Raw genomic sequence first — 121,160 nt, 5'->3', positions numbered from 1 at the left:
ACAAGTATAAAGGCCTTGAGACGGAAATAAGCAAGGTGGATGTGTGGACAGACACAGTTTTCTGTCTTCAGCTATTTCCTCCCAGTCTCTTTTGCTGGTTGTCTACATCTTCCCAAACTGTAAATGTTGGAGTGCCCCAGCGATCAGGCTTCAGATTTCTTCTCTACTTGCCCTCATGCCCTAGACAACCTTATCCAGCCAATGCTTTCAGTACCGACTCTTTGCTGGTGACTCCCAAATGCTTTAACTCTAACTCTGACTTCTCCCTGGACCTTCAGTTACACATAGCTGAAATTTCTACTTCAAAGATCTTGTAGGCAATTTACATTAGTTTATCAAAATAGAATTCACCTTAGTCTTCCCGTTAGCCCTTCGCTTTTTTTTTTTTTTTATATATATATATCTTTATTGATTTCAGAGAGAGGAAAGGAGAGGGAGAGAGAGAAGCATCAATGATGAGAGAGTCATTGATCTGCTGCAGCCCACAACCCGGGCATGTGCCCCGACCGGGAATCGAACCCTGATCGCCTGGATCCTAGGTCGATGCTCAACTGCTGAGCCACGCCCGGCCGGGCAGCCCTTCGCTTTTAATACATTAGTCATGGAGTCACTCTGAGTATCAATATTTGAAATATTAGCCTTGCTTATTTTCATTATTAGAATTTGCGTAGGGTTTACTACTGGACTGGATGAGCTCTCTCCTTATCTCTGGAAATTCCTGGATACTTGGCTTTGACTCTTGGCCAATATGAGGCCATTAGGATTCATGTGAGGTTTAAGTTCTGAACCTTTCATGGCAACCCCTGGGCCAGTTTGATCACTGATCTGAGATCCTGCTGGAAACTCCTGCCTTGAGCTCTTTTGGAGTTAACAGGTTTTGGTGATTCAGACTGAACACAAAATGTGTATGTGTCTGAATAATGACTGTGGGGAACTTGCAGCTTGTGTATGTCTTGGCCTCCCTATGCTTGCCTGTGCTCTCTCTCTCTGTACATGTTCTTGGCTTTTAAATAAAAGCCTTATGTAAGTATTCTCTGTGGAATCTTATCAGTCCTTTCAAATATCCAGACTTGTGAAATCTTTTTGAATTTAATATTTAAAAATGCAGCAATGGTGTGCTGAAGCTGGCTTGCACCACTGTATGAGCTGAATGTTAAAACTTCAGGGATTGTGTTAACCAGCTGTGAAACACACCATAATTGAAAATTAAGGATACTAAATACCCCAAACTCATCATATTTTAATTATTTTACTACATATTACTAGTATTTATTGTCTTGAGGTTATTTGCATCTATTGTATCCGTACAGTAAAGATAAATATAATAGAGTGTTACTGCTCACTTCTTCCAAAATCCATGCTTGGTAATATCATGTGCTTAGCTTGAAATTGGTTGTGTGTATTTACACCACCAAAGTTGGCCAATGCTACAAAGTACCTCCTACACCATGGCCCTGGGACCAAGTTGTTAAATACTTACAAGCACACCACTGAATGTAAGTATTCCTTATTTATGCTTTTAAAAGAAATCTTCACTAAATGATGCATTGGAACACAATTTTTATTCCATGATATTACAGACTAGCTTTTTGGTCATTGTGCTGGATATTTTTGCTAAATGCCTTAAGTATTGCCTGCTAGTGACTGAGGTCAAGAAGATTTGTTATTTGTTTTCATTTTTCATAATTTCAATGCAAGCAGAAGTTTCAGAAGAAGCTCTTTTTGAAACATTTTGCAGTGATATAAGGACATTTCTGATTTGCAGTTTACAGTAGTTAATTAAAGGATTCTAGAAAACACAATTACATGTTATTTTAATATGTTGGATTCTCTAATATGTTTAATTCTGAAAATAAAATAATTATATCATACTTTCTTCTGTTGTTTCTTAAAATATTATTTTCATCTAAAATTTGTCACAGTTCCAAGAGCCCTTCTTTTGCCTCTGTAACTTGTTTCCTGAGCCCATTTCTTCTACAGCTCACTTCTTTTACTTCTGTGACTTTCTAAAATAAGCTTTCTCTTATAAAAAAAATGAGTAAATGAATAAATAAAAATAAAACTTGTCACAGTTGACACTCATGGTTAAGTAAACAAAACTTTATTTTTACTAAATATAGGGGTACAAATTATACAAGAATTCCATTAAATAACTATCTCTGGTTTTATAAGCCTACATCAATGACTTTTAAGTCAGGTTTATCTCATTTACAAAAAATAATAAACAATGCAAAAATCACTAGCCAGGGTAATGAGAGATTGTCTCCACATTTTCCTTCCCAGTCATTTGATGAAAGATAAAGTATTAGAGGAATTTGTCCAAGCCATTATCAGAACAGGAACAAAGCTGTAGTAATCAGGGAGAATTAATAAAAGGGACCCTAGTGCACTGCTGGTGGGAATGCAGACTGGTTTAGCCACTATGGAAAACAGTATGGAGTTTCCTCAAAAAATTAAATGTGGAGCTGCTGCTTGACCCAGTGATCCAGTGATCTAGAAATATATCCTAAGAAATCCAAAACACCAATCAGAAAGAATATATGCATCCCTATGTTCATAGCAGCACAGTTTACAACAGCTAAGATCTGGAAACAGCCCAAGTGCCCATCAGTAGGTGAGTAGATAAAAAAGCTGTGGGACATTCACACCATGAAATACTACGCAGCTGTAAAAAAGAAGGATCTCTTGCCCTTTGGGACAGTATGGAGGGACCTGGAGAGCATTATGCTAAGTGAAATAAGCCAGGCAGAGAAAGACAAGTATCACATGATCTCACTCATATGTAGAAATCTGATGAACAAAATAGATCCAGAGACACAGAGCATGGAACAAACTAATTTCAGAGGGAAGGCGGGGGTGAGTGGGTGGGGAGAGATTAACCAAAGAACTTACATGCATATATGCACAACCCATGGGCACAGACAATAGTGGGGTGAAGGCCCGGGGCTGGAGGTGGGCACGGAGTAGAGGGGGTCAATGGGGAAAAACGGGACATCTGTATACTTTCAACAATAAATTTAACAACAAAAAAATCCTATTTCATCCCTGGCCTCAACATCCTTTAAGAATAAAACCAAAATTCTTTATTATGATTTGCTGGTGCTCCACATTTTCCCAGGCACACACCTGTCATTGCACATCGCACAAGATGTAAAAATTATCTGTTTATGCATCTGAATATGTTACTAGTCTTGAACTTCTCAAGAGCTCTTTTCCATCTATGTGTTCTTGGTCCTGTGGCTACTTCAGTGGAGGTTGTCATTGTGTTCAACTGAACAAAACTGAAATGCACTATCAGGATCTGGCTGCTACATACGTCTTTCTTTTATCTCCCAGCATGCCCTTGCATTTAACCTGTGATCCAATCACACTACTGAGGTTTCTGAAACATGCTATGATGGGCCTTTCCGAATAGTGTACTCCTTGTCTAGAATGTCCTTCAGTCACTTTTTTTTTTCTTTCTGCTACATTCTTACCATCTTTTAAAAATTATCTCAAACCTTTGTGAGACTTTATCCATTGTGTTCTCATGGATTTTATGCTTATTGTCTTTAAACCCTCATCTCATCCTGGAATGTTATATAAAGCCAATAAATACAATTAATTTTTAGTTAATATTAATTTGGCCCTGACTCCCTGAAAAACTATATTTTATTGCCAGTTCCAACTTATTTTTTATTCAGATCCATATCAAGGATAAGCTTATATTTCATACGTATATCTAAATTTTTAAAATTATGTAGCCAATGTATCAATATGTTATCTTTGTGAAAAAAAGAAACCGTTATAAATCAAGCTAAAGTTATTTTTAATCATCATTTTCCATTCTGGTCTCTTTCCTTCCCCTCAGGGATAATCATTGTTTTGTGAATCCTTCTATAGTTTTTCATATATTTATTTATCTTGTCATTTATAAATACATGAATTTAAGTATCTATATTAGCACCCATTAAAATGTAAAATATTATTTACTATTTAAGTAGGAATGGTATCTTATTGAATTACCATTTTGCATCTCATATTTTTACTGTTTTTCTTGAAGTCTTTCTATATACATCAACAACATATCAGCCAGGGTTTAGAGAAGTAAAGGCATTTTAAACAGAAAGCAAGTTGAAGCAGGATACCAGATACTTCAAAAACTGTTGGAAGGGCTGGAAGTGCAAGGCTCTAAGCTAAGCCTCAAGGATGACCGACAGAATACTAGAGAACTGATACCCATGGGAAGAGACTGCAACTGGCATTATCAAATTAAATACCTAAGATCTAGGGATCAGAAAGCCACCAGCACCAATGATATTACCTCTATAGCCTTCGTACACCTACAAGCTGCTCTGGTCTCTGTTTACTCGAAAATTGCTTCTTGGCCCCCAGGAAGCTGGACAATGGACAGTGGAATGTTGTGCAGGAAGCATCCTATATCTATGACCTTTTATTTATTTATTTTTAACTTTTTTTTTTAATCCTCACTGGAGGACATCTTTTCCATTGCTTTTCAGAGAGAGTGAGGGGAGAAGGAGAGAGAGGGAGAGAGAGAGAGAGGGAGAGAGAGAAACATCTGGGTGAGAGAGACACATTGACTGGCTGCCTCCTGCATGGGATCCCGGCCGGGGATCGAGCCTGCGGTGAAGGTGCGCACCCTTGGCCAGAATCGAACCTGGGACTCTTCAGTCCGTGAGCTGACACTCTAACCACTGAGCAAACCGGCTAGGGCTCTATGACCTTTTACTAACAGAAATCCAAATGTCTCATTTGAATTCTTGCTTCACCCTTCCAAGTTTCATGTGAGTGCATCTAGCTCGCAGAATCTAATTTGCATCCAGAATCCTAGCTTCAAGGAAGTCTGGGAAATGTAAATTTTAACTTTCTAATTTCTGGAGCATTGAAAGAAAACTTAAAATGGAGGATGAGTGAGTCAGCCCACCCTATTAATAACCTCGTTCCTTTTAACACCTAAATAACATTCCATAATATTGAAACACCATAGTTTATTTCACCATTCCTCTACCAATCAATAATCTGTTTTCATTTTCTTTGCTTTTGCAAACTTTGTAGCCAGGATAGATAGCTAGATAATACCTAGAAGTGAAACTGATTGATAATGAGAGATGTAGTTTTTAAATTAAATAGATGCTACCAAATTGCCCTCTAAAATTGTTACCTCAATTCTTACTCCTACCATCAACATATGAGAGCCTGTTTCTCCACATGCTTACCAAATATTGAAATAGTATTTTTAATTTGAGTGTGCTTTATTATTGTTTCAATGTGTATTTCTTTTTTTTTTTTTTTTAAATATGTCTTTATTGATTTCAGAGAGAGAAAGCAATAGGGGGAGAGAGAGAGATGGAAACATCAATGATGAGAGAGTCATTGATCGGCTGCCTCCTGCACGCCCCCTGACTAGGGATGGAGCCCGAAACCCAGGCATGTGCCCTGACTGGAAATCGAACCTCAATCTCCTGGATCCTAGGTTAATGCTCAATGTGTATTTCTATAATTACTAATGGATGATTGTAAGTATATTTTATATGTTAATTGCACATCTATTTCTTCTGTGAATATTGTTAAATCCTATCTACACTTAATATTATTAAATGTTTTATTAACTTTTAGAATGTCTACTTATATTTTGGATGCTAATCATTTATTTCAAACATATAATTTATTTATTGAACATCTACTGGATACTAAGAACTCTGATGATTATTATGGAAAACAGAAATATAAGATACAGTCCATGCCTTCAAAGTTCAAGCAGCTTGCACTTTCATTGGGGTGATAGGACCATCCCAAGGACAAATTTAAATAGGAATCAATTTAACGCAGCAGATGAGTAAATCCAAAATAAGTACTGATGGTGGTTTAGAGACCAGAAAAAGGAAGTGGCAATTCAGGTGGCCTGTGAAGCATGAACAAACATTGGGTAGGTAGAAATGGCAGTCCTGGGAACATTAAACAGCATGAATAAATGGATGGAGGCAGAAAGGCATTTCCCTTCAAGAAATGGAACTCTAAGAAATGGCTCAAGTAAAGTCAATCTTTAGGTAAAGTCAATGTTAAGATAATACAACGTCCTGGGCTTTGTGCCAAGCACTTGGTATATATGGTCTCAGTTGATACAACAACCTTACAGGTTCATTCTTGTTAGATCTCATTTTTACCTATGAGGAAGCTGAAGATCAGAGAGAGATATATCAAACAGCTAGTTACTAGTGGAACTGGCATTGGAATAGACGTCGCATCCTCTCTGTTACACCAAATTACTAAGGAACATCATGGATAAAAAAAGATGGCATTCTAAAGAGACCTGAATACTAACTGGAGAGGTTTATATTTTATCCTAAAAGCAATTTAGAGTTTTGAAGATAGAGATATGTCATGAAAATTAATATTATCGTTAAGGTCTCTGTTCAAAAGCTTCCTCCTCAGAGAGGCCTTTCTAGGCCAACCTAAAGACAGCTATTCCCTCCCTCTCCCACACACACATTACTTTTGACCCAATTATTCTGCTTTATTTACTTTATAGCATGTATAAATATATCACATTAAATTATATATTTGCTGTTTTCTTGAGTGTTTGTCTGTCTTACCCACTAGAGTATAAGCTCCATGAAGGCAGGAACTTTATTATATCCATTGTTGTATTTCCACTACTAGGAACAATGGGTAGCCTCAGGAAGTACATGAAAAATATTCATTAAATAAATGAATTGATTGAGTGAATGGTTAAAGATGTGAAAGATGGTGCTTAGAACCTAGATATTTGTATCCAAAATATCTAAATTATCTCCTGATCTTTTGTTTTATAAAAATTTTGTGTTAATCAAAAACTTATTCCATATTTCCTTAGTAACATAACCATTGACTAGATAAATTAGTTCCATTTCTTATAAAGAATTACCAAAAGAGAACTGATATTTCTTAAACCAAAACCTAACTCCATCTGTAAATCTATTCCTACATAGTTATGTACAGAGTGCCAGTGAGAATTTTTAGATTAAGCATGTTACAAATGAGTAATGCTGTAGCAGAATTATCGTTAAAAAAGCAACAACATATATTTAAGGCATTTGTCAAAGACTGCTCTGGTGAATAGAGTTGGTTTCACTGAGGAGGAGCTTTGTATCATAAAAGGAATGGATGGAATCTGAGTCAGAACACTGATTCACCAATATGTGGCGGTATTTCTTGGGCGGACCTCTTGGGCAACCAATCCAACTTCTGTCTACTGTCTTTTTCTAAAGTATCCGACTCAAAGAGCAATTTTCAGTTCTTCCTTTAAACCACAAGTGCACATCCGCTAACACCTGTTAAACAAGTTTCCTTTTAATTACCCTCTGCTCTTGCACCCAGCCCTTAAAATCCCAGGTATCATTGTGGTTAGTACATTTACTGAGAACCACTGATCAGGACAAAAGAAGTGCAGAAGTTCCCTTTATCTCTATTGACATCAACAGCCAATATAGCAGCACATTATGTATAGGTAAGTGGAGATTTGCTTGCCTAAAATTCTGACATAAATAAAACTATTTTCCCAGTATGACTCCCACCCAAGGGTTGTAATAAAATAATTGAGTTTAAGAGGAACTTGTAATTTTGCCACAGAATTTTTAATTTCCTGCATGGAGACAACCCTATCACATAGGCATATTTTTGGTTTAGAATTTGTAGTTTTGTACAGTGATTCGGGGAGTGCTTCAGAAAGGTGACGTGCTGCTTAACGAATGTATGACTGTTATAAAGTGGAAAGGAGGAAGCAAAGAGAAATTTTTTTTCTCTTATAAGTCAAATGTTAAATTGTTATTCGTGGTGATCATGATTATGAGTTCCTTGTATTTTTTAACATTTTGTGCTTTCTAAAGTGCTTTCATGAAAATTGTCTTGAATCTTACAGTAGTATTGCTTCATAGCTGTTTTTTGTATAACCATATATAAAACCATGCACTTTTGTCTGTAAAATGTTCATGAATTAGAATAGTATAATTATGTATAGACATGTGCTGTCTATTTTTACAGTATCTAACTAGATAATTATTATGTGAACAGTGATAATTAATGCCATTTTTAAAAATTACTTTTAGCTCACAAGGAATTTTCATCAAAATGTATACAAAATAGTAAAATTAAGTGAACCTAATTATAAAATATTTAATGTTTATATAACTGTTTTATATAAATGCATGCCTTATGCAAATATTTCTCTAAAAATGTTCACCTCGAGTCAACAGTTGAGCCCTTTAAGACACACACACACACACACACACACACATTTCACATGAGGATTCATGTAAAAATGTGATTAGAAAGAGTATACTCACTGGGATAGGAAAATAAGAAAACTTTTTTCTTGAATCAGAGTAAAAAATTTATTGTCACATATTTTTTATTAAAGATGTTATATTACTCCGACTATGATGTTTTCTTATTAGTCACACCTCTGATCTATCAGAAGAAAAGAATAAAAAATAAAAAGAGTGAACATAGACATTTAGAAGTGGAGAGGAAGTAGCATGACTGTTTTGTTTTGTTTTGTTTTGCCTGTAATATAGTCATCACCTTTATGCTGGGTGGACGATTTTCTTTTAATTTATAGGGCACCTCCTTGTTCTCTTTCAACATTTTGACACTTGTGTGAACTCCTAACCCAAAAGATTTCAAAAGCTTAAACGTTGTTTCTCAGCACTTCTAGTTGCCTAGGAGAGCTTCAGGCCCTAATTCAGTGATTAGCTCCTCTGAGTGAGGTGTTAATCTGATCGCCTGGAGGAGCTTGAGTGGATTTGGCAACATGGTTGACTCTGCAGGTGCATCTGAGGAGACCTTGGTCCATCCTGTGGCTGCACTTGGCTGCCTGAATGATGAACAGCCAAGAGGAAGGAAAGGAATACTGGGAGTGGAAGTCAAGATTTCAAAATCACATTTTATCAATTTCAATTTTTTTTTCTTACAGTTAGTCCTATAGGATAAAATGGGAAAAATCTCTAAAGAAAGCTGTGTTTTAGATTTTTGCCAAGGTAGCATTGAGAGTTCATGGTCAGGAGTTTTTATGGCAAGATATAATTAATATTCTGGATCATCTGTCAGCCATTTCTCTTATGTGATTTCCCAGAAGAATTTGTAGTATGAACTACCAGAAATATTGGCTAAATAGCAGAGAGATTTTTCTGCCTGGGGTCTGTCATTTTAAAGCAGCTATTTAATCTGTGTCATGGTTCGTAAAATCTTCAGGTTATGAGTTAAAGATTGGTACAACCCAGAGAAGTACCTGAGCTGGTAACAAGCAATATTCAAAATGGACAAAGAGGCTAGGAAAGGTAAATATAAAATTCTAGAGCGCTTACAGTCAAGGACAATTGAAAATGAGCAAGTTATTTTAGACTTCTTTCAAGGTATAGTGCCTGAGTGAATTCTCAGGCATCTTATTTGATCAGATTTTAATAGATTTACTTATGTTCTTACATGAATACAAGTTCTTAAACTGTAGAAATAAGAGAAAAAAAATTTCCAAATCTATACGAAGTCCTGTTACGAGGTAAGGTTTAAAAATAAAGCTAGTCAAAATAAGAAATGCACAAATATATTCCTAATTAAGATACCATTAATGAAAAAAATGAGTAAGAGTTCATGGCAGACAGAAAAGTAAAGAAAGGGTGTGGACTGAGGGTGTAGAAAACCGAGCAGAGAGAAAAGTAGTTTTGGTGGAGCTGAATGCTTATGAGATGAGGTAAGTGCTTACCCATCAGTGAAAGGTGAACAATATTTTAAATTTGACAGTTAAGAAACATGCTGACAATTTAAAGTATTTTGAGAGACATCAAACAATAAGACTATGAAATTCAGGAAATGTATAAAAAATTGAGATGAATTAGTTGTAGTTAGAATGGAAACAAATGTTTGTCTTAAAAAGAGAAATGTTAATGTTGCATAGTATTTTATACAATATGCACTATAATATACTAATCTAACTTCACACCTTTGTTTCTTCCCTGTTTTTGAATGACTCCTCAGTTGATATCCATGACTATGTTAACTACCAGTCTGATATCTCAGTTGTGCACTGGAAATTTAAATCTCTCTCAAACTCAACATATAAAATATTTACCATTTTTCTCCTCAAGTTACCTCTTCTAGGCTTCACTTACTCTCCTTTATTTCTTGAGGTAAAAACTTGTGCCATCTTTAACATATTCCCATCCTTTACCAATATAGCTAACTAAGTACCAAATTCTGACAAATATTATACTGTAAGCTTTCTCAAATTCATCACTTTCTTTTCCTGCTATCACCATCCAGGACCCCATCACTACATTCCCACAGATTACAGCAGTCTCTTAACTCTTTGGTCCTCTCCTTTCATTTTTATCCCCCCTTTAAATTACTATCATGCAGACTGCTCACAGATTCATCTTCTTGATAGATCACATCTTCATGATAGTCAGTCAAAACTCTTGATTAGCACTGAGGACTTTCCATAACCTGTATTCCTCTGATATATCTATCCTTCACGATCTAGTTGTCCTTAATATCCCTTGGCTTCATGCATTCACTCCTTCAACAAGTATTATCTATAATGTGCTAAACACCACCCTATTCCCTGGGTATAAAACAACAACAAATAATGGCATGGCCCCAGACACCAACATGGTCACAGCTAGAGGTAAAATGACTGCCATATAAAAATAAAAACTACTTTCAGAGTACATCCTTAATAGGCTGGGCCATGGAAGACTTCAGTGAAGAGGAGATGACAGAGTTGAGTGATAAAGTTTGAGTGGGAGGTCTCTGGGTAGACTCGAGATGGACATTTTAGATAGAAGACCAGAATGTGCAAGGACGTGGAGGTGTGAAAGTGTTGGGTTGTCCATGGAACTTGGAGTAGTTTGAAATGACTGGCACATAGGTTAGAAACAGGTAGAAACACAGGTTTAAAAGTGAAATGAGATGGTGGAGAGGTTGGCCTAAGACAGGGGTATAGTTTATTTATAGAAATATGAGAAAAAAGCAGAATGTGGGATACAGATAAAGAGAAGTTCAAATATATAATAATGGAGCTATAAGTATTTTCCTTTGATGCCTTCTGTTTTCTCAGTGGGCTAGGAAGCAAGGTTATCAGCTAAGACTGAGGATGGTGCAGATGGTACTTGAGGTTTGAGGCAAAAAAGTATGGAATAGTTTTCAAAGACAGTAAAAAAATTGATAGAGGTTTAAAAAAAGATTCTTCTCTTGAAATCATCCACCCAATTTATTTTTATCTGAAATCTAATGCATCATAAACACTGCCACTGATGTTACTTCTAATCTGAAAAACCTGACTATATGTCCTGGCTAGTTTTTCAATATTTCGCCGTGAGGAGAGCAAATTGTTACGTGAGAATCTGAAGCACCAGGAGAGTTAAAGTGCAAATTATCAGGCCCTTTTACGCATCTGAATTCATTAGATCTGAGGAAGGACATGCTAATCTGCATATTTAGTAAACACTCCCAGGTGTGTTCAGTTAATTTCACTCTCCAGTCACACTTGAAGGAGACCTGCTATGTAAGACAAAATCTCAACGCCTTTGTGTGACATCAAAGGTTGTTGTTGCCTCTCTGTTGATAAGTCAGGATTCTCTAGAGAAACAGAACTTATAGGATAACTCTTTCGATAGATGATAGATGATAGATAGATGATAGATAGATAGATAGATAGATAGATGATAGATGATAGATATAGATGATAGATAGATAGATAGATGATAGATAGATAGATGATAGATAGATAGATGATAGATAGATGATAGATAGACAGATATAGATGATAGATGATAGATAGATAGATAGATAGATGATAGATAGATAGATAGATAGATAGATAGATAGATAGATAGATAGATGATAGATAGATAGATGATAGATGATAGATAGATCCTATTGGATATAGTATATCATATATACCTATAGGGTGTCCCAAAAAATGTATACATAATTTTATAGCTGATGACTGTTAAATGAAAATGAAATGTATTTTAATAAACACTGCCTTTATAATTATTCAAAGTGTGTATATACATTTTGGGGGGATACCCTATATACGCTCATGAATTTGTATCTAATTACCTATCTATCATCTATCTAGATCTATCATCTATCTGTATGGAGACTGACAGAGAGAGAGATTTTATTTTAAGGAATTGCTTGACACAATTGTGAGGTTGTCAAGTCTGAAATTCATAGGACAAGCTGGCAGCCTGCAAACTCAAGCAGGATTTCCATGTTACAATACCACTGCAGAATTCCTCCTTCTCCCAGGAGCTTATTTTAGTTTGTAATGCTTCATCCAATCAGATGAGGCCCAAATATTCCCTTTATTATCAAGAGTAATCTCCTTTATTTAAAGTCAGCTGATTATAAATGTTTATCACAGAATACCTTTACAGCAAAATCTAGACTACTGATTGACCAGACAACTTGGCACCATATCCTAGCCAAAGCTGACACACCAAATTAACCCTCACACTGTCCAACATCACCTTTGGCCAACCCATGACTCATAGTTTGCTGTAAGAAAAATGAATTGCTGGTCATTTTTTGAGCATTGCATGTTGTTCCCTCTTCCTAGGCATGTTCCCATGCCTCTTTGTCTGGAAGGTTTCACACATCCTTATTTCAACTTAAGCAGGGGCTCTCAACACATATTTATTGTATAAATGAAACAGTGAAAACACCTAACTTATTTATTGTATGTTGATCATTCTTGTCTATAAAAGATCTTTTTGAATCATATCCATAAACAAACTAGTAAGAGAGATGAGCACTGCTCCGACCCGATACAGCACTTCATATTTGTGTGTTTTTGTATATAATGACATAATAAATAAAATAGAATTATGATCATGCTTTAAAAAATTATTATAGGCCTGGCTGGCGTGGCTCAGCGGTTGAGCATCGACCTATGATCCAGGAGATCACAATTCAATTCCCGATCAGAGCACATGCCCGGGTTGTGGGCTCCATCCTCAGTCAGGGGCGTGCAGGAGGCAGCCGATCAATGACTCTCATCATTGATGTTTCTCTTTCTCCCTTCCTCTCTCTGAAATCAGTAAAGATATATTTTTTAAAAAATTATGATAGGCTTAGGCCTAAAGAACTTCTACACATTTCCATTCCCTACCCTCAGTCCCCTGCAACGTGGCAAGTTCTTCACTTATTGATACTGTGACTATCCATTGATCATGGGAAGGAACTAGATGCTAAGTATAGATAACTTGGCACCAATCATCAGACTCCTGAGAAATAATTTCATAGCACAGATCCAGAGAGGTTCGATTATGAGCTTTAAGGTAAACTCATGGGCTTTCTTCCTTCCCTCCCTTCTATATTCCCCTTCCCTCCCTCCCTGTCTCCTTTCTCTGTTTTCCTCCCTCCCTCCCTCCTTCTCTCTCTCTCACTCTTAAAAGGTCTTTTGCTATTACTGTGCCTAAATTGTGGAGCTTCTAGACATGAGCAAAAGAAAAATAAATATTTGGACTGATTTTTTTTTTTGTATCCTTCATATTTATGTCTTTTACTTGCAGACCAGTCACAACTTCCCGTACATCTTTGCCTCTATGGATAATTGCCCTTATTGTGTTTGGAGTGTTGGCAATCCTGGGAATAACTATTGGTCTCCTGGTTCATTTTCTGGCAGTAGGTTGGTAAAGAATACATTTTTACTTATTACAGTTTTTTGTAAACTTTATTTCCATTTCTACAAGAGAAAACTGCAAGCAATGAATTATCTCTACTTAAAAGGTTTCTTTCTGGGATCATGGGTAAAAGAATGTATACCATAAAGAGATATGAATGCATAGATAGATATTTGATAGGCAAAAAAATTCTCTACCAAGATGGTATTATATATGTTATTTTATTACTACAGTATTACTTACTTTATGTGAAGAAGAGAAACCAAAGTATATTGCATTTTAACATTTTTATTCTTAACAAAATATTAATATAAAAATCCCTTTAACATAAATAAAAGACTTTGAGAACATAAGAATAGTTGGAGTTACTATTTAAAAACCATGTGTTTTAACTTCAAACAGTATTGTATTTATATCCTATAATGAAAGATAAAAAAAATCAGCACACTTCTCATTTTTTCCCCACACTTCCCTGCAGTTTATTACTAATATTATTACTTTCACATTGTCAATGTTTATAATCCTTCTTTCTGATCTGTAATCATAATGACTACAGTTTTTTTAGTTTTGAATATATATTTATATATATTTAAATAGAGTCTATGCTCACTATTAACTTTTTTCCTATGACTTTGCCATGATTGGATTTTCCCCCTACAAAGCTGTATATTCTCATAATTTAGTCAAATTGGTAGAGCTTTTTATAAAAAATGAAGGCCCTCCTGCCTTATTTCCCATTTCTCAGAGGCAACCACTTTCAGCTCTTTAAGTTGATTCATAATATTGTTGTACCCCAATTCTTCAGTTACTGAGTTTATCTATTCACTTTAAACTATGGAATAGGAGGATTCTGTACACACTCACACTGGCTACATAGCAGTTCATCTGGGATTTTCCCTCAGTAACACCTTGGGGGTTACTTTCAGTTGTCTGTTGGGCTTCAATTTCTAATGCCTGCATTTCATATTTCCTTTTTATTATTTTATTCACTCAGTTATGGTGGAGAATATACTCTAGGAGCTTTATGAAAAGTATACATTTTGGACAATTTGCATTTCTGAAAATGTCTTAATTCTACTCTTAAACTTAATTAATAGTATAGAATTCTAGGTTGGAAAAAATTTTCCCTCTGAAGATAAAGTTCTATTGTCCTTTTGCTTTCAAAGTTTCTGTCAAGAAGTCTGATGATATTTTTATTCCAGAAATTTTATATAAAACCTCTCCTTCTCTCTCAACTTCTGAAACCTTGTTGGATTTTTTTCTGTGTCCCCACTATGTTGAAATTTCATGGTAATATGACATCGTCTAGATCTTATTTTCATTCATTATGCTGTCAATCTAGAAACTCATATGCTTTAGTTCCTAAAAATTTTCTCATATTATTTCTTTGATAATTTCCTGTCCTATTTACTCTCTCTCTGGAAATCCTGTAATTTGGATATTATAATAGCCTCTAATTTTCTTATCTTTATATTTTTATTTTCTGGCCTTAGTGTTTGTTTTTTTAAAATCACTGTCTTATATGGAACTGCCATTTGACACAGTGATACCATTTCTAGGAATATATCCTAAGAATCCTGAAACACTAATAAGAAAGAACTTATGCACTCCCATGTTCATATCCCCACAATTTACAATAGCTAAGATCTGCAAACAGCCCAAACGCCCATCAATAGATGAGTGGATAAAAAGCTGTGGCACATTTACAGCATGGAATACTATGCAGCTGTAAAGAAGAAGCATCTTTTATCCTTTGAATAGTATGGAGGGACCTGGAGAGTATTATGCTAAGTGAAATAAGCCAGTCAGAAAAAGACAACTATCATATGATCTTACTCATATATGGAATCTAAAGAACAAAATAAACTGATGAACAAAACTGATCCAGAGACACAGAAGCATGGATCAGACTGATGAATCTCAGAGGGAAGGCAGGGGTGGGTGAGAAGAGATTAACCAAAGAACTTACATGAATATATGCATACAGTTGGCCCTCTGCAAACAGCACAGGTGTTTACAGAAAAAAAAATCCTGTGTATTTTATCTTAGATACTTTCAGAAATATATGTTCATCTTTTAGTGTCTGCTAATATTTAAGATTGGGGTTTAAAGAGCTGACTGGAAGGTCTCCATGAAATGAGTGTTTGCTGACAATGGCATTTCATATAGACTGTTCTCTCAACTGCTGTTTTGTTAAGAGGACCCAAATTACCAATATATTTAGGTCTTTCTTTTGGATTGGTCAGAATTCCAAGATGGGGGAAAAAGCGTCCCTTGTTTTGGGGGGACATATTCTGGATTGCTGCTAACTTTCTTTAGTCAAGTGGGGTACAATCCACCACACAACTTTGAGCGGGAGGCACCTGCCCTCACCTGCCTGCCAGCTTTCCCGATCTAAAAAGGGCGGTTCGGAAAGACGCTGGGCTCCAGCTGTTTCAACCAGTCTTCCTAGTTTTAATCACACTTTCACCTCTATTTCCAGAGCTGCCCGGGGCCAGTTAAGCTTCTTTGGTGTAAAATGGCACAAATCTTTACTTCCCCCTGCAGGATGTTTTCTCTTTCGGCCTCAGCACGCCCAGCTTGTCTTAGTGTTGCTTGCATCACGTATCAATTTTTCTTACAGCACAACGGGCCCTTTTAAGCTACCGATTCAAATTCATCTGTTCAGTTCTGCTTCAGGAATATCAATTATGCATTTGTCGGATGTCCTTTGTCTCCAAAGCTGTTCATTCTTCCAATAATAACTGTATATTGTTTTCCTTTTCCATTTCATCTTGTTTTGTTCAAGCTAGTTCTCCATGTCACGAGGTTTTTAATCTATATCAGTTGCTTCCAATGTAGCTTTTATCTACGATACTCTTTTTCCCCCTTCCATTTCATTTTTTAAAATCCTCACCCAAGGATATATTTATTGATTTTTAGAGAGAGAGGGAGAGAAAGATGGATGTGAGGGAAACATTGATTGATTGCTTCCTGTACACACCCTGCCCAGGGACTGAACCAAAACCGGGATACGTGCCCTCACTGAGAATCGAACCCGCAACTCTTTGGTGTAGGAGACGATGTTCCAACCAGCTGAGCCACCGGCCAGGGCCCCTCTTCCATTTCTTTATTGAATTTTCCAGACTTTCTTCTTCACTAAATTGTTGTATATTTTGAGCTCTTTATTCTACAATATCTTTAAGACAATGGGAAGTAGTAATTACAACTTTTCCTCTGTTCCAGTGATAATTATACAAGTTTTTTACTGGATCCTTTGTAATTATCATTTACTCTTGATTTGGGCAAGACTGTTTTCAAAGGATTACTGTGGGAAGTGAGTCTAGGGGTGGCTCCTAGGCTAAGGGAGTTGGCAGTTGTATTTTGGTTTGTCCCCTCAAACATTCTCTTATCCAGTCTGTTATTTTCTTTAACACTAGGCCACATTTACCTTCAGTTTTGAACACTTAAGAAGTCATTGTGGCCCTGAGGATAGCTCCTTAGTTTACACCCTCTAAATTACGGTAGAGTGATCCTGACTTCTTCCCTTCTCCACCCCAGAGTAGCTCTACGTAAGGGAGATTAGATCATACATAACAAAAATGGCACAGTTGTATGGTTTCACTTTGATTTCCACTGCTGTCATTCTGCAGTGTCAAAATATGTCTATAAAAATATTCCTTATCTTTTTATAGAACCTGAAGTCTTATTACTCGAATCCTAGAATCACTGAGAACTTTTAGAAAAACTTTTATTCATCTCAACTCGTGAGATGAAACTCTGCTCTATATCATTTCTCATCTTAGTGTATATTTCAGTTTTTGGCATGTTTGCTTCGTAGTTTTTGGTTCGGAGTCATGGTTATTTTCTTGTTTTTTCCCCCTTGGAATTGAGCCCTCCACCCTTGTCTTTTTTTTTCTTTCTTCTTTTTTCTGGAATTAAAAGCAGGAGGGAGTAGAAGTGCTTATACTCTGACAGCTTTAAATATACATGTTCTCATATTGATGCTTAAACTCTGCTGTTGACTAGAGAACTCTTAGTATAAACTAACCAAAAGAAAAAAAATGACAACATCATGCGTTTGTATAAGTTTTCTTTAAGAAATAAGTTATAAGTAAACGAGTCATGGAAAAGTTGTAAACAAGTTCCTTCTTTCTGCCCCTTACCCATCTTTCTCAATCCATATTGGTATTTGAACCACCTACAGAGATGGGAATGTTAACCATAAGGTGCAAGTTAGCCTTATGGATATCCCATCCCCAAGGGGTTATTTTAATCTCATCAGGTACCAACAGAGCACAACGGCTGTATGCACAGTCACCTCAGTATAGTGAGCAATCCCAGTGGCCCGTTAGGATTGCTGCATAGAGTTAAATAAAAATTATTATACTCAAGAGTTGATTTCCTTGTTCCAGAGCATGGTTTCTTAGTCCTAAACATCTTAGACATTGTATATTCAGTTCATCCACTGTACCTGGGGAAAAATGCTCCCTGCAGTTGAAATAAAAATTGCTCATATATTGCCAATTTATTTTTTTTACATTGAGAAATATTCATAGCTGCCTAATTGCTGTAATAGGTAGAAATACTTAAGAATCTAATTAAATAACTGAAGGACTCATTGTGAATAGTAAGTTATGAAAAATAAAGTTGAATGATTTCAAAGTCTACTTTTGCTACTTACAGTAAAACCCAATAAACTACTATTGCAAAGCTTGGTCTCTGTAGTAAAGGATCCATGACTTACAGACAAGTTAACTACAATTAATAATTTTCATTCACAAATTATATATAATCAACCCATTTTCAACATTTTATTTAGAACTTTCTGGCTTTTTTCCCCCATCACCTCTCTCATTGTAAAATATTTTCATCGCACTTATGACAACAAAAAAATTCATATTTTATTTTAAGTATGTTAACTCTCTTCTCTGAATTCACAGAACAATTAACTTTATCACTTAATTATCCTTATTAATACCTCATTAGTAATGAAATGATTTAATCCACATTGAGCCTGTCTCTTTCACAAGTTGGTTTTCAAAGGTAATGATTATACTGCAAAATAATATTAACATTTATTTAGTGCCTATGATATGCTACATACTGTCATATGGTATCTGGCATATCCCTAGATGTTTAATATCTATCACATATTAGAGGTACATCATATATAAAATAGCTTAGTATCTATGAAAATTTAGGAAGGAAATGTAATGGATTAGGTGTGGGCTTTGGACTTAGACAAATAAAGTTTTGATTTTTGGCTTTTCTTACTTGTTATATGATATTGGATAAGTTACTGCATATCTCTAAGACTACATTTTTCTAAAAATGGATATATTTCATATCGTTTTTATAAAGTATTTTCACATAGTAAATACTTCATAAATGGTAACTATTTTTATTAAGTCTGACAATTGATTATTCTAGAGAGAGATTTTATTTATATTATAAGGTCCTATCTGTCTCAATCAAGATGTGACAACTCTTTCTGACTTTTGTCTGATATATATATACTTCATTCTTGGTCTTATAAGCAATTTCCCCAATGCCCAGGTTATCCAACCAACCATGCTAGAAAGATTCATAGCATTTACCAATATCTAATATGAGCATAATACTTACTAGTTGGTATTACTATGTAATCTATATCTGAATTGGAAATCCATTACACTTAAATAATTATTGGATCATTTCTTTATCTCACAGAAAAGATGGTCTACTACTACCAAGGTAGCTTTAAGGTTCTGGATATCCCATATAATAGAAACTATGAAAGAGAGACATCACCAGAAAATAATTATGTTAGCAAAATTCTCGAGACTAAGGTAAATTAGTATTTTCCTATATTAACTTAATTGTTAATTCTCTGAAATATATTATTGGAATTTGATGTTTGACCCTATGTTCTCTTTAACAGATGGTTGATGCATTTCAGAGGTCTAGTATTTACAGACAATATATCAATTCTCAAGTCATCACACTGGTGTAAGTAATTATCAATAACGTAAAAGAGATCAACTATCATAGTATTATTATGCTTAAAATTCTCCTGTAAAAACAGTCTATAGATATGCTACAGTAATTAGCCAATGAGTTACTAATATTCAGCAGTATCCTAAGCTAAGTGTCAGATTAATTGTTCAGTATAAAACCAAAGCAAAGATCAGGAAATATAACTGAGTTCATTAGATCTATTGAGAATGTATCAATCCTTAAATTACAGAAAATGTATCCCTCTGGTTTACTAACTTTTTATGTTCAGAAAACATTAGATGGTCCCTTAGATCAATGTTTGATGCTCGGACATTTTTATTTAGCAGTAGAATAAATACAGGCCTGGTTTTCTCTCGTCTTTCTCCTTGCAAGTCAGCTAAACACCGTATAGAACTAGAGTTCTTATAGGGTAGAAGAGAGCATATCTATACTGTGCTTTGACACCAAGGCAACCCTTCTAGTCACAACAAGAAGTAAAATACCTGTGTTGTGTCCTCTGCATGTGGGTTTGGAATAACAGAGGGAATCCTAGAATAGGAATGAGACAACCTGAGCCCAGTCTTTGCCACTGAGTCGCCCTAGAGCCTTGGGAAAGTTACTATATCCCTTTGAGTCTGCTCCCCTAGCTGTAAAATATTGATAATAACACCTACACTGCTTCACTCATAAAACTGTACTCAGAATCAAAGAAGATGTTCATGGAACAAGTTGCAAATAAACACATTTCAAATGAAGGGAACTGTTGCTTTTGCCTTTGTCAATGCCACTAGTCTATACCTGCATTTTCCCTGCTCCTGCAACTCATGGGACTGCAGGGATTGCAGAATAAATCGGATCTCAACTAGCATTAGTGTTGGGGGTCAAGTTTAGAATTGGAAAGACGTAGGAGACTAAAATTAAAGGGCCCACATACCTCTCAGAAAAACTGCAACCACCAGAAGTCTTCCTTTTTTCGTTTTCTTAAGCATTAAGTTCAGCTATCTGCAGGAAGCGATGGAGAAGCAGATTCGAATTTGGACACACCCTGTTACAACAATCAAACTCGCTTGAGCTGAGTGCTTCCTGGGAATGATTATTGATTTACACACCAAAAGATTGGTAGCCCATTAGGGAGATCCAAAGCATCATAATGCCACTTCAGACACTAGCCTCAGGGCTGCTTGACAATCCCTACGTGTCCACTGGCTAGGCTCTTGGGTTGCCCCTCCTTCTCCCAGTTTCAAACAAATCTGCCCTGAGCACCCCAGTCAGATTCATCTTCCTCAAGCACAATTTCACTCAGCGTCTCTTTGCTGCCCTTCGGCTGGCGTTAAAGGCCCTCCTCCAGCTAAGCCCAGGCTCCTAGATGCCATTGCCCCGGCTGACTGGACGGAGGGAGCGTGCACATTAGAGCCAGGTGATGGAGTTCTGGACCCTCGATCGGCAGCTGTGTAACCTCGAGCACTTTAGGTAACCTCCAGGGCCTCAAGTTTTCCTTGTCTATAAAGTGAAGACAAGGACCCCTATGCTGCAGGGTTGCCGTGGAGACTAAGTGTGATAATGAATGTGATAACCAAGCATTGAGAACACAGCAGGTGACCAATAAATGCTAATTAATGTTACTGCTCTCTAGTTATTCTGGAGTTCTATTCTGCCTCTTCTCCACCTGATGGCATTTTCTGCTTGATGATGAAGCAGCAATAAAGAATACTTAAGGGCCAGTGTGCATGTCACCTCTTCCATGAAAATTTCTCTGATCCTTTAAGTTAAAAAATGACTTATCTTGTTTCTTATTCAGTAGATAAGATAAATATCTTACCACTTCTGTCTCATTTATTATAGTCATTTATATACATGTTTTATCTCTCTTAGAAATCTAGAAATTTCTTGAGGGTGGGATACATGTCTTAGTCCTACCCTCACATCACCCAATAGCACCTAGTCCAGTCGTTTGTCTATAGCAGTTGCTCAAAAAATGATTAATGAATGTTTGAATAAATGAGCCCAGTTCTTCTACCCTGTGCCTCAGGCCATTCCTACTTTTCAGATTTCTAGAACCACTTAACCTCTAAACTGAATAATATATCTGTATGCATACTGTCACCAAGAAAATGTAGGTAGAAGCATAATCCCTAGGAAGGTACTACACAAACCCATAAAAATCAGAAGAAACCAAGAAATCAAGATCAGGAAATAAGGAAGGAAATTTAATTTTTTAGCAACATATGACACCATTATGTTGTTTCCAGTCCTGAGAGCAACAGTATGACGGCACATATATGGCTGGTATTCAAGGCTTCCAGATCAATGAAGGAAAACACAAGAAGAAGAATTGAAAGCATCTTACGTGACATGCTGAGTGACCACTCGGGATCCTTGACGACGGAGCCTAATTCTCTTAAGCTTGTGGGTAAGCTTATATATTCAATAACAGCACTGTTACTTTCATCTTTTTATCCTGGACACATGTCACAAGCACCAGAAACAAAGCCGATCCTCAATATTTTTTAAAAAAATGAATGTCATTGTTTTACATCAGGGCAATTTGTATTCTTCATTATCAAAAACATTAAAATAATAATGTTACACCTTAAAAATGGGTTCTGGTGGGAAAAAGCTGCTTCTTATTTGAGAGTGGATAGTAAGGCTTTGAACAGTTCCTATAAGTAATAGTGTGTCTTGCTACTCTTTTCATGATTTCCTATAATTTTCAAAAACTGCCTAGGATCTGCTACGATGACAGGTCACTTTTTAAAAGTTATTTTTGTATACTAGCAGGAATCAGGTTCACTTGTGAAGACTTCCTGTTCTTTTAAGAGAAGATACTGGCAATTTTCCACTCCAGATGATGTAGAATACAATTTCAATTAAGTAAAAAGAAGTCTCTCATATGGAACTATGAAGATAGTATTTCCATATCACATTCACATACAGGAAAAGAACAATTCTAATAAACCAATGTTCTCTCATTCCTATTGACATTTTATCCTGCGAGTCTGAATCCTACTCTGCCGGACCTACCATCTCACTCCATTGGTCCCAGGGCCAGTGGGACTAATGCTAGGTATTAGATTTACTATGTGCTTTTTGTTCTATTTCAGAAATCAGTAAGGCCAATGCTGAAAAGATTATCAACAACCGTAAGTCCATATACTTTTTAATTAAATATATGAGATGATCTAAAACATAAGTCAAGATTCGTTACTCTTGGCTGGGCACTGTTCTAAGTGCTTTACATAAAACTTACTTAGCCCTCATAACCATTCTAGAAATAGGCATTTTTATCATCTCATTTTAGAGATGGGGAAACCGAAGCACAAAGAAGTGGCATAATTTGCTTAAATTCAACCGGCTTGTAAAGGGTGGGACCAGAATTCAAACCAGGGAGTATGGTTGCAGAAGCCATGGACTTAACCATGACTTTATATGCCTCCTACGGCTTTCACACTCTTCAAGCACTGAGACGTCTTGGAGGTGCTATGGTGGGTGTGGGGGTGATTCAGGGGTTGCTAGTGATTCCTATACAGACTGTTCTGTTCCTACCAGTGTGAGATATTGTCAGACAGAACCCTACAAGAATATCTCACTTCACTCTCAGCTTTGTCATCAAATCAACATTATCTTTCTATACTCAATGGAACAAAACTGACTCCCTCTGACAGGCTGTGGGAGACGAGCAAGGATGTCAGCTACGTATGATAGAGTCAAGGGAGGTTCCAGTGCTCGGGAAGGAGAATGGCCCTGGCAAGCAAGTCTCAAAATAAATGGCCAACACTACTGTGGGGCATCTTTGATCAGTGACAGATACCTGGTGACTGCAGCTCACTGCTTTCAAAAGTAAGTTCATCATGTTGCCCAAAGCCAGGGAGATCAAAAGCCCTGGAACATTTCCAGTTGATTCCTGTTATCCCAGTTTAATGATCAGTAGTACTCTCTTTCATTCTCAAAAGTGTCCTGCCAAGTTTGGAGGACAAATGATATGGTAAGCCAATCTAAAGCTTTCCTACTTTACCAGTAAGAATGGGAAGAGTCATTCATTCATAGGACATATTTATCTCACATGATTCTTGTCTCACATCGTTTTATACTCCAGACATCCCAAACTACTTGTAGTTGCTAAAACACATCATCCTGTTTCATACCTCCCTCCCTCTCTTCACAGGCCTGTCCCCCTCTTGTTTTGTAGGCAAATGTGACTCAATTCTATAGTTTCACCCAAAATGCTACCTTTCCTAAGAAATGTTCCATGCAGGTTTAAATCCTCCTGTTTGTGGTCCCACTGTTATATGCACAATCATTTTAGCTGTCATAACTGCCTGTGTTTATGCCATCTTTCATTAGACTTAAATGTTCTGAAGGCATGGGTCACTTATTTTTATTTCTATAGCTTCATTTCTATATATATAGTGTATTGTGTAGGGAGTCAAAGAAGGTTTTCAAAATTAATTTAAAAACCAGGTTGTATCACTGTTAATGGATTATCAAGCCAGGAAAAGATAATGTTATAAAAGGAGTATAATAGATGCAGGTTGTATTTCTATCATTTTGAAATAAATACAAAATACATGATTTTTGTTTCCTTAGGACACTAAATCCAAAAAACTATACTATCAGCTTTGGCACCAGAGTAACTCCCCCTTATATGCAACATTATGTTCAACGAATCACTATTCATGAAGACTACATCCCGGGGGAACATCATGACGATATTGCAGTTGTACTGCTCACTGAAAAAGTTTTATTTAGGAATGATGTACATCGAGTTTGCCTTCCTGAAGCCACCCAGGTTTTTCCACCAGGGGAAGGTGTTGTTGTTACAGGATGGGGAGCACTTTCGTACAATGGTAAGTCCAATGAAATCCTAACACAGTGTGTAAGGTACAAAAGCAACGAGAGAAATTAGTGATCGAGGTACAGAGTCACAGGTATTGTTTTCCTCCGATGCCCTGTATTCCCAGCAGTTTCTCAGGAAATGCTGCGTGTGGGGTTACGACTACAAATTGCCTTGCTTTAGAACATTCCAAGGAAACCAACTTGTGAAAACTCCCTAAATTGGAGAACCGAACTGAGAAAGTTCTGGCCCAAATATGTAAAAAGAGAGACCAGAGCATAGGAAGGCAGCACTAGGAAGATGTTTCGAATTATTCTCTGGACATTTCTTTTTCATTGGTTTTGCTGATGAAGCTAAGTGGGCTTTTTTACCCTAAGAATAGGCCAGAGTTAGATATAGATCTTACACACAGCGGACAAAACAAATTTTTCCATCCTGCTCTGTTTCAGAGCAGCTCTTTTGCTGAGAATGTTTGCTTCCTTTAGGTAAATACCCGGAGTTACTTCAGAAAGCACCTGTGAAGATTATTGATACAAACGCTTGTAATTCTTGGGAAGCATATAATGGTCTGATACAGGACACGATGCTATGTGCTGGGTACATGGAAGGAAATATTGATGCCTGCCAGGTAAGTCTGAACATTTTTCACACTGAAAACACAATATATAAGCAACTGCTGCTATTTTATGAAAATTATCAGCATGAAGAGAATTCTATACTTTAATTAATTTGTACTTTGACAATCCTGCCAAACTCCCTCAGCTGTGGCACTATAAAGTGATTCTTCCTTACATGCAACATGAGTTTATAAGCATTTACCCAACACTTACATTGGACTTACTCTGAGCTCAGCAGACTGAAGTTCCTTGCAAATGTTAGTCCATTTGATCCTCATAATTTTGTGATACAGCTATGGTATCGTTATCATTTTATAGATAATGAAACTGAGGCAAGAGAAGGTAATTTGCACAAGGTCACACAGCTATTAAGTGGGAAAGCTGGCATCCCAAACAAGGTAGTCTAGCATCACACTCCGTACTCTTGATCATATTTCAATAAAGAATCAGCCTCACAAAGTTTTCAATCATTTTCAGCTCATTTTTCTTACCTTTTTAGCTTCCTCAGGGTTTGGGGTCTGGCTACTTTTCTCAGAGATGAAGCCCTGTACTCCAAGTATATCAATAATATGTGCCTCCCAAAGCTTCCTCATGGAAGCCTCAAAGAGCCCCAGAGAATATATTCTGGCCGATCACAGTTACATTCTGGTCAACCACAGCTATGATTAAGGATGAAGCAGGGGTTACCCCATGTACCTTTGTATGGTCTCTATGAAGCATGAATCACAAATATCATGTGGGTTTTTCATTTAGGGTAAGTTAAGTATCTGGGAGTAAATTCTCACAATGATAAGTATTCTTTGTTTTATTTAGGGTGACTCTGGAGGACCACTGGTTTATCCCAATTCTCGAAATATTTGGTACCTTGTTGGAATAGTAAGCTGGGGAGTAGATTGTGGTAAAATCAACAAGCCAGGTGTCTATATGCGAGTGACTGCCTACCGCAACTGGATTGCCTCCAAGACTGGTATCTAAGAGAAAGCATCTTGTAGAAACTATCTTAGGTCATTTTTATCTATTACTCCTAAGCCTTATATAACCTGCATTTTCAATTAGTACATATAATGGTTGTTTAGAAAAAATTGTGGTCATGATGGAATATTTTTGAACTTTAATTTTAAGCAGACTCTACAAAAGAAGAAATCTCATGTTTAATCAAGAAAGGCCTCAGCAAAGAAAGTACTCCTATACAAAACTGATTTACTATTTGTTTCCTGTTTCATGCACCTACATCATGGTTACCTCATCACAGCATTCAGCTCTTGGTTGTAGCCATTCAGACTTTATAGAACCACAAAAGTATGTTCTTGTCTATTGCAAGTTACCAGGCAGCACTGTAAGAGACTGGAACCTACATCTTCTGAGTGTTGGGTTGGAACATGTTCTATCTGCCTCCATGTAGTTTTTGTGGAAGGGGTGTGGTTGTGAACTAAATCTCATCAGAGTTTAGGCATTGACTTAGAGTCTTTTCAATTTGGGGTGCTGATCAACTCCTTCAGTCAAAGAATTTCACCATCAGCAATACTGGGTGAAACAACACATTTCAGATTTACAGATACCAGGTGCACTAATTCTGCAATGTTGATAGAAGTTTCTGTAAGAAATTATTTGTAATGTATATAAAGAGTAGTTATGACCCATGAAAATGTGTAATGTATTTTAATTAAAACAAATTTAAAAGTACACTTTCTTTGTTCAATATGACAAATTTATTTTTGTTTGTTTTCTTATGAGTCTTTTGCAGGTGACTTTCCCTCTTTTCTTTTTCAATTATTGCTCCCACTTGGGAAAGGGCAACAGGGTAAAGAGCTACCTGGAGGCAGGAAGGAGAGGCTCGGCCAGGCCAGCGGGATGCAATGGGCAGCTCCCTCAAAGGCCACTGGGCACAGAAGGCTCCTCCTAGTCACATTTCAGGATGAAACTGGCCCTGCCAGGGTTGGGGCCCAGCAGCTTGTGGAGTTCAGTCAGATGGTCACCTATCCTCTCATGAGTGTCAGCTCTGGGTCTAGGGGTGTGTCTCCAGGAAGCAACAGAGATGGGGGTCCGTGCAGATAGAGCCCAGGACGTGCCTCATCTCCTGGGCCCAGGGGGTTTTCATGGCCTGCAGGCTGCCGCCCCACTCGTCTCAGGATGGCTTCTGAAGTTCCTGGAAAAGGGCTCGGTTGCTGCATTGGTTCTGCATCTTCAAGAAATGAAGGGTGCTCTGCTTCTTTTCATCTAACTCGCAGAAGAAGTGGCACAAGTGGTCCAGGGCCATGTGATCCTGTGGACATGGAGGCCCAGAGAGAGGCAGGTAAGGGAGGCCCACGGATGCAGGCTGACCAGGCTCCGACGGCGGCTTCCACCTTGGAGGAATCATTCTGGCCGATTTGAGGGTCGTGGTTCATTGGGGACTGGCAGCCAACCGTACACAGGACAGGGCATTCAGCGGTCTCAGAAGTGCCTGATGGAATGATGGCTCTGGAAGCTGTGGCCGGGGGCTGAGGAGGGAGGAGGGGAGCTGGAGCTGGAGCGCAGTTGCATCCCGACAAGAGACAGACCCTCACACCGTGCGGACCTTCGGGGATGCAATGGGCGGCCCCAAACACTGTTGGCTGTTTTTTAGGGGAGAAATGTCAACTACGGGACATTTCTTGGTCTCGGTTTGCGGAAGCGAGAGTAGAGTCCTGCTTTATGAACCATACGATCTTCACAAATCGAGTGACTTTAGTGTATAATACTCATGTTTCAAGACTAGAAACTTTTATCAGTCTTTATTGAAAATTTGATTCAGGGTCTTCAAAAGAGTTTTTATACAGTATGTAAATGTTATTTAAGCTTCAGCTATCTAGATTGGATATATAAAAGGAAATGTTTTACCTACTGAATTTTCTCCTCCAAGAAAATATGGATTTTACTCTACTGATAACCATTTTCTGTATAATAATCTGGAATAAATATATATGACATACAATCATATAATTTACTTGCCTCAGAGTTTCATAAACTTGCTTTTGAATGGCAGTTTTAAGTTCTTTTCCACCACATATGATCTCCGTTTTTAAAATGTTCAAAGACCAAAGACTCTTAAAGAAGTCTTAGCATCCCTTGATATTTAACTCATTTGGTTATAATTAACATAAAATATTGTATTATTCATTAAAATGAGAAATGAAACAATAAAGCTTAACATTTATTGAGTTCTTACAATTTTAATAACTTTACATGTCTTATCCCAGTTAAGCCTTATGTTCTATGAAGTATACCACTGTTATCCCAAGGTCACAGACGAAGAAGCTGGGACACAAAGATTTTAACAGCCTTGGCCAACGATGCAGAACAACATCCACCCTACGTCATTCTGCCCCCCAGGCCACCACAGATGTCCACGACAAGGCAGTGACTGACCAGAGGTGTGAAGAGTTCACATGTTTTGGGTTCTGTTGAGCTTATCTTGTTTGCTTACATATTCTGAAAAGAGTAAACCCCTTATAGCTTTGGGTGGTACCTAACACTGGTATGCAGTTCACACTGGGAAACGACACCAGTAACACTTTCGCAAAACCATTTATATTTGTGGAGTATGTTATATCTCTCACTTGATCCTATATAAAAATGCCTTCTGAATCATAGCCTGGTGAATTTGGTTCTCACTGTCCCTCTCTTCATTCACAGCTTTCCATGCAACCTTCCGAGCAAAGCTAAACATTGACTGTCATTTCACCATACACTCTGGGCCCTTCAGACTAGAGAAATTAATCATACAGAGAGGACCTAGAAGATAGGAGATAGAGCAAAAAAGGCAAATACTAGAAATGTGCCTAAGAATAGGTCTCAGATTTCCCTAGCCTTAATAAACTTCAGATGAAAGAGATATGAACATATGTCATATTCCTTATGGCAACCTATTAGAGGAAAACCTAATATGAAGTTGCTATAGATCATTAAATAAATTACATATGAACCAAAAATAACTAGACCCTAAATTGTATTTGGTTTGTGAAATTTGCAATGGTCTCTCCCGATAAAAAGTCATATTTTCACCTTTTTGGGGTCATCTTATATTATCTTATTGCTTCCATACTTTAAGAAGATTTACAGAACATATGTAGGAATTCTCAACTATATCAACAGGAAGCGGAATTGAGTTTCATTGCCAGAACTCACCCAGTATAGTTTCACCCAAATGACTTTCCTAACTAGGAAAAAATTGCTGTTATATGCCTTGTCTTGTAAAAATCTCTTTATTTTGTTACAGTTAATTTCAAAAGGCTCTTTAGAATGAACCAATTTTATATCCCTTTAGATGTAATATCTGAAATTAACATAAAGTATGATAATCCAACCTCCTTACTTCAGTAAAGAACTCAGTTACATGTTAATTAAGTATTAATTAAAAAGGAGGGATAAATCTAGGGTTCTGAAAGGATGAAAGAGAAATTTAGTTATCCAACAAGTGGTAGTTTCTTCCAATGTGGAATTTAGCCATCTCAATAAATTTTTTGATTTGTTATATTAAAATTCATTAGTCTTCTTGCATTTTGACTGCATCTTTTATCTATGCATGATTTTATAACAGTATTTATGAGTCATTTAGAGTTATGCAGATGTTCCAAATGTTGCCATCTTTTATTACACAATATCAAAAATAACCGTCATTAATATCAGAACGAATCCCATTATAAAGTCTTTAAGTATGAGTGGGTTGTCAAGTTCACAAAGGCACATATAAATTTACCAAAATTTTAATTTTCATGACAAACGTCAGGTTTTATCAGCAATGAATATTGTTGGCTCTTTCACTTGTGATGGGTTTCCTTTATTCATTTTCGAGATAATGCCTGCCAAATACTGATTCTAAAAACCATGATTTGTCAGTTATTCTTTTCACATAGAATCTTGTTTTGTGACATAAATGGTGACCTCAGCATGCAAATCATACAGTTGAAATGCTGTCTTTCAGGACAGCTGTCCCTCAGTGTGCAGCAAGTGTTTATTTATATTTCTGTTTGTCATTCGGAATATTACTGAAGACGCACTCAGCATGAAAATGTTATACAGCTCATACTTTTTAATGTTTCAACCAGGGAGTTCTTAAATGAAATTAGGTTTTTATCCCTGTGAATGTGTGGCACTGAAGAATGCAGTGACGCAATGATTCCCGTGTCGTTTGATGCCCCGTCTTGACTGGCTGCGGCGCCAGCAGTTTTGGCCACCATTGCTTTTGCATCAGTGGTTTGACTTCACAGACCTGCTGAAAGGGTATCAGACACCCTCCGGGGTATGCAGACCAAGCTTTTAAAACCACTGATCTATGCTTATTGTTCTAAAGTGTATATTACCAACATCCACAAAATAATTGCACCAATGCATAAACATCCAGTAATCATTAATCTCTATAGTTATGTATGACATAGCATGTGGGAGAGGCAACTAACCCAGAAAGGGGGCTGGGGGCAAAAAAGGCTGAGATAATCCCTTAAGATGAACAAGAGGAAGCCAGGAAAAGACTTCCTGGTGAAGGGGTGGAGGTGACGGCAAAGGGCATCCAAAGACACATTGTCAAGCACCGTGACTGAATACATCATCATGGATTAGTCAGGATAGGCTAGACACACCTAAATCTCCACAGCTTACCACGTCAACATTTATTTGTCACTCATTAAACTATTGCCACTAGGAAACTCTCCAAGGCAGCTGGATCAGTAATCCAGGCTGCTTTTGTCTTGACTCTATCCTTGGGAACATGTGGCCTCCATGATCTCCTTGGCAGGGGAAGAGAGCTGCTAATAGGTCTATTAACAGAACTGAAAATATATGCACAGGCGCTCCTAGACCATTAGCCAGAACTCCTCACATGGCTCCTTCTAGCTTTAAGGGGGCTGAGAGATGGGAGCGAGCACTTGGAAAATTGGAAAGGCATACGTTTCTTTGGCCTAACCCAGTTCCTTAAAACAGACTCCTGGCATTAATTTCTACTGTAGAAAAGAACAAATAGTTTCGATGGCATAAACAGTAAAGGGCTCTGTTATTGAACCAGGATGATGACTAGTAGGTAGATTAACACGGCAGTTTCAGAACAAAACCGAGCAGAAGCAGAGCTGGAGGGCTCGTATAACATGCAGAAGATTCTTCATGACATAGTGATCAAAAGCTAAATCTAGTCTTGGAGAGCTAATTTCCTTTTTAAGTGAGTAGAAGAGGGAAAGGGAAGTAGTTACTATGTAGGGAGAAGTCTTTAGAGTTACATAAATTTATGTCATAATGCTAAGAGAAAACAAAGTTATACAAAACTGTTTTGTAGTTTGTCTCTGATATGTAAATTAAAAAAAAAAAAAAAGACTAACAGGAAATACAGGATAATTTAAACAATTTATTCTGTGATGTTATGAATGATTATTATTTTCTACAGCCTGTCTTATATTTTCCATAATGGGCAGGGTTACTTTCTAACCAAAGGGGAAAATCAAGCCTTGTTAAAAAATGCCAGTCTTAATGACGAGTTTCCTGTAAATAAGTCAGGTGTAGAGATGAGATAGTCCTGAATATGGTGAACATACTTTCCCCCCTTAAATTGGAACACATGGTTTGATATAAAATATGACAAGATTGAGAATTTTGCCTCAGTCGTTGCATAACCACAAAGACTAAAAGGCTATAATTATATTTCTTTAAACTCAAATGGGACAGATTTATGCATAGTAGATTTATCATAACACATAGTCTTACTCTCCACAAATGTGTTAATAAAATTTGTGTTAATCCAATTTTTAAAAATGTTTTTATTGATTTTAGAGAGAGAGGGATAGAGAGATAGAAACATCAATGAGAGAGAAACATCAATCAGCTGCTTCCTGCACATCCCCAATTGGGAATTGAGCCTATAACTCAGGCATGTGCCCTGACTGAGAATCGAACCAGTGACCTCTTGGTTCATAGATTGAAGCTCAACTGCTGAGCCATGCTGGCCAGCATGTGTTAATTCAATTTTTAGAAACTGAATTATATTTCAAATTCCCCAAATAGCTCGGCATTTAAATAAAAGCATTATTTTAAATTATTTTTCAATATAAGATATATATTTAATGACATCACTGTTCTTTTTTATTATTATTATTCCAGTTACAAGTTACATTCAATATTATTATATTGGTTTCAGTTGCACAACATAGCGGTTAGACAGTCATATATCTTACAAAGTGCTCATCCTGATATTTCCAGTACCCATCTGGCACCATATATAGTTATTACAATATTATTGACTATATTCCCTAGGCTGTTCTTACATCCCCATGACTATTTTGTAACTATCAAGCTGTACTTCTCAGTCCCTTCACCTTTTTCACCGCAGTCCCCTAAACCCCCTGCCCTCTGGCAACCATCAGTCTGTTCTCTGTACCTATGAGTCTGTTTCTGTTGTGGTATCACTGTTCTTAAAAATGTATTCTTACCTTTAAATTCACCTTTTCTATTATCTTTTCTCAAGTTCTATCTTCTGACCATTTCCTAACTTAGCAATTTACTTATACATTTAAAAATCTTACTTTGAAAGCCATTATCTGAATTGTATCTAAATTCTCAGTCTTTCCTGTGGGTCGCTCTTATAGCAACACAGCAAGCCTGTTAAAATTCTAATTTTCTTCAATCCTAGCTCCAATTCCACCTAAAAAAGACTTTCTGATAAAAATTACTTTCTCCTCCCATCCCCCAGTAGCATGTCATTTGCATTTTTGTTAGAACACTAATCAAAGTCTGTCTTGCATTAAAATAATGTATATATATATGTCCAATTTGCCATTTTCATCAAATTTTGAGCCAAATCGTGCACAGCACATTAATATGCTGACCCACATGGTACACGTGTGGTACTAGGAGGGCATCCTTGTGCTTGTGAACCTGTTCATTTGTGCTGCACTTTGCTTATATCCACTTCCTCCTGAGGCCTGTACTGCAAGAGCAAAACCTTATATTAAAATAGTTTTGAAGACCTATATAAATCCTGGCTGTCCAGTGAAGGGCTATAGAGAGGATAGTGTATTTCAACATTATTTTTACAGGTTAAGGTTTGGTTAATGAATAGTAAAACACCTAAAGGAGGAAACTTAATCAACTTTAATAAAAAGCTCTTTTCAAAATTCCCATCATTTCTTTAAGGACTTTTTCTGCATTTTTTAAAAATAGATATTCAGGTTATCCCCTGAATAAGACTAAATTAAAAAAACAAAAAAACGAAAAACAAACTGCCTCTCTGAGTAGTTTTTTCTACTTGGTTATGCTGTATTTTCTAAGGCTAGCTATTGGCTATGAGCTGGCATCGTATTTCCGTGGGACACCTCATGTGAAAACCTGCTAAGGGTTTCACAGCACAGAGGACAGAAATCATTGAAATACCAGCATGGGGATCACATGGACACATTAATGCTGTGTGCAAGTCAGTCTTGTAAGCAATTCTAAAATATCACCAGATCATAAAAATTCAACTTAGGTTCTTGCAAGTATAAATCCTCATATTTACAAATACCTCCAGACCACGCATAACCCACCTCCTCTTAGTACACAAACTGGCTGCACAAGCAAATTCAGGCATCTGAATCATAGATCGATAGGTAAATAAGAAACCTATGAAGGCAGTGAACCGACTTCTCACCCAGTTGAGGACTGTCGCTCGTAATGTCCCTGACAGAATCATCCTTCTTTTGCCTGAACACTACTGAACACAGGGGTTTCCTGACTCCTTGATGCTGTTCGTTCCATTCTGGCCACCAAAAGTTAATAAAATGTCACAGCATATGCAGAGTTATTTTTTATGTAACTTTCAGTGACAGTTCCTAGTGTAGTTTCTCTTTACCAGCAATCCTGATATCTCTAGGGTGTACCTATTCCCACATTTTTATTAAAAATTTTTAAAATATATATATATATATACATCATATGCATGTATATATATCATATATACCATCTGTATACATTTATCATAGATACACAAAACATTAGCATTTAAACTGCATATACTCACTGGCATTTTAACTTTAAAAAAGGAAGTTTGCTGCATATATGTGCAAAATCTCAATGTATTATTCTCAGATCTTAGGCAGGTCTTTGCACAGCTTCGTTGATTTGTGCACTTTTCTCCATAAAATTCCTGCCTCCGTACGTCAGCCAGACCGATGGGAGCTTTCCTGAGGTACTATAGTTGCTGCTATCCAACCCTCTGTCTCTCTTTACGCCCTAAGGGCTACTCTGGGTTTTACCCACCCTGTGATTATACCTGAATGAGCACTCCCGAATTCCCCAAGAACAGTAAAGGGACCTGGACTCTTTGGGGTGGAGATGCCATTGTCTTCTCTCCTCTCAAGCCTTTGCCTCCTGCCAGATTCTCTGCGAGCCTCCTGAGTCTCCCTGCCCCTCGGTCCCCCAACACTCTGCCGCTACATCCTGGCGTCCAGCTGTGCGTGACATGCCTTTGGTGGACTGAGAGCTGCCTTCCTCTAACATCCACTCATTTGTCCTCAGGAATCATACAAGATACCGTCAGTTTCTCTTCTCTTGGTGGCTCATCAAGAGCAGTGCTCCTGTGCCCTTTAAATTTTCCTTTCAAATCTTGTTCCTTCATCAAGTGCTTATATAAGCTCCACACTCTGTATCATCCTCGGGATCCATTTCCATTTGTCAGTGTTTGCCCTCAAATGTGGTTCACAAAAATAAGTACAATTTCCCAGCTATAGAATCAGCAGAGTACAATGGACTATTACTTTTGTAAAAAGTATGTTTTTATTGATTTGAGAGAGAGAGGAAGGGAGGGAGAGAGAGAAACATCCACGACATGGACTGACTACCTCCTGCACGCCCCCTGCTGGGGAGCCAGTCTGCGTTCCAGGCACGAGCCCAGAGGGGAATCATGCCTTAGACCTCTTGGTGTACAGGATAATGCTCCACCAGCTGAGCCACACCGGCTGGGTGGGAATATTACTTTTTGATCTGAAGCAATCCACTTGTGAATGTATCCTAACTATTATAGTGGATATCTTATATCAAGCAAAGAAGCTATTAGATAGTCAAAAGGGGGAAAACTTCAGTTAATTTAATAGCTGTTTTGTTTTCAAGATGCCACAGAGTTAGTTTTCCTTTTACATATCCCCCAAAATTTGTTTATAAACACAGTTCATAAATTTAAAGACATAGAACCTTTCATAAAAGTAATTGAAGAGTCAACTTACGTAGTACTGCACTTCACAAAAACAACTCTATTATCTCTTTGCCCTGGTTTTAGACTCTTTTCCAGCACTTAAAACTGTTACACTTTAAGTATCTGGGATAAAGTCATGTTTGTTGCTTGATATATTCATTCATTCTGCAAATATTTACAGAGGATCACCCTATGCCAGTGCTATGTGGTAAGTTCTCATAAAGATAAATAAGAAACAATCCACATTTTCTCAGAGCTCATGTGGGACAAATAAACAAATACATAGTTCTAAATAAAGTGATATGTTTTATAACAGTATAATATAGACATTGCTACAGAAGCACAGGGGACCACCTAAAACTTCTGGTAGATTAGGCATTTCATCCAAGAGTAGATTACTTTAGCTGAATTTAAAAGCTAAAGTTTTTCAGGCCATGAAAAAATATTTCCTACACTAAGGGAACATCACAAAGGAAAACCAGACACAATGGATTGACTGGAGGTATAAATGAGCATACAGCCTGTTTGCAGAACTACAAGCAGTCAGGCTTTTTTAAAGCAGAGGACACTGAAGGAATTATGGAGACAAGAAAGGTAGATGAGAGGCCTTCATTAAATTTACTGAGAAAAAATATCTCAAGTAGGGAGAAGGATAATAAAATGAGATGCATGTTCAGTGATTAATGAACAAGTACTTTCTGAATGTACATGTGTTCAGAACAGTCAACACTGTTATTCAATCTGGTCAAGAATCACAAAATATGGTCTTTGCCTACAAACTTGGGAAGAATAAACTAAAATACATGGGTGGGCAAAGTAGGTTTATAGTTGTATGTGAAACACAGAGTTTATTCTTGTATTATTTATTTTTTATTATTATTAACCTATTTTCGCCCACCCCTGTATATGAAATACTAGCAGACAAAGCAAAACAGGACCAAGTTGGAAACTGTAAATTTCTGTAAGTATTATAAGAAGCTAAGGCCACATGAAGATGGAATAATTGTCCCAGGATGGTCTGGGAAGACACACAAGAGTAGTAGTTTAAAGTGTGGACATTGGAGTCATCAGACCTGTGTTGGAATCCTGTCCCAGCCACTGCCCAGCTGTATGAAGTTAGGCAAGTTTCTTAAACTCCCCAAGTGCCCCTGTCCTTGTCTACAAAGTAGGAATGACAATAGTATCAAGGCTTGTATATAACATAATGAATGCAAAGCATTTAATACAATGCCTAGCACATAGCTACCCCGTCCAGATGATCTGTTGTCCAGAAGCGAGGCCTTGATGAGGAGGGGGAATTTGGACAGGTGGAGTGTGTGGGAGAGGCTGGTGAGGGGAACAATGAACTTGAACGAAGCAATGAACATGGTACATTTGAGCTCACTGAGAAAGAAGTGCCATGAAGGAGTGAGGGGATAGGACTGGGCACATGGGGTTGATCTAGGGGAGTGCTTCCCAGCTTTGGGGCCCTCAAAGAAGGAGAGAAATGTGTAGTTATCATAAGGAATCCTCACATCCATTAGTGCTCCAAACGATACTTTAAACCGAATATATATTACCTAGCCCTTTCAAATACATATAGTTGCTGTTGAAATTAATAAAATACAATTTTATTTAGTGAGCTATTTAATGAATAAATACTTTTAAATTTATCAAATAATTCTGTTCTTCAGGCCCCCACTTAAATCTCACATCCTCAGAGAGAGATTTCCTCATTTCACTCCTTAAAAAGGGCCCATGCTCACTTCACTATCTGGTCCTTATTCTGCTTTAACTTGCTTCATAGCACCAAAAGCAACCTGGAGTTATATTATCCATTTATTTGTTCACTCCCTGCCTCCTGTCTTTGATTATAAGTTATCGTGATGGAAGGACTTTGCTGTATTCACTACCATCACCTGGCATCTAGGCCAGTGTCTCTACATAGTGGGCCGTCAGTAAACATTTGCTGAATAAATAAACGCATCTACAAAGCACCAGTTTCATGTACAAACAGCAAGGCAAATGAATGGATTATGTTACATGCAGCCATTTTCATTTTCTCAATGAATTAGTTAAATTAGAAGAGTGTCAGAAGACCCTTCACTTTCTCTTTATATTCATCTTTGCTGAAATGAGAATTTCTTATTGATAAAAGAGGTGCCACAGAAGAATCGCCCAATTATGAAACACATAAGAGGGAAATAAGTCATCGTTCTAAAAGGCTGAAGCTTAAACATGTGGAAGAACTTTGCCTTTGAGAGATAAGTACATGGCATAGCTATTCATTTCAGTGCACAAATGATAAAGACATTAATCAGAGCTTCCCCTAAACCCAGACAGGTTAAACCTCTAACATATTTAAAATTAGGTAATGTGTGTTGTCACTTGGATACCTAGTCATCTAAGTGACAATACATTTTGAATTCCTATAACCTCAGCCACCATAAGGCAGAGAGCACGTATCATGAGATTGCTTAAAGGTATAACAAGGCTGCTTAAAGAAACAAGGTCTGTGCTTGTATATTAAGGAAGCAGGTCATCAATGGAGAAACTGAACATTTGACGAGAAACTTGATGTGACCCAAAGTACTTAATATATAGCATTATATCAGAAGATACCTGAATTTTTAATATCCACGTCACATTATTTGATGCCTTGTCTTTATCTTTGTCTTTATTCTGACATTTGCAGACATATCAATTAAATGATCACTAATTATAGGATAAAAGTCGAAGCTCCACTAAAGTATTTCATGCGTCTGAATTTCCATCTCCCAAAAGTTTGGCAGGGTTGTCTTCATTTCCTTTCTATGAGAGAAATAGTGACCATGTTGTGCTCTTTTCTCTCAATTCAGGCTGTTAGTCTTTAAACATAGTACATTAGCAAACTTGCTCTGGATATTTGACCATGAATACTACGAATTAACATAAACTGTGATAGCAAGCACATAAACAATTACACGTGGGATAACTTGTTTATCCATACACTCACCTATTGCTACATCAGAATTATTTCTGATATGTCTGTACCTAAAAAAATCCTAAACTCCACCTCTTGCAAATCAAGTAAGATATTTTCAGTGCTAGTGGCTTGAATAGTTGCATGTATAACTCCCTTCCACCCACCATACCACCTGTTACCTGTGAAGCACAGAAGTTAGGGGATTTGTCATGGTTCTCCTAGTCAGACAACCTCCTCTCCTTTCTTGGAGCCCAGTAAATATGATTCTCTCTTCTGTTTTTCTCTTTTGTCTCTCAATCAAAGATTTTGTTTCTACAATTTAAAGCCATTGCTGATCTTTTTAAATGAGGTGGATTGGAAGAGAGGCTAATGGTAAGGAATCTTGGGGGCCACCAACTATCTTAGTCTGGATTTCTGAGAAAACAGAGCCTGCGGCACAGACCTTACTTTTGAGGGTATGCTACTCTGGAGAAGGAATGAGAGAAGGGGGCCCAGGGAGCGGGAAGGCATGGAGAGCAAAGGCAAGGGGTAGATGACCAAGGGCTGGAGCTTTATATGAAGCTAGGAGGGTATCTCCAGAGGTCTGCATGAGCTGCTGTGTTTCTGAACAGTCTGACCAGGGAGAGAAAGGAAGAATTTAGCCTATCTCCTCCTACCTGCCTGTGAACAAAGTTCAACCTATGGTGAATCAACAGTGACATACTTTTAGGTTTTACCAGCTGGCCTTTTCAGCAGCCATGGGGAAGCTTGGTCCCAGGATAGCACCCACAGCAGCAGTCACTCTGCATGGGGTGCGCTAGTGAGCAGAAGCAAGCCAGTGACACTTCCCACCTGTCCACATATAGACTTCAGTCTCACAGAACCAGCTGGCCAAGCCAGCGCACCTCTAGTGTGTCTCAGAGGCAAAGAAAGAGCCAGGTCTGGAGCGGGAGGCACAGAGAAAAGAGAGACAACATGCCGTCAGGTCTTGCTTGAGATCCCATGAGGAACCGGGAGCAGCCGCCTCAGCGGGATGGGCTGGCTAAGCAGGTGGAGCACCATGAAAACACAGCCCCCACCTTGAAAAGTATCAGCAAGTTTTCCTCCAATGAAGCCTGAAATTTCTACTCTATGGTCTATGCTTATGTGATAGGTGCCAGAAAATCATCTGGAGGATTATCAGGAGCATCCTGCTGAAAATTACAGTCTAGAATCCAAGCAATCAACAAAAACTGGGTCCAGCTATGAACCAACAAAGCTGGAAGGGAGTGAGATCCTGATAGAAGACTGTAGTCATTGTTAAAATATATATATTTATGGAAATTCAGCTCATAAAAGAATCAGAGAAATAAGCTATTTTTAATTCTTACCTGTTCAAATTAGGTTTACTAAAGATACTCAACCATTTTGCATTCACCAAAGTGAGGAAACGTTAACCCAAGCTAAGAGTGCACCATGGGAAATGTGAGACACTATGAGGTAATGAAAAAAAACTACTTGGAAATTAGCAAAAAAAGAGAGAACTCGTGGATACGGGCAACAGCGTGGTGATTGTGGGGTGGAGGGGATGGGTGGAGGTGGTAGAATGAACAGAGGGGATAAAAGGTAATGGAAAAAATTAAATTAAAAACATATATATATATATACACACACACACACACCATAAAAAGAAAAGAAAAACTAGATTCCAATCCAAATTCTGTTACTCATATTGTGGCTTGAGAAATTTACTCAGCCTCCCTGATCTCTCAATCTGCTTTCCAGTTCAATGGGAGTAGTAGTGTGGGCTTTACAACACTGTGAGGATTAAAGGAAACAACTGAAGATGCTCAGTACAGGAAATCAGCAAATCTCATTTAAATCAGAAAATGCTTCTGAACTATATCTTTTCACACCTTCTTTCTTCTCAAATATTTAATTTCATTTGCAAATACGTCTGCCTGTCTTTCTACATAACCAGCATATAACACCAATTGGTTGGATCTTAAAATAATTTTGCCAGGTGTGGACAATAACTTTTTTTTAATCCTCACCTGAGGATATATTTTTATCGATGTTTTAGAGAGAGAGGAAGGAAGGGAGGGAAGGAGAGAGACAGAGAGACAGAGAGAGACATCGATGGCTTGCCTCCCATAAGTGCCCCTACTAGGGATCTAACTTGCAACCTAGGTATGTGCCCTGACAGGGACTTGAAAAACTGTTGGTGTACGGACAATGCTCCAAACCACTGAGTGACCCAGCCAGGGTGACAATATCTTCTTAATAACAATTCTTATTATTGATTAAGAACTGTCTGTGTAGTAGGTGGTAAGCTAAGTGATTAACATAGATAATCTCATAGCCCTATCATATAGGAACAGGCCAGCTATATAATTTGTAGTCCACTGAAATGCAAAACCCCTTAAGCTTTTACCTCTAAAAACATTTATTACTTATAAAACATCATAGGGATACTGATGGTACTTTATAAACTAATAAATTGCAAAACTATAATTTTTAGTGTCATAATTTTGCATAATACAATAAATAATATTTTATAAAGTACTATCTCAATTTAGTATAACATTTTTAGCTTGCTTTTATAAAAAGTCATTTGTTAGGTTGTCAAAATTTATACTTTTATCAACCTCATTTTCTATTGATATAATTGAAATTTATGTCAGTTGCTCTTGGCAAGATCATGAACACATAGGTAGTATATTTGAAACAAAGGAAATGGATGAGAGTCAGAAAATAAATGTGATAGAAAAGATATCTGAAGGTTGAGCCCTAATAATTTGCAAGATTTAGTGGTTGGAAGGAGGTAGAGAATTCAGCAAAAAGTTTCTGAGTTGTTGTCCCATAACAAGCAGTTGTTACGGAGTCATATAATTTTTCCTTGATTCATGTTTTCAGTATCAGGTGCAGTATACTAGTGCCAGAGGCACACTAAGAACAGAGTGTGTACTAGTCTGAACACACCTCTTTGGTAATTAGCAATAAATTAAAGTCAAAATGTAGCTACAAATTACTGTCTTGGGGTATTTGCTCAATAACTTTCAGAACCTTTGATTAAATCTGTTTCGTCAAACACTAAAGGTGCTGTGAATAATTTAACTTACGTAATAAAAATGTCTGCTCAATTCTTCAAAAGCTTATTCCTAAAAGTGTGTCTTGTAGCCGTAAGAACTGAATAAATATTAATTCCATGTTGTAATATTTCATTGGAAAGACACTTAATAATCACAAAGCCATTTTATGTAGCAAAGAACATTCTAAAAATTATGACCGTAGGGGATATCTCCCATTCATTTTTTTTAGCAACATAAAGGAATGTGAATGGAGGAAAAAGTTATTTCTTGGAATTAGGAACCCATATTCAAGTTCTTTCATCAATATTTTCACTTCTGACTTACTATGAGGCTTCAGTAAAACAAACTGCATAACCCTTATGTAGAGTAAGTATAATGGTTTTTCTTTTTACAGATTGGAAGCTGTGAGACCGAGTGGGATGCGTGCTGTCCTCGGAGCTCTCTGGAAGACAGCCAGGGGTGATGTAATGGGGCTCACAGGCGTGTTAGAAAATGCCTCCTTGACCTGCTGTTGTTTTGAGCATGGCCCTATGATTGGCTAAAGGAACATGGCATGTGACTACCTTCATATTAGCAAGAACCCTTGTGAAATCATGGTCCATGCCTGACAGACTTAAAGGGTTAAGTCCTGGAAGAAGGAGGTTAACTCTGCATTGTCTTTCACATTTTGGATCTCAGAGGAAAGAGTCCGAAATTTCATTCTGGGACCATTTCCAATGGCTGCCAGCTAAAGAAGTAGATGCTATCTAATGACAGAACCACTTTCAGACTATAATCTACAAGGTATGGTTAAAGGGATTCATGCATATTTAAAAAACCTTTTGTTTTCTTCCTTATGCCCTGTTATAGTTTCCTATGGTGTGATTATTTTGTTTTAGTTTACTTCTTACGCTTATATTTAAAATCTGTCCTGTTCAAATTTTATACTCTCTACTGAACCTTAAGGGAATAATTAGGCATTTCAATTTATAGCTTAGAAATGCACAATAAAAAAAATGTCTTGCAAGGTTTGTAAAGGCATTTGTTTAGCTTGAAAAATTTAACTCAGTTTTTCTTGACGTGTGTACCATGGCCTCCTGTGGAGCCCTGAGATGTCAGGGGCTGCTGACATCACCACCCAGGTCTCATTTGCAGTTTCACTGTGTTGACATTTGCACTGATGGAGCAAAAGCAATGTGGTCAAAACTGCTGGCACCTTAGTGTGAACCATGACAGTGGCACCAAATTGCACTAGGACTCATTATACTTTTTGTTTTCAAATACTCCAGAAAAAAAGAATGCCAGTTTCACTTAAGAATATTCTTGATGAAGCAGTAAAAACGATTAATTTTATTAAATCTTGATTGTTAGGCATAAATCTTCTTAAATATGCTAGCCAACAAAATGAAAAGAGTGCATAAACACAGCTACATGCTGAAATATAATGGTTGTCTTGAGGAAAGTTCTTAGACATTTGAGGTGAAAGCTGAAACAGTTACTCTTTAACACTTATCACCATTTTTACTTGAAAGGGCAGCTGACAGGCTAATCATGGTTATTAAGACTTGGTTCTTTGGCTGACAGTTTACTTGCAATTAATGAAATGAGCCTGTCACTTTAAGGAAAACAACTAATGATTTGTTGTTTGTGATAAAATTCGAACTCACAAGTGAAAATTAGAATTTTTAAAATGTGTATAATCCCCTATAAATTTGACAACTTCCCAGTACTTAAAGACTTTTTTAAAAAATTATCTTCATTGTTGAAAGTATTATAGATGTCCCTCTTTTTTTATGAGATTCACATTGATACTTTGGAATATGATTTTTCAATATTGTACAATGAAATGTGTCAACATTTGGAACATATGCATAGCTATGTGAACTAAGTGAACCCATGCTTTATACATAGTCAATGCATAATATTATAAAATTATTCACAATAAGAGATTCATTCAATATGGAACAGAGACTGATGAATTTTATCATAAAAAAGTTCAAAAATTTCATTGATATATGGCTTCAGAGTCTATATGGAAATAACTAGCCTCTAAGAAAACACTACTTTTCAAGTTTTGGCGTAGAGTCAGAGAATATTCCCAATTATTTGAAAAGGCTATCAAAATACTCGTTCTTTCCAACTGTATCTTTGTATGAGACACAATTTTCCTAAAATACTTCCATCAAAACAGCACACTGCAATATAGAGAGTTCAAAAGTAGATAGACATAAAATGAGGTTCATAATTTTTTGTTCTTAAAAATAACATTAGTTTAAATGGTTTATTATTTCTATTTCAAATAAATACTTTAAAAATTTTTACTTTTAATTTCTAATAAAGTCAATATTAATAGCTCACATAAACAATAGCTGTTTAGGGTCCTAAACAATTTTGTATGTTTTTTTTATCTTCACCTGAGAATATGTTTTCCATTGCTTTTCAGAGAGAGTGGAAGGGAGGGAGAGAGAAATACTGATGTGAGAGAGACACGTCGCCCCAACTGGGAATGGCCAGAATTGAACCTGGGACCCTTTAGTCTGAGGGCCAGTGCTCTACTGAGCCAAGCTGGCTAGAGCTAGGGTCCTCAATAATTTTTAAGGATTTGAAGTGGTCCTGAACCAAAATGTCTGAGTACCTCTGATTTAATGCTTTGTAAGGGAGAAGTCAGCCATAACAGAACTGTGTAATTATAGAGTGTTAATTTATTAGCCTTGAAGCTGTATTTAAAAAATATATAAGTCCAGGAAAAAAGTTATCTGTGTTGTTTTTTCATTCAGTGACTCAGCCCATCACATATTTAACAACGTGATTATTCATGTAATGACTGTGCATATCAGAAACTTTAAAAAGTATAATGCTAGTGCTTTGTTTGTTTGTTTGTTTGTTTGTTTTGGTCTTAATGCTCATCTCCTGGCTGCAGGCATTTAACACAATTACTTTCACAATCACACTGAGGATCTCTAACAATATATATATTTTGATGAGTAGAACTTTATTTGATCCTACTTTCAAATAGTCTTAGGTTTGTGATAGTCCTGTGATTAAAATGCCAGAAGTATACTTATTTTAGGAGAAAGAGATCAGAGATGATGGTATTCCAAGTTTTCTTTTGGCAGAGACAGAAGCTGAGCCCAGAGAGGAGTAGACAAGAAAACATACATGCTTAGTATGTGATTAATTCTAGAACTAAGATCTGGTTTTTCAGTCAAAACTCTTTTCAGTACACTGCTATTTATTCTCTACTGATCTCCACCTTCTAGTAATGCAAAAATGTTTGTTTCTGAGTGCAAACTATTGATGTACAATGTTGCAGCAATTCTTTGAAACTTTCGCCCAGTCCTCCAGTTCACTAGGAGGGCCCGATTTTATTAAGTCAGTGTTTTGAGGTATCGAACCAGAGGTGAACAGATTGAATACCGTAAATTAAATTTGGAACTTTAGCTTAATTTTCCAGCTAGTACTGTCCTATTGCTACTACCATATCTGTATTATATATAAAAAAATTATTGTGATGATTTGGGTAACATTGCTAAACTGGAGCCTCTGAGAGAAAAAGATAAAAAGCATTTAAAAAGCCACGACTTGAGAACATTCTGAAGTGTACACCAAAAGGAACATTTGAGCTTTGTAACCTTCAGAATTTCCTGTCTTCCTTTTCTCTTTCTTCTTTTTTTATTGTTTTCTGTCCATTTTCTTCACCTTCTCTACTCCTCCCCTTCCTCATCCTCAAACCTAAAATGAATTTTCACATTTTAAAATAATGTTATATTTAATAATTATATGTTGCCAGTTTTCACATATAAAAATCATCTTAGCATTATATAAATGTGTCTCTTTTGTAATATTTTTATGAATATCTTTGTGTTATTTTTTCTTCTTTTAAAAATGTGTATAGCTTTCTCTACATGGGTCTTAAGGCTATTAGTAGTAGTTATATTGTATACCTTTTGCTTTTGTGAAAGAAATAATTATTATTTGCAGTTGGCTAATACTAATAAATACTAATACTAATAAAGTTTGGTATATTAATACTATTAACTTTGGTAAGTACTATTATACTGTTTAGTATATTAATACTATTAAGTTTGGTAAGTCACTTTGGAATCAAGTCACTTTGAAATATTTTATTAGCTTAGCAGTTTTCCCCTTAATTAGCTTGGATTTTCTATGTAAAAGTAGTATTTTTACCTACCAGTCTTTCAACAGTTAAATTTCCCCTACAATTTCCTGCCATATCATATTATCACAAGCATACAGAAAACCATTAAATAATATTTAAATCCATCATTTCAACAACTAGAAAAACCATGGCTCAGAGGAAAGAACTTTTGTTAATACTAGCTTGTATAAAAAGTATATCTATTGGACAAACAATAGTGTGGGGAAGTCTTGTGGGAGCAGGAGTGGATGGGCAATGAAGGGTGAAAAAAAGGGGACATTAATAAAGATTAAACCTATTTAAAAAGTATACATATTAATCTGTAACCAATATCTATAATCCTATTGAAACAGGTTTACCATCATCATCTCACTTGATATAAAATATAACTTGATATTTATATTGATAAATTTATTTATTTTGATATTTATATCTCACTTGATATTTCATATAGAACAAGAATAAATAATCCTCTTTTAAGTCTTTATCTAAGTGCATTTGATAAAATTTTAGTTGTTTATAATAAATTTCTGGAAATTGTATTGTAATGATTAAATCTCTGTTTACAACTGGTATCTATCCTATACCAAAAAGTAGATAAGAGAGAATAACTTGTGCTATTTGAGATGTGTCATTAAGCTTAAGTTTCTCATCTTGCTGCTAATTAGGCCTCTCACTATAGCTTTCATGAGGACATCCTGACCAGCCACATTGCATCATGACTGATACCATTCATGAATTATGGGCATACAGAAACTCCTCCACAGAGAAGTACTTGAATTATGCATAGATAGTGAAAGAGATAAAGGCAGAATTAGTACACTCACTGTAGAAAAATGAAACGAAACCACATGGTTTAAAAAGGATGACTATTGATAAACTTTAGTGTTACGTAAATTTGGAATGGAATAAGAAATCAGTCAGAATTCGAGGAGAATAAGAAGTACATTTTTAGATGGTGAGGATAGTTGGGGGAGAAGAGAGATGGGACTCAGATCAGGGCCAGATTTGAGAAGAGAAACTCCAAAGAGTCAATGTGGGGAGTCTTTAGGTGACACATTCCCTTCAGCCTGGGTATTGGCTTTGAGGTATTATCATCTCTGTTGTCTATGTGCTCGGGTAGAGACCAAAGAAACTAAATCAGTCCTTAATTTCTATTTTCCTCTGTCAGTATCAGAAGTGTAGTTTAGTTTCAGTTTTAAAATTTTAGCTAATTCATAGGATCCCAGGGGAACTACTTAATATATTCTAGAACAGTTTCTTGGTAGTTCTAATCTGGATGGTTAAGATATTTTAGAGATGTTCTTTTCAAAATCAGTGCCATTATCTGTTGGTACTAAAGATGACTGTTTAACACCAACAGGTATGTGTATTTATGCGGGTGATCCCCAGTATTGACCAGGAAAAAGTCTCATGCCCACAAGAATGACTTTAGAGTTATGATGTAAAGTTAAGGTGTGAGTGGGGTATTGGTGGGAGTAGTCCACCCCCAGCAAGAAGGAATATTTTATCAATGGCGTTGTTTAGAATTGCTGGGGCATGGTGGCAATAATAACCACACCAGCTTTAATCAGATTCCTTTTGTTTTTAAAATCTTAACAGACAATGTAATCCCCTTATTTCTCTCACGGAGAATAGGCTGCTTATACAACGTCCGACTCCGTCTTGGTGTGCCATGGCTGGAGGGCAGCGGTGGACGCACCCAGTTATTATATATCAGAGTCTCTTTTGTCATTACCAATAAAGATAACAAGCCAGCTGTGAGTAAAGTATAAGCCACTACAAAAGTTAAATCAGTCACAAATAAAGAAAGAAAAGTGTTTAGAGGAAATGGCTATCCTGATGTTTTCTTAAGTGTAATTTATTAGAAGATTCCTTTTTCTTAGCAGCTAAAGAAGACAAAGAGTTCTGGAAAACTAACAATCCAATTTTTATGCATTGAAAAAGAATTTTTTACTTGTAAGGTAAAAGTAAAAAGAGTGAAAAATCATAGTTTCAGCTTTCCAGAAGTTATGTATAGGGTAAAATTGAATTATAGTCTCTAATGGAAAAAAACCACAAATCAGTCAGTGAATGTTAATTAGCCACCTATACCAGACACTAAAATACATCTCAGAAGCAAAATATCCAGTTTTTGGCCTTTAGAATTCAAAATTGCATATCATTAAGGGATAAATTGCGTGCCAGAGGTTATAAGAGTGAGAGAGGTCTATCAGAGAAGCTAGAGCTCTGGAATATTTACCACTGCGGCTGAACAACTGAGAGGACACGAGGATGATGTAATGTTCACTGAAATGTTTACGGAGTGATTACTCTTGTTAGGTATTTTTCCAGGTTATCTACATTCACTCTTTCCATTTGCTACTTACAACTATTCTAAAAGGTAAATGCCATCTTCATCTTTTTTTAAAAAATAGATGAATAAATTGAGGCACAGAGAAATTAAGTGACTTAATTAAGGTCACAAAGTTAATGGCTGAACAAAAATTTGAATCAAAGCAGTCAGTACATAGGGACTGCACTTTAGTGGTAACTGGGTTGAGCTTTTACCAAACGTCATATTTAAGTGAGAGAGAAGAACAGGGAGAACAACCCAGTGGGAAGGAGGCTAAATTACAAAGTCAGAATGAATATTACATGTTTTAGGGATGAGAAAGCTTGATTAGACTTAAAGGTCATAATATGATGTATCATGGGAAATATAGTTGGAATAAATTTTATTCTTAGAGTGTTTGAATTTCATTGAGCACATTTTTGGTGAAGTAGAAAACAGAAAGCCAGTAAAAGATTTTTTAAATAGTCACATGATGAAAGACATGTTTTTGGACTGTTAGTCTTTAATGAGCATGAAGGTGAATTTGAAAGAAAAGAGAGCAAGAGTCATGGAGTTCAGATGGAAAGCTGCCATAATAGTATAAGCCAGGCTAGGAAGAGAAAGGAATGTGTAGACCAAAGAGACAGTTTGAAAGAATAATTACCAGAGAGTGAAACTGAGGACTGAGTCAAGGATACCTTTCAAATTTTCAGTGTAGGTGTTTGGGATATTGGGTAGTGCCACTGATAAAGACAGAGAAGCTTGGAGGCACAAAGCATTGTTGGTTTTGAGATACCAAACTAGACTGTAAAATTCTCTGAGAGCAGGGTGGTGTCATATTTACCATTTTAGACTTAGCAATGTGATAGGCACGGTGTCTGGCAAATAGTAGGTGGTCAATAAAACATTTTAAAACATATGTGAGTGAATGTAGTCATGGTAGGTTAATGAAACAAAAGGTTAGTGGGCATCTATAGGACTACAACTTCAGTGAGGGAGTGAAGTGAGGATACAGAAACAGTTGTCTGAATAGAAGAAAGTTCTATAAAGAATGGATTAATCCATAAGAATGAATTAATTCATGAAAGAAATACTCATTCTGAAAACAAAAAATCCAGAGGACCTAGTACAGGAACCATCTACCTGAGATCTTAAAGGACTTCCTTCAATTTAAAAATGATGAAAAAAATAAATGTTCTTTAGTGTTTGTGTCACAAAATAGCCTCTTTGGGTTAAATCCTGCCTGGGGAGTTTGTGGTATGTTGATCAGTTTGACACATTTCCTTTCAGTCAGAGACAATCAGATATAGCTAATACCCAAGAATGTAAAGTAGATTAGTCTGTGTTATTCAGATACAATATCATTTGATAAAGAAGAGAGTATCTCAGCGTACTTGATTCCAAATGAGAATCACCTAATGATTCTTTGAAAGTGTACACTGAGAAATGTTAGATCATATCATCTTCATAGCTCATGCTTTCTCATTTAGGAATGATCATACAAAAGTGAGGCAGTGGTTCACTCTGAGTGGTACGGATCAGAAGAGACTAGAAGAGTGGGTAGTAATCCAAGTAGTAATTAAAGTTTAATTGTGTTTTAGAAGGAGGCTGGATGTATTATGTTATTTAAAGGTATAAGAAACAAAAGTTTACACATTCTCCTATGTTCCCCTGAAAGAGGCAATACTTCCCAGTAGGTCAAACTTCTGTTTGTTTATTTATTATTTATAGTTAATCCTATTTTGTGAGGAGAGTTCAACTAAAACCAGATAATTTTATTCATAAATAATTCACCTAAACAAATAAACATAAATTGCAATACAACAACATACGAGGAAACAAAGCCAACAAATGTCAATGCCATTGCCAATTGAACTCCTAGTCTTTCCTTGGGGTATCTGGGATGCCAAATATAACATATGACCTGACATCCAAGGCTGAATGAAGATTCCAGTGTTAATCAAAATATTCAAAATTAGTAATACTTTGCTTATTTCTAAATATTGGATTAAAAAAATACACGTACAATAAGTTCTCCTACACCTCTGCTGATGACCTTGTGCCTCACCTCCCTCATGGAATGTAAGCTTTTCTCTTTGAAGACTATATCAGACTAGTCTAGATTCGCTCTAAATGTTAATAATTGAAGGAAAATTGGCAAAAGTTAAAGTTTTCTCTTGGGAGTGGTTCTTTAAAATTTCTGGCAGCAGGAAATGCCCTGGCTGGTATGGCTCAGTTGGCTGGGCATCATGATTACCAGTCAGGATACATGCCCAGGTTGTGGGCTCAGTTCTGGTAGGGGGCATGCAGGAGGCAGACGATCCCTGTTACACTCTCACATCAATGTGTCTCTCTTCTCCCTTTCTCTGTCTCCAAAAATCAATAAACTATTCTTAGGGGAAAATAATCATTAAAAAAATTTCTGACAGCAGGAAATATTTCCTGTTTTAAATGCAATCAACAGGGTTGTGTAAAAAAGTGTTGTCAGAACTAGTCATATCACCTCTGGGATTTACGCAGCTTAGGGCAAGCAATCTTCATTTATCAAACTGAAAAAACTGAGCTCTTCAAATAGCATCATGATACTGATGACATCATTCAAAAATTGAGAGTAGAGGTGAATCTTTTTCAAATTCTTTCCTCATTCCCAGATTGAATGTCTCAGATTACATCCTTCCATAGAAAAACTTTTTAAAATAATAAAAAATTTAAGAGTAAAATTCAACTTTGAAAATATTCCAGTTACACTTCCAAGTTTTACTTGCAACATTACCTTAATAGCCCAAATAGGCTAAACTTAGCCTCTGAAATTTGTTTATTTATATAATTTAAAACTGCACTTTCCCTTAAAATCACAACATTTTACTGAAATCTACTAGTTTATGATTGGGTAGAATAAGGCCACTTAATCACTTAATCTAAATTGTGAGTCAAAGTTTACACAGTAAACCTGAAGTTACCCAAGAAACAAATCACATGAAAATGTGTGCAGTTCTTATATATATATATATATCACTGGGAAAATATTGGAACACATTCATTTCACACGAAAAAACTAACAATTCTGGAAGCAAATAACACTATTTTATGCCTATTTTGTAAAATTCAACTGCAAATGTTTAATTTAGGAGAAATTTCTTAATTCTATATTATTTATTAAAGAGCAAAAGGATCAAAATGCTTTTTAACCTGATTGCTATATCTTTCTAAATTTCTTCTCTGTGTGGACTGAAAATTGCTAACAAAAACATAAAATTCCGTAGTGACAGTTCCTTTTCTCCTCAGCGTAAGATTTTGGGGGAAAAACAAAATCAAAATCAAATGTGTTTTACCTTAGATAGCAGGAAGTTAAAAAAATATAAATTAAAATAATAAATTTTCTTTATCATAGTTATCAAAACTCTTGAGTCTAAGGTATTATAATGCCTAAAAGAAAATTAAATAACCATGAGTTGAAAGTATGTTGGGGAATAATGCATAACTTGAAGCTATAAATACAATTTGACCCTAGATAACTAGATTTCTTTTTCCAGAACCTGCTCTGAATCCTTAAGCTTTTTTGTACCTAGTATATAAAACAAAGCATTGGGTAAAAATTCCTTTCTACTTCTCTCCCATTCTTTATTACTAATCATTAAATTGAGGCTAGGAAGGAGTGGATATATATTTTGAAAATGTATAAACTAGATATGACAAAAATATTCTATAGAGTCACAGTCATATGTCTCATAAAGCTTTTATATAGGGATTAAAGACTATTTTACTTGGCAAAACATGAAATACAAGGTCAGTAACACTAAACTAATTCAAATATAGAATGAAATAAAAATGTATATGAATATTTGCTGACAGGAAATGTTGTTTGCTTGGCTTCTCTGAACCCTGGAATCTTCACTGTAGTCAAGTATGCTCCTGTAGCAAATTGTACGTCTGCTACCGCAACATACTTTACTATGGTTATTTGCTTGATGTTTGTCTTCTTTCATCAATTGTAAGGCCTTTGCAGGCAGAAATCAATCTTCTTTGCTATAGTGTGCTCAGCAATTAGCACACTGTTTGGCATATAGTACCTGCTCAATAAACATTATTTAATGAGTATGCACAAATAAATCAAAGTAAGAGTCCAATTTCTAGAAGGATTCTTAGTTTGAAAATTTCTAAAGATGACAAAGTGATTTGATTATTTGGGATGACCACACATTTTGGAATGAGAACAATATAGAGATACTTGCTCAATTATTTAAAAATAAAAAAGTGCAACCATAGAAGGTAAATGATAAAATCTTCATGTAAATTTTTATTGTCCCCTCATTAAGGATACTGTGAAAGCTCTTAACTATATGGCCAAGAGAATGTAACTGTTGTGATCGAGATGGAATTGTTTCTTCTCTTGCTTTTCCTTTTCTTCCCTAGCCTTCCTTCTCCTGTGTATCTTTTTCTGCCTCCCCTTCTCTGTCTTCCTCTCTTTCTCTTGTCTCTCCTCTTCTTGCCTCTCCTCCTCTTGATTTTCATTCTAGAGTCTGGGACATTAATGTTTATCCTTATAAGGTAGTACAGTTGCATGTATGGAAATAAAGACAGAAAAAGAAAATAAGGAAGGAAGGAAGAAAACAGCACTGGAGTACAAACATCATCAAGACTGTCTGAGAATTTGGAAACAACTTTTTTTGCACATAAAGAAACAACCTTCCCTATGTACTTTCTCCTGAGACTTTCAGAGAAGAAGAAACTGTCAAGGCAAATAAATAACTATCAGAGCATTAGATTTGTGGCAGGTTAGGTCCTACATTTAGGACAATAGGATACAATCAATCAACAGGACCTAAAAGATCATCTGTTTCAATAGTTCTTAATGGGTCCTTCATCACAGAACCTATGCTGAAGCTGATGAAAATTTTCTTAGAAGAAAGTACACAGATAATATCCAAACAAATTTTATAGTAATTTCAGTAAATCTAACGGAAACATATCCATGGATCTAGGACTTAGTCCAAACCCTAAAATTTATCTTATCTTATCCATCTAGCTATCTGTCTGTCTACCTACCTACCTACCCATTCATCCTTCAATCTATCTAGAAAATTAGATCTAGAGATGTTATTCACATTGTTCAGATACACAACTATGAGGTGGCCATCAGTTCTGCCACCAGGGCCCCTAGCTCCTTGACTGTGTTTCTATATCTCATCCTGGAAAAGAGAGGAAGAAAGAATGTTTTTGCCTGTTTGTTTGTTTTTGCACTCCTCTGGCATTCTCATAGATTTTCTTTTTAAACAGTTACTTACCTCTATTTTAAAAACTAATGTAGCTATGTACCTATGAAAGATTGCTTCAGTTCACACATCTGGTGAAGGAATATTAGGATGTACTGGATCAGTGCTATAGGATCCCTGTGGTTCTTCCCACACTTTTGTTGACTCTCCTAAAGGAAACAGATTCAGCTTCTCCACTTCCAACTAGTAACCTCATCATATTCTTTTTTAAAAAATTTATCTTTATTGTTGAAAGTTTTACAGATGTCCCCTTTCCCCCCACATTGACCCCCTACATCATATTCTTAAGTAAGAATATACCCTCTATGAGCAAGTTGCTAGTACTGTGATACTAGTTAAGGTTAAATTACTTTTATTACTCATTAAGGTCAAAGAAACTAATTGTGCAACAGCATTTTGTCAATGCTCAGAATGGAACTTCTACTTGTGGCCCAGCAAGCCACCAGCTGTCTCCCTGGCAATTAATGGTTCAGAGTAGAAAATGACTAGAAGAAATATTGTGGCCCTAAGACAGAATGAATACCAATGAGGAGAATGAGTAACAATGATGACTCCTTTGGTTCAGGAAATGCATCAGTTCTTGGGGAAGAATATTTCTAGACAACTGGATGCATTTACTTGGGAGATGAAGCAGAAACTTGATGTGGAGTTCCCAGTTATCAGTTTAATGTAGGGAAATCCACATGGAAGAAACGTAATCTCACCTACAGTCATGAGCTATGACCTTCATAGTTTTGCATGATGATATCAAATATGCCATTCAGAAAGCTTTTCAATATTGTGGGGGGTTTTCTGTTGCTGTTAATGAGTTTGGCCATTCCTTATTTATTGGCCATTTAATGATCCAGGGCATTGATTATCTGATCTTTGTGATAATGGAGGAGCACACACACACTCTATGACGTCCCAGGGAAATAATTCCTTATATCACTCTTTGGCATGGTATTATTGGCCACCTGATATTCTGTCACTTGATTTTGATGTTATCATTACATTCAGAGAATTTTTAAAGAGAGGTTCTTTGGGTGGAAGGATCCTTGGTGTTAAGAATTCTCTGTTATTATAATTTTGCTCTTATAGCCTACCCTACCATCTAGCATTCAAGCTGCTCATCAAGTTGGCAATGAAGTTCAAGTTTGTTTTATTTTTATTTTTAAGATGTTAGTCAGTTGCTACCATACAACCCCAGGAACATATATTTTAGACATTATCAACCATGTGAAAAAGTTACACAGATGTTATTAAGCCACTTATCTATAAGAACTATTCTTTGTAGGGAGCCAGGGTTGAAAATATCATGAAAGAAGGCAATTCATAAACTATAGATATAATGAGAGTAAGATAGAAGAATTTCCAAAATTTTTCAAGAATTAAACAATTTGTATTTAAAATATTTTCCAATAATGTAATCCAAATAATAAAAACAAGTGGCTGCTTGATTATTAGAAGCTGATTCTCAGTACTACCGATATTAGTCAGTTTATTCCAGTATAACCACTTGCATATCTGCTGTGTTCCCGACACTTAGCTATATTATAGATGGATCACAAAGTATAAAAAAGTGAACTCTATATATAAGATTGCAGAAGTATATTTTATAATTATTTATACAATAACTTAAATAGAAGTATCATTAAACATAGAGAATGCTTAATTATAAATAAAAACTGAAATTTTGTAAGATTTTGTGGTTTTGAAAATTTCTAGAATATAAAAAATTGACATATTTTTCATCTTTGATGTTTTCTTGATTCTACTATTACACAGTTGAAAAAAGAAACCTCCAAAACCATGAGAAGACCATCCAAAGAATGCTGTGTTATAGTTCCTGAAGTCTCACTGTACTGTTAAAACAGAAAAAAATTATCTTAGCTACCATTACAGATATTTATCAGCAAAGATATTATTTTAGTATTTTATAATTGAAGGATAGTAGGCTATATCTACATAGTTAGTTAGAAGATAGTTATAATGAAGTAATTAAGCTATTTATATTGAAATACAATAATTTCTCTTGTATGTGAAACATATATTTTGCTTAAAAATAAAAGGTTTCCAAAAGAAACAATTAGGATCTAGAAAAAAAAAAAGTTGTCTTGAACACTGGCTCAAACTACTCCAAGATCTACTCTCTGAAATTTAAAAAAATGCACATATATTATTTGTTGATCTTCTCAGTTCCATAATTTAATGGGTAGACATGAAACAATTCATGGAGATGAGTTAGCCTTACAGTTTTTGTTACATTTGTTTTTTGAACAAATAATTTCTATTAATTTTTATAATGTATTAGGGAAAGGCCACCTAATTTGGTCTCCTTTTCCTTAGGCCAGTGACACATCCATTCTAATCCATGGGACTCATTATCTCCCTCAAGAGTCACCTCTGTTCTGTGTTATCACCCTTTGGCAGTGCTCACATGAGTGAAGATGTGATCCTTCATTAGATCCCCTTATGTTTTTTCTTCAATGGAAAAATAGTACACTAATTGCCTTAAAAATGCAAAGCAAAATATAAGGTCAACCCTCAAAACTTAGACTATTAGTAAGTATGAGGTTAAATTATTTCTTTGCTGGTGAAAAAGTTCATAAATTTAATTAATTATTATCAAGTCTGCAATTACAGGGAAATATACATAATCAATTTATAAACTTTATCTTTTTCTATTCCTTCTTTTGTTTTGGATGCTGAAGAAATACAATCAATTTGGGAGTATCTTAACTTTTCCCTTAATGTCTTGGTGTAATGTCATCTTATTGCTGATTTCTCTTCATAGATGATTTGCATCATATACTCATTGTATTTAACTGATAATTAGTCAACAGTGCAGCAGTAGGAACCAGTATGGTGCCTGCCCACATGTGGCTGAGGGTGCTGAGAACCAATGAAATAAAATTCACACCTAGCAATTTCATTACTACAGTACAAATTACTAATGCCTGCTAACCCTCAGAATTAGCTGATAGTTTTTCAGCCTTATAAAGAACATTAATTTAAAAATCTTCATATGCTAAGTTAATTAGAACATAATACATCAATGTCTTTAAGATAGTATATTGCTGAAAAGAGAACCATATAGAGAGAAGAGTTTAAAAAATATCACTTTTGAAGTCTATTGTAAACAATTAGCAATATAGTGCTAATCCTGGAGGAGGGGAGGGGATGAGAGTAGAGAGAGAATAAAATACCTAATTTTTTGAGGGCTTTATTATGGACCAGGAACAATTTTAAGTCCTTTAAATTTACTATCTCATCTAAACTAGGTACAAGTATTATCCTCATCTTACAGAGAGAGAAACTGAAACGTAGACAGTTAAGAACATTCCCAAGTTCACAGTTAGTTAATGATAGCACCAGGAACTGAACCCAGGCATCTTGTCCAGGACCAGGTGTGTTCCACCGTCCCACCCCACCCAGAGAATACAAATAAATTATTTCACACATTTACTGAAAGTAAAAGGAGGGGAGAGGGCCAAGAACAAACAAAGAAATAGAACCTTTAAAGCCACGTTGAAGATCATTGGAAAGAAAGGCATAGCAGGAAAGGTGCATGTGGGAAGCAGTTGAACCTTTATTTTTCAGTGTTGTTTTTAAAATAAAATATCTTTTATTGTGATCTTTCACTAGTTAAATATTACTGTATCTCTGGATCCTCCCCCCCTCCCCCAGTCTTATGATTTAGTATGAAAATGCTGATTTTCTTAACTGGGAGAGAAATATGTACATACTACGCCTGATTCCAGAACTCTTAAAGCTGGTTCTTGTACTCATTTTGAAAATGCATAGCATAATTTTCTTCACTTAAGCCACAGAGTATATTTTCTACTGTATTACTATTTACTAATATAAAGAACTGAGAATATTTTTATGAATTTTAACAAATGATATGAGAATATTTTATTAATAAGAAATATTTTAACCATTTAAACCACTTTAAAAGCATATTTACACAATGCTTATTTCAAGTTAGCACAAATACTACTCTAGAGAAAATTAAAATAATGGGTCATAATCATAAACTAAAATAGATTAGTTTTTAGCACTTTTTTGGTCACATTTTTTAATTTTTTACTTTTAAGAAAAATCAGACCTCCAAAGAACAGAGTTACTTTTGCTAAAGTAAGTTATAATTTTCAATTTAGTTAAGTGATCTGTTATGTTTTGTGAAATATTTATTCAGAAATTTATTTCCTTCTCAAGATATAGTGTCACATCTTTTTGTCATATTGTTTTTTTGGTTTTGTTGTTGTTGTTGTTTAAAATATATCTTTATTGATTTCAGAGAGGAAAGGAGAGGGAGAGAGAGAGATAGAAACATCAATGATGAGAGAGTCATTGATCGAACCTGCAACCCGGGCCTGTGCCCTGACCGGGAATCGAACCCCGATCGCCTGGATCCTAGGTTGATGCTCAACCACCGAGCCACACCAGGCCGGGCTGTCATATTGTTGTTGATTATACATACTGACAGTCTGGCTCTGTTTTTTCATTTGCAAAATGTTTTAGGAGATATATTTCATATTAATGCCTTAGCATTATATTATAATGAAATTTTAAAATTAGATTAATGTCATATTTGCAGTATTTTAAATAAAGGTATTCTGTCATGTAAGTACAGCGTGCTAACCAATTGTGCCACTGGAGCTCCAGCAAAGCTGCCATTAGAATTGAAGGTCAGATAAAGAGCTTCTCAGACAAGGAAAAGCTAAAGGAGTTCATCACCACCAGACCAGCACTACAGGAAAAGCTGAAGGGTCTTCTTTAAGGAGAAGCTAATGAATAAAAGAATCTGACGAGCTAAATAGATCCAGAGACATTGACACAGGCAATGGACGATCATATTTCAGAGGAAAGAGGGAAGGGGGTGGAGGGTAGGAAGAGATTAACCAAAGAAGTTACAAGCATATAAGCATAACCCATGGACACAGTCAGTAACCGGGTGAAGGCCTGGGGAGGGAGTGGGAGCGAGGGGGAGGGGGCCAACTGGGGGGGAAAATGGGACACCTGTAATACTTTCAACAATAAAGATAAATTTTAAAAAAAGATATTCTGTATGAACAACAAAACGTGTGTTTATAGCTTTTTTTTTTCTTTAACATCTCCTGGCTCTACGACTTTAAAAGTAGCTCTTAAAATGATCCATCCTGCAACTTTACTGATCTTCATTGGTAGCTCCTATATTGAGACTATAATCTCTATGGATGAATACAATTATCTAAAGTGACTATGTATAAATACTGAGGAATTCACATACAATATTTCTCACAATGTAAAAGAAAAAAAGGTTTTTTTTTAACTTTTTTTTTCTTTTTTGGGGGTAAATCAATTCTTGCAATAAAATATGTACTCTTTAGAGCTAAAATGGACAGTATTGCTTGGCCGGGCATGGCTCAGAGGTTGAGCGTTGACCTAGGATCCAGGAAATCAAGGTTTGAATCCTGGTCAGGGCACATGCCCGGGTTGCAGACTCAGTCCCCAGTAGGGAGCAGGCAGGAGGCAGCCGATCAATGACTCATCATTGATGTTTCTGTATCTCTCTCCCTCTTCCTTCCTCTCTCTGATATCAATAAAGATATATTTAAAATAAAGAAAAAAATAAAATGGATAGTATTAAGTCCTGCCATTGTACTTTATGAGGAAAATAAGTTCCAATGAGCTAAGCAGCTCTCCCATGGTCACACCACCAATGTGGCAAAACAAGCGCCCTGGCCTGTAGTCCAGGTGTTTCCTGTACCGCATAACTCATGGTTCCCTCAAAGGGAAGAGACATGAAATTCTAATGAAGAAGTACCATTAATGTGCTCTAATATTTATAATGTACCATTAATATTTTGTGTTTTTTTTTTTTTTTTTTTAAACAAATTGTGGCCACGCCTCAGTAATGACCATACCTACCCAACTGGAAAGTGTGGATTTATGAAATATCACCTTGTGTGCCCTCCACTGCTTGGAGCTCCTCTGCGGAACCGGCTGCTGTGACATTGATCATGTTCTTATCACACTATATCTTGGCTGCAGACCTCAGTCACTGAACCTGTGGGACTTGTTTCCTTTCTTGTTACCAATGACTGTCATTATTTTCCAGCCTCCTAGCCCTGACCTGGCTGATATAGATCAGATGGTGTCTGGATAGAAGCTGCCCCAGTTCTGGGTCCATGATGTATGCGTAAGTACTCATGAGGCTTTTCTCACTCAGGGTTCTCAACAGGGACAGAGGTTTACAACTCCTGGGTCAGGTAGGACAGGTATTGGCTGGTGGAGAGTGCTTTACAAATAAGAGTTTTTCACATGTTATTGTATTTTGTGTTAAAGTTTTATTTTGTTGTTTTTAAATGTAAGAGTTTTTTTTTATACAAAAGGAACCAATGTAGTCCTTTCTAAATAATAGAAATATAAATTGTATTAAGTAATAAATTAATTATATTATGTTTAAAAATTTAGAAAAACTATGCTTCAAAGAGTAAAGTTTTTAATATAGTTCATGTAATTTCTTTAGTATGACCAGTAGCTCAGTATAAATTTTTATCTTATGTTGCTTATTGAAGTATACTCAGGAAAAACTATAAATGTAAGAAGAGAGTCTATTAGAATTTTTATTTCTCCAACTCTAAGTAATACAAAGTATTATATATACAGGAATACTGTATATATCATATGAGTGAAATGATGAAAATTAAAACATTGGTATCTAAAAACTATTGAATCAACAAAATCTAGACTGTATGATAATTGTGTCATAATTGAACTCCAAAGTAATTGATCAATTAATAAATTTAAGGCAAAGAATTGCATATATTTATATTTAGGTAATTTCAGGCTATTGTTTTACAGACTCAGAAATGGATAACTGATATTTGATCAGTGACTTCATTTAAATTCCTGCTTAGTCTAACTTTGCTTCTCAAAGAGGTTCTTGACCTCTCTACAGACACCAATTTTCCACGTTCTGCACTGACTAATGTGTCAAATTTATTCATGATTTTGTGATGGTTATAATTGTTCAGTTATTCGATTTTGTCTTTAATGAAATATAATACTCTAGGCCTGTAGGCTCTGACATTAAGTGATAAGTGTTCTTGCCCACTCAAGTAACAAACAGCCTGAGCCTGAAGAAGACTGCATGTCACATACAGAGCTTTCCCCCACGGAACCTTTCATGATAGCATGATGTAGCATATTATCTGAAGTCCTTATTAAATACAAGAAAGTGTATTTCTTATTTACCATGATAGGACATAGTAAGACAAAATGTGCAGTGGAAAAAACTTACAGTTATATTTAACAAACATTCATACAAATATGAAAAGCTAACAAATTTAGTTTTAAAAAATTAGTGAGCAGAGAGCTTGAAGTTCTATTGTTCTCATTTTTTTTCAGAATTCTGTGGTATGGCTTTTCTGTCAACCTGGTTTTCCTCTTCCCAAATTATAACATCATCTCTACTCACTCATTTTTCCACTCTGAAAGCATCATTGCAGACATGACATTTGTATATTGAGGCCTCATCAGCTTCAATCCAGAGTTTATAGTTTCCAAAGATTTTAAGTATCCTTTTTAGTTGCATTCCAGATCAGTATTATTTTTAACACAGATATTGTCAAAAACTATGGATTATGCCATAGAGATAAGACAAGATGATTACTAATTGAATTCATTAGTAAAGGTATTTTGCCTAAGAGATACAGTGTCAAAGAGCAGGTGAGTCAGACACAGAAAGCTTCCACGCAGAAGATATGTCTTTCTCATTGCGGTGCAGGGGAAGGAGTGCTAGCACGACATTTAGATGTGTCTAGATCCAGCTTTGCACTCACTTGTCTGGACAGGTCACCTCTCAAGACTTCACTTTTTTAATTTATAAAATGTGGGGAGAGTTTACAGTAAAATAAACAGGGAGGAGGTTGTAACCATTAAGGGGACTTGAAACCATTTTTGTGGATAAGAGCAAAGCTATTTTTGTTTTACTGATTTATTATTTGGTTTATTTTGGTGCTATTTAATTTGTTTTTCTTCTTTTGTGTTAAATAATGATAAAATACTATCCAACATTAATTTTGTCATATTTCTACTATATCATAAGTAGTAAAGTAATAAGTATATGGTGAAACTATTGTTTCAGATATATCATTATGTGTGTGCCCCGTGCTGTGATGTAGAACATTTCTTATTGTGGGTCATGGTCAAAAATATTTTTAAAAACATTGTATTAGATAGCATTAAAATTCTTTGGAATACTTAAGTTTTATGATTTCTAAAGGGTTAATAGTTAATATGGAAAATATTAACTACCTAGAGAATCATTTAAAGGTACTAGAGAATCATTTAAATTATCCTAGAGTTTTGTGTTGTTTTTTTTTTTTACTGGTCCCTATATCTGGTGCCCTCCACAGTGAGGCAGAGATTAGAGATATGGTTACCAGCAAGTAGAGACTTTATAGGCAAGAAGCCAATCAACAAGCCACATCCTGATGGCAGACTCTGATAAGTGTAAAAAAAAAAGTAGTATAAATAAGGTGCTACAAGAGTGCCCACTCCATCTCATAAAAGCTTCTCTGAATATATAATGATTGAGTTTAGTCTTGAAAAGCAAGTAGGAATTAGTAGAAGCAGAAAGAAGGAGGTATTCTGGGGTGTGAGAACATAGCCCTTGCAAAGGCCAAGAGACTTGAGGTGTACTCTTAAACAGCTGTTGGAAATGATCAGATGAAACAAGTGATCAGTCAGACTATGGAAGGCCTTTTGTACCAGATTAAATCTCTGAACTACATAAGGAGAGTCGAGTGAAAATTAAGTAAGAGGAAGAAATGATGAAATTTGCAATTTAGAACCACTAGGGTGGACAAAAGCAGTTTGATGGTTCAATTGTCTTCTGGGTACAGTTGCAGAACTAAATAAGGGGAGTGGCAAGGGGACCACCTACATACATGTTTCTTCTGCCTACAGTGAATGCTCCTTCTTACATTCAGTAAGACACTATAGTCTTCCTTCAAGATTCTAATCAAAGTTACTATGAAATTTGTCTCCTACCCTCACATCTTGAATCTTAATTATTCTTGAAGCATAGCCTTCCTATTCAAACTTGCACAATACATTGTATATACTTCTGTTGGCACTTCTCTGTATGGTTAATTATTTGTTTTCAATTATATCTCCTTAGTTAAGCAGAGAGCTTTCTGTATTCCCAGTGCCAAACACATTGTGTGGTCCATCATAGACTCTCAACGTTTGTGTGTTAGCTTACAATAAAATATGCCTAGAGAAAAGAACAGGTGCTGAGAAAGAGGAAAGGTTAGGAATAAGTGAAAATTTCAAGTTTACTTTTTTTTACATACCTATTAGAGAAGGCCTATGAGATATTTGAGATACAGAAATTCAGAAGGTAAATAAAAAGCTGAACTGTGAATTTATTCTAAGTAAACCTATGTTGTGCTGCTGATGGGAATTTATTACAGAAGAGGTGAAAGCATCAGATAAGTGTTTATAGAATATGTTTTAAAGTTTCATTTGTTCATTAATTCAACAAATGCTTATTACTAGTGGCACCCTATATACACATAATATATGTAAATACCTACGTACAGTACATAATACATATGTGTTGTGCATGTATATTATGTGTGCATATATACATATATCACATGTACATAAACAAACACAAATATAGACACACATATAAATAAAACAAACATATTCTCTACTTTTATGGTGTTTACAATCTAAAGAAGGAGACATAATAAACAACTAAACAAATTAATTATAAAATGTGCTAAAATGAGGTAAAGGTTTCATACTTTTGCCCAAAACCTTTTTCCAATTCATTCATTTATTTTATAATTCCTAGATTTGATGATGATGATGGTAGTGATAAACGGCTTTTCTTTACAATAGATTTTTTGTTTATATGATAACACTCTACAAAATGTATTTTTTAAAACAAGTACTGAAAAAGTTTTCTACTATGCTTAACAAAGCCTTGTGAAGATCTAAATAGGACCTCTTAACACTGTTCAACAAACAAACATAGGAAGACAACATGGAAACCAGTATTTGACGAAGAAGATAAATCTGCATTGCTTTAAGCAGCTATTTGCAGTAGTCTTTAAAAGGGATATTGTGTCTTGGAGTACTGTGTGGTTTGGGTGTGTTGGCGGATGGATATTAGGGGACAAAAAGCAAGAAAATTTTTAAACTCTTGAATCATATAATTACAATATGGCTTCATTACTTATGATGAAGCATTTGAACCCTTAGCATCTCAGGAATGTTCATATTAAAACAACAGATTCAAAAACCAATTCAAAGACAAATCAGAAATGTTTGCACTGGGTTCTGTACATTATATTTTCTTCCAATAATGTATATGAGTAAACTTTAACTCTCTTTTGCTTCTCTATAGTTGCCAATATTTAAAATATATTGACTTGTTTTTAAACAATTTTGCAAAGTTTTTAAGGTTTTAATAATTAATTGTTTATTACTGCTTAAAATTTGAAAACAGGCCACTTTGAGGCATGGAACAATTTATATAACAGTATCACTAGGTGAAAAGAGCAACCCACATCTTAAGTATTTTATGTAAAATTAAAATGAATTAATTTAAAATATATTTATAGAAAATACACAGTAGCATGATCTACTGGTGGGCACGATATAAAATTGACCCCTTTTTAGATAAAAAATAACTGAATACCAGAAATTTCATAGATTCGAATTTATCAAGTCTCTTCCAGGTCTTTTTTAATTTATCCTAGAATATAATATATGTGATGACTAATGCAAGTTTAAAATTACATACTTTCAAAAATGATCAAGGTAACATGTGAAAAATTCTTTGTATAATCAAAAATATACTGGCCTAAATACCAGAATGTCAACCAATCTTGAATACACATCCCAACAGGTGAAATATAATAGAGCAAGTTGGCAAGAATTAACTCCTAAAAATAGAAAAAAAAATCCAGTGCACAATAGAGTGTAGGGTGTGTCTACACACTACTGTAAAGAAAAATGGGGGGAAAATCCAGTTAATTGTTTTATCCACAAGGTGTCAAACAACATCCTTAACTGTTTTATCTGCTCCCTCAGACTCACTGAGGGATTCCTGTATAATCAGACAAGTAAACCTGAACAGGCACAAGGACCTAAAATAAATAAGGTCTTTGGTTCAATATGGCAGTGTCAAATCTTAAGAGAAGTGATACAAAGTAAGAATCTACAGTTTCATCTTGATAAAAGTTTCTAAAAATAGACTGAATATCAGGTCAGTTGTGCTACTCCCATCGTTCACATGGAACTCATGATTTTGGTCATGCATGTAGACCCGAACAAGTTGTAGAAACCTATTTAAAGACTGGATTTGATAATTAGCGTGAACACTGCCTCAAAACTACATCAGTTGTGTCATCTTTGCTCTCCTCTCTACTAAGTCTGTGAGACATTTCCTGTCCTATTCTGATGCTATACTTACTTTCCCCTCCCAATTCTCATTCTTTCTTCCATAATCATCCTGATGGTTACTAGTATCTGATTATACCTTCATTTCCAATCTCAAACTTCGGTTGCTTTAGGTGGTATTGGCCACTAATTTGCTATTGGTAAGGTAGAGGTAGGATCAATTCATTTGTTTTCATTGCTTTTATCATATCATTTTTAAGAATACATTAACTCATGGGATATTAGTATTGGGTACTTGGGATATTATCAGATAAGAACTTTTCACATTTTTAGCAAAGTTAACTCAAGTAATATGTCCTCCTTAGAGGTAAATGCAGACTTAGGTCCCTTGCCTTTATGAGTCATCTTTTTGGGGGCAATTACATTTTTCTTAGGACTGCTCTTGTATTCTTTATCCCTTGGCTCAACAAGAGCAGTAAGAATTTAGTATTAACTACTTCTTTAAAATTAAGAAAACCATTCACTTATCCTTCTTGTAATTCATTTAGCTGGTCAGCTGCCATCATTCTCTTGCTCACAACAGTTTTTAAAGAACATTAAACACTACTTATAACTAAATGGTGGCAACATGAAGATATGGCTTATTAGCTAAGTGCTTCTTCATTCGCAAATTTATGAACCTTGAATCGCTTTTTTCAGTAGTGTTGTGTATATCTATTTGTCTTGTAGGGATCTATTTGTCCTGACTCTCTCAGGACCCTTTATTAGTTGGAAATTTGGATGGCTTAGGTAGAGTTGCAGTTTATTATCAAGGAACATAGTAAAGCTGAGTTCAGATTTAACCATCAAAAAAAAAATCTTCATAATCATCTTTCTGGAAGTGATTGAATAAATTTTAAATAAGATGCACTTTCATTCAACAGGTTATGTATTGTTCTACGTGCCTGGGACTGGATTATCCACTTCAATTATGTTATCTATACATTAGAATAAATGAAATAAACATTATTGATAATGTAATTTACTTTTTAGAATTGTATTTTCTTTGATTCATATGCTAATGTTGAATTTATAATGTTTACCTGCTTAACTGCAAAGGAGAATATACATGAAAACTAGATTTCAAATCTCACAATATACTTAACAAAATATGACTATTATTATAGATATAGCTTTAAGCTTTATGTTGGTAATTCTTTTTTAGAGTTTATCTGTAGCCAGATATAATACTATAAGTTGATTAATGGATTTTCATGGAAATATAGAAGTAAATTTCTGTTAATCTCTTTATGGATATAAAATTAGGATTAACAGAGTTTGAAATTCAATAATAAAACCCTAGATATTCTTACAATACAAAATTTAATACTTACATTGCTTTAACTATGCACACAATTTTTAAGTTTTCTTGCAAAGCTCAGAAGTTAAAGTTCAATTATGCTATGTGATTTCATAGCTACGTGGTATGTCTTTTTAAATTTCTGAGGATTCAATGATTTTATTAGAGCCATCAGAAAACCAGTTATTGTAAACTCAGAGCTTCAAAAAGTAAAAAAAAAAACAACACAGATATTTGAAAAAATTATAAATCTAATGAAATAGCCTTTGGGTTGTATGATATTTTTATTCACTGGTCAATGATAAGGTAACTCAGCCTTTGAGGGGAAAATTCCAAGAATGAGAAGCTCTTAAATTTCTTTGTATGCGGTAGTCTCACCTACTCATTACTTCTTTCATACATGGCCCGTCAGAAATGTGACAAGGATTCTGGGACATGTTAATTTTGCTTATTTAATATGCAGATTATATCAGAGGTAAATGAGAACATTGTTGATCTCTTTCATCTAGGGCATTTATTTATTAATCATAGCTCCTCCCTTTTAACTGGATTGCAAAATACCACTGAAATATAAACCTCTAATACCAATCATACAAGCTAAGAGAAAAACATTGACTGCTTATTGAAAGCTACTTTGTTTTAAAATACATATATATTTATTTAGTTTGCGAGAAACTACAGAGTAATAACACATTCTATTTGGCATCTGACATATACAGAGTGGGCAAAAGTAGGTTTACAGTTGTTCGTATGGAAAATAATGTAATATTTCATAAATATTTAATAAAGAATAAACTCTGTTTCACATACAACTATAAACCTACTTTTGCCATACTCTGTATATATAAAATAGAGCTGGTATTCATTGCAAGTTCAAATTTGTTATAATTAGTTACACTTTGTATAAGTATTTGGTCTTTAAATAGTAGACAAAATATTGAAGATTTTTTTAGGGATGGTATACCAAAAACAGTCAACAAATAAACAAAATATTTGTCAGGAGAATTTGTGCATAACAGTTTATGAATTCCTTTTCAAGTACTAAGACTATTTCAAGTCTCTTTTTGCCTCCTAAAATATTATCTCAAATGCAGCTGTGAATAGCAAAATGGATTTCTCAAGAAGCATTTATGCTTTGTTGGATGAAGATGGCTAAATTTAATTTAGTTGTAAGAAGTGAACCTGAGTTAAAAAGAGAATTTATTCAGAGGCCATTGGGCTATCTTATAAAACTAAAAAAAAAAAAAAGAAAAAGAAAGAAAGTTTGACATAGGAGGGCATGGAACCAGTGTGGATCTAGTCAGCTAGGTGTGTTAAACAGAAAGGGAATAATTTTGCATCCTTATTTTCAATTTCTCTTATGTCAGTATTTGAAAAGAGAATTCCTGGCTCATTTTTTGAAGAAAAAAGTAAATGCCCTGCCTGTTACATGATCTGAAGACCAAATATTTAATGAAAAGGTCTCACTTTTCTCTTTACTGTTAGATGGCAGTGTTATTATTTGTCTACAAAATAATAACCTCAGACCAAAGATTCTTGATTTGATTCTGGGAAGTTATTATGGTTTTTCTCAATTGTTGTCTGTCAGACATTGGTTTATGTTCTCCTTGTCTTTGGCAAATGCTGGCAACTTGTGAATCTGGGGTACATTGTGATTCTGTACATAGTTGAAGTTTTCCAAGTAAACAAGATTTTCTAACTGCTATGCAAGGGCATTTTGGAAATATTTTTTAAAAGGCAGAAGACAAACCTCTGCCCTCAGGAGCTTACAATCTTGGAGAATTAAACTTTACACACATAAGCAAAAAAATAAATTAGCATGCAATCAAGGGCTGAACAGGGTAATAGACTATAAAGTGCAGGTGGAAAGGACAGAAGAATGTTAATAATATGCCAGGATGCTTATTTATAATCATCACAGGCAGTATTTGTATACCTTTTGTCTATATGGTATCCCTGTGAATACTGAGTTTTTCTAAGTTTCACAATTACTAAATTTAAAAAATATTCACAGTAATGTGATGCAACTATAAATATTTACATTAATGTTCTTTAATGAATTTTATATGCTATAATATTGGCCAGATTTATAAAGCTAATTTTGCACATTCAAACACAAAAATTTTTGTGGAATTATTTTGCATATCTCTACAGTGACTTTAGGAGGTTCTCTTTCATCCACACTAGTCTTATTTCAGTATACAAACTTGACAACTTCTGCTCGCCTAACACACAGGCAGCACATTCAGCTTCCTTTGCCCGAGCTGCTCCCTGTAACCTTTATCTAATTAGATAATCTTTCAGGTTTTGGTTTAAATGTCCCCAGGGAAACCTTCCCCGATTCCTTACTCTAGGTAAGTTTTCCCTGTTACATGCACTTTGCATTTCTTTTAGCAGTTCATGGTAATTATACACATATTCCTATAATATTTTTTAATGTCTGCATCTCTCCATAGGCTGTATAGTCTAGGAGTAGTCTGGTTAAACATTCCACCCCAAAGGAGTAAAACTTTTCAATAACTATTTTTTGAATGAATATATAGATGTCAGAATTTTTTTACTAAGCATAAAACTGAAGATCTGATTTCAAAAAATTGCTAGAAATATTTTGTAATTAGCATATCATGCCTATGTAATGGGTGCTTCCAAATTGCATAAAATATAGACATAAGTTTCTCTCTTCAGAGGGTTATAGTATTTTCTTTTTAAATGTTTCTGTATGCATGTAATACAAAAGCCATTGTCTGAACTATCAAAAATTGAATTAAATAGAATTTGAATTAAATCTTTCTTGAAGTTTCAAAAGAAACTTTTTCATATTCTTGGAAGATATCTGAGGCTGTATAATTAACATTTAAATATGGGTATTGATTTAATGTTTTTAATTGCAGTGAATTAAAAACTCAGCCTCCAACTTGCTTAAATAAGAAAAAAATATTACTTAACCAAAGGCATGGCTAGTCTCAGTGCTGTTTGATATAGTAGCTCATACATATTGTATGAGACCCAAGTCTCTACTTTGCTGTTGTTAGTAAGTCAATGTTTTTCTTGGTTGGCTCCTTTCAGAGTTGCAAGGTGGCTAGAGCAGTCCCAGGGGGTCACATTGACACACAGTGTCCAGAGGAAAAGAAAAGGAGCCACCTCTTAGTTTAACTTATTTTAGAAGAAAAGAAGTCTTTCCTGGCAGTTTTCCCAACTAACTTCCCCTCACATATCATCCGTGGCCAGAATTGAATGCATGTCCATTTTTGAACAACCATTGGCTAAGGAGATGGAACTATCAGGATTAACTAACACTAATAACCTGGGGGGCTAAACAGATGTAGGGATGTGATTTAATAAAATTTTTGCGCATGTAGCAATGATAATAGTTCTTTTTATAATTAAGTTAATTGATGATTGAGAACTCTAAGAGGCAGAGGCAAAACTAGCCAGAAACGTTTTTCAATTAAGGTGTCCAACTTCCTATTCAAGATAACACTAAATAATAAATTGGTTATTACTTTATTAGATGCTGTTGGGGGAAAGGCCCAAAAGTCTAAATTCAGGATGGATTCTGAAAAACGGACAGGTAGCCTTATTCAAATTCATAAGAGCTTTAATAGGAGAAACTTAAGTACTTGGGCAAAGCAGCTGCTTGCTTCTGGTTGTGGCCAGCCAGGAAGAAACCCACATCCCTCCCAGGTCAGGGTCTCTTTTTCATACGGGGTTAATAGTAAAACCATATGGTGGTAGTCATGTAGACCACCAGAAAGAACAATGCATTTCTAAGTTAACAGATAACATCAGGCACTTATTCACACTCTATACATTCATTAACTTCCTTCCTGGGCCTCATGTTCAACTTTGGGCACATTCTGGCTTTCTGGTACTCAGCTATACCTGAGGCTACAGAGAGTTAAACAGTCACAGGGAATTAAACAGAGTCCAACATTTCCCAGACGCCTTGACTGCTGGAGCCATATTAAATCTCTAAAGTGAATTCCCCTATAGGCGCTCAGATTTCTTTTTGGTGATATCTTTCTCTTTTTATTATTGCAAAACCTGTGCAAAGTTTCAAGAAGTTACCTTTACCCACTACCATGTTAGGGGATGAATATGAAAAGACATTTGACTTCGTTTAGTCTGTGAACATGATTTGAATACTACGTATTTCTTTTCCCTTGAGAGTAACTTCTTCCCATCTGATACTGAAGAAAAATAAAGATTCCTAATTACAAACTTCTAATCTCCATTTGGGAAAGTGATAGGTTTCCTCTACTCTCTAAAACAGACACTTCAAAGTAATAAGCAATGAAAAGTTTTCATGCCATAGTACAAGATTTAAGTATATTTTTACGACTTTTCTCTCTCCTTGTTATAATTGAGTCTGTGGAAATGGGATGGTCTAACCCTCCTTGAACCATCCAGCTAGTGACAGTTTTACTATTGCTGAGGTTCAAAGGTTCCTTTGGGCATTCAAAATTGCATTTAAAATGAATGTTGTATTTGTTTTCTGTTGCTACTTGTCTCCATTGGCATGTGTGTGTCACTACGTGTGTATTTGTTTTCAGGAAGGTTGTTAACCTCAGTTAACCAATGTAATTAAGAAGGTATTACTAATCACAGGCATTCCCAGAAATGAAGGCTTGTTGGCAAGAAGTAGAGAGAACTATGCCCAAACTGAATATCTAATGTGTATCTGTCCTTCAGGTTGAATATAAATATGTTAAGACATGTGTAAGAGATAAAAAGAATTTCCCCTCAGGGCTCCTTCCTGGAGAACACCTGATTAGCGCATGAATATTTATGCTACACATGGATTATACCTCATTTACCCTAAGCATGGTTATTTACATTTCTTTAGTACCAAGGATAACCAGGTATTTGAATTCTCATCTTGATGGCCCCATTTATCTGATGGATTCACTTCACCCACTTCAAATGAATTGTACAGGGTTTCCTCATAACATCTCAATGGCATTAAGAGCAAGCGCAGACATATTCCCAATGAGGAAGTCATGTGAGCATGATACAAAATGTTTTAAAAAAATTTATCTTTATTGTTGAAAGCATTACAGATGTCCCCTTTTTTATTTTAATAATATTGGTCACAATTATTAAAAGATATTTGTAGAGTCCTCACAAAATGACTTCTCTTTTGTACTTTAAACCCTTGGCCAACTCATTCTTTTTGTGTGTGTGTTGCTGAGTCAGAATAAAATATAACCTTATTAAACATAATTTTTGGCTTTCTGTTTCTAATTTTGAGAGGCATCACTTAGTTGACTGATTTGAAAACAAAGCCATACCCTTAAATTCTGAGTGAAAACAGCAGGCATAAAGTTCTCGTGGAGATGTGCTATCATCATTTATAGTCACCTTCCATGTAATTCCTACTAAAATTATTCAGTTCTTGGAAGATGTATAGAAAATGCTTTCTTAACATGTTCCTGACTGCTTTCCCAAGGCAGTAAGGGGATTTGGCTAACTGGTGGAAGGAACTGGAATTAAATCAGTTCACCTGATTTTAATTTATTGTGACAACAGGTATACCTAGGTTTGTTCATCAGCAAGTACAAAGTGCCTATAATAGTGCTGGGCACCCAGGAGATGCTCAAAAAACTTGTTGAATGAATTACATGTGACAGAAGGGTTGGATTCATTTTGTACGATCCTAAAGAAATATAACTAGTGTAGTGGGTGTAAACTTTAGGAATGCGTTCCTAAAAACTACTGTCAGGTTATTCAAAGGTGAGAGAAGTTTCCTCGGGAAGCTAGGAAGAAAAGGTTTTAAGAATACACTGGCCAACATGATATAATGAATGGGATTTTGCCATTGGTGATTGAAAGGGATTAATTATAAATTATGTTTATGAATTCTGAGATTCTATATGGGTTTCTGGGTAAAATCAAGAAAGGAGTCTTCAAATTCCTACCCCCATGCTTACAAATACATTGGTATCTGCTACCAACCTCAGAGGAAAGAGTCCCCTTTGTCAGACTATCTTCTCTAGATTTCAGCCTTTCCTACCTATTCTGAGGCTCTGGGAGAGAGAGGAAATAAATGGCTCGTGTCTATATCTACCGCCTTCCTGCTGGTTCCTTACTTACAGACCAAAGTCTGCCTAGGAGTTTCCTATGTAGACTAGGCTTTATAGAGGTGACACTTGAAAGATGAAAAAGTGCTCCTTGGGTACATGGCGGGTAGAGGCTGAGGGATGGCATGTGAGAGACCAGTAGAGGGTGTGCGGCAGATCAGGCTGCTGGGGCTGCACCGTGAGGGCCCTGAGGTTATGCCAACATTCAGCGTTAATTCTTGCAAATGTGCCTCAGTGGGGTGATTATATACTGGCAGGGTTCTACACACCCTCTCCATCCCAGATCAGCTCTGCTGTAAAGCGGTTTATGCATTAGAGTTCTTTATAAGCATTAATTTGAGAAAAGAGTGTCACCGCCTCAAAATGTCTCTTTCTCTTGCTCCAGTTAAACACCTTGGAATTCTTACCTCTTCTCTTGCTCACATTCTGCAACCAATTCATCAGCAAAGTCTGTTCGTTCTGCCCTCAAAATATATTCTGAATCCAATTATATACTTCAATGCCCTCACTGTTACCATCCTACCCAAGCCGCCGTTTGATCTCACCGGGCTGTTATTGCCATGGTCCCCTCCCCCGTTTCCCTGCCTCTGCTGCCTTTCATACTGACCTCGCCCTCACCACAGCGTGTTCTCCAGAGTGAGCTTTCGACGGTGCCATTCCATCCCACTGATCAAAACTCCATAATGGCTTCCCTTTTCACACACAATAACATCAAAGGTCCTCACTGTCACCTGACAGGTTATGATCCGGTTCATGACTCTCGCCTCATCTTCTTTCCACTTCTGCTTGCTCCCTGCACATGCCCACATCGACCTGCTCGCTCTTTTGCAAACACACCAAGTCTGCTCCCATTTCAGGACACTTGGATTTATGTTTCCCTTTGCTTTTAATACTTTGCCCTCAAATATTTGTATGACTCCAGTCTTCACTTTGTTCATGTCTCTGCTTCGATGTCACCTTTGCAGAGGGGTCTCTCCTGGTTATCTTAACCCTACCTCACCCCCACTCATTCTCTATCACCTTACCCAGCACTTTACGTTTATGCATAGATTTCTTTATTGCTCACTGTCTTCTCAACCAGAAGATGTAATGTCAGAGAAGATATTCTCAGTCTTGCTATATTTCTACCACCTAAAATAGTGCCTGAAACAAGTAGGTCCTCAATGAACATATATTGAATGAATAAAATTAAAAGTGTCTTATTAACAGTATGCTTGGCAGTCATGGTAACCACAAGGTCTTCGTGAGGCAGAAGATTTTGAAGAGCCTGGTACATTGTATGTGTATGTTTTAGAATTTTACATTTTATAATTTATTTTTTTTCCCTTTTTAATCATAGTTTACATTCAATGTTATTTTGTATTAGTTTCAGGTGTACAGCATAGTGGTTAGACAATACTTTACAAAGTGTTCCCCCTGATATTTCCACCTGGCACCATAAATAGTTATTACTATATTATTGACTGTATTCCCTATGCTGTACTTTTCCTCCCCAGGGCTATTTTGCAACTACCAATCTGTGCTTCTCAATTCATTCACCATTTTCACCCAGTCCCCCAAGCCTCTCCCTTCTGACAACCATCAGTCTGTTGTCCGTATCTATGTCTGTTTCTATTTTGTTTTTTAGATTCCACATATAAGTGAAGTCATATAGTATTTGTCTTTTTCTGACTGACTTATTTCACTTAGCATAATACCCTCAAGGTCCACCCATGCTATTGCAAATGAAAAGATTTTGTTCTTTTTTATGGCTGAATAATACTCCATTGTTTATATGTACCACTGCTTTTTTTTTTATCGACTCATTTATTGATGGGCACTTGGGTTGCTCCCCAGGCTTGGCTATCGTAAACAATGCTGCAGTGAATATAGGGGTATATATATCCTTTTGAATTAGTGTTTCGGGTTTCTTTGGATATATACCCAGAAGTGGAATTGCTGGGTCAGAAGGCAGTTTCATTTTTAATATTTTTGGGGAAACTCCATACTGTTTTCCGTAGTGTCTGCACCCGTCTGCATTCCCACCAACAGTGCACGAGGGTTCCTTTTTCTCCACATCCTGCCCAACACTTGATATTTGTTGATTTATTGATGGAGCCACTTTGACAGATGTGAGGTGATATCTCATTATGGTTTTAATTTGCATTTCTCTGATGATTAATGATGTTGAGCATCTTATATGTCTATTGACCACCTGTATGTCCTCTTTAGAGAAGTGTCTATGCAGGTCCTCTGTCCAATTTTTAATTGTGTTGTTTTTTTGGTGTTGAGTTGAATGAGTTCTTTATACATTTTGTACATTAGTCCTTTATCAGATGTATCATTAGTGAATATGTTCACCCTTTCAGTAGGTATCCTTTTCATTTTGTTGATGGTTTCCTTAGCTGTGCAAAACCTTTTTAGTTTGATATAGTCCCATTTGTTTTTTATTGCTGTTGTTTCCCTCGCCTGAGGAGATATATAAGATATTGCTAAGAGAAAAGTCTGAGATTTTACTGCCTATGTTTTTTTCTAGATTTTTATGGTTTCAAGTCTTACATTAAAATCTTTAATTTATTTTGAGTTTATTCTTGTGTGTGGTATAAGTGGGTGGTCTAGTATAACTTTTTGGCATGTATCTGTCTAGTTTTTCCAACACCATTTATTGAATAGACTATCTTTACCCCAGTGTATGTTCTTGCCTCCTTTGTCAAGTGTTAATTGACCCTATAGGCATGAGTTTATTTCTGGGCTCTCTTTTCTGTTCCATTGATCTATATGTCTGTTTTCTATGCCAGTACCATGCTGGTATGATTTCTATGGCCTTGTAGTATAGTTAGATATCAGGTAGTGTGATTCCTCCAACTTTATTCTTCTTTCTCAAGATTGCTGTGGCTATTTGGGGTCTTTTGTGGTTCCATATACATTTTTGGATTATTTGTTCTAGTTCTGTGAAATACATCATTGGTATTTTAATAGGAACTATGTTCAATCTATAGGTTGCTTTGGGTAGTATGGACATTTTAATGATGCTAATTCTTCCTATCCATGAACGCAATACATGCTTCCAATTATTTGTATCTTTTTAATTTCTTTTTTCAGTGTCTTATAATTTTCTGAGTACCAGTCTTTTACATCCTTAGTTAAATTTATTCCTAGGAATTTTTAAAAATATAATTGTAAGAACATTTTTGAAAAACATGGGGAAACTATAGAAATGTTACTCCTACTTGTAAGAAATAAGTTAAATTACTACATATTGTTGCTTGTGTAGCTGCTTTCAGAAGTGGAGCTTATGTTGCTGATAATATAGCCTGGGATGAGGTTGCTTCTGGGTGCTTACAAGACGGTAATCCTGATTTTAAAGGTCAGGTATAAAGGAAGATAGATCTCGTGCTGGATATAGAACTCAGAGGTCTAAAAATATTTTTTAAAGGGATTTTCAAAAACCATGACATTTTTATCACTGATATTCTGAAATGTCCTATATGCTTTTTACTATTCTAATGCACTATTTAAATAGGATTTAATAGGACTAATATTCCCTCTCCAGCGTAGAGAGCTGTCACACATTCCGTTGGAGGAGCAGGATGCTGGGCAGTTTCTGCCCACGCTGCAACTGCGTCCTTCCCACTGCCTGCCAAACAGTCCCGGCCAGCCGACGGGGAGCTAATTTCAATGACTGACTCATATTTGAAATTCCCCCCGTTCCCCACCACTGTTCGAGTTCTTTATTCTTCTATAGTCACTTATGCTAATTTATAGAATACGCCCTCATCTCCCTTTTGAACAAAACCAAGGATATTTCTTGCCAGAGTCATTTGATTTGTTCCTAGTCTTTGAATTCTTATCGAGTCCTAAACAGAATTTGCCCCATCATAAAAATACCAGTGTCATTATTACTAGATAGCTGTAGCATTTTAAATGTTGCAACAACACACTCAGTTCCTCTCTATTACAATCCATCGTTTGCCAATGTCTCTGATTCATGTGTTCAAGAATTGCCAAAGTCTTCCCACAGAAAGAGATCTCTCAAAAAGAACTGCACTGTTATCAGCTGAACTAAATTAGACTGTGTAAACCATTAACACAGTTTTCCAAATTCTCTTTAACGTTTATTACTTCTCATTCTTTATCTAAAATATGTAAATTGTTTCCTTTTGTCTACTTTATAATTTTTTCTATTGAGTGGTACTGAAAAATGCTATTAATCAATGAGTTTTCTTTGACCTCCAAATAAATTCATGGTCTTATTCCTGTTATGATAATGAGAAGTTGTGCTTGTGAGCAATAAGTCATAGGTACAGGATGTACTTAACCAGTATCATGTGCCCAGTTTGAGAAGTCTTTCCTGTACCCATTTCTGTCCCTTTCCCAAACAGCTTTATTACTCAATCCTCCATATTTTATGACAGTACTTGGTAAATCTATTATTTTCCCTATGACAGTATATTGATTTTATTATTTTATATCTTTTTACTTTACCATAAGCCCTATTAATACAAAGCCTATGCCATTTTGTGTGTTTTTTTGTGGTTTTAAAAATTGTTTTGTATCCCTAGTGTTTAGAAAATATTTGGCACATAATAAAATGTTCTTACATAGAATTGAATTAAATATATGAAAAGGACATATAACAATCTTGCTGCCGAAATCACATGTCAATGTGGCTCTGGGAATGTTCCAAGTTCAGTGCTAGCTGAGCTTTGTCTAGAAATTATATGTTTACATGAATAAACCAATTGCCATAACATTAATATGTAGTCTTGGGACCTTTGACCATGAACTCAGAAGTCACATAGTAAGACTGTGATAGAGAAAAATTACTGGAAAAACTTCTAATCTGTTTGGAGTTCAGAGAAAGTAGATGATACCCAAGTTTATAGAGGCTTATATCAAGCTTTGCCTCTGCAATAACAAATAAAATATGGTCATTTTAATGATATGTATTATTAAATGGCTCTATTATATATATACATATATATGCATATATAATATATGTATGAATAGATTTATTTTCTGAATTCTCACATGAAGATTAACAATATAAAAGATATACCTATGTTGAGTCCTCAGGGACTGGGGCATGTCTATATGATATTGTATTTTATATATTTATATACTATACGAATATATTTTAATTTAACTCTTTAAAAGGGTAAAAATAGATTAACTCTGAGAATTCTGGAGTAAGACTCATTTAGGCATGAATAGGCTATTTTCATTATCATGACTTATTTGTAATTCATTATTCTTTAATCTGGTAAAAAATACTATGATTTTTTTCATGTATATTTATATTTAATTGGATTTTTAATACCTTTGGCCCACGGATTCTCATATTAAGATTAATAATCTAAAATATATGTAAAATATATGTAGGTTGAGGTTTGAGGGACTGGGACATATCTTAATCATATAATAATCCCTCCATTGTGCCTAACATAAATGACACTCATACCATTTAATTAACAAATATATGAGGAAGGTAGCCTACTTCTGCACACTTCTACTTAAACTACACTAGTTAGAAGTCTAATTAATTTGTCATAAAAACCTCCATTCTAAGAAAAGTATAAAAACAAAGTAGAAAAACAACTCTATTCCAACTGCTCAAATAAACTTCTTAAAAGTTCAAGAATGAACTAGCTATAGCTTCTCTCTAATAAGCAATTGTCATATGTTTAATGACCAGCTATATCTGATATACCAATATACTAATCATAGCTCATTACAGCTGGTGATAGTTATTGGGAGGGGCCAGGCTTTCTCACCTATTATTTAGGTGTCATTACAGTGCTTATCATCAAAGATGCTGCCTCTGAAAGATGAAATAACTCAGGCTTAATTGATAATCTAGCCAGGTGACATTTTGGAGAGGCAGTATTACCGATTATGTTTGCTCTCTTGAACAGAATATTGGAGGCTGTGTAGAGAGAAAGGTATACGACTGAGCTTTTTTTATGTACTTTTTTCTGGTCTGTGATAATGTAGTTAGTCTGCTATATGTAGCTGAGCTAAGTTGTAAGAATGAAATAGCATCTTAGGCCCAGGAAAAATGTAAGCAGGAGCTACCTCTGTAGGAATATAGAAAGGACTTTTTTTTTTTTTGCTAAAGAACCTGAAATGCTTCTCCTCTGAACAAAATATTAAGCCATGGAATGTTCACTGGTTTACAGCTGCTTCTCCATAATATTTTTTTTCAATAGCCAGTTCATCCATCAAAAGTTATTTTTCAGTGCAAATACTTCACACACTTTCCTTAGGGCAGAAACAGACTTGCCACCATCCTACACATGGCAGATCTCTTCTTATCCTGCATGTCTCAGCAAAAATGTTACCTTCCCAGGGAGGACTTTCTTACTCACCTTTCCAAGCAGCCTCCTGTCCCCACGCCACCCAGACCTTCTTACTTTCGATCGTGGACATCTTACTCATCTCCTTCCTAGCTCTCACCACCGCTCACAAGGATCTCTCTTTTATCCGTCTCCCCTTATACACTGTGACAGCAAGGATCATGCATTTGTATTCTATTCACCATGTACCTAGTGTCTAAAGCATGGTGGGTGTTTACGAAACAATTGTTTGTTGAGTATTTAACAGTAACGCTTATGTTTTAGAATTCTTTAGGTTTTGTATGCAAATGATTTTTCCAGATCTAGGATCTAAACAGCCTTTCTTTCATTTATCATTCATTCATTTATTCAGAGTAGCAAAATTCATGTAAGGAATTATTCTAGATATTAGGGTTACATAAAAAGTAGTATAATTGTTATTTTTCTCAATGGTATGTTTTCTGAAAATTTCTATTCCTATAGTTTTTCTGAAATTATGAATTATCTCTACATAATTTTAAAAAATCCTCATAACAACCTTCAGAAGTGAGGGGTATTATCACCTTAATTTAACACACAAGGGATTCTTAGAATCAGAGACATCAAGATACCAGGGTCAATATGTGACTAAACAAGGTGTGAGCCCTTGGATTTCTGATGATGAATTTCATGCTTTTTCTAATATTCTTTTCATGTGTATTTCGTTACTATAACCATTGTTTCATTTATATCAAATACCAAAAGGTTTTAGTTCCTGTATTTTGTTTATTTAAATGGGTGGATTTTTATTTTTTATTTTTTTTTTAGAATGAAATGAACTTCCAAACATTGGTAGTTATTTGGTAATCACTACACAAATGTGATCTCATAGTAATGCCATTTTTATTTGATGTCCACACTGAAACATTAAAGAATAAGGCATTATCCCAGAGGTTGTTAGAAAAAAGGTGTGGACTTTATTTTAAATATTTTGGATTTCTTATGCTCAGATTGAGGATCACGCTTATATTTTAATTCTGCTGAGTGGCTAGTATGTGGGACCAATTGAACTAGTCTGAGCATTTTTTTGCACTGAAAAAAAATTGGTTTTGTCCTTGATGTTTATGCAGTTAGAGATCAGTTTATTATTAATTTTGGAAATCCAGGAACAATGATTTTCATAAAATTATAAAGAAAAATACATGAGTAACTTTGAAAGTAATTGTGCTGAATTACAGATAACTCTGGAGAAAATATATAAATATACTTTACTATAAACTGTCAGATCATCTGAAGAATTACATTTATATTTTTAAGTTACAGTTGACATTCACTATTATTGTAAGTTAGTACAGCACAGTGGTTAGACAGTTATATAATTTATGAAGTGATCCCCCATAAGTCTAGTGCCCACCTGGCACCATGCACAGCTATTACAGTATTACTGACTATATTCCCTGTGCTGTACTTTACAACCCTGTGACTATTTCGTAACTACCAATTTGCTGTAAAGAATTATATTTAAAGAAAAGACCCAAAACAGAACAGAGTAGAGCAAAAGAAAGCTGTTAGCTCCTGTGAAGGAAATAAACAGACTATCCTCTGGTTCTTTACTTGCATTATTTATTTGTACTATTTTGGATCCTAACAAAGCTGTAAAAGGTTTCTATTCCTCATTTTACAGAAGAGAGGATTAAACCCAGAATTTAACTAACATGCTGATATCAGCAAAACCAGGATTAAACCCACTTGATCTGTGCTTATTTCCGTCATGAAAAAGCAGTCACAACTTCCAAACACATACCAATATTTTTTATTTAACCTTACAAAGCTTGCTTTAGTGGATAGAAAGTTTAAGTTGCCTTTTCCTTCTCCATTTATATGTTTCCCCATTTTTATTTTCATTTTACTTTATCAGGAAGAAACTAAAACAAGGCAAAACAAACAACCCTCCCCACAAAAAACTAAACACTAAACAACAAACTTATGCTTAATGCTCCCCTTTAAATAGATGCAATACAGGTCACCATTAAAAAGTTCCATTTAGATTAGACTCGTATTCAGAATAAATGAATAAATGTCATGTGCAATTATATATAGGACTATATAAAGGGTTTTTAAATGTCATCAAAATAAAAAAATATTGTTTAGAGTTTGAACCAGTTGCACATTTAAAAAATATATATTTATAAGCCAGACAGAGAAACATCACAAACACCACATGATCTCCCTTATACGTGGAATCTAAAGAACTTAATAAACTGATGAACAGAATAGATTCAATGACATGGAAGCATGGATGAGACTGACGAAGGTCAGAGGGATGGAGGAGGGCGGGTGGGTGGAGGGGGAGAGAGTAACCAAAGAATTTATATGCATCTATGCACAACCCAAGGACACGGACAATGGTGGGGAGAGGGGCTGGGGAGGGGGATGGGACTGGGTGGAACAGGTCACTGGGGAGAAAAAGGCACATCTGTAATATTTTCAATAAAATATATACATATATATATTTCTAACTCACTATAGCCAAGTTCTGAAAGTTTATTGCACCTTTAAGACTGCCCTGAATTTTTGTTTATTTAGGGTAAACTCCACTTCCTTTGCAATTAGCTGGTATCTGCATATGGCTCCTGGCAGCTCTACTTCAAAACACTGAAATGAGTACTTGGTAAAACTTATTTCAAGTTCCACATAAAACAAAAGTCAACATTTCAGTGTATCAAACTGAGAATAGCTGATCAGCAGGTAAAACTCATTTTAATATTAAATATGACCATGATAACATCTCCTTTACTCTGGTGCAGTGTTATCATGAGTTAATACATAGTTATTACCCCCATAAATTTGACATAAATTTATTTTTCTCATTTTTTGCTTCTTGAAGGCTCAGGTTACAGCAATCAGATCGACAAAAGTTAGGAAAAAAGAAAGTGAGAATTAAAAAAAAAAATTGCAGCAACCAAAGTATTCACACACTAAATAATCAAGAAAACATAATGCCATAGATTTTGGAAATAGTAATATACATCACTTAGGTGAGAAGGAAGACATTGAACATGGGGACATAAGAAATGTTTTTGGTTTTCTTGGGTTGTGTGGCAGTAGCCTTACCAGTTACTTTTATGAGAGGCATGCAAACAGGTGTCAGAGACACGACTAAAATAAAATGAGTCAAGGACAAAGGGCATAAAATGGATATTTTCTATTTGGCTCAGACTCAAGGGTAAGGACACCACATCGCTCATTAGTAACAACACTGATGCCACATTGGCAGCCCTTTTGCTCACTTAACCTTCCTCGTCTTGCTTAGAGCACAATCACTTACGTGGATATTGAAACATTAAAAGGGAGCCATTAACCCTTTTCTTGTCACACAGCTACGCAATCAGACAACGAAACCCAAGGGTTGGCACTAAGTCTGTCTCATCTCCATCTTACTGCCTCAGCCTTAGCTCAGGTCCTCACCCTCCCCCCTGGACCTTCAGAATGACCTCTAAACTGGTCTTCCTACCTGCACTTTGGCTCCAGTGCCCATACCTCTGTGATTATTCTAAGTTATCAGTCTGATTAAAACTTTTATTGGCACCCATCTCCTGCAGAGTCAATTTCAAGCTCTTTATTTTGGGTTATGAGATTGCCCATGACCTGGTCCAGCCCACCCACCTTACCATATCCTAGTTCTAGCCCAGCAGTGTTTTGAAAGGCTCACAATTATCGACATAGTTTGGGAGGCCATATATTCTTTGAGGGTAAAAGCCATATTTTTGTATTTTTAGTTCCAGTGCTAATTATTAGTAACAAATACTGTTTCGTATCACCAGTTTTTAATTTTGTTTTTGGTTTAGTGGGTTTTTTTGTATTTTCACATGCTATTTTTTTTTCTCTTTTTTCCTTTTTTATACCTGAAAAACTTTTATCATTCAGTTTTAATTATGTTGCCTTCTTGATAAAATCTTCCAACACTTGCAGCCCTCCAAAAAATTAATTGTTTTCTTTTACAGTTTTATTTTGGCAAAGTTCATACTATGCATTAAATACTTGTTTCTGCGTCTGTATCTCTTTTCATTTATTTATTTTTACATTTTTTATTACTTATTGATTTTTAGGGAGAGAGAGACATCAATTTGCTGTTCCACTTATTTTTGCATTCATTGGTTGCTTCCTGTGTGTGCCTTGACCAGGGATCAAACCGACAGCCTTGGCATTTTGGGATGACACACTAACCAACTGAGCTACCTGGCCAGGGCAGTATCTCTTTTTAAAGTGTGGATGTCCTATTGGCGAAGAGTATATCTTAAAATCTGTATATCTATAGGGCTCTAGAACACTTTCTGAAACATCATTATAATGCTGTAGGTACTATTCTAAGGATTTTCTATTATCTCATTAAATGAATAAAGTTTAAATAAATATTTGTTAGATAAAATTAAAACCAATAATGCTTACAAAAAAATTCACTTGCAAGATATTAAATATTGAATCCCATTTGGGGGTTCAGAAAATAAAGTAAATAATGCCAACTTTCAAGTTGGAGAAAATTTAAGTGGCTTAAGATATTTTGGGCCCGGCCGGGGGTGGCTCAGCGGTTGAGCGTCGACCTAGGATCCAGGCGATCAGGGTTCGATTCCCGGTCAGGGCACATGCCCGGGTTGCAGGCTGCAGCCGATCAATGACTCTCTCATCATTGATGTTTCTGTCTCTCACTCTCCCTCTCCTTTCCTCTCTCTGAAATCAATAAAGATATATTTTAAAAAAAAATAATAATAATAATAAAAAGATATTTTGGGGTGGGCAGGTAGTGAGTAGTTGGAACAGGTAAGAGGCAAGAGGAAAAAAGAGTATTCATGGAGACTGGAGTCTTATCAAATACAATTCACAATTTGTTATTTCACAGGGAGGTGCTAATAAAATGTGAAGAACCATGATCAGATCTTCAAAAAAATTTTGCTACTTTTAAAACAAGCCATTAAGAAATTTAAAAAGGATTCATATTAAGATCTTTTATCTTTAATCAAATACAACTGATGATATAATCCAAATTTCAAACTGCCAATACGTCAGACAAAATGCAGTAGGAAGATATTCTCACTTGAATGTCAACCCCAGTAGAGCTTTCACCAAAACTTACATTGTGAATGAGATGTTGGGGGAGGGTATACAAATTAAAACCTTGTGTTCTTTTCAATGTCTAAGTATCCTATTGTTATTTAGCAGTATAAACTGTTTTCATAGAGTAATAAAGTAAGTGGACATAGAGTAAAGCCAAAATGAATATGTTTTTGTCTTACTGTTTACTTCTTTCCATTATCACAGACCAGTTCAATTTTCAAAAGCTGATGATTACCCACGAGTTGAATTTCAAAGAAGACAGCAATTTCAATTCTGGGACCCTATTCGGCTAGCTCTTTTCACATTGGTAATTGTCGCAATCATAGGAATTACGATTGGTATTGTTAGTCATTATGTTGTTGAGGGTAAGTATCCAGGTCACATTTCTATTGCCTAAGTGCTCTATGACTTAATATCTTGAAATTCTCTGTTGTATAAAAAATGTCATTTGCATGATATTAACATTTTAATTACTAATCTTTTTCTAATGTTAAATTATAGTTTGCTCCAGTATTGAGCTCTGTGTTACATATTTCCAGCCAGTGAAACTTGAAATATGGATATACACATGTAAAAGATATACATATTTTTTTAAAAAGCATGAAAGATTATCTTTAGAATAAAGGCAATGACATCACGTGCTGAGTTTAATATACTTTTCTCAAAATCAATATGTTGAGTTGCCCCAAGAAAAGCTGATGATGTGAGAAAAGTTACCTAAAAATATTTTTAAAGGGTTAAAGATCAAACACTATTTTTGAAGGAAAAAGAGATTGTTTCATGCCTGGAGGAAGAAGAGAAAACAGCAATAATTGTACTTTATGTGCAAAAATGGATAGTTATTACCACAGTTAAACCAAATGACAATCAACCAAGATTCATTTGATATATGTATTTATAATCACATGTGACTGAGACATTTCCTAAAATTTTACAGAATCATATGACTTACAACAATAAACCATACTTGAAAAACCTCCCAGGAAGACATGAACACTGTCCAACATGCCCAGCTTAATTTCCTACCCACTTTATTGGGGAATTGATAATATCCATTTCTTAAACTGTCATAAAAGGATAAACCAAGTTACCCTAGCAATTGTGTCTTTGCTGTTAATATCTTCTTTCGGTTAAAATGTAGTGAACTAGTTTTGTTTTTAAAATGTCCTCCATCTACAATATGGCAGGTGTTCAAAAAAAAGTGAGGGGATAATAAAAATAATAGCAAAAAAGTATTTTACAAAATATCACAGAGGTTGTGGTAGGCTGAACAATGCCCCTCTCTCAATTCATGTCTTAATCCTTACAACTTGCGGATGTTACCTTATATAGCAAAAGGAACTTTGCTGATGTGATTAAATTGAGGATTCTGAGAGAGAGAGAGATTATTCTGGATTTTTCAGAGGAGCTACAAATGTAACCCAAATGTTTTTATAAGAAAGAGTCAAGAAGCACAAAGAGGGCAGAAGGCCACGTGGCAACAGAAGCTGGGGGAGGAGACAGTGTGGTGTGTGACCACGAGCCAAGGAATGAAGATAGCCTCTGAAAGCCAAAAGGGCAAGGAAACAGATGCTCCCCTTAGAACCTCCAGAAGGAGCCAGCTCTGCCAACATGCTGGCCTTAGCCCTGTAAAACTCATTTCAGACTTCTGACTTCTAGAACTGTAAGAGGATAAATGTGTGTTGTTTCAAGGCACTGAATTTGTGCAAATTTGTTACAGCAGCGATAGGAAACCAATACAGAGGTTAACACCTAAGCGTTTGAGAAATCCATCACATGGGCCCTCCATGAGGTCAATTCTGAGTTGCCTGATTATAGATGGAAAGTTATAAAACAAAGGAGAAAACAGTCTATGACAAAGGATAAACAAGTTGAAGGAGATAAAATAAAGGATCTAAGATGACACACATTCAAAAAGTAATTTACACATTTTACAGCATAAGGAAATAAAACCAAGTCAGTGAAGAAAATCACATTGTAGTAACCAAGATAACGCCAAGAAGAAGAAAATTAATTTTAAAATAGTAATTCTAAAGAGGAGAAATAAAGGAGAGTAAAAATAATGAAGTATGGGAAATAACTGAAACAGAAGTAAGGATTCTGGCAGACTTGATAAAATTTGCATCACCAGGATTGAAATGTATTTGATGGAGTTATTTTTATCCTAAGGATCTCAAAAAGAATGATTAGTTTTCACTGTATATAATTCTGACCAATTATTTACTCTCTGATATATAAGAAAATTTAAAATAAAGATTATAAAGTAATACAATGACTTTTAGAATATGAATGCTTTGTCAATACCCTCCAAACAGTGATCACCAGGAACACATCTATAGTGGGTTTATTGCATGTTGCAGGGAAGGAAAGCACATGCTGTGGAGAACCATGGGATGGGTTAGTCAGTCACTATTAGCAAGGATGTATTATAAGATTTTGACTTGTGGTCACCAATTTGGGGGAGGGTTTTATTTTAGATTGGATGCTGTCAGGATGCTGGACTAATGCTGTGATTCCATATCTCAGTACATCTTATCTAGAAAGCAAACACAATGAAGTGAGGCTAAAGATGTAATTGTTAGAGAAGCAGCAGTGGCTCACAACAGTCAGGATAGGGAAATGTCCTGTCTTATTTGTTTGGACAGTGTTTTTGTTTGAGCTTAACCTAGCTGTGGAATGGTCTTATTTTTGTCATCTTCTATATGGTCAAGAGTGGCCTTATCTAATGTTGATGTTCTCTGAAATTGTTTATGGTTAAAGGGATGATACCAAGGCTTAGGTGATAGCAGTAGTCCAGATGCTTTGCTTCTGCATCTTCTCTATAAAAATCCCCCCTAGTTCCTGTAGGAGTGCTCCTAACAACTTATGATTTGGCACTGCCCCATTGGAATTGGTGTTTGCACAAATAAACTTGAAAATTTAAATATGCCCTGGTTTATCTTTTAACGTAAAAAGATAATTGATGGTTGAGCCCTCCCGCTTAAGATCACCCAGAAGGAGTTATTTAACATGACTAGGCCAAGCATAGAACATTGGGTGGCTCAGGATAGAAGGAGGAATAAAGAGTTCTCCAAGGTAACTGAGAAGGAATGGCCAGGGAGAAAGGAAGAATATTAGATGGCTTCATAATGCTAAAAATGGAGTTACAAGGAACATGGTTAAGGCTGCAAAGAAATTAAGAAGAAAAAAAGAAAGAAAACAAAGCTGGCCATTTGATATTACAGCTGTGGTCCTTGACAATGGCAGTTTCAGTGGTGTGCTGGTAGATACAGAGAATTGCGAACTGAATGGGCAAGAAGAAAGTGAAAACAATAAATATAGGCTTCTACTTAAGTAAGCTTATCAGTAGTATAGACAAAAATGATAGCTGTTCAATGTATCTTCATAATACAGCTTAGCTATGACATACCTATATTACAATTCTTTGAGAACACTGATAATTTTTTTGAACATTGATGTTTTTTATATGACTTTCCACAATTTCTTTTAAAATTTATTTTCCATTTTTCATTGAATGTCAAATTGTATGAAACTTTTGATATGCATAAACACTGTAAATGAGCTACTTTGAAAGTATAATTTGAGGCCTGAATTTTTATTTTTAGTTGGGTACAATGATGAAATAACAAAATATTTGAAAAATGTTCACAATAACTTTTGTTTTAAGAATATATAATGTACGTTATAGCAAGCTATTTTGGGGTTGGGGATAAGGAACTGATACGCTTAAGCATGGATATTTGATTTTTTCCTTTCAGATGATAAGTCATTTTATTACCTTGCCTCTTTTCAAGTTACAAACATAAAATACAGAGAAAATTATGGAATAAAAACCTCAAAAGAGTTTACACAAAAGAGTCATCAGATTGAGAGAATGGTAAGCCCAATAGAAATTTTTAAAGTTTATAAATGTGTTTTTCTGTTTCACTTTGAATGTGGTTGTTGTAGGTGCTTAGCCTCTCCACCCTTCAATTTCTTTTTTCTGTGAAATGAGGATAATATAGTATCTAGGTTATATGATTAGGAAGATTAAATAACTTAATGTATGTAAAAGATTTAAAATTATATTCTGTACCCATTAAAGGTATGTAGATTAGAGCAGGCAACTAATTAACACCTGAGGAGATTGTTGGTTGAAACAAATGTTTTTCCTACTTTTAACTTGATTTTCTTTCTTGATTCATTTTCCTTAATCATTTTTATAACATTAGAATTAGGATGGCCGTATTTGTCTTATCATTTTGTTTATTTTGCTTTTAAAAGTACCTAAAGCGTCACATACAAGGATATGTGTCTTTAATTCTTGATAGCAACCTCAAAATTAATAATGGCCCTGAAATATCTTGGTTGCCTTTGAAAATTTATGCATTTATCAAGGCAGTTCTAGTTTTAAAAAATATAGTAGGCAAGCTAAATCTTTACCTATCACAGCAGAAAGTCAAATAGAATAGCCTTCCATTTTTGGTCTCATAAAAAAAGAAGTACTTTGTCTATAGAAAAGTAATGTGTCTATGATTAGCTATAGACACTATTTCTTAATTAAAAGATGAGTATTTAGCCCTCCAGCACTTCACTCATTGCAGTTATGTTTTTCTGAATGATTAACAATGTAGGAAAGTATTTGCATTTTATTCAGTTATTTTTATATAGGTTGATTTTAAATGTTGAAAGTCAATAATTAGTATTTTCCTTTTCATAGCTATTCAGTGTTTGTCACTAAATGTAACTGTTTTTTACAATTATGGTGTCAAAATTATTTTTTTCTCACTTTATTGGTTGGTGAGTTTACTCAGAATTATGTTCAGATTATTTTATTTTTTATTAAAGCATAATTGATATATAACATTATATTAGTTTCAGGTGTATAAAATAATGATTTGATATTTGTATTTATTGCAAAATGATCACCAACGTAAGTCTACTTAACATCACACATAGTTATAATTTTTAAAAAAATCATGATGAGAACTTTTAAGATCTACTCTCTTGGCAACTTTCAAATATAGAGAAGGTCCTTCAATAATGTCATTTCGTTATAAGGTTGATGAGATGCCACAGGAACTTAACTCTTATTTATATCAATTATCCTGTGGTAAAATTGGTTTCCCTTAAAGTCACAAAACCTATCAAAAATGCTAAATGAAAACTTATTGTACAATACAGTATTATTACCTATAGTCACCATGCTGTACATTGTATCCCCATAACATTTATTTTATAAATGAAAGTTTGCACCATTTGACTACTTTCACCTATTTTGCCCATCCTCAATCCCATTCCTCGACCCCCTCCACTCCACCCCTTAAAATGACTTCCACATTCTCCTTGGGGACATCAGGTAGTTAGTGCACTCCTGGTATTACTCTAAACCTCAGGGCCAGTGCTCTAAAAACTTGTTTGTTTACATAAAAATAAATATAAATAGAAGTTCAGATATTTTCCACACCCTCTAAGAAACATTGGCTTCACTTTGGAAATCAATGCTCAGAATAATCCAGAGAGCTAATACCATAAATGATATGATAATTATTAGTTGGACAGGAGGAGGACTTCCATTTACTGCACAGAATTTTCAATATCAAAAGGCTACTGATGTTGGCTCTATAACTTTTTAACCTCATGTCTTAAAAATAGCCTCCCACTCTGGCCGGGTAGCTCAGTTGGCTGGAGCATTGTCCCCTACACCAAAAAGGTTGCATCAATGTTCCCCTCTCTCTCTTTCTCTCTCTAAACATATCCTCAGGTGAAGATTTAAAAAAAAAAAAATAGCTTTCCACTAGAACCCCCTTTATTGTGCTCTGTATGTTCTGAAACTACAACTAAGCTTGAATCTTTAAACGTTTTTCTTTTTTTTTTCTATTTTAAAGAAGTAACACAATATTATCTCTAAAAACACTTTTCCATTTAAGTAAATTCATTAAGTCTTTTCCCGGTTACAAGCTAAAAATCTCATCTGAAAATTGAAGATGTGTGGGCACCTATATTCGAAACAATGGACACATTGAAACAGATGCATAGCAGAGCATTCTCTAGCTCCAACTTAATTTATCCCTGGTTGGATCCCCAAAAGCACAGTCTGTGATGAAGATTCTTGGTTAAGTGATTTACTAACCAAAAGCTTTCAGAAAAACCCTGTAAGGAAGTCAGGGCAACAGAATAGGACAGAGTAAGAAGCTAGACAAAGATGTGGTTTCATAAGTGCAGCCTCAGACTGATTTCTGAGGGACATCTGGAGCCTAAATTACATCACAGAGGTGGTTCTGCACAGAGACAAGAGGGCTGAGCTGTCTGTGTTATGACAACAGGGCTGCCCGGGGAGGGTAAGCACGAGCAACCAGACATCCCTGAGAAGTGAGCTCGGTCAGGCAGGGCAGGCTTCAGGAGCAGCACAGGTGTGGGCTACAAATCTTGTACAATCAAGACTCATAGGAGCTGGAAAGGGGACAAATATCTGCTGCAATTCCTCTTGCATCACAATTCATCATCATTTAAATAAACTCAGCTTCTTAAGAAATAACTTAAGAAAAAAAACTTCATTAGCTTATACTTGATCATAGACAGTGAAGGTCCCACTGACCTAGCCCTCCAGATCACCCAAGGCATGATCCATCTTTTGCTTCTTTCTTCTATTGCTCCATAAATGATCTCATCCTTTCCCAAGACAAATAGGCTGCTTTGGGCAGAAAATAACAGAAACCCAAGTAATGAGTCAAAGAAAAAAAGAATGAAAGAGAAAGGTAGGCAGGGAGGGAGGAAGGGAAGAAAAGGAAGGAAGAAAGGGAGGAAAGACGAGAAAATCTAGAGATTCATTTGACTTCAAAAATGGCTGATTTAGAGGCTCAAACAATGTCCTCAGTTTTTAATTTTTTTAAAAAATGTATTGAGCCTGTGGCAGATAAGAGAGCTAATAGCTATACTTTTCCTGGTTATTAACTGAAACAGGAAAAGACAATTGTCCTTAATAGTCCTTGGAAGAAAGTATGGAGAACCAATCTAGTTGGCCAATTTGGAATACCTGCCCATCCCTACAATAATCATTTTGATTAAGAATAAAATTGTACCACTGTTTTGGGAGATGGGAAGAGGGGGTAACTTTAGCTCCATTTGAATGATATAGAATGAGTTCTCTATAGCAGAAAAAAAGGGAAGTACTGATAGGTATACAGTAGCTCTAAGCAGAAAAAAAAGGAAGTACTGATAGGTATACAGTAGCTCTAATTCCAAAATTTTAATTACTAACCCAGAATTTTTGAACCCTAGACTTGTAAGGCCCATTGTCTATGTGACATTTCCACCTGGAACTCTCACAGGCACCTCAAAGTTATATCTAAATCCAATTCTTGAAAGTTGCTTCCCCATTCCATTCTCTTATTCCTATTTTTCCCCACTCAACAAATGACACTGTTCGTCTAGTTGCTAGAATACCTACATTTCCCTTATCCTCATGTCTAATCCATTCACAAGTCATGTTTCTACTACCAATTCACTAACTCTATCCTAGATCTAACTAATGTGTTTTTTCATATAGGCAGCTCACAGTTATCACTGCTTCCACTTCAGGCTCCCTCTGATATCTTGGCTACATAACAACCAGAATAATCTTTTAAAAACATATTATGCTATTATTTTGCTTAAATTTTCATAAGTGGCTTCTGAATGTTCTTAGTATAAAATTCAGCTTCTCTGTATCTATGAGTCTGCTTCTGTTTTGTTTGTTCATTCATTTTGTTCTTTAGATTCCCATTATAAGTGAAATCATATGGTACTTGTCTTTCTCTGACTTACATTACTTAGCATAATCCCCTCTAGGTCTGTCCATATTGGACTAAATGTAATACTAGTGAGTTCTTATTAGAAAACTATAAACATAAATTAAACATCTCCAGAAACTGCGTATAATAAGTAGGTGCCTGGAGAGGAGCAGTTTTCTTAGCCTTGTTAAACACAGAAGCAGAAAAGAGAAACCTCCCAAGAGGTTATCTTTTATGAGATTTAGAGTCAGGAAATAAAATCATTTAAGGGTTTCCTGCCCTGGGACCTCTGCACCCCCACCCACCCAAACACCTATTATCAAGTATATAAGTAACACAGGATTGTCAGTGTCACATAATGGACTCAAGAACACAAAACCTAGAGCCAGATTCCCTGGGTTCATGCGAAAGAACCACTACTTTTTGTTGTTGCTGTTCCTCATGCTTTATAACTTGACAACAACTTTACGAGGTAACTGCTGTATGATTTCCCTTTCACAAGTAAGCGTGCCCAGGCACAGAGATAACAAATGATATTTCTAAAATCACCTAATAGGAGACAGATCCAGAAATTGACAATGTGCTTAACCACATTGCCGTTGCAACCTCAGAATTAGTTATGTTTTTCTAATACTCCACATATACGTGCATTTTTGTTTGTATGTTTTTTTCATTAAATTTTCATTTTATAATTACAGTTAGCATTCAATGTTATATTAGTTTAAGGTGTATAGCATAGTGCAGAACCACTGCTTTCTATGCTGCTTTGGACAAGTTGACTTAAGTGTCCTGAGCCTCAGTGTCTATAAAATGGGGCTGTTGAGGATAAATAAAATATGTTCTTCATAAGGTGGTGTGAGGTTTGAACAAAGGAATCAGTCCAATGCCTCGTATGTAGTATGAGGTTAATACATGTGAGCTGTTCTTAGTGGTCACACCAATCAATACTGTACTGTATTGGAATAGAGGCTGACACCTCAAGGGACTATTTTTTATGCTATTGGTAATTTTTTTATACCATGATAACACAAAATCTTGATCTTTTTTAAGTGCCATTATGTACACAGTTCAACATTTCAGAGGACCTTTATATAAAATGTTAGAGACCTTAAAATCAGATTTTCTCCCTGTTCCTTGAGAAATGGAAATAAAATGAGCTCAGAGAAGCCTAGTGAAATCATAAGCGATATAACTCAGAACTGAGTCAAAGCCCTGGAATGACCATCCATCTGAAGGTCACCACTGGGGTCTCGGCTCCCACCTTATTTTAGTTTCCTGTAGACTTCTCCTTACATTTGGCACCGTGATTTGCTGATGAAACAAAACAATGCGCTATTATCTCCCTCCTCTTAGCGTGGATTCTCCATTCATTTACTCCTGTATCCACTCACTGATTTATTCACCACACACGCATTGAGTGTTTCCTGCGGGCCAAGCAGAAGTGAACCAGCGGCACTCCCAGCTGTCACGCAGCTCACAGTCTAGCGCAGGAGACACACCTGCAGACCCGCACCGTAGCTGCTGTAATAGTCGCGGGCGAGGTGCTGCGGTGGCCCAAACAAAGGAGTGTTCCACCCTGAGTAGGGCGCGTCACAGACAGCTTAGATGTCACTGGAGTTTCTAAGGAATGACAGAATTGTCACTGAAGAAGTTTGCCTGAGAAAAAAAGCGTATTGTAGGAAGAGGGAAATGAACGTGTGAAGTCATAGAGGTGTGAACCAGTTTAGTGGGTTTAGGGAAGAACAGGTCATGCAGTAGATAAGGGAATAGGCTGTGCAGATAGGGACGGGGCAAGGGCCAGTGAAAGGGGAAGGTTGTGGGGTCACACTGAAGGGGGCGTTGGGCTTGAAGCAGGAGCATAACATATTCAGATTTGCACTTAGAGATATTCCGGTGCTAGCGTTGTGGGGGAAAACGGAGGGGAGGAAAGAGAGCAGGACCACAGAAACGTGACAGCGAGGGGACTGCTGCAAAGGCACAAGTTTCGAGGGAGCTGATTTTAGACCATAGCAGTGGATTCAAGGAAAGGAGATAGGAGGTAAAATCCACTGCGCAATGTTACTAGTTTAGAGGGGTCAGGGTGAGAGAAGAACCTTATAGGGAAGAAGGCAGTGTTCCCTCTTCCCAGAGCACATAGTAATTGAGGGGCAAGATTTACCATGGATGTGGGCCTACCTAAACTTACGTGGACGTGTCATTTCTGAGCCTCAGTCCAGTGCTTTTTTTGTCTTAAGGCAGCACCTTAATAGTCTTTTTGGAATCAGAATTCTTTAGGAAATCAGTTCACTGAACACTCAAAGTCTTTCCATGGTTCAGACCGGAAAAGCTGAGTAATAAAATGCTGACAGCGTGGAGTGTGGTGAAACTTACTTCTAAATCCAGTATCAGTTGTGAAAGCCTGCCTGCCAGAGAGATGACTAACAAGTGAGGGTGTCAGAGGCACACAATAGATGCTGTTATGTATTATGTCAAATGCTGTAGCAGTGTTGATTAAGAAATCAACAAATTAGTATCAGCAATGGTCTAGATGCCATATTCCAGAACAAGGCAAACTTATGGTGGTTTTTCTTAAAAGTGGGGATGCTGCCTTAAAAAATAGCACAGATATTTTAATTCATTTGACAATAACCAAAATGAACATTATCAATAGTTTACAATATGCTAGGCAAGGTATAAAATGTGTGATATACATTATTTCATTTAATCTTCAAAACAACTCTGAGGTAGATATTGTTATAATCCCATTTTACAGAGGCTTAGCAAAATTGAACAGTTTTGTTAAAGTTGTTCAGTTCTGTAAGAGTTAGAGCCTGGTTTAGTCTCACCACTATGGATAGGCTGTTCGCATATCTGAGAATAAACTGAAATCCTTGTCATTGCCTCAAGTCTCTAGATAAGACAAGGAGTAGCATTTTTCTTAAGATTAATGCTTTTTATATTTTTCTAATCAGATGTCTAGGATATTTCGACGTTCTGCTGGAGCAAGTCGGTTTATCAAATCTCATGTTATCAAAATAAGGTAGGTAAACTCGGCTTGCAACCTCAGACCAGCACAGTAAGAGGCACTGGATAAGCACAATTGCTAAGTTCCCCTGAGCAAACGTTTGCAGGGGCACAAAGACGTCACGACTCCTGAGCAGCCCGGCTATGCTGCCCAGCCATGTCCCAGTCACAACAGAAAGATGCAGAGTGCTCTATGAAGAGAGACAATGTCATGTATTCCATTAAAAATAAAGGTACTCCCCAAGAGAAAAAAATACAGGAAGAGGAGGGATGGTGCAGCTAACACACCCTGCTCCTTAAGCGAGAGCTTCGGTAGAACTTAGTCCAGCTCTTTTTGACTGTCCTCATTTTAAGCCTACCCAACAATCAGCCAATGACTTTTTCTGCAATAAGGTTGTTTTTTTAAAATGACATTGCATTTCTATTATTTTTTATTTTAATGCTTTCATTTCTATATTTTGATGAAAGGCAATGTCCATAAATTGAACATAAACTTGTTAGAGGCTAAAATAAATTACTAGAATCCATCCTGAATGCACTTCTGATATTATGTCTGAAGGCTTGACATTTATTAGAATAATATATCTTTTCTATACATTGGGATGAAAGTTATTAAATTTATTCTATGGATATTATTTGATATATAAATATATGTATTTGTAATACTTATTTGTCTGCTTTACTTCTTGATGGTAAAGTAACTAACCCTTTCTTCCCTTCTCCCCCTCCATACATTGTGCCTTTCTCACTTTTCTTCCTCCTTCCCTCTCTTCTTTCCTTTATTCTTTATATTTCCAATTAAATTCAACCTCAAAAGGTGACAGAGGCTTTCTCTATCTGTGCATTACAGTATAAGTTAATACATTTGAAACCCTTATCAAAAGATTTCCTTTTATAACTGCTTTCTCTAATCATCTACTTATCAAACATGTATTAACTGACCAATAATCCCCCAGATACCAATGGTTTAAGACAATAAAGTTTGATTTCATTTCAGTGGTTCATTTCAAAGAGTCAGAAGTGGCAGCAGGGGGTGTGGGTGCTGGCAGGATGGTGAAATTGCCCCCTGGGTTTTCTGCATCTGGTTGGCAAATAAAGGAAGAGTGAAGGCATGGAAGATAGTAGGAGAGTTTTCCAGGGACTGGGCCTAGAAGCGGGTACATCATTTCTACCCATATTCCATTATTTAGAATTCACTAGAGAGTTTTAATAAAATGCAAGGGGGGCTAGGAAATGAAACCTAGATCTATGCTCAGGAGGCAAAGGCAACTGGGTTTGGTGAACACAAAGCATTGTCTCTGCCACACCACCCCTGAAGAATAATGATGGTTACAACTTTGGTTCAAAATACCTTAAAAAGCAAATCCTTTAAGTGAACATAAAGCATGATTTTATAAACATCTCCTTCGACAACCCCTCCAGACTGAGAGCTAGGTAAGAGCACGCAACATTTTTTTTTCCAACTATATATCTTAACCAGTATTTCTAGAAATTAGGTAGAAATCTGATATACACATATGCCATCCATTGTGTTTCTTTAAATTTAGTGTGAATTTTAATGCCTAAAAATAATTAACGACCAGGCCCAGCATAGCGCAATGGTTGAGCATTGACCTATGATCCAGGAGATTGTGATTCGATCCTTAGGGCACATGCCTGGGTTGCCGACTCAGTCCCCAGTAGGGGGCATGCAAGAGGCAGCCAGCCTATCAGCGACTCTCTCATCATTGATGTTTTTCTCTCTCTCTCTCCCTCTGCCTTCTCTCTCTGAAATCAATAAAGATACATTTAAAAAAATAATAATTAACAATTAGAAAACTAGCTTTCTTATTATCTCTATCTGCTTATTTTTGCTCTTCAGTCCAGATGAAAGCGGTGTGAACATTCTTGTGGTGCTCATGTTTCGATACCCATCTACTGCTAGTGCTGAGCAAATCAGGAAAAAAATTGAGAGGATTTTATATCAAAGTCTGAAGACAAAAGACTTGCCTTTGACTATAAACAAACCATCGTTTACACTCACATGTAAGTCCTTTTACCATCTTTGTGACCCCCTTCCCTTGCAATCCTCTCATAAGAATTTAGGTTAATGTATTCTCTCATTTTAAGAATTCACCACTGATATACACATATCAGTGTGGAATAAAACTAAAATAAAAATTTACTATGAGTCGAAGTTTAGTTTTATGAATATTTGTTTTACATTTGATTTGAGCCTTGGCTATATTTTCTAAATTAACCCCATGTATTATCATGTTAGATCTTTTCAAAAGCATAAAAGAATGGGGATTATTTTTATCATTTTAAAGAGACCGAGACTCAAGGAAGATGTAAGACATGGGACGAGCCAGCCTTGGGGCCAGACCTGACACAGGTATTCTAACTCCCAGAGGTCTTCACAGGCCAGTTCTGGGGGTTAGCTTCTGTAGTATCAAAGCGATGGACATCTTTATGACGGTTTACCCCTGTAGAAAGAAACTTTCACATGAATTGTGAAGAGGTTCTCTACCTTATTTCCAATTTAAAACAAGTATCAAAATTTATATCTTCATTGATTCCTAACAGAACAAAATTAGGAAAGTTATTGTTTTTGTTTTCCCCAAAAAGTGGAAGACAATTCAGTCCAAAAAAGTTATGAAACTTAAACTAAACCTACCTCAAAGCTAGTTGGCATCCTGCTTGCGAGGCATTTCTATTTTATTACGCCAATACATAATCAGAGAAAGCAAAATGATGTGTTTTAAATAAGATTGTATGTGTCAGCATCAGGAACTTTGTCTTTTTATTTTCTTATCCTTCCCCCCAAACTCTAGCATATGTCTCATATACCATAGGTGTCCCAGCTCTGTTCATTGCTTTTGCTTAAGTATTTCCAAGGTCAGTTACTTATGATTTAATACCAAAAAATAAGGCTTGCCCTTTAGACCTAAAAATATTTCCCCTCCCAGCAGCCATGAATTTAAGCAATAGGGAGTCTACAGTTAACTTCTGTGTTGTTAGAAATTGGGAAGCTCCCTGAAATACATTTTGAGATGGAATCCCTACACACAATCATGACAACTTTTTCAAGGAGTAATTAGAAATGATGAAGAGTATGGTATCTACCGTTATTATCAATCAATTATATTCCAAATTAAAACATGCTATTTTCCAGGACACTATAAATGGCAATCTCAAACTAAATCTAAATTTCTGATAATTACTCCTAGTGCATGATCATGTATGCTAAAGTAAAATATCTATCATAGAACAGATGTTAAAGTGTAGAGTTTCTCATTTTACAATTAAATTTTTTTTCCAGCCTTCTTGGTTATATATACTGAATTGTTATTATACAGGTTGCTTTAATGTCAAAATTACTATATTTATGACCATACTCAATAACCAGAATTCTATTGCATGTATTTTTTCTGCCATATACATATCTCTTGTTAAATAAAGAGAAGTGACATGTCCAAGAAACCACTAATAGAATTTGGGACTTGCATCCTTCTTTTGGGAAAGTCAACGTCCCTGCGCAACTTATCATATACTTCTCCATCTTTTCTCTAACAACCCAACCAAAACAAACACCTAGTCACCAAAATTTGAGTGACAGGAGCTTAAATGAACACTAAGATACATTTGAAGGAAAAAGATTTCATCGAGGGAGGCATAAAGTGGAGGAGACCGTGGTATGGGTGGGCCCCTGGACTGGCTCTATGTGAGAGAGCTTCATGCCCCTAGTGCCTGCTGAGCTTCAGCCTCCCCCCGGAATCACCACGAGGGAGAATCCCCAGTCTGCGAAAGCCACCCACCTGCATTAAGTGAATTCCCACTCTTTACAAGCCAGGGCCTGAAAATTGGGCTGTGGGGGGTCTGTGATGCCTTCAGCTATCTGGAGCTGCCCTTTCAGCACAACCGCCCCTGGCCTTCTACACACACAGGCCAGTGCACCTGAAACAGTGAACACCAATTGTGGTAAGAATTGGAGATGGCTTCCTTGAGTTACACTGGAGCTCTCAAAGAGAGCAATCAGGGACACTGAACTTTACCATTCTTTCCTAATTTTCTAACTTTAGTTTCTAATTTCTCAGCAAAAATCAAAACCAAAATGTTCTCTTTTTAAAAATAAAATAAAATTATACATTTTGGATTAAATCAGAGTAGAGGATTATTTATAACTTGGTTATAAAAAACACACCTCATGCTCTCTTGAAATATACATGCTTTGGATAATAAGCATTTCTTATAGTGTCCATTTGAACAAAATTACCGGACAATAGGAACATACTCTTCTCTCTGCTAATTCATATTTTATTTATTTCAGCTATTGACAACAAAAAGATGAGGAATCTTCTCAACAGCCGTAAGTTCCAACACCCACAATTAACTGCCTCTTTCATAGCAAAGATAATGAATAAAAGCCATAAAAATGTTAGTAAAATTTACCAAGGATTTTTTTTTCATTGAGGTATAATTAACATAACATCATATTAGTTTCAGGTGTGCAACATAAGGATTTGATATTCATATGTATTGCAAAATAATCACCATGATAATAGCAAGCATTTCTGTTCATTTTATGTTTTGTAAACTGAACATTTAGCTTTTTATTATTGTATATTATTAAGACATTTAAATTTGTAAATTTACACCAAATACAATTTAAAATTTTGTGGCTTACAAAATATGGTAAAAAAATACATAGTATTTTTGATATTATAACATATATAACTACATTTCTAACATTCTAATATTTTATTTAAATAAATTATTTTTAATATACTATCACAGTTCAGAGACTGTTTTAAAATTGTAACTAGTTAGGTTTCTTCCTGTTAAAATTTCTCTGTTTTCTTTATGTTGAAATATCTGGTATGATCATTTTTTGCCTCCCCATACCCCACATTGGTATGTATTTATGGTATTTTATGGGCAAGCATATGTCCATTAAAAATGTTGTTAGGACATTAAAAAACAATAAATATTCACTATGTGTAACATGTGACATTTAACATATTTCCAAATATTGTCAATACTCATATATTTGTTCTAATCCACGTTTTCTGGTATTTGGTAAATATTTTTCTGCCATTGTGTTGTGCCTTTTTCTATAAACACGTGTTGTTTTAATTTTCTTGCTTACTGTTATGTTTGTTAAATCCACACATGAACATTTTTTAGTTATCAAACTCAAGGATGAAGTAAGAATTATGCATAAGGAAAAACTTATAGCCTAAATTCCTCTCCTCAACTGCTACTGACTTTCCAGTCTTTGATAAATAACTTCACAATTTTATTTATCACTTAATCTTTAAATACTTGATCAATATTCTTTTTTAAACATTATGATATATTTTATCCCCATAGTTACAATTATTTACCCATCACTAAAGCCTCCTGTTATATTTTACTATTTCCCATTCTTGAGTATTGATCTAGAGTTACCTTTTGCCTGCTAAACTGTATCTTCAAGTCATTTCAAATAAGAAAATTATATAAATGGTATATTTTCTGAGTACTTGTATATATAAGAATTTCTTTCCATTTTCTTTATCCCAATGTCTTAAAAGATTATTCTTTCCCAAATAATTTTATACAGGATATTCTGTTTTCTTCTAGTGTTTTTGCTATAGAACAGAAATATAAGGCTGGTGTGATTTTTATTATTATGTAGGTTATCTTTTTTGTTTCTGGGTAAATGTAGGAAATCTTAATTCTATAATTTGTTTGGCAAGAGATCCATATGTGGTTGCATTTTGCACTAAATTTTGACTAGAACACTAAGTGTTTTCAATGTGGATACTTATTTTTTTTCTTGTTCAGGAAAAATGTTCTTTGACTAAATTTGATGATTGTTTCTGTTTCGTGTGCTATTTTTTCTTCTTCAGGAATACAAATTATTTATTACTTGAATGTCCATTTTCTGCCTTTCATATCAATTATTATTTATAGTTCCAGCTCTGGTTACTTTCCCTTGCATTCTAGAAGATTTTACCAATTGTATACTTCTGAAACCACTTATTTCAGTTGTCTGCTGGCATTTTTTTCTCTTTACTTCTTCCATGTGGATTTTACATCTGTTATAACATTTGTATGATTTCTTGAATTTTATTTAATTACAGATAGCAATTTTGTTATATGTGGTCTTATCACAGCATATTTTTTCCTTATGGTTGTCTGCTTTTGTTATATTAAGGTTACATTTTCTTGCATATCTTTGCTGATATCCAGCACATGTGTCCCAAAAGTTTTTGTAGAAAATAACTTGCAGTGATATATTTGTTTTCTGAAATTTTATATTATATGATTGGGGGGGGGTCCTAATCATCCTGTACAGTTAGATGCAGGCTTAAGTTCTGACTTTACAAGTAGAGTATATGAAAATGACACCGGCCGCACTTCTGTACCACCAGCTTCATTATTCACTGATGCCAGTGATCTTTTTCTGTTTAAATTGCTTTTAATGAGATGTCTTAGTCTGCTTTCAGTGCTATAACAAAATATCACATACTAGATGGCTTATAAACAGCAGACATGTATTGCTCACAGTTCTGGAGGAAGTCCAAGACCAGGGTGCCAGCATAGACGGGTGAGGGCCCTTTTCTGAGTCCTAGACTTCTTGTTGTATTATCACAAGGCAAAAGGAACTACTGATCTCTCCGGAGCCTCTTTTATAAGGCACTAATTTCATTCATGAGGACTTTACCATCATGACTTAAGCCGTCTCCTAAAGTCCCCACCTGCTAATATCATCACCTTTAAGGATTAGAGTTTAATTATGTAAATTTTGGGGACACACATTCTGACCATTGCATGATGCAATGACATTTTCATAGACCTTCTTCTCCTTTCTCCCCTCCCCTCCCCTCCCCTCCCCTCCCCTCCCCTCCCCTCCCCTCCCCTCCCCTCCCCTCCCCTCCCCTCCCCTCCCCTCCCCTCCCCTCCCCTCCTTCTCTTCTCTTCTCTTCTCTTCTCTTCTCTTCTCTTCTCTTCTCTTCTCTTCTCTTCTCTTCTCTTCTCTTCTCTTCTCTTCTCTTCTCTTCTCTTCTCCTCCCTCTTCTTCTTTTTTCCCCCTAGATAGTATAGGGCACTGGGAATTGTGGCTTCTGAATACACACATAAAGCAAAGATGGGTCACAGTGGGATGGTTTGAACTATAGTTTCTGCTTGGCTGGGGAGAGTTCAGTGCTGCGTCATTCCTTGGGCTGGGAAAATCACAACAGTGAGCCACTGGCTTTGTCAAACTTCCTGTGGTTCTCCACCCAGTTCTAGCTCTCAGGATAGAGAGTGGGTAGTCCAAGAAGTTGCTTCTCAAACCAACCCACTGAATATTGCAGTTATCAAAAATTTCTACCAAAATTTGTAATTTTTTCTTATCTTTCTTTAATTTTTATAATTTTACTCCTTTTACCTTTGAAAAATACCATATACTTAATTTTTTCATCTTCAATATGAAAATAATACTTACCATAAAGAAATGTGAAAATTAGGGAGAATATATGTACAGGGCCTGGCTCATAACCAGTAGATATTATTTAATTATTACCTTCATGCCTATATTTTAAGGGGAAGTTGGGAGAGGAAGTATTAGACACTACTGATATGGCACCATATTAACCTAGAAACACTATTTGTTAAATTTTAGGCTCACCTTAAGCTGAGGTTATTTAACCATGAGGGAATTATGATGGACTTGTAAATCTGATTTCAGGCAACTACTTTTTACCTGTTTCTGAATAAAATTACTTTTTGAAAAATACTTGTATTCTTCATAAAAATAGAAATAATTAAAAAGTACTTTTAAAAAGCACATTAATATACTTTTGAATCTTAAGGTTGATTTGAGATCAACCCCTAATCAATTGAGGGTTTGTTATAAAAAAAATCAAAACTTTTTTTAGAAAAAGGATAAGAACCGAAGATCAGAGTAGAAATAAAGTCTAAACAAACAAACAAACAAAGGACAATAAAAAAGATCAGTGAAACCAAGAGCTGGTTCTTTGGAAAAATAAACAAAATTGACAAAACTTTAACCATACTCATCAAGAAAAAAAGAGAGAGAACCTAGATAAATAAAGTCAGAAATGAAAGGGAAGAAGTAACAACTAACACCAAAGAAGTGCAAGGGATTGTAAGAAAATATTACAAACAACTGTATGCCAACAAATTCGACAATCAATATGAAAAAGATAAATTCCTAGAAACATACAATCTTCCAAAACTTTATCAGGAAGAATCAGAGAATCTGAAGGGATGGATTATAACTAGTGAAACTGAAGCAATACTTAAAAAGCTCCCAACAAACAAAAGTCCTGGAATGGATGGCCTTACAGGTGAATTTTATTAAACATTCAAAGAAAAGCTAACATCCTCAAACTACTCAAAAAAACTCAAGAGGAGGAAAGACTTCTAGGCTCATTTTATGAGGCCAGCATTACTCTAAGAACTACAGCACTACAAAGAAAGAAAATTATAGGCTATACTTGATGAACATAGATGGTAAAATCCTCAACAAAATATTAGCAAACCGGATGCAGAAATACATTAAAAAATAAAACTAGACCACCAACTTACACCATAAGAATAAACATAAGAATAAACTCAGAATGGATTAAAAACTTAAATATTAGACTTGAAACCATAAAAATCCTAGAAGAAAACATAGGCAGTAAGATCTCAGACATTTTTTGAAGCAATGTTTTCTCCGACATATTGCCTTGAGCAAGGTGGGGAAAAAAGACAAAATAAACAAATGGGACTACATCAAACTAAAAAGTTTTTGCACAGCAAAGGAAACCATCAACAAAATGAAGAGACAACCCATTGAATGGGAGAACACATTTGCCAATGATACATCTGATAAGGGGTTAAAGAACTTATAAAACTCAACACCAAAAACCCCCACAAACAACAACAAACAAACAAACATGACAATCCAATTAAAAAAGGGCAAAGACCTGAATACTTTTCCAAAAAGAACATACAAATAGCCAATAGACATATTAAAAGATGCTCAGTGTCACTAGTCATTAGAGAAATGCAAATTAAAACCACAATAAGATGTTACCTCACACCTGTCAGAATGGTTCCATCAATAAATCAACAAACCAGTGTTGGTGAGGGTGTGGAGTAAAGGGAACTTGTGAACTTTGGTGGGAATGCAGACTGGTGCAGCCACTATGGAAAGCAATATGGAGTTACCTCAAAAAAATTAAAAATGAAACTGACTTGACCCAGCAATTCCATTTCTGGGAATATATTTGAAGAAACCTGAAACAGCAATTCAAAAGAATATATGCACCACTATGTACACTGCAGTGTTATTTAAAATAGGCAAGATTTGGAAGCAGCCAAGTGCCCATCAGCAGATGAGTGGATAAAAAAGCTGTGGGACATTTACACCATGGAATACTACGCAGCTGTAAAGAAGAAGGATCTCTTACCCTTTGGGACAGCATGGATGGACCTGGAGAGCATTATGTTCAATGAAATAAGCCTATGAGAAAAAGACAAGTGCCCTATGACTTTACTTATATTTGGAATCTAATGAACAAAAAACTAACAAACCAAAGAGAAACAGACTCATAAATAAAGAACAGACTGACTGCTATCAGAGCAGAGGGGTGTTGCGGGACTGGGTGAAGAAGGTGAATAGATTAAGTCAAAAAACAAAAACAAAAAGCTGATAGGCGTAGACAACAGCAGGGTGATGACCAGAGGGGAAAGGAGGGGGGGGTAGAAGAGGGTAAAAGGGGATGATGGTGATGAAAGGCATTCGACTTGGGGTGGTGAGCACACAATACAACACCAATGATGTGTTACAGAATTGGACACCTGAAACCTATATAATTTTACTGGCCAACGTCATCCCAATAAATTCAATTTTTAAAAAAAGAAAAAAGGGCAAGAACCATATGATTTCACTCATACGTGGGATATAATAAAACAGAAAGCAACAAATTAACAACCTAAACAAACGAACTGATAGAGGCAGACAACAGAAAAGCAGTCAGCAGAGAAAGCAGGGCGGAAGAAGGTGGAGAGGATAAGGCGGGTCAGCGTTACGGTGGCAGAGGAGGCGAGACTGGGCGAGCACCGTGCAATGTTCAGATGTAGTGTAGAGTTGTACGCTTAAAACCCATTTAATGCTACTAACCAATGGCACCCCAGGAAAAAGAAAAAACTAGTCTTTCGATGGTTAGAAAACTAAAAATGGTCGTTATTGTTTACATTCAGGGTTTTGAAAACACAACATATAGATTCATGTCAAGGGAGAATCATGACCTACATTGATGGGGTCTCTCTTAGGAGTAAAAATACAAACTTTGATGTGGATCCTCCTAATTTTATATCCAACTCTGTCACTTACCAGTTGGATGGCCTCCAGCAATTTATGTCCTATCTCCAAGGGTGAGTTTTCTCATCTGAAAACTGGTTTGCTGTAAAGGTGTCTAAAACTCTCAGCAGAGGATCTATACTTTTTTAACTTTAACTTATTGGGGTGACATTGGTTAATAAAATTATATAAGTTTCATTTACACAATTTGATAATACATCACCTGTATATTGCATCGTGTGTTCACCAGCCCAAGTCAAGTCTCCTTCCATCACCATTTATCCCCCACTACACCCTCTTCTATTCCCTTCCATCCCCTTTTCCTTCAGGTAGTCACCATGCAGGATCTATACATCTTTGATGCTCAATAAATTATCCACCTATCTATTTATTCATCTCTATATGCTTTATATAGAGGGACAGAAGTTGATTCCTGGATTGGATGCCTTGAAATATTAGTAAATATTTCTTCTGAACCTCAATAAGATCGGTAGGACCCCTACAGATAACCTCAGAGGCTGAGTGCTAGGAATGGGTTAAAGTAGCAGGTGCAATGGGTTGTTTAAGCACCAGCATTCAGTGCAAGTCAGAATATGCTTTTCTCCGCTCCTTTTCATGAAAACAAGCTAATGTATACTTCTGTGACAGGTTGTGGAATAAGGATGACATCTGCAAACATGCCATTCCCAGCATACAGTTCTAAAGAAAGGATTGTCCAAGGAAGCGAAACAGCTATGGAAGGGGAGTGGCCGTGGCAGGCCAGCCTCCAGCTCAGAGGGGCGGGCCATCAGTGTGGAGCCAGCCTCATCAGTAACACGTGGCTGCTCACGGCAGCTCACTGCTTCCGCAAGTAAGTTCACCAGGACCGTGTGAGTCTTCTTCATTTAGTTATCAGTTACCATCAATGCATTCAGTGCTTGGGAAGAGTCTAATCTCACCAGCTTATCCTCTGCTCCATTAGGGGTGGGCCCTCCTCTGTCCCCTAAAGTGCATTATGCTTGTTCCATGCCCTGATCGTGTCCATCTCCTTTCCCTGCTCCAAATATCTAGGCTGTTTGGTTTATATCACTCTCATGGTTCTCACCATATATTTTCCTGTATTATCATGACATTAGTGTTATCTTTTCTACTATATCATAAATTATTTTAAAGACTGATTATTAAACATGTAACAAGCTTAAACTTTTCCACATATGCAAGGAGAAATTTTTTTCCCAATTAATCCCTCTATGCTCCCATAATCAACATCCACTATCACTTTATAAATAAGACAAAATCAAAGGTATCATTCTTGAAGCTGTCCCAACTGCATCATCCAAGAACCCCTGTGAGTTGTGGGGACCAGAGAGGTGTGCAGATGACGGGAGAGACCTGCCACGCTGTCTCTCTGCCCTCACAGTATGGAAGACTGGTCATTTAGGACCCAACAGGAGCAGTCTGCTTGAGCTTTCACAGCTGTAGCTCTTAAAGCTTGGCTATGTCGGTTCATGTAGATGGATATACAGAGGCACCCTATTGCCCCAGGTGGCCAGGGACACACCTTCTTTCTTCCCTGAGGATTCACTATCAGGGTATAGAAAGTTTTTCCTTTGAAACTCTCAAGAGATAAAAGCTCTGAAGGAGGCCCTGCCAGTGGCCCTGTTCACACCTCCTTTTAAGAGAGCTGTCTTCGGTGAGCCTAGGCGCTCTTGACCGTCCTTCTAAGGGAAATGCCCAAATGGTACCAAAGTACCTACGCCTTTTGTGTGGGGTAGATGTGTAATGGGAATGACCTAATGAAGTTCAGGTGATTGTCTGTCACTCTCTCATGAGAGAAGAGAAAAGAGATGCCAATTTATTAATACTTAGTGAAGAACATAAGCTATAGTGCTTGAGATATATGTTTCGGCAGGCCCAGTATAGTCTCTGTGCTAAAAGGCCCAAATGGGAATTGGCTATTAAGTTTGGTAAAAAAGAGATAACTGGTAACCTTGATAAGAGAAATCATGGTGATATGATGGGGATGGGAATGAACTGAAGAGAGAACAGGAGGATTAGTGAGTCTAGATGCCACTCTCAAGGAATTTTTAAATAAATGGCAACAGAGAAATTTGACAGGTGATGATGGTTATGAACTCACAGGAAGTATTTCTTAAAATATGAATGATGGCATATTTTATGCTGATAATAATAATCTAAAAGAGTTGGGAAATGGAATGATCCTGGTAAGGGTTCAATTTGGCGGGTGATAATAATTTCATGTAGTTGCACGACGACATATACTGTTGTGAAGGAAAAATACAGGTTACAAGTATCCTAAGTGTTTTTAAATTTTTATGTTTTTTTCCCTACGGAAACATTATATTTTTAAAAATCGTGTTTAAAATAGATGTTAGTACCCTTATGTCCACAAAAATGGATTCCAATCTTCGTGAAATAGTGTGGGTTGGGAAAAAGGTTTTGACAGGATAGCATGAAACCTGGGCCATCTCTCTCTGACACTAACCATCTGGATGTATCCCTCACCTGGGCTAGCCATTTAACTTCTGAGTCTCAGTGTCATTATCCACAAGCATGTTGAACAGGGCCTGTTACATAAGGCTTTTCTTCTGGTTGATGATGGAGGGAGAGATGAGGTACTTTGTTTTATCTACTCAATTAGTTTACAAGCTCCTTGAGGGCTGAAGTCACATATGTCTTATGTCTCCCAAAATTCTACTTTTCAAATGAATTCTTCAGCCATAAGATTTCAGCTTTGAATAAAAACTTCCTTTAAAGTGTAAAAAAAGTAAAACAGCTGAGAGAGGAGCCCTCTGCAACTCTCAGTCCCCACCCCTGGGCTCTGGCAGTTCATCCCTGGGGCAGTGCCTACTACTTTGAAAACCGCTTATCCTTCAGGTTTTCATTACACTGAAACATTTATGATTCACCAACACAGTAATCCTACATGAACAAGGAAATCCCCTTTTTGAATTCTCCTCTGTGGAATTTCCTTCTATATAATTTTCCTCTACAAAGAGAATTTCAAGTTTCTATATATTTAAGGTAATATATTTCTAGTCATTCTTGATGGGAATAATTAGAAAAAGAGGGAACTGGGCTTTGGGGAAGAATAGGAAGATGAGGAGATGGTAATACTACATAAAAGTTGCTTGTAATGTAACTTTGTGGAAGAGTAAAGCATCTGTGTGAAGGGAGAGCCTCAAAAACAGTAAGAGGGACTGACCAGGCCAGATCAAAGGGCGGTGAGAGCTCTAACAGCATGATATTGAGTCAGGACTGCTTAGTCCTTAAATATCCTGACAGAGTCTGGGTGCAGGTGGAAAAACAATCCTGTGTACACTTAAGAGTTTGTATACACAAGAGACAAATTACACTTTGTCTCAAGGATAACAGTAAGACCCAGTAAACAAGAGCCGAGAAGAAGTGAGTCATCAAATAAGAATGGATGGAGTGTCTGATACAGAGGGAAGATGCCTCTGAGCATGTATAATATCCTAAACAAGCAAACAAAAAATAGTATCCATACATTTCATTGAAATTATAGAAGACAGAGAATCTAAAGAATTTCTAATAAAAAAATTAAAAGATTGAAAACCAATTGTATGGTACCCATTACTGTTAATAACCCAAATGAAGCATTGAAATTCCATTTAGTTGCTGTGCTCTTTTTAACTTTAGAAGATGTAAAATATTTTAAGAGCTTTCATACTCTCACTTATATTATCAGCTTGTTTAACCTTTTTTTCAATTAGGTCTTTACTTGCAAATTCTCTCATCACAGGGACCCTTCAGGTTTATAATCCCAATAGTTGTGGAGAAATACAGCCTCAGTCTTTTTAAAAATGTAACAGTAAGCATCATAAAGTTTACCCTTTAATGTTTTACAGAAATAAAGACCCACGTCAATGGATTGCTACTTTTGGTACAACTATAAAACCACCTTCAGTGGAACGAAATGTGGGGAAAATTATCGTTCACGAAAATTACCGTAGAGAAACAAATGACAACGACATTGCTTTGGTTCAGCTTACTACTCGAGTTGAGTTTTCAAATGTAGTCCAGAGAGTTTGCCTCCCAGATTCATTGGTAAAGTTGCCACCTAAAACGAGTGTATTCGTCACAGGGTTTGGATCCATTGTAGATGATGGTGAGTCGTTCAACATGATTTACCAGTATAAGTATGTCTTAAATTCTGACAAGATGGCTTAGGGAATCCCCCTTTGTATTTTTCCTAAAAATAATGTTGATGCTTCCAATGTACATGGCTCCAAGGAGATCAGGGGGCTGTGGGATAAAAAAGTAAGAGGAATCAGGTCCCTATCCTTGAGGGGTTCACAATTAATCAAAGCAGTGGTAAGAAAGGGGGAGAGGATAACAGAAGAAAAGAACAGACTTTTATGTGCTATCGGAAGAGATAGAATGCTATGGGAATACAAAGGAGTAGTTGATTCTAAATTGTACATTTCCTATATGTAAACACTACTGTTTAACATATACTTTAAGCCACAATCTTATGATATGCTTTTCTTTTTCTTTTTCTTTTTGGTCTAAATTTTTCCTGTGTTAATGAAGATTTATGGTGACCATGCACACGAAAGTGCTCTGTGGATTTTCATTTTGGTTAAATAATAGAATCTGTATTTGTTTTCCTATGTCCCACTTCCTAGGGGGTTTAAAAGACATCAAATCTAAAACTTGATAAACTGAAGTCCAGAACTTAAGATCTCTAGGTACTAGTTCATTCCACTTTAAAGAGAGAGATTAATTAAATATTTCAAAGTGGGAAATAAGAAATGTTTAAGGTTTTATCAAAGATATCCTGGAGAAACTAGGAGACAAATGCTAATATATCTTAATCTGGCTTTTATTATTATTTTTTGACAGAACTTGATTATATGTAAGATTTCCCAAATGCCCCATGCATCTCCAACTTGACTTTGTGAGAGGTTGTAAGTCTCCTTCCGTCTTCCCTACCCTTCCTGCTAGCTCAGGGCTACTCAGTGACAGCTTCACCAGGAGCCCTGTGCTACTTGCCTTCCCCTCCCTTCCTGTGCTCAGTGTGCAGTATTTTCCCCTCCTAACTCCTGGCCCACTGTGCTAATGTCGATCATTTTCATATACTGGATATCTGTTCTGTTTCCCATGCTTCAGGATGCCCCTAAATAACACACTACAGCAGAGAGTAGGGCAAATAGCTCTGTGCAGCTCCTATCTCGGTCTCTACTTGAATAGCTTTTGCAAAATCAGTCAACTTCCCTGAGCCTAACTTCTTTAATATGGAAAAATGTGCCATTTGGACAAGATCAGCGTGATGGACCCTCTCCTCATGAAAAAAAAGTATCCACACACACATATACACATATATACATATGTATATATTGCATGTAGTTGTAAGGGTTCCAATAGCTTCTGAAGATCCAATGATATAATGTTGGGTTGTATATGTTTATGGTTCCTTGAATGTAAACATTTATAAAACAGAAAATAAGATTAGGAAACAATTAATGTTAATAAAATAATATTGTGCTTTTGTTCCTAGGAATATACAGTTTATGTGTCTTCCATGTCTTAGATACAACTGTATTTGAAGAATGCGCTTTTTGTTTGTTTGTGTAATAGGACCTACACAAAATAGACTTCGGCAAGCCAGGGTGGAAACCATAAGCACTGATGTGTGTAACAGAAAGGATGTGTACGATGGCCTGATCACTTCAGGAATGCTGTGTGCTGGATTCATGGAAGGAAAAATAGACGCATGTAAGGTAAGTCCAAAGTCAAGGTCAAAACATCAAAAGGAAAGTTTCCGTTAGCTATTTCTAAATTTGGCATATATTTCACTTGGTAGGAAAAAAAAAATGGCACCTATTTCACCAGGGACTCATTTTACTTAATAATCATAATAACAAAAATTATGATGTTGAAAGTTTACTGTGTGCCAAGCAAAGTACTGAGCACATTTTATACATTATTTTATTTAATATGAGATCAAAGCAGTACTATAATTATATTACAAATTAGGAAATTGAAGTCTGTTGCTTCTGTTTCTGGCTCACACAATTACTCTTATTGTCTAGTTATTTTCTTAAACAAAATTGAAAACAGGAAGACACAGCAACCTGCCCCTGAAGACCACTCCATTCAGCTGTGTCCTCATTTCCTACACACCCTGTTTCACCCGCCTCCGAGTTTCTCTCCTGTCTCCCACTCCAGCGGGTTTGGCACTGAAGCAGTTTTCATCTCCATGCCAAGCCCTGTAGTATTAACGCTAACCCATTTGAATGCCCAATTCTTAGTTCCTAGATCTTCCCATTTCCAGTGATTTTCATCCCTATTCAGCCACATCTTGAACCCTGTCACCAAACGCTGTTCCAACTACATAAACACTGATTCTCAGTATCTTCCTATTTAACACCCTCCCCAATCTTCTCTGCCTGCCTTTCAACGACTCCTGCCCCTTGGCCACACTCTCCGTGTTACACCCCAACCTACCAACCCTTACGCCAAACACACACAACCTACACATATGTTCTGTGTGTTCCTTCTCTGTTTTATTTTCATCTTTAGCTCTTATCACCATCCAATACACAATATATTATATGTAGCTGGCTTATTGTGTCTCTCCCATCAAACTAGAATATAAGCTCCATGAAGGCACAGATTTTGGGGGTTCTGTTTTGTTTACTGCTGTATTACCAACACCTAAAACAGTGCCTGGCGCAAATATTTGTTAGCTGAACAAAATATTGATTTTCTTCAACTTTATAGAGACCTATAGACCATTGCTTCTCTACTTTCTTACATTCCATTAATTCTTTCCTTTCTTCCATCATCCATTTGTCCAGCTTAGATTTCACTGTCTCTCATTTTTATCTTTATTTTATATCTATCATTTTTTAAACACTTTTGTTAATACCCCAAGCTCATTTGTTGCTCTCTGTTTCCAGTGTTTCTGCCTGACAAAGTCCCAAGCCTGGAATTACTCAACTATCCACACTCTTTCTGTCTTAACCTAGGAAGTCCAATGTTCTTGGAAAAAAAATATAACAACACATAGGTTCCACTAAAGGCTCCAGATGATAAAACTGGCAATCTTACTATTTTTGTTTCTTTTTTTCCAAATCTACCATTCTCTGAATTCTCCCAACATTTTCCACATTCCTCAGCTTCTGGGTTGTTTTGTTTGTTTGTTTCCACCCCTTTATTCTCAACTGATAATTTTGTTTCCCAATTTTCAAAGAAAACTAATAGTCATAAGAGGGGAAGTCCCCCATTTCCGCAGCACCAGGCAGGCAGACCTGCCTTTGTCTGGACCCATCTGACCCACCTTCAGTTTAGGCCACGACAGAGCAGCTGCCTCTTCTCTAAGGCTGATCACCTCTCTGCTCAGGTCTCTCTTCTTGTTGACATTTTGGGAAAGTTTTCACTAGCAATTATCTCCTCTCACTCTTTTCATAGTCCATGTTTCTTTTCTAACTAGATCCTTCCCCATTCAGAACTCTCAAGTTAGGAAAAAACAAAACAAAACAAATAACTCTTTCTTGACCCAGAATGCCTTCAGCTAGCATCCTGTCTCCTCTTTACCAGCAAATGTTTTGGAAACTATCTGTGCTCATTGTTTCAATCTTCTCCCCCAAACCTCCACTAATTCCCTAAATCATTTCTATATGCTTTCTGTTCTATCAATTTACAAAAAACAGCTCTCTCTGATGTTTTCAATGATGCACCAATGACCTCCAACAAATAATTTTTGGTCTTTTTTTTTTAACCTCTTAACAGCATTTAACAATGCTTACCGTTCCCTCTTTCCTGAAATATTGTCTTCCCTTGGCTTGTAATGATTTTCATCCTACATCTCTGTCTTCCCCTTCTCTGTCTCCTTTTTAGGATCATTCTGTTAATCCCAGACATTAAATTTTGGTCTATCCTATGCCTGTTCCTCTTTTTACTCTATACTTTCTCTACAAAGGATCCATTTCTCTTCCATAGCTCCATTATCATCTTTTTGTAGATGATTCATAAATTTATACTTTTAGGCCCCCAATCTCCCCTTTGATCTCCAGACTTATGCAGGGGTGAGCAAAAGTAGGTTTCCAGTTGGGAGTATGTGAAAGAGTTTATTCTTGTATTATTATTTATTTATTAATTATCGTATTATTTATTTGTATTATTTGTCTTATACTTATTATTTCATATCCTTACTTATGATTTATCTTTTAGATAATTTAACCAATGACCAATAAAGGTAGATACTTAAACAATACCTACTTTTGCCCACCCCTATAGATTCTACTCCAGTTGGATATTTCAAAGGCATCTCATTCAAAATAGTGCACCTGGTTCTGCTCTTATTTCCCTCTCCACCTGATTTCTGCCTGTGTTTTATATTCTATGAACGGCATCCCCTTTCGTTAGACAAGCAGAAGACTAGAAGCCATTCCAACATTCCTTATCCCTTACCTATGCACAAGTACTCACCTCATATTAAATACTTTATATACATGCTTACTAAGCCATGCATAAAGTATCTAACCAAACTAGCAAAAAAAAAAATCCAAGGATGCTGAACCAGAAATAATGCAGCCACTCCAAATGAATGTTAGTCTTTCTAGAAAGCAACGTACTTTAAAGTTTAGCATGTTCTTTGTACCAATTTTCTTTTTTCCCTGCGGAAGAGGGATAATTGCAATGACCTTCCAACTGAATTAGAGTAAAAAATGTTAAATATGCTTTTGTTTTTTCTCCAGGGTGATTCTGGTGGACCTCTGGTTTATGATAATCATGACATCTGGTACCTTATTGGTATAGTAAGTTGGGGACAATCATGTGCCCTTCCCAAAAAACCTGGGGTCTACACAAAAGTGACTCAGTATCGAAACTGGATTGCCTCAAAGACTGGTATCTAGTGTGAATTGTCTGTGAATTGTATTTGTGGCACACCAAGCTAAAACTCCTGCATATTGTACATTCTTTATATTCATGTGGTTTGGATCAGTGCTTTTGCTGGAGGTCAAGAAATCCTGCGAACTCAGACTAATCCAACATTATGAGGTGGCCTTTGTGACCCAACCCTCTCTCTACTCTGAGGGAAGAAGACACAGCAAATGACATGTAGTGCTGACTCCTCACTCACAAGGGAAATGGTGTTACTTATTAACAAGATGAATATTTATAAATGGTTTTCCTTAATGGAAGACAAGGACTATTATTTTCCACAGGATGTGAAGAGCTGCCAGAGCTGCCAGAGCTGCCAAAATCTTATTTCATATAATACCTGGAGTACTTGGGATTCTTTTAGCAAAAAAATAAAAATAAAAATCAAACAACGGTCTTCCCTGAGGATTCAAGGCTTCAGTATTCTAGCACTGACGACTGGACACTCAATGGCTAGAACGAAGAAGCATGGAATTTGCAATATAACTTGTACTCTAACCTGGGTTTACAAGTAATAATAGAGCATTATCATTAACTACAAGTGTTGTCATTTAAAAGATGTTTAAATGTACCTGGCCGTGCTGTTAACATTGTTTTAAATACAAAAGCACTAGCTTCAGGATGTATATTGTAATGTTAATAAGCAACTCTGGTCCATTTTTGAACAGCATCATCAGTTGATGTTGGGCCAAAATGGAGAATAAGAGAGACTGTTGGGAACACTTTCCTACGGGCACGTGGAGGGTAAAAGAACTGATGGGGCCCATGCTAGCAGAGTGGTTCAAATGATGAGTAACAGGACAAACACTCTAGATTTTGCATGGAATGAGCTATCCAGTTATTTATTTGGAAATACCTACATCAAGATATGGTAACTGGTGCTCTTGTAAGTCTTCAGCCATCTGACAGGTCATATGTCTATCAGAATGTCAGGTTGAGAGAGCTGACTTGTGTAAAGCACTTAGGACAGTGGCTGGTATACACCATGCACTATAAAAAATGTTTGCTATCATGGGAAAGAATGCTTATGTCAGTTTTAAGGTAAATCAACCTAATGTCTCAAATGAGTGAATGACGTTGGGGCTTAAATCTGCCCCAAACCTAGTGGTAGAGATCATAGGCTTTGGAATCAGGCTGCCTGAGCTTGAACATTGGCTGTTCCTCATCTGACCTGTTTGTCCTTGTACAGGTTTCTCTATGCCACCCTGCATTAGCTCTCTCACCTTTACGGTGGGAGTAAAAATGGTGCCTACTCATATGATTGGTATGAGCACTAAGTGCACTAATATGAGTAAAGAGAGCACTTGGAACAAGGCACACAGTAGGCCAATAATATGGACTACTATTAATTATTGTTAGTGTGCTTTGGACTCAATAAAACAATATACTTTTTATAAACTGTCCCTTGCTTCTTTATAGTCATGTAATCAATTTCAGAATACTTTAAATTACATTGTAAAACAATTTGGTGACACTAGATTTTCAAAATCACCTTTTATGTGCCGTTAATATATTACGAACAATGTCTACAAGCAGACATTGTTCAAAATATAGGACACATGGCCATCTGGCCTCAGGGTTGTGACTACAGAGATGCAGCTGTGCTCATTTCCAGGCCTCCAACGTCAGACCTCAAGTGCTAGATTTGTTGCTCTGATTTACCAGGGAAAAATTTAGCCTCCGTTTCTTTAATGACTGAAAGTTTTGTTAATTTATGTGTATGTGTTTATATGTAATATATGTAAACAAGAAGTACCTAACTAAAAAAAAATCTCCTACTTATTTACATCTCAATATTAAGATATAAACAGAAAGGATCATCCATGCATGTTTTCCTTAAAAAAAAAGACACCAAATTTCCAAGTTGATGACTACCAATAACTAAATATCAACCAAAAAAGCAAAGTGAAAGCTTAAATCTTTACACTTCTTTATATATACAGAGAAACATCCAAAGTGTCCTGGAGAATATTTAGCATATTCAAGATGTGCTTGGTTGATGATAGACCTTTTTTATATTAAAGCTAAATGCAGCTATTGGTAGAAATAGGAAAACAAATCTGTCTACAAAAAAAATATTTTCTACTGTGTAAGTTCTATTACAACAGATATGTGCTTTTGTGTAACTATATTTATATTTCAGAAGACTGTGATAACTTTTTGCATATGTGTCTGTGAAACCATATATACTGACTTAAATAATTCTATATTTAATTCAATTCAATCCAATGACATTTTGACTCAAATGAGAGGAATAAATCCAAAAGTCCATAAAAAAAATTTAAGAAATGGAAAAGTGGGTTTTTAAAACAGAATTTATATGTACTATTTCTAGTTGGATTATGTCTGACCTATTGAATGATGTTATAGGAATTATGTGATAATAGCTTTTTCTCAGGTTTTCTGTCTACCAAATGGGACATTAAGCTACCTACCTCATGGCATTGTGAGGCTTTCCTGTTGAATAATAAAGTTGAAAAGTCAAAGAATGTTTAAAACTTCCTCAAGAAAGTGAAAGTATGTTATTGTAAATATATCCGTACAGTGATTCTGCAACTGCATTAAGATTGTAAAGAAGTTTTTTTTTTTTTTTTTACAGTGTTAGCGTTTTTATTTATCAATACTCTTGCTTTTTGAGTTTTGCAAATATATTGTGGTTAAAAACAGAAAAACCTGGGCTTTGCCTCTTATGCTGTGAATACTCTAATAATATTCACATCTTTTTATGGAAAGAAAAAACTTTTAATTTGTCTGACTCATTGTTTTAAAAGACAGATCAAATTAATTAGGCAGACAGTAAACACTACTTCGCATAATCCCTGTGGGATCTTGATGGAATTTTGGGTGCCATGAGAAAGAACTAAAGGGTTAGTTTTTAATGCTAGAACAAGATTGAACCAACAGTTTTGTAAATGCTTAATCATATTCTCTCAGTGAAATCTTCATGATTCAACAACAACAACAACAATATATTAACAGGAATCTACCCCTATCAGAATAAAGTTGTTGCTCTGACAATGTATTTAGTTGACAAAGAGGGAATGTATGGGAGGCATCCTTCATGCAATCATGGCAATGGAAAAGAAATTGGTTACAAATTATTGAATGCTAGAATCATAGCTATGAAAACCTGGAAGGATCTAAGGGATTATCTACAACCACCTCCCTTTTTTTGACTGATGTGAAATCAAAGCCAAGAGAATTTTTCCAAGTTATATAGTAGCTCATAGCCAGTGCATAAACAAAACCCGGGGGCCACTGGCGTCCAGCCCGGCTCTCTCTCCATCACTCTGATCCAAGCTATTCAGGTTCCCTAGCCAGGAACACGGCAGTTCTAGAAGTCACTGGAATTAAGTGATTGTTACTAAACCAAGGTTCCCCTTGCAAAAATGTGAGGCAAGTTAAATTCACATGGTGTTCAGCAAAGCATATCAATGGACAAAACCAGTTTTACAATGAAGACTAACAACACCACACTATATCCAACTATCCCTAAGGAAACATAGGATGATTTTAATGTAGGCAAAGCTGCAGGGCCAGTTAACTTCACAAGTCGGAATACTCCATGGAAAGTTTAGCTCCACAAATCCATGCCTTACTAATTCCTTTTCTCACCCTCCTCGCTAAGCTTTATAATTATGAAGTAGTTTAAAGCCTTGATATGGTATAAATCAAAAAATCTATAAACATATTTCAAATTGAGGAGCAGCAAAAGATTTTGAAACCTACTAAGACAACAAATGTTTGTTTTTTTCTTTGCCATTTTAATGCCTCATTACATAGTCTGTTTCAAAAACAAATAAACAAAACTACAAGAAGCCCACTAAAATGCAGCAAACAACAAAGTTTTGATTAAGTTGCTTCTGTAAATGCTTAGAATGAAATTTCTTTCAAAGGTATCCATATTTTCCTTGCCTGAAAGTTTTAACTATGACTAATAAGAAATGAGAGAAATGCAGTCACATCACACAATTTCAAAGAGAAGTATTCCTTTGCTCTAAACTGCCCTCAGTTCGTCGAATGGAAAACAAATCTATATACCTCATGATGTCGTGAGGCTTTCCTGTTGAATAATGAAGTCCAAAAGCCAGACAATGTTTCACACCTGTTCAAAGTGCAAATATGTTCCTGTAAACTGATACCAGCTCAGCCGATGCTGTCCCCGCACTAATACTGTCATTACGTTTTCATAGTGTTAGTATTTTCATTTATCCAGAGTGTTGCTTTGTGCATTTTGAAAATACTACTGTTTTGTTGAAATCATATTTAGTATTTTCTTGAAAGAAATAATATTTAATATAGCTCATGTGGCTAATGCTAATTTACTACAAACAAAAAAATACCAGGCAAATCAAATTAGTTATTGTTCATTTGATGGCTTTAAGAATCAATATAATTCAAATTCATTTTATTTAAAGCATATTTTACTATAGCATCTGGGAGAACTCTGTAATCAATCTACTAGGAACATTCTTAGAGCTAGCTATTCTGTAGCTGACAGTGGAAAATATCAAAAGCAGTCCAAAGTCAGCATTTAAAGTATATTTTAAAGGGTCAGCTTGGTAACATTTTAATTTATATTCTGAATTATTAAAGATTTTAAACTTAAGTCACAGACCTATCCAATAGTGAGCATGCTATCCAGATGTCATGGATTTCCTGTGAAGTTCCATTTTTATAGATTTTGTTCCCTAGTCAGATTCTGTGTCCCAACTTTTACTTAAAAATCTAGTCTTGTAGATAAAAAGATTATCCTGTTAGGTCTTCTTTTTCTCCACTTCGAAACCTAGGTATTCTCCCTAAAAGATGTTTGGATGCCCACCTTTCAAATATTTCCAGGAAGAGAAATTTCATAAATGCCTAGGATTCCCTTTCTAATGGTTTTGATAACTGCCTTTTGTCTGTATTCGAAACAAGTGCCTTTTGTTGAACTTCAAACTTGTTTCTTCCTGTTTAGACCTAAGTGGAAATTACAGAATTTGGGGAATAATTTTTTAAAGCAACTAGTGTTTGTCCTACGAGTGACAGTCCTTAGGGAATGAGGGTTAGGCGGTTGAATGAACAGGCTGAGGTGCACTGTGAACAAAAGGAGAATTGTAAAGTGAAGAGGGGAAATAAATAGAATCTAAAAGTAAAAAAGAAGCCATTGGAAAGACAAATATTAAGCCACAGCTACTTGACAAAAGTTTCATAAAAAAACAGTTGGGTCACAGAATAAAAGTAATTTTTTTTTTAAGTAGAGGAAATGGATGACTGATTTATCCCCCCTTAAAAAAAGTTTTCAGCCCGGCTGGGCGTGGCTCAGTGGTTGAGCGTCAACCTAGGATCCAGGCGATCGGGGTTCGATCCCCAGTCAGGGCACATGCCCGGGTTGCGGGCTCGATCAATGACTCTCTCATCATTGATGTTTCTATCTCTCTCTCTCCCTCTCCTTTCCTCTCTCTGAAATCAATAAAGATATATTTAAAAAAAAAAAAAAGTTTTCAGAAGGAGGGAGGGCACACAATTGTATCAACTTAACACAATTATTTTTATTTTTTATCTTCAATCTTTGTATATATGCATTTATATATTTTACAACATTGACATAATCACATATATGAAATCATGTATTTCTTCATCTGAGATTATGTTAGATATTTTTCAGCAGCCATGTGTGTGTATATAATATAATAACAATCCTTTTTAATGACTATCTTTGACTTGATACATCAAATAGTTATACTACATAGACTGTGCCCAGAACACTAGGCTAGCCTAATATGAACTAAATTTAATACCAGGGTCATAAACCATAAAGTATGGCATCCTCTCTTCTGTACTCCATGAACCCTCTAGCATTTCACCAAATAAAGACCCTCTGTTATCACCTATACTTTCCTCCAGTTTGCTTCTTTCCTGCAATGACTATGGTTACTCCCCATACTGCTTTTTGTCTGCCCCACTGGTTTAACATCTCTCTACTACCCTCTTTCTCACTTGGTTCCACTGAGTCCTCCTTGCTTCCTTTTATTAAAATGTTCCTATGCCTTCAGTCTGTTCACAGAATGCTCCATCATCTTACTAAAGTCTGATATCCACGTCTCAAACATCCCTTCACTGTAGCCCTCTCAAGTGGCTGCTCTTTCTCCCTTGTTCTGATATTGAGTCAGAATTCTTCCAACTCCCAAATAAAAGCTTCCAAATACTTATGTAGTCTCCCAACAATTACTGTTGCACACTGGAATAAAACATATACTATTTTAGTACTCAGGCTCATGCCTATAGCTATACCACACATTGCCCCTCCTAATTACTGCCAGCCTCTTGATCAATCCCCACATTTATTGAGGCACTAGTCACTTACTCAAAATAGACCTCTCTACCTAACTCCTATCTTCATGGTGGTCAATTTCAATATCTAAGTGGATGGACCACACCTAGCTTCAATTCTTTGAACTCACTTCTATTCCACTCCCAACATCACCAGTCTGGACTGCTGAAAGAACCTCAAAATGATCTTCCTTCTCTAATCTTGATGTCCTCTACTCCATTCTCCTGAACCTGTTTCAAATACCTCTAATTTATTCATTTTTACAGAAGAGATACTTAATCTAGAGCCCAACAACTTTGATTAAAAAAAAAATCATCTTTATTTTCACTAACTTTTGAAAAAAATTTGCTATTTCATCCCATTATAAAATAGGCAGAAAAACCTAGTAACATAAGCTGAATTACTGATTTTGTCACCAAGAGAAATCATAGGTATTTTTATTTTATTTAAGTTACATTTGTATCAAAATATATTTACACTTAGCACAACTCTGAAATTATGTTATTAGATTCATTGCTATCTGATGTTACTTAATGTTAATAGAGAAGCATACTTACTACTAAGTCACAAATTTTAAAAATATTTTGATAACCATATTGCCATGTGTTGGTTTCTGTATATTTCTACATATTCTATTTCATGAATTTAAAAAACATGATTATGAGAAGGGGCCAGTAGTCTTCACCAAATACCAAAGATGGCCATGAACCAGGCGCGCGCGCGCACACACACACACACACACACACACACACACACACACCAAGAACCTTTGACCTATAGGGTAAAGACAAACCCATTTTCTTGCCGTACAAAAATGTCATGGTTATCTGCTTCCTATTTCCATTTTACTCTCCTGCCTTGAATTCCTCCCTTTTGCCAGTCTTCATTCTAGTGTTTTAAAAAGTACTTCTAGTGCTTTAAACACACTGTGATATCTCATGCACAAAAGAGTCCCCTTGGCACAGAAGCTCTTCCCTTCTTAGCACTTCAGCAAGTTTGTTTTCTGAAACTGTTGTACCAATTGACCATATCCGCAGACTATCTGAATGTTGAATTTTACTAAAATCTACTAACATTATTAAACATCTAGTGTAAAAATAGAAAACAATACTTTGTTAGTATTGTGGTAGTCTCAACTATAAAATTCTAAATTTCTGCCTTTATCTCACTGTGAATACAATGAGATACCATTCCCATGATTATGTTACATCGCAAAAGAAATGTTGTGGGTGTGATTAAGGTCACTCATCAGTTGTCCTTGAGTTAATCAAAAAGGAGATTTTCCAGGTTGGTCTTATCTAATTTTTTAGATGTAGAGTCCTTTAGAAGTAGAGAATTTTCTCTCTCTGGTAGCAGGAAAGTCAGAGATTCTAAGTGTGAGAAGATGCAGTATTGTTGTCTTGAAGATGGAGGGAACCATGTATCGAGGAATGCAGGTAGCCCTTAGAAGCCTGACAGCAACAAAGAAACAGGAACCTTAGTCTTTCTGCAAAGAACTTAATTCTTCCAACAGCCTGAATGAGCTGGGAAGTGATTATTCACAACAGCCTCCAGATAGGAACCCAGATGAGTCCACACCTTAGTTTCAGCCTTTGAGACACTAAACAGAGAACAAAGTTGAGCTCACCCAGACTTCTGACCTACAAAGTAAAAATAGATAATAAATGGTTGTTTTAAGTGGCTAAGTTTG

General features: G+C 36.0%; 2 protein-coding genes across 2 annotated transcripts; both read left to right on the top strand.

Annotated features, from left to right (window-relative positions):
* Nucleotides 1-7,403: 7,403 nt before the first annotated feature.
* On the top strand, nucleotides 7,404-26,642 carry LOC308559299 (transmembrane protease serine 11B-like protein). The gene is made up of 10 exons (XM_081141895.1): nucleotides 7,404-7,486; nucleotides 13,554-13,669; nucleotides 19,356-19,474; nucleotides 19,567-19,634; nucleotides 21,872-22,032; nucleotides 22,724-22,762; nucleotides 23,285-23,459; nucleotides 24,207-24,466; nucleotides 24,939-25,081; nucleotides 25,884-26,642. The coding sequence occupies exons 1-10, from the start codon at nucleotides 7,479-7,481 to the stop codon at nucleotides 26,043-26,045; spliced, it is 1,251 nt and encodes a 416-aa protein (XP_080998021.1). The 5' UTR covers nucleotides 7,404-7,478; the 3' UTR covers nucleotides 26,046-26,642.
* Nucleotides 26,643-27,200: 558 nt separating this feature from the next.
* On the top strand, nucleotides 27,201-113,129 carry LOC308563292 (transmembrane protease serine 11F-like; the record flags this gene model as incomplete). The annotated part of the gene is made up of 11 exons (XM_081150223.1): nucleotides 27,201-27,363; nucleotides 28,331-28,448; nucleotides 83,374-83,534; nucleotides 86,928-87,046; nucleotides 93,872-93,939; nucleotides 95,785-95,948; nucleotides 98,233-98,271; nucleotides 104,893-105,094; nucleotides 108,114-108,373; nucleotides 109,846-109,988; nucleotides 112,971-113,129. 11 exons carry the CDS (start codon nucleotides 27,201-27,203, stop codon nucleotides 113,127-113,129), a joined length of 1,596 nt encoding a protein of 531 aa, XP_081006349.1.
* Between the last annotated feature and the right edge of the window lie 8,031 nt (nucleotides 113,130-121,160).

This window comes from Miniopterus schreibersii, assembly GCF_964146895.1.
Source record: "Miniopterus schreibersii genome assembly, chromosome: 1".
Lineage (NCBI taxonomy): Eukaryota > Metazoa > Chordata > Mammalia > Chiroptera > Miniopteridae > Miniopterus > Miniopterus schreibersii.
Note: the sequence above shows the minus strand (reverse complement) of the source record. Positions and strands in the feature narration are given on the sequence as shown.

Coding starts and splice junctions, on each gene's coding strand:
- LOC308559299 (XM_081141895.1), top strand. Junction 13,670..19,355: donor GGTTCATTTTCTGGCAGTAG/GTTGGTAAAGAA, acceptor TTTATCTCACAG/AAAAGATGGTCTACTACTAC. Junction 19,635..21,871: donor TCTCAAGTCATCACACTGGT/GTAAGTAATTAT, acceptor TGTTGTTTCCAG/TCCTGAGAGCAACAGTATGA.